This window comes from Hyperolius riggenbachi, chromosome 1 (assembly GCF_040937935.1).
Source record: "Hyperolius riggenbachi isolate aHypRig1 chromosome 1, aHypRig1.pri, whole genome shotgun sequence".
In the NCBI taxonomy this organism is placed as follows: Eukaryota; Metazoa; Chordata; class Amphibia; order Anura; family Hyperoliidae; genus Hyperolius; species Hyperolius riggenbachi.
Genome location: NC_090646.1, coordinates 208,795,891 through 208,898,263, shown reverse-complemented (window position 1 = coordinate 208,898,263; position 102,373 = coordinate 208,795,891). Strand labels below are relative to the sequence as shown.

General features: G+C 44.1%; 1 protein-coding gene across 1 annotated transcript; it reads right to left on the bottom strand.

The window, feature by feature from the left end:
• Positions 1–470: 470 nt before the first annotated feature.
• Positions 471–92,972, bottom strand: LOC137547041 (cilia- and flagella-associated protein 337-like). Its single transcript, XM_068270182.1, has 26 exons — positions 92,879–92,972; positions 90,310–90,534; positions 68,725–68,813; positions 67,377–67,469; positions 64,623–64,668; positions 63,352–63,398; positions 57,344–57,461; positions 55,186–55,255; positions 45,770–46,010; positions 43,654–43,759; positions 38,810–38,961; positions 28,417–28,519; positions 25,231–25,337; positions 17,930–18,024; positions 17,777–17,831; positions 17,658–17,703; positions 16,224–16,286; positions 13,388–13,550; positions 8,255–8,344; positions 8,092–8,150; positions 6,015–6,156; positions 4,983–5,022; positions 4,793–4,881; positions 2,488–2,648; positions 1,549–1,631; positions 471–878 (listed from the first exon to the last, which is right to left on the bottom strand). The coding sequence occupies exons 2-26, from the start codon at positions 90,523–90,525 to the stop codon at positions 716–718; spliced, it is 2,637 nt and encodes an 878-aa protein (XP_068126283.1). The 5' UTR covers positions 90,526–90,534; positions 92,879–92,972; the 3' UTR covers positions 471–715.
• Between the last annotated feature and the right edge of the window lie 9,401 nt (positions 92,973–102,373).

The window sequence follows — 102,373 nt, the reverse complement described above, 5'->3', positions numbered from 1 at the left end:
AAAGAAAAAAAAGGGAGGAAATGACATCAGGATTTGGCTTCAGTCAGAGAGAATAAGAAAGGGAAACTGCCAGGAACAGAATTCTCTTCATTTACTATATGATATTCACTGAAATCAAAACATGGACAGTACAATACATGTTTGATGTAAGTATACCAAGTATTAATCTACTTATTTATGTGCTTTTTTTCTTGGCATATTATGGTGGCCCTGCTGTAAAAAGGTATAAGGAAGTGCAGCTAAATTCAGGAAGCTGCTGGGGCTCAGTAGTGACAGAGGTCAGTGTTCTGGCGATGGTGGGGGAAGGTGTATGGCTGTATTATATGCAGACATAGCACCAATAAGAAGTGCAACAGACCACCTCAGGATTGCCTTGACTTTGCCGCACATCACATCCCAAGTAACTCCCACTATTATAAGAACCGATTTATTTTACTTGTATATTTTTATATACGGTAACATATCTAGGCTTTTAGTTTAAACCATATTATACAATGTATTGTCTTAAAGCAGTTTAGCTGACAAAAAGTTGGCTCCTACAGAAGTTCCTGATGCAAAGATATGTACATTTCCAAAATGATCTTGACCTGAGGCTGTTGCTATGGCATCAAATGCTTCCGCAATGAAAAGCAGTATAACGTCAGGTTAGGAATAGTTCTGATGAGCCAAGTGAGGAGAACAAGTGGTCCTGGGTGTTCATCATTGACTGATGGAGCTAGAATGCCAGGTCATATGGGTCATTGAGTTCTGCCCTTGGGTTTGGCTTCCGGATGGTGTCTGGCACAGACATCAAGTCACAGATCTGTAAGGATTTATAGCCACTGAGTCTCTCACAAGACTGCTGGAGCTCCAACTGCTTACAGGCTACTGTTCTCATCCTGGCAAGAGACAACGCAAGAGTCAGAAAAAATGCTTAGACTGCTAAGCGATACAAAGTCATTTTTCTTTATGTAACCCCCTTCTCTAAATGTGTACTTACTCCTATGGTGTTTTACTATACACATATACTACTGACATATTTCTGCATCTCATCAGAGTAAATAAAGACACAACCGAAGCAGGAAATTTGGGCGTGGCGCAAGTGCCTGCTTTTTGTAGCCACAGTTTGCATAGAGGCCTGTAGTTTAATAGGTGCCTCTGATTTGCACCTCCTTTTGTTTTTTTGCGGTGGGTGGGAGGGCGGTTAAGGTTAGGTGTCGGTGGGTTTTTGTTAAGGTTAGGCATCAGTAGTGGGGGGGCAGTTACGTTTAGGCATCGGTAGTGGTGGTGGTGGGGGGGGGGGCAGTTACGTTTAGGCATCAGAGTTTGGCTACATTTTTACTAGTGATTATTTTGGGGGCACCTTCTGTGCATGTACACATCACAACTCATTGTCCAATAATGGCCTTGATGTTCTAAAGTCTCTACTATCAAGTTGGGAAGAAGCAATTTACCTATCAGTACAATGGTTTGGAGAATATACAATTCTATGATAGCAGAGGAAGCGAGCTAGCCTCAGTTTGTTACCCCAATCAGCACTAAATACACATGACATTGATTTCAGATTACCTGTTTTTAAAATTCAGTGTGTTTATTTGCTTTAGATCCTTTGCAATATCAGTTTCATCTACTGAGATGAAAGAAACCTCCACCTGAAATTAAAGAAAGAAAAAAGAAATGACTTCTTATGACACCTGGAATATGCAATCATTTAAAACATTTCATCAACCCCAAATCATAATGTATGGCAATGACTTTGAAAAATCGTTCCAATATTTATTAGTACAGAAAGGTCTTTTCAATACAAAACTTTTAGGTAAAAATTGATGTATGATTTCTCATTGGAGCCACAATACATAGAAAATCCATATATAGGGTCAAAAACAGTGTGATATACTGTAACTATTTGTTATACAAATGACTGGGGCAATCTATACTGATATAAGAGACAACAAACAGGACAACCATCCAGACAGTCACCAGTAAATATGAGACATGTTGCCCCCATGGGATAGGACACATTTCCCTGGGTGCAACATGTCTGATGACTGCCTGGATGGTTGTCCTGTGTGTGGGGTCTTATATTGGTATAGATTGACCCAGTCATCTGTATATTTGGAATGATGAATTTTCTATGTATAGTGGCTCTAAAGAGAAATCATACAGCAATTTTTACCTGAAAATGTTATATTGAAAAAAAAACTCTCTGTACTAATAAAGATCGGAAAATACATTTTTGCTAAATAATTTTTCTGATTGATATGAGAGACTGCTATCCTTTGGTTAGACAGAAGATTATGTCAGGTGCAGTGGAACACCGCTATGGATAGTTTTGCCTATTCCCAAATTTTGTAATTTTTTCTATGTAAAGGCGCATACAGAAATTCTGAAATATAGTTGCAGTCATCCAAGTTCTGGAGTGTCAGAGCCCAGCATTCAGATATGCATGTGTATGGCCATCTTCTCCTATGCCCATCGTATTTCACCAACTGGCCACAATATTACTACCTCAGAGCTACTGTCCTTTTGCTCCGGGTCTTCATCTGGATCCTCTATGGATTCCCGCACAGCAGATGACGTTTGTTTCTGATAGGCTGAATCATTATTACTGGTATCTGTCCCCTCTTCTATGATTGTCAGAGACCATGGTTTATTCTGTCCAAATATTCCTGCAGAGAAATCACACACGTTTGTTACCCCTAAAACCATATATTACCACACAAAGTAGTTATGACAAATTGTATATCTGCGTGTAAAGGGGGCTTGGATGCTGTCCTTGCACTGAAGTACATCCATGGCTATAATTTCTAGGTACCAGTAATTCCTGGTGGTGTTGATCCAGGGAATTCATCTAATTGTCATCTGGAGTTGGGAAGGATTTTTGTAACTTTAAGGGCTAATTGGTCCAAGTCTTGAAATGGTTTCCATCTATGCGCTTCTGTCCGCTTCTGTCCGCTTTTCAGCAACATGTATCAATCTGTAACATTGATGTGCTGATAAAAAGCGGATAGAAGCGGACAGATGGAAACAAGGCCTACACTTAATCAGTTGCTCTCAGTTATGACTGAAAGAAAACTGATTTTTAAAGTATTGACCATGTTTTTCTATGGCCTCTTTTACACTTACGTTTTAACTGAAATCTTCCAATGCACTGCTATGGAAAAAACGCGTACTAACGCATAAGTGTAAACAGGGCCCAACTCTGGATCAACTGAGCTATGTAAGGGTGCAGACTAGATTTGTACCATATTTTCTCAATGGACCGATGTCTTTGCTTTCAACCCAATGAACTATGTAGAGATGGTTGGTCAATGGCCTGGACAATCTGCTCATAAGAGACTACTAAAGCTTCTTACACATGTATGACTGTTCTCAACAGAGGATCTACCATGTGTACAGTAAAGCAGGTGAGTGCCTAAGCTGGGCACCACTATAGCAGTAATGCTGTAGTGTGCACCGCAAGGGTAATTCGAGGTTCTGGCAATATCTGGACCCCAAATTATTTCCCCCTCTGAGTTACTACAACTCAGAGGGGGGAATAGTATTTAACGCCACCAGAGATTTCAGCGGCAACAGGGTGAGCCATCAAATTCGGCTCACCCTGCACCTAACTCACCAGCAGCGTAATAACACGTACGCTGTGTACAGTGGCGTGGCCCCTGACCCCCATCAATGTGTAGGCGGATCGACGTGGCCAAGCACTGGGCGAGGGCATTGTTCTCTCCCTGCCCTCTTCATGGTCCCTCTTTTATCCTCCATAGCAACAGAACATGTCACTAGCCTGTAGACTAGCCACATGTCTGTACAGAAGTTGGCTCGAACATTTGCCTGATGAATTGAGTCCTGATTCCTGCTGGGCGAGATTCATCAAACGTGTGTACCCAGCCTTGGCTTCTATGCTACACAACACATTTCTGAACTTCAAAGTTACAAGATAACAATTTCCTTATCATTCTTTTTTTTTGTAGATGGGGGCAAAGTATCTGTAACCCTTAATTAGCTGTTTACTGTATCGGTTTAGTTATTTTATTTGAAACTTTTGTCTAGAGCAAGGTGTACTTTAAACCTTTATAGAACTTCAGAAAAATGAAGTTCATAGTCAGTGAAAAGCCATGGGTACTGCAAGTCCGTATATACCATACTGTAATTCAGGGGAGTAACTAGAAATCACTGGGCCCCCCTGCGAAACTTTGGATGGGGCCCACTCCCGCCAACCCACCCCCTGCTTTCTGCACAAGTAAACTGAGAACCAATGTTATTCAATTGGCTAGAGCATGTTTTGCCCATGCAGATAAAAACTGACAGCAGTCAAGCATTGCAGGCATTTTCTTTATCAATTACATTAGTTGTGATAAAACGTGCATGTTTTCACTCATACAGACACACATGGTGTACAGAAAACGCATACGGAAAACTGACAGACTATTGTGCTCCCAGCCGCAGCTTATTATACTCACTCTGTCCATCTCTGATGGAACAGAACTGGCTCTGCAGACTTCTCCAGCATCACTACAGAACACAGCACTTGGGGAGGGGTAGAGAGGTTTTGGGATGGGCGCTGTACAGAGGAGCCTGCTGCACACTGAATGGGGACTATCTACAAATCTCTGTCTACAACACTTTGTATGATTTGTTATCAGTAACTGAGCAGATGCAGTCATTAGAACAGTTGTGCAGAGACTAGAAAAGTTTTACTCTCTGTACCCATAGTTATCAGTCTCTCAGGATGGGGCCCCCTTGCAGGGTCTATTGTTATGCCCCTGCTGTAATTGTATGTTTACTATCGGTTATAAAAAACAAACACAACCCTTACCTATATAATCTCCCTGTATGGACCAGAGCTTCACTGTGCAGTCTTTAGATGATGTGACCACTACTTTATGTTTTATCACCGGTATTACTCTGTAGATTACAAAAGCACAGAAATGTAGGACAGTAAAAGTACAGTGAAAAGCAGTTTAGACTAAATCCAGCTATTTCACTAAATGATTTGCTTCACTTACCTAGTTATTTCACATAGGTGTGCTCTCCAGCAGTGTAGCACTGTACAGAGAATAAAGAAGTTACAAAGTCAGTAAGCAATATTGCCAGTTGGCTAACTGCTTATCTAGGAAACTGCAACTTGTCAACATCCATCCACTTCCTTACTTATCATACACTACACATCCCCCTACACCCCCAAGACACCAGCAGCCCCACTCATATTATTATTTTTATTTATAAAGCGCCAGCATATTACGCAGCGCTTTACAAAGCACAATAAGGGGACAATAGGTACAACCAAAAAATGTACAGCAGAGTGTCAAGCAGAACAAGTAGGATGACACTGCCCTTGCTAGCTTACAATCTTATACATGCCTTTACCCCCTTCCCCTTCTTTCCAGGCTTCATTCACATTATACATTCTGCTAAAGCCCTCATCACTCCTTCCCCAGGTCACACTCATACTGTGTATCCCTCCCCATGCTTCCACTTATACAAATGTCTATTCCAACCCCATGCCTCAGCCTCCACTCACATAATACATCCCCCATAAAACCCGCCCCATTCACATTATGCATGGCCATATTCCCATATTCCCTTAGCACCCACCCCCAGGTTGCATCATAGATGCCTATAATTCCCCCCACCCATCAATACATCAGTCTACATACACATCTCCCCTTTACCAGGACTTTTGAGTAGAGCAGCTGCAATGCAGTCATCCTGTGTCTTGGCTGCCATTTAGGTCTGAGGCAGTGAGACAGTGAGGAGGCATGGCACCACTGTAGTATAGCGTTGGGGTACTAAGTACAACCAGGACACCAGATGATAGAATGATCACGGCTCAGCTACTCTTCTGACCACTTGCTGTATTTTTTGTGCTGTGCAAAGCAGGGATATGCACAAAGCATGATGTAAATGGTGGGCATAGTACCTTTTGCAGCTATACACCCCCTAGAGGGGACTCTGGTTGATGTGCCCCCAGCCTCCACAGCAGATACATGGGCTGCTCCCCCAATAGTTACACTCCTGTGCCATAATGATGAACTTACAAGCTGGAGGCTTTATCTCTGGTCCTTCCAGGGCATACATTGATATATTCCAGACATAGACATAGAAGTGCTGATCAGCTGCACAGAGGATGGAATCATCTTCACTGAGGGCCATATCACTCAATGCAGACATGTAATGAGACTGCAACAAGAGGATTGGTGAGTGCTGGTAATTGGAAGTTCAAACGCTTCCATCATCTTATACCCATTATTAATATTATCATAACCTGTTTGTAATCTCAGTTAGTATATGTACTGATTTGATTGTGATCAGCCTTTCTACATGAGTTATACAGACCTGAACTGTAAATCAACAGAACATATCCCTATACATATATACATCGGTTGACCTGCATGAAAGGCCACTGGGGAGTGGTGGAAGATGATGTCAGAAGGGTGTAGCAGAAGAAAGAGGGGCAGTGGTAACCAGACTTAAAGAGAAACCATGACCAATAATTGAACTTCATCCCAATCAGTAGCTGATACCCCCTTTTACATAAGAAATGTATTCCTTTTCACAAACAGATCATCAGGGGGCTCTGTATGGCTGATATTGTGGTGAAACCCCTCCCACAGGAAACTGTGAGGACCATGGTCCTGGCAGTTTCCTGTCTGTGAACCTTATTGCGTTGCAGGAAATAGCTGTTTAAAGCTGTTTTACCAACATGTATAGTGTTCAGACTGAGAGCCAGACCTGAAACTCAATGCTATTCATTAAAGAAGCCTTGAGAGGAATGTACAAAGTACTATAAATGGAAGCACCTGCTTCCAGTACTGAGGTGTTTCCATGTCGTATTAATTTCCTCAACCTAAATCCTAAGCACCTTGGTGCTGGGGACATTGGCACTGGACTTCTTCATTAGGTACTTTAGGGCTTTTGTATAATTATGGGGTATGGGTGGTTAGGGCTAGTTGCTGGGGAAGATGGGGATTGATAGGATAATGGGGGTGGGGTTGTTTACATTGGTTAAGTTGGTGGAAGTATGGTACACATTTGTTGCTCTTATATAAAAATAACTCACAAAAGCACTGAATCCAAAAAGATAAGCATGACAGCCATGCAACTGGCATATTATAAAAGGGAATAAAGATGGCATTCTCCTTATTCCTAGGGACAGAAAACAAAACATGCACTGATGTTGATGCCAAGAACAGGATTCAAGCCACATTTTAGACAATACAGTCTTAAAAAAAAACATTGTCCAAAACAGTTTCTCCAGTTCTGGTGGAGGGTGGCTGAGACCTGGTCCTTTCTAGGTCTTTACAAATATCTGGCACCAGAGCAGGGACAAGGTCCTCCAGCACCCAAGGCTGAGACACCAAAGTGCGCCCCTCCATCCCTCCCACCCCAGCCGTCACACACTGATTGCTATTAGACTAAAAGGGCCACAGGGCCCACAACCTCCCCAACACCTTAATCTCTAGTTATCTGGCTTGCAGTCACTGTCATGTATCCCCTTTTCTTATTTCTTTTTGCTTCATACACAATTGGGAATGACAGCTGAATGAATTCTGCGCCCCCTCCTACACTGCGCCCTGAGGCTGGAGCCTCTCCAGCCTATGCCTCGGCCCGGCCCTGTCTGGCACCTCTGTGGGCAATTTCGCTTCCATGTCCTTCAAAGACCCAAAAGCGGCTGCTCAGCATTTTCAGCTTTTCAAAGTTGCTGATGTGTCCATTTGCATAATTCACAAGAGGGCAAGTAATACAACATATCAGTATCCTGTGCCATTCAATTAACTTTTTCTCATGGGTGATATTTTGACACCTTATCAAAACACAATTTAAGACACCAACAAGCAGAAAATAATCAAAACAGTTTTGACAGAATTTTTTCACCTACTTTTTCAATTGCAATGTGCTGAAAAGTTATTTTAAACAGAATATGAGAAATTATCTCTTAGGAGAACACTTAGGAGAAAACGTGAATTGAATAAGGGCCACTGAACAATCACTGGAACTCCTATTACCGTATCTCAAAAGAATAACTGTAAATGGTGACTCTTGTTTAACGCCACTTAAAATATTTTAAATAATCTCTACATAAACTGTCTAAGAAAACAGACAAAAGCTACTTACACCTGCAAACCTTGCAAAGATTTGGCCTCCACCAGTAATATTCCAAAAAGTAACCTTGCCTGAAACAAACACAAATAGACTTGGTGACTAACAGGCCATTAGTAGAAACACTGGAAGTCCCAGACAGACAGATGTGATTTGAGTTTGTTGACTGGATCCTTACCGTTAGGTCCACTGGCAATCAAAATTGCAGATTCGTTTCTTCTAGGAATTCTCGAGTGTATGAAAACCACTTTATTGATGATTAGATCATCTACACAAAAAGCCAAAACCATACATCTGGTTACAATAGTTACTACAGTGCTCAATAGTAAAATGATTCAAGTGAAAAAGTCTGTCAGCAACGTACACATTTCCAAAGCACAATCTGGCAATCGCCAATGTTTCTAAAGATGCATCTCAATAAATTAGAATATCAACAAAAAGTTCATTTTTTCAGTATTTTTAAAAAGGGGAAACTCATATAAAATCATTATACACCGTGATATACCGGTATGTCAAGCAGTTATTTATTTTTTATTTTAATGTAACAATGCCATTATAGTTTTAAAATAAAACGTTCTACTGTGGATAAAACCCACACGTTTTATTAACCCATTGGTCCCGGTTATTGCAACGTTTAAAATATTTTCCTAGTACAATGTATGGCGCCAATATTTTATATGGAAATAAAGGTGCATTTTTCCGTTTTGATTCCATCACTAGTTACATGCCTATAAATTAAAAAATAACAGTATTATATCCTCTTGACACACATATTTAAAAAGTTCAGTCCCTTAGGTAACTATATATAGTTTTTTTTTTAATTGTCTTTTTCTTCCCCCCCCTCCAAAAATATTTTGGTACTATGGGCGAGTGTGGGAGGGAAGAATTTCATTTTAAATGTAAGTGTGCGTCTTTTTATTAAAATAAATGTATGTAGGTGTAATTTTACTATTTGGCCACAAGATGTCCTTGCGCATTATTTCCTATTAGAGTACTATAAGTACGCTAACAGGAAGTAATGAATGGATGTGTTTACTTCCTAGATACAAATGATCACGGTATCTCATTGATGCCGGCGATCATTTACACAGGGACTTAGATTAATGAATGGGAACTGTGTTTCCATTCAATCATGTCCCCGCTAACGGGCAGCGACGCCCGCCCCTCCGCTGAAGACAAATATTTACGTCCCTGGGATGTCAAGTGAAGATTCCCAGGACGCAGTGGCGTAGCTAAGGAGCTGTGGGCCCCGATGCAAGTTTTACATTGGGGCTCCCCAAGCACTCTATACATAACAATGACACGGCGCACCAAAACCTGCTAATGGCAACTACAGTGCCAGAGGTGCAAGAAGGGAGTGGGGAGCAGTTTGTTAATGATTACCACTATTCAAAGTATCTATAGAAGTGATTATTTTGAGCGCAGGACCAATAGAGCGCTAATACTGAAGTTGAGGGAGGGCCCCTCTGCCCCAAGCGCCCCGATGCGGTCGCAACCTCTGCACCCCCTATTGCTACGTCCCGGCCAGGACGCGATTATACTGCACCTGGCGCAGTAAGTGGTTATGTATGCACATTGTATACCCCTGCTTTATACTGTACGTGCACCACTTACATAGCTTGTGTAACAGGCAATGTAAGTGATACATGTTTGTAGCAGGTTATACAATTTGCATAGCTTGTTACATTATTTTTTTTTAAATGCACACTAAAGAAAAAAGAGGATTGGCTCTTTGGTGCATGAGAACTTAAAAATTTCTTTATTAAAGAGTAACTGTCAGGCTGCAGAAGCTAATTTAAACCTCTATTCTCCTGTGTTAAACAGTTTAGAAGGAAGCCCAAAAGCCATTAGTGAAGATAAAAATCTCAGTTACCTTTGATGTGTGCTTATCAGCAAACTGTTAGACCTAAGCAGGACGCAAGCCGCATACTATACTGCAAAGCATTCTGGGGCCCTCCCCTCGGCTGCTAATGAGACGTTACAGCAGCTTGTAATCAGTCCAGCGCGTAGCACTGATAAATCTCCGGGCAGAGTACACTGCAGGAGTCAGCTATTGTTCCTAGCCACATGGCTCATTAATATTCACTGCACACTGTGTTATTTAGTACCAGCTTTTCTGTGATCAGGAAGCAGGCAGGACATGACGACACATTTGACAGAAAAACATGGAGCCTGCCATGAGCTGTCAGGAGCATCTATCTCTGCATATACTATATACAAATTCTGTGAAATCCAAACGTGGACAGTGAAATGCATATGTAATGTAAGTACAGCCAATCTTTAGCTACTGATATATGTGTTTATTTTCTCTGAGACCTTATACCTAACAGCTCCTCTTTAACACTAATATATATATATGTAGAATCCACCTAAACATAGAATACACAGTACACAAAATAACACCCAATAAAAACAAAGCTCCATATGGCAGTAATGGTATAAGGTAGTGGGGCTACAGTCCCCATCCCATAAACAATGAGTCCCAGTCTCGAAAAAAAGATGAAAATCTCCAATGGCATTCATAAAGATGTTATCAAGCAGGCAGGAAGCAAAGATGGCAACTGTTAGTAATGCAGCAAGTCCACAAGCAGTATTGTTAGCTACAAAGATCCAACAAGGAAATCGCCAGTTTATCGGTTAGAGGCTGTCACACAGAAGCTTGCTAATAAGCCCCTAAAGGGTTCTGAGATTGTAGCAGACGGATGTTAAGGTCACTCAAACCAATCAGCAATTTGTATAAGCAGACTGACAGTTCATGTAGGCTCCTAAATGTGTGACATAACAGCAACCAAATCTTGAAAAGCTGTCCTTATCCATGCATAGGTCACTTGATATCGCCCGCAGGGAACAAGTAGCAAACTTGAGAAAAAACTCGATATGCTTGCATACAGTGGCGATATGCGATTGCAATCAAAGTCAAAGACAGGCCATATTGCATTCCATAGTTACCGATCCTATATGGAGCCAGAATTGATGAGCAAGTGATCCAGAGCGGCTTATGCAAAACTGCCAGAAGGAGACGTATCGCTGCTGGTGTAGCCTGACATGTTTCGTCACAACTAGCGGCCTTTTCAAGGCAAGGCAGCATGTGAGTCAGCGAATAAAACGCCATAATGGCGTATTTGAGCTCCGCTGCGTCCATCAGCTCTCCGCCCACCCCCGCCCCCGCAACCGCCCACCAAAGCAAAGCGCAGGTGTGTGGGCGATGGATCACTGGAGCGCAAATGCGCTCCAACCCTGACAACCAGGATGCCCAAGCCGCACTCAGGAGGCACAATGTGACACAGCGCCCACAAGCAGAGACAAGGGGGGGAAAGCGGAAAAGAGAAGCATGGATACAGCGCACAAAATAGAAAAGCAACACAATGCAAAAATAAATCTACAAATCAATATACATACATATATGACCAGATTTAATAATCAATAGAATAAACATATAAACTTATTTTAGAACTCTGAAAAAGTGGATTTAGCCCCTTATGGCAGCAGGATCCATATAAGACACACAAAGTGTGTCAATAAATCGCTATAGCTGTCACAACGAGACAAACCACTTCCCATTACCAATAACCATTACATGAAGCTGGAATGAGAACACAGCCTTGTACAAAAGTGAAAATTGGGTATATAAAATATATATATATATATCCCCAGTTAGCAATAGAAAAGGCCCAAAATTGTTTGCCACAAATTGGGAAAAAGATATGAGCGTAGCAGTGGAGGGAAGGAAGGCCCCCACTTTTTTTATTACAGGGGGCGCTGGCAGGTGCACCACAATGCAGGGGCCAGGAGTGCAGTGCAAAAGCATTACCAATTAACCGGGTAAAAACACACGGTAGTTGATGCTATCATTAAGACCCTTAGGTTCTGTCGCTCTAAGCTCAAAGATCCATCTGGACTCAAGTTGTAAGTAACAGTGACTTATCCTATCTTATTTTTTTTTAAATGCCATGCTGTCTGCAAACATTAAGTTTACAGAGTTTTTCAGAGGATTGTAAAGCACAGCCCATGCAAGAGTTTGGGGGAGATTCATAAGGAGAGGACTGCAGCCACTGGAGTCAGTGCTTCAAGAGTCACCACACACACATGGGGTACACGTATTCCTTCTATCAAGCCACTTCTGAACTAGAGACAACAACTTCAGAAGCTACAATTGCTTGAGGTCCAGTGCGAAGTGTCTACAGTCAGCAATGATTTGCGGTGCATTGTCATATGCTGGGGTTGGTCTACTATGTTTTATAAAATTGAAAGTCAGCTCAGCACTCTACCCATATACTTAGAGCACTTCATGCTTCCCTCTGCTGACAGACTTTATGGAGATGCTGATTTGATTTGGCACCTACCCACAATGCCAAATGTACCAATACCTGGTTTAATGCCATGGTGCCAATGTGCTTGACTGGCCAGCAGATAATCTATGGGGTACTGTCAAGAGTGAGACGAGAGATGCCATGAAGGCTACTATCAAAGCATCCTGGACTTCCATAACACCTCAGCAGTGCCACAGACTGATCGCCCTCCATACCACACCGGATTGATGCAGTAATTCATGTAAATAGAACCCCAACAATATATATATTATATGTAGGACACAATCGGCTAAAATAAATAAAGGCTTGAAATATACAACTCTGTGTTTAATGAATGTATAGAATATAAGAATTTCACTTTTTAAATGAATTACTGAAATAAATTAACTTTTCCATATTGAAATGCACTTGTAAGAGCCCCCATACACTACCAAGGTAAACCACCAGTATCAGATATCAACTATTTATTAGGTGTAAAACACATGTGATCATGTATGGTAGGCTTAAAGGACACCTGAATTGAGAGAGATATGGAGGCTGCAATATTAATTTGTTGGCGTGCCAATCATCTGCCTCTAATACTTTTAGCCATAGACCCTGGACAAGCATGCAGATCAGATGTGTCTGCCTGGATTAGCTGCATGCTGGTTTCAGGTGTGTGACTTAGGCACTACTGATGCCAGAAACTTAAAGGGACTCCAAGCATCTCTCATGGGCATGCCTTTAAGACTCCGACCAGTACTGCAAAGTACTTAAAGATGCATACCTTTCTGTAGCTTGTGCTCTCCTCTTTAATTTGATGCCTGAATCGACGTTCTACACCAAATAGTTTTCGTTCGATTTCAATTTAAAAAATGTGGCTGCCACCTTGGCTATGTTAAAACTTCCGGGTCAGCCCTGTCTTCTCTGTTAGAGAAGTGCATCACTGAATGAAGCAGGAAGAGGAAGTGACGTGCATGGCCATATGAACAGATAGTGATGTGTTACAATGTATGTGTCACCTGTCATATGGTGTGGCTCTTCTCCTTCAGACACATGAAGATGGCATAGCACATCTCCAGAGCCAAGACTCCAAACACATACTCCCCCAGCACAGTCTGATGTAGCCATGAGATCTGAAGAAGAGGAGGCCAGGGACATCTTTCCTTCATTCTGCTTACTGTTCTGAACAAAAATAAGAAGAAGAATAACAATGTATTAAGTTGTCAACCTTACACAAACCCTGGAAGTTTTGATTCAGAATGAAGCATAACATCTCTGAGCAACTATGGCCAACTCTAAGCCACAAGAAGAGAAAAAACGAATTGCCGAACACACAAGCTAGACAGATCACTATGGAAACATTCACGGTAAACTGTGACTATGAAAAGTCTTCAGAGAAACTATATTATCCAACCCTCTACCAAATGCAATTATTGTGTTTACCATAGCTACTTCCTGTGTAAACCACCAGCAAGACAATATATATATATATATATACTGTACAGCGCTGCGTAATATGTCGGCGCTATATAAATACTAAATAATAATAATAATTCCATGCCTATATCATTGGTAATATGAATCTACGGCCCTTATGCAATTCAATTTTTCACCTGAGTTTTCTCCAAGGTGATATTTTTAAATTTGTCAATAAAATGCATTTTAAGCCACCAGAAAGCAAGAAAATACTCAAAATAATTTTGATAGTGCTTTTTCATTTACTTTTTGGTACTCTTTTAGTTGAAAAGTGCTGGAAAGTTATTTTAAATCAAAGATGAAAAATTATCTCCTAGGTGAAAACTCAAGTGAAAAAGTGAATTGCATATGGGCCTACATGTCCTCTTGTTGGGCCATATGCAATTCACTTTTTCACCTGAGTTTTCACCAAGGTGATATTTTTACAACTTAAAATAAATGACTTTTAAGCCCCCAGCAAGCTAACTAATACTCAAAATATTTTTTATAGTAATTTTTGACCTACTTTTTGGTACTTTTTCCATTACAAGGTGCTAAAAAGTTATATTAAATTGAAGATGAAAAATTATCTCCTAAGAGAAAACTCAGGTGAAAAAGTGAATTGCATATGGGCCGTTGTCTCTACAGTTCTCAGGATAAAAAGAGACTTTCCCTAATCTTTATATTGCCTTTGGGTATGTACTCACATCTGTCACAGTAATTGTATGTTACACCGAGTTTATCTTTTTTCCAAATTAAAACGTTGCCACAGCAAGACCTTTTTTAAGAAAAAATCATTTAGTTGCCCTTTTTTTGGACCTTTTCCAAATCACCTCCTGCTCGGAATGCAATATAAAACTATAGTCCATATTACTACTGGGTCTTTATAAGTGATTTAAATAGGTGAATACTGCATTTACATAACAAGTCTTTGGCCCTTATTCAATTTAGTTTTTCTCCTAAGTATTCTCCTTGATATTTTCACACCTAATGAATAAAATGCTGTCTAAACCACCAGCAAGCAAGAACAACTCTGAATAAGGGCAGATACCATTACAATTCACTTTTTCTCCTGAGTTTTCTACTAGGAGATCATTTTTCAACTTTTTTTTAAAATAACTTTTCATCCCTTTGCAACTGAAAAAGTATTAAAAAGTAGTATCAGATTTACTTTTAGTATTTTCTTGCTTTAGAATTGAATAAGGGCATATGTCTCTTTTTAATTTTAAAGATGAACTTCAACCAAGGATTGAACTTCATCTCAGTCAGTAGCTGATACCCCCTTTCCCATGAGAAATCTTTACATTTTCTCGAATAGATCATCAGGGGGGTCTGTATGGCTGATATTGTGGTGAAGCCCCTCCCACAGTGTGATGTCATGTCCATGGTCCTGACAGTTTAATGTCTGTGAATCTTGTTGCATTGTGGGAAATAACAGCTGTTTCTTGTAACAGTTTCCTGTAACTACCAAAGAAAGCATTATCTCCCTCTGCACATAGAAATCTCAGTAAACGAACATTCCGTACAGATCACCTGGCAGAACTAAAGATGTCGCCACCAGTGATAAATTTCAGAATGTAAATCAGAGTGAGGAAAGATTTTACAATGGACACTGACTAAATCATGTATAAATTAATATTGTAAAAAAAAAGCAATTTTATTCATTATGTTATTTTCACTACAGTTCCTCTTTAAACTATATTTGCTCTTGCAAGTGCTGCTAGTCACTTTCTAATCATAATTAAAGATGTACAGGATCCACTATAGTTATAACTGCTCTGACTCCTCTCACTGAGACTGTTCTTTTCTCAGGCAAGTACCGTAAAAACATGAAACAAGGCAAAGCATACATAATATAGCCCATAGCAACCTATCTGTGTGTACAATACTCTCCCATCTGTGGCTGCATTCCATAAGGACACAAGAGATGCTTTCAGCTAGTGACATACATTTATTAGTTTTGTTGCTGCTGTGTAACTGCTGGCTTGCTGTGAGCACACAATAACAAACATGGAAGCATAGTTTTAGTGTATGGAACTAATCTATGGCCATTTATCATCACATCACCATTGGGGCCCAGTATTGTCTGGAAGTATATTCTTCTTTCTATGCAGGTTGCTGTTTAAGTTGCCAACTCATTAACCTTGGAAGACCAGTTTAGCTGGGTTTGTGGTATGCTTTGTATACAGAAAAGGGAATCCTCACCACCCTACTGTATGGTGTTGTATATTCCTATTGCAACTTAAAAATAAGCAGTAGCAGTAGGGTATATAGGATATAAGCCCGACGAAGGCTGCAAGGCCGAAAGCTTGCTTATTTTTATTCATTTTTAGTTAGCCAATAAATGGTATCATCCTGATTTATAACTTCTAACTTAAAAATAAAGCTCATTTCACTTACTATATTACTTGGCCAGTTGTGTTGTGGATATTCATCTCCTGAAATTGCTACATTATGCTGATCCTTTGGAAAAAAAAAACAATTATTTGCTTAAAGCTGGCCTTTCCATTTTTAAAAAATCTACAATCTACAGTTCTAACTAAGTCCTTCCCTACACACACGTTCACCACACTACACAACCATTACCAGCTAGAAAATCAGAGCATCAATGCTGCTTCTGTATGCAATGAGCAAACAGGAAGTTTTGAATCAGGATGATACCGTTTATCATATCATCCTGATTCAAAACGTTTTGCTTTTACTGATGGCTAACACGGTACAATACTCATGAGCAAGCAGGTGACACATGCCAGATCTGCGACAGGAAATGGTAGTGACACCGGCTGGCTGTGCAATCTGACAAAGATGTGTGTCTCACAAGATCGGTTCACCATATCATATATATTTAATATTCACTAAGCGGGAAGAGAAAATATTGGGCTTGATTAACTATGCTTAATGCGCTGGAACAGCGTGATGTAATGCTTCTTACGGGCCTAAATTAAATAACCGGTACTTCCTGACAGCACAGACGCGCTACTGGCAGCGACGGCTCCTTCCAAATGCCGCACAATAGTGACAATTGGTGGCCACTACTACTGCGCTATTGTAGTACGCACGTAAGAAGTACTACCTCGCACTGTTGCAGCATGTTTAGAAAAGTGAATCAAGCCCAATTATTGTCTGATATCAGTGTACATCTACATTATACTTGATTACATCATTATTAAACCCTCTTGCACAGCAACTCTTGTATGCTGTGCAACTCTTGCACAGCATACAATAAGGGCCTATTTCCACTGAGCCTGAATCCGGGCCGAATCTGCAGCGTTTCCCAATGTGCAAGCTGGGCGGGGAAATGCTGCCTATCTTTCTAGTGGTTATCTGTCTAGATCGCACTTTGGTGCGAACCTAGATGGTGTGCTTCAGATTTCTGCAGCACACAGCCAAATCACAGTAGCCATGCATGGCACGGCTTAGCCAATCAGTCTGTGGCTCCAAAGCAGAACGGGAGCCACATCTGAATCAGAAATGGCTGTGGCTACCAGTGGAAATAAGCCCTAAAAATACTTCATAGTTGCTGAGAAATTCACTGCTGCATGTTCTGTGTGTGTTTAGTGAGATCAGCCTGTCCAGTTGTTATCAGTAAGTGTGAATTAGGGCTGTGAGCTGTGCCTTGGTTCTGTGATAATAAAAAAAACTCTGAAGCATAACCCTTTCTGTGCTCCCTGGAATGTACAGGAAGGTAACACTTCAGGGGTATTCAGGAGTTCCATAAATTGCAATGAAGATTTTTTTCCCCCCTAAAAGTTTTCATGCAGTGGCTTATCTATAAAAGCAGAGATGGAGTTCTGAGTTTGGTTCCACTTTAAAAAGGAGCAAGTTTAAACTTACTGGAAAAAATCTGACCTGTCCGTCACAGGAAATCGTTGTTATCCACCTGTTATTTGAAATACGGTTATAATAAGTTACTTTGCAAAGAAAAACATTTTACTTATGTGTTTAGTACATACTGATAGTTATTGTGCTCAACATAAGTGATGTAGCTGATTCCGTCTGTTGAATTTGCTACAATAGAAAAAAAAACATTAAGAAGTATTTGTCTTCGCCACTGCTTTCAATACAGTGAGTAGATTGCTGGAAATAACAGCCAGAGGTGCACATACTTGCTCTGCCTTGTCTCAGCATCCTTATGAAGGTGATAGTATGTGATGTGTAATCCCACAGCTTCACACTGCCATCTCTACTTCCTGTCACCAATCTGTAAACAAAGAATACTATATTAAAAACCACTTCACAACTGAGGGGCTTTACCCCTTGAGCACTAGAGCAATTTTCACCTTTCAGCGCTCCTTCCATTCATTCGTCTATAACTTTATCATTACTTATCACAATGAAATGAACTATATCTTGTTTTTTTCGCCACCAATTAGGCTTTCTTTAGGTGGGACATTATGCCAAGAATTATTTTATTCTAAATGTGTTTTAATGGTTAAATGTGGGAAAAAATGCATTATTATTCAGTTTTCGGCCATTATAGTTTTTAAATAACGCATGCTACTGTAATTAAAACCCATGAAATGTATTTGCCAATTTGTCCCGGTTATAAAACCATTTAAATTATGTCCCTATCACAATGTTTGGTGCCAAAATTTTATTTGGAAATAAAGGTGCATTTTTTTCAGTTTTGCGTCCATCCCTAATTACAAGCCCATAGTTTATAAAGTAACAGTGTTATACCCTCTTGACATAAATATTTAAAAAGTTCAGTCCCTAAGGTAACTATTTATATATTTTTTTTATTGTAATTTTTTTTTTTAATTACAAAAAAAAAAAAATTGGGGAGTGTGGGAGGTAATGAGTTAATTTTTAGTGTAAAACTAATGTATTTGTATATGAAAAATGCTTTAGGGTGTAGTTTTACTATTTGGCCACAAGATGGCCACAGTAACTTTTTGTTTATGTGACCTGTAAGCGTCTGGAAGTACACTTACAGGAAGCACAATGAGGCTGGGAAAATCACAATGATCGCGCTGCTTCTCATAGAAGCAGCTGATCATTGCTGGGGGGCAGAGATCAACGAACAGGAACGGTTTTTCCCATTCATTGATCTCCAGGCGAGCGGGCGGCGGCGTGCAAGAGCGCGCAGGAGAGCGGACAGCGGCGGGAGCGGTGGAAGGTGCAGATATCTCCGTCCCTGGTGTTTACAGGGTAGAAAAAGGGACGGAGATATCCGTACTGCTGGGGGTAAAGTGGTTAATATGGATGTCATATTATTACTGTGCTGTACACATAGAGTGGAAGGATAACCTGCTCACTCTGAGACAGATTAAGGTGCAATGGAACAACAGCTTTAGATCTCCCTGCTTTTGGCATTTAAAAGCAAACCTGAAGCAAAAAAACCCCAAACCTTATGATATAACAAACTGTATGTGTAGTAGAGATAACAAATAGAACATTAGTAGCAAAGAGAAGAGTCTTTTATGTTTATTTTCAATTACATAGCTTTTTGTTTTATAACATTGCATCATTCTGTCATACTTGCAGTTTAGAAATCACACTCTGTATTTTAAGCTATAAAACAAAGCAGAAATAATGACCCTTTGAACTTTCCTGCAGTAAAACCTTATCTCAAGCTGTCTCTCACTGTTTCTTGGCTGTTTCAGGAAACAGGACTGTATTAGACCCAGTGGGTCGCAGAGCTCAGAGAAGCTCTTTTGCATAGATAACAACTGAAGCTTTTTTTTTTTGGACTGTACTGTACTGGTACTTGTACTGGAAACCATGATACTTTTTTCTTTGCTACTAATGTTCTATTTCTTAGCTGTACTACACATACAATTCATCATCTCATAAGTTTATTTTCGCTTCGGGTTTGCTTTAATAAGGTGTGGCGGGGCTCAGATGATATTGCAGCCAGATCCCAAAATACTAATCAGGCCCTAGGCACCTGGCTAGGTTTCCCTGTGAGTGCTTCAACTGGAAGCTCACTGACCACAAGACATGACCAGGAAACGTAGGGATGGTTTCATTCTGTTCAAATTCCTTTCCCTTTTCTGTGCAGCCAGTTTTTGAATCTTTGTGCCAAAAGCTGTACAACTCCAGGCCTGTTCATCAGACTGCTTTCCATATTTCAGACTGAAACGCTTAGCATATCAGCATTACTGTTGCAGGGTGTTCAGTGTGTACACCCAGACTCTTGTATGCTGCAGTCTAAATGCAGCCTGTGTGAAATGCATTGACAGGTAGGTATCCTTCAAGAACTTTGTACAAAAACCGCTGTTTGAAAAACACATTTTTTTCAGCATTCGTTTTCAGTGGAAGAATGTTAAGAAACACCAGCTCAAAGGGAACCTTAAAACTGTGAGTAAAAAAAAAATGTTCACTTACCTGAAGCTTCCCCAAGCCTCCTGCAGCCCTCACTGGTCCTCTAAGATCCACCTTTCCCCCGCCGCGGGTTAGTTTAGTTTTCGGCCGACTAAGAGTTGGCCCCTCTCCATGCGTCTCCTTGTACATGTTATGCACGTGCGCAAGACGTGACGACGGTAACGCGTACGAGGAGACACGTGGACAGGGGCCGTCTCTGAGTCGGCCGAAAACAAAACTAACCTGCAGCGGGGGAACGGAGGATCATAGAGGACCAGTGAGGGCACACGATGGCTGCAGGGGGCTTGGGAAGCCCCAGGTAAGTGAAACTTTTTGTTTTAAATCACAGTTAAGGTTTCCTTTAAGCAAACCTGAAGTTTGGTGACGAATCTCTGATGAATATAACGGTAATGGCAATGGTGGTGTCCTTTTCCACGTAAATGATTAGATTCTTCCTGGAATGCAAATACAGTGCATGCTATATTTTTCCTGCAAACCTTTTGGAAAAATGGATACACAATTGCAATGTGAAAAGGACCAATCGCATGAAATTGCACTGAAAAAATGCTTGGTGTAAAATAGAAAGATAATGATTGTATTGTGGTACATTAGCAATCGTGATCTTCAGCAGGAAAAAGGGCCCCAACAGGCATTATAAATACTTTAACCTGGTGAACGAGGTTGTGACCTCTGAAATACATTGTTTTAGTGAAAAGTAAACATTTTTTGTCATTACATCAATTTGTTTGATTTTATAGCTATTAAATGACTTTATTGAACAGAGTTAGAAATACAGTTAGCAAAGGTGCAATTTGAATTTGACATCAAGTAAGCTAATACAGAAGCCAAAAAAATGACTGGTTCAGCCACGCCACGTCAGTCGTGCTCTTGGCTCATGCATGGAGGGGCTGCGCATGCAAAGAAGAGCTGACTGGCGCGACTAAGCCACATTACCGGGACTTATACCAGGCAAACGGAGGCACTCGGGAGGAAGCCCCGGGTGAGAATAAAATCTTTTAGTGTACTTGTCTCAGGTACACTTTAAATACAGTACTGAGATAGAGAGATGCATGAATTTTTTTTGGACAGAGTCAAATGCTCAATCTCTAGGCTAGGTTCACACTGGCCCTAAAAAAGTTATTGGAGTGTAAAGGAACATCTGACATGCAAACAGATCATATGCACAGCAAAAGGATCTGTTCACATTGGTCCATTCATAACAGATCCGTGTGTTCCATTTGTTCTGTTCCGGAGAGCAGAATGCAAAGGAGGATTCCCCTTGGTCTGTTGCAATCCAATGGGGCGTCACATATGCCTCTGCCCAGGCTCTGGTGCTTCTCCTCTGCAGTAGATCGAGCCGTGGTGGAACTAATGACAGGTGAACCGGACGGGTGGCATCAGTAGTTGCGACAATGCTCGGAAAGCTATTTTGAATGGCTATTTCAGTTTTCATACTGAAAGCTAAAGAACTACAGATGTGTGAGCCACCTGATGCTGCTAAGGATTGTGGGAAGTAATGATGGCCTGTGCTTCACAGATGTATGGAACATTTTAACATCAGGAGTTCCTCCTTTTTTCAAAGCTTCAAGGGTAGTTTTCTGCAATCTCCAGCTAATCTTCAATTATCATGAGTTCTATACAATAAATACATACACATAAAAGCCTTACAGAAAAACACTGACAGTATATGTATAAGGCCCGGTTCACATTAGCGTTCCCTGACCGGATTCGCCGGGCCGGATCTGGACCGTATACTGTACAAACGGAACATACGTTCCGCATAGCAATGCAAAGGCTATGCGGACGTTCACACGTGTCCGTTCCGTACAGTACGGAGCCGGACCGGATCCGGACTCCAGACTCTTTTCCAACATGCGCTATTTTTTGGGTCCGGATCTCCGGCCCACACACCCGGACCGGAGCCGGACCTGAGCCTGACAGCACCATCCGGAACACAGAAACCAATGGGAAACGGAAGGCACAGAACACACTGCCTACAAACACCTGACGTTCTACCCCACTTCCTAGGCGTATCCAAGCGGCCATTTCGGATGGGGACACATGGGCCAAGCATGTCTGGAGTGGAGCAGCAGTGACAGACGTGCTGGAGCTGTTTGGCAGAATGTCGGAGGTGGAGGTGAGGCCTACAGCGGAGGAACCTGATTCTACAGGTGCACCAGGTGCACCTTCTGCTGACCCCAACATTTTTTTATTTAAATTTCGCTATTTTTCGCCCACGGATCCGGATGGCAGCCTGATGCATGCCTGATGCAAACAGACCGGATCCAGATCGGAACTGTACGGTTCCGATCCGGATCAGGTCCTGATCCGATCAGGATCCGGTCCGTTTGCATGGCAAAACACAAGTGTGAACGGGGCCTAAGCATTAACATGGAATCATCTGTTAGCTGTATAGCTGTAGCCCTCTCTCTCTCTCTCTTTCTCTCTCCCCTGGGTCTTAGCTAAAATTTCAGCTACTAGCCCACTTTGAAGAACAGGTGAAAAAAACAAACAGCAATTGCTGCTAATCCTCCTAACTACACCCCTTTTGTAGGGATTGCAAGGCATGAAGCCTCCACGCTGGCCATTGTCCCTGGGCCTCAAGAGGCTCTTGAAACTGAAGAGGAAATAACCCAATTCCCTTTTTACTCAATTAAGAAAACGGTTATAACTGTTCTGCAGATGACACATCCAATAATTAACAACAAAACGTTCAGGTGCATAATTGCAGGTTACAGGTTACACAACACCAATGTGGCTTAGAAAGGATGTTGCTAAGCAAGCACTTGCTCTGTTAACAACCATTAGACCCTATTAAAGATAATACATGTTGCCTGACATGTGATATGTGCAAGGCAATAAGAAAATAGCCACACAGATAAGTGAACAGTTACAGCTTTCAAACACTGCAATCAGAAACCAGGGTTAATTTCATCTGTGATCTATAATACAAATAAGCTGTGTCTAGATACGGCAATATGCTGTAGAGTCATCTTCTGTTCAGTAATCTGTGATAAAATGTCTGCAATAACTCTAATGAGCCTTTCATAAAGGTGCTCGCAATAGTAATAAGATTTCCATTCCTTCCTAAAAGGATGCCCTGGGGCTTAACTAGAGGGGAGCAGCCCGTGCGATCGCTGGGGGCCCAGAGCTGTGGGGTGGCTCCATCTACTAACCTTCCCCTGCTTCGATACAGGGGACCATATTTCAGATCAGGTGTTTTTGTGGCTACACTTGTTATGGGTGTGAAGATCCACTTGTTTTATGACCCTTGTGAGATGGGGCTCAAGGCCATAAGGGGTACCAAGGGGAGGCAATAGAACATTGGGGGGCCCTATCAAAGTTTTTCTGGGGGAGGTGGGCATGAATTGTAGTTACGCCAATGCTCTGTGCAAAAGTGACCAGCAGACAAATAGGAGCAGAGCACAATCCTTACCATCCCTAATCCTAACCTGCCTCCTACTCTGTGCCCCACCATAACCTCACTCTTGCTCTGCGCTTAACCCTAACCTCCCTCCTGCTTTCTGCCCAACCCTAACCTCCCTCATGCTCTCTGCCTAACCCTAATCTCCATCCTGCTCTGTGCCCCACCCTAATCTCCATCCCGCTCTGTGCCCACCCTAACCTCCCTCCTGCTCTGCGCCCCCACCCTAACCTCCCTGCTGCTCTGTGCTCAACCCTAACCTCCCTCCTGCTCTCTGCCTAACCCTAATCTCCATCCTGCTCTGTGCCCCACCCTAACCTCCATCCTGCTCTGCGCCCCACCCTAATCTCCCTCCTGCTCTTTGCCCAATCCTAATCTCCCTCCTGCTCTGTACCCAACCCTAACCTCGCTCTTGCCCTGTGCCCATCCCTAACCTCCATCCTGCTCTGTGCCACACCCTAACCTCGATACTGCTCTGTGCCCCACCCTGACCTCCCTCCTGCTCTGTGCCCCACCCTAATCTCCCTCCTGCTCTCTGCCCAACCCTAATCTCCCTCCTGCTCTGTACCTAACCCTAATCTCCCTCCTGCTCTGTACCCAACCCTAATCTCCCTCCTGCTCTGTGCCCCACCCTAATCTCCCACCTGCTCTGTGCCCAACCCTAATCTCCCTCCTACTCTGTGCCCAACTAACCTCCCTCCTGCTCTGTGCCCAACCCTAATCCCCCTCTTGCTCTGTGCCCAACTAACCTCCTTCCTGCTCTGTACCCAACCCTAATCTCCCTCCTGCTCTGCACCCAACCCTAACCTCCCTCCTGCTATGTGCCTAACTTTAACCTCCCTCCTGCTTTGTGCCCAACCCTAACCTCCTTTCAGCTCTGTGCCCAACCTTAACTTCCCTCCTGCTCTGTACCCAACCCTAACCTCCCAACTGCTCTGTACCCAGCCCTAACCTCGCTCCTGCCTTGTGCCCAACCCTAACCTCCTTCCTGCTCTGTACTTCACCCCAACTTTCCTCCTGCTCTGTGCTCCACCCTAACTTCTCCCCTGTTCTGTGCCCAACCCTAATCTCTATCCTGCTCTGTGCCCCACCCTAACCTCCCTCCTGCTCTGTACCCAACCCTAACCTCCTTCCTGCTCTGTGCCCAACCCTAACCTCCCTTCTGCTGTGTGCCCAACTAAACTTTGTCCTGCCCTGTGCGCTGCCCTAAACTCCCTCCTGCCTTGTGCCTAACCTCGCTCCTGTTCTGTGCCCAACCCTAACCTCCTTCCTGCTCTGCACCCAGCCCTAACTTCCCTCCTGCTTTCGGCCCAACCCTAACCTCCCTCATGCTCTCTGCCTAACCCTAATCTCTATCCTGCTCTGTGCCCAGCCCTAACCCCCTCATGCTCTGTGCCCCACCCTAACCTCCCTCCTGCTCTGTGCTCAACCGTAACCTACCTCCTGCTCTTTGCCCAACCCTAACCTCCATCCTGCTCTGTGCCCAGCTCTAACCCCCCCTTGTGCTCTGTACATAGTCCTAACCTCCCTCCTGTTCTGTTCCCAACCCTAACTTCCCTTCTGCTCTGTGCCTTACCCTAACCTCCCTTCTCGAGTACTTAACAGGAACTCTTTTTTTTATTACTAACCTGTGACAGCCCTAGCAGTGACTAATATAGGACAAGTAAAATGAACTACCTGTTACTGCCAGAATCCAGTGCCAGACAAGTGAGGGCTGAATGCCCATGAGTTGCTTGTACTTCACTAATACGTTGTCCAGTCAGGAGGTCCCACACCTTCATTTCCTACATTGAAAATGCACAATGGACCAATGTTATCTCATGCCTGTGAGGCCTGGAACCCCCTAGCAATGCTTTTCTAAGTGCTTGTAAATGGAAAAGCTCTACCTAATGTAACGCTTGCACATTATTAGCAGTACATTGTGATGCGATAATTTGTTCAGAAAAGTAATATCGCACGTTAACTTTGTGATGTGACTATACAGTGAGTCATACAGTACCATAAAAGTCTGCCAATGTAAATGTGCACTTAATTTAGCTTCAGACTCCCTTTAAAAAGATTTCAGCTGTACCCTGATCAAAATCAAGTGGTGTAAACTGATGAAATACAGTATTTGCGTCTTCCCGTTGAGGAAGTAATTCATGTTTGTGGAAGTAAGGCCACATACACACATCAGACCATAGTCTTTTGAAAATGAAAGATCACAGACCAATTTTACCCCCTTCCATGTAGTATGAGAGCCATACCTTCTCAGTCTTTTCTATGGAGCTGAACTCCACATTAGAAAAAAATCTTTCCAAGACGCTGCACACAAAGATGCTGTAGATCAGTATCTGCAAAAGATCTGTTCCTGCCAAAGATCCGTTCCTGCAAATTGCATTCATAGTCTATGAGATCTGCAGATCAACATACACACCTTGTTTAACTGACATTCATTTGCAGATCAGACAATCATCTGCAGATCTGAAAATCCATCCTGGTGGATCTGGTCTGCAGATGAATGTCTGTTAAATAAGGTGTGTATGATGATCTGCAGATATCATAGACTATGAATGCATTTTGCAGGAACGGATCTTTTGCAGGAACAGATCTTTTGCAGATACTGATCTTTTGAATGTCTACAGCATCTTTGTGTGCAGCATCTTGCAAAGATTTCTGTCTGATGGGGAGTTCAGCTCCATAGAATAGACTGTGTAGGTATGGCTCTCATACTACATGGAAGGGGGTAAAATTGGTCTGTGATCTTTCATTTTCCAAAGACTATAGTCTGATGTGTGTATGAGCCTTAAGACAACTTTGCATAGTGGATGGCTGCTTTATAAATCTGTCTTGTTTCTCCAAATGCCTGGAAAATAATCTATGCAGAATAAACTGTATGTCACAAAAATTCCCTAACTTAACTAGTAGTTCATACTTTTTAGTTATTATATTTATTATTTTACACCTTTAATGTAAATTACAAAACAATACACATTTTGGAGAAAATGGCACACAGATAGCCACCAGACATCTTGTGTAAAATAAACAAATGAATTCTGTGCACTGCAGTAAAAGGAAAAGGCAGGGTATCAGTGTTAAAGTGCAAGTATATACAGTATAAAAACACCTAAGTAATTTATATGTATTTACATATGGAGTATAATGAGAGACAGTACTGACTTGTTTGCTGTCTGTTTTCTTTCTTGTGGTCTGTATATTTTTTTAACTCGTGTTTCTTATCTTAAGACATTTGTATGTGGTGGTCATTTGAAGCGTGTCTGTGCACCTGTGTTCCTCTATAGCAGGGGTGTCAAACTCAAATATAAAGTGGGCCGAAAATTGTACACTGGGACCTAGTCATGGGCTGAAAATTGTACACTGGGACCTAGTCATGGGCCGAAATTGTACACTGGGACCTAGTCATGGGCCGAAAATTGTACACTGGGACCTAGTCATGGGCCGAAATTGTACACTGGGACCTAGTCATGGGCCGAAATTGTACACTGAGACCTAGTCATGGGCCGAAATTGTACACTGGGACCTAGTCATGGGCCGAAAATTGTACACTGGGACCTAGTCATGGGCCAAAAATTGTACACTGGGACCTAGTCATGGGCCGAAATTGTACACTGGAACCTAATCATGGGCCAAAATTGTACACTGGGACCTAGTCATGGGCCAAAATTGTACACTGGGACGTAGTCATGTGCCAAAATTGTACACTTGGACCTAGTCGTGTGCCAACCTCAATGTCTACTGGCCACCTTTCTCCCTTATAAAATTCTCTGGTGTCTAGTTGTCCTCCCTCCCCTATACAGTTCCCTGGTGTCTAGAGACCCCCACCCTCCCCTATACAGATCCCTAGTGTTTAGTGCTTTCCCCCTACCTCCCCATATGCAATTTATGGAAATATCGGAAACGCTGCAGTGAGAATGTATCCATAGGGATACATTAGCAGCAGTGCTTTGCTGATCGCTGTGATCAGCAAAGTGCTGAAACGCGCTCAAGTGTAAACCAGCCCTATACACTAAGGAACGTAATGCAGAAACACACTTCCTGTGATGAGGCACAAAGGTCAGATTTCAGACTTGAATTAAAAAGCTTACACACCACAAAGACAGCTGGAAATAAGCAAGCTTTATTATCACTAATTATGTTTGTACTGTATATGATTTTTTGTTTTTCTTACCAAAGCATCATTTTTAGCTGCATTTTTAGCTAAGCTCCACCCATCAAAGAAATATGCTCGGGCTTTTTTCCCTGATGCTGTGCAAAGCATGATGGGATTTCCTGTTGTTATACATGTTGCCTAGCAAGTGGGAGGGGTGATCAGCACACAGGACAGTTGGAACTGTGTCTCATGCTCCCTGTCACCTCCTTTCAACCAAAAAGATGGCTGCCCTCATGAAATCAAATATTTGCCTGTTTTTTTAAAACAGGGTGGGTAACAGATTATATTACCTATCTATTTTAATAAACATAACTAATGTAACGTAATGACAGTATGTTTGTTTGGGCTGAAGTTCCTCTTTTAAGCACCTCTTTAATAAAGTGGAGCTTTAAATATCTTTTTTTTTTTTTTTATGGAAAGCGTGAAAAATGGATAGGTCTATATCATGTTTTGATCCTATCTGTTTTCAATTAGATTTTATCTCACTCTTGTTTAACTATTAGGGGCTACTTCTCAAAAGAAGCTGAGGCTAAGTATCTGCATACATGTTATACTGCTGCCGGAGAGCTGGTCACAGGGTAAGTTGAATGACTTCTGCTTCAAAACACTGGTCTATATAAAGCCATGGCTACCATAGTTACATTATCTGTTATATAGCAAAATGTGCTGTAGATAATAACAGATACACAATATTTAGGCCAAATGTAACTTACAGAGGCCTCTGTGCAGCTAATGATCTGGTGGTGATGATGGTTGTAGAGACAGCTGGTGACAGGCTCACTGTGAGAAGCAGATGTGACTCCATGTTGGCAGGCACTGGAAAAGACATTACAAACATATCAAAGAGTTGAAAAATGAACATTAGTTTGCCACACTTAGTGTAATATTAACTGTACATAAAGGTAAAATGTTGATATGCTGGATAGATAAAACATGGATACTGAAAATCAGCCCTTCAGGTCAGCTCTATACATTCCTATATTTATTATTTATATATTTTGTTCAACACAAAACATAACTATTCCATGGTTTTCCTGACAGACTATAGGGCCTGGTTCATAATACAAGCGCTTTTTTTAGTGCTAGTGATTTGAAAAGCTCTTGCTAACGCATAATATAAAACTTATAAAATCACATCGCTCAAGTGAGAACACTCACATAGCATTACATTAGCAAGAGCTTTTAACCACTTGAGGACCCACCCTTTACCCCCCCTTAAGGACCAGCGCTGGTTTGATTGATCTGTGCTGGGTGGGCTCTGCAGCCCCCAGCACAGATCAGGGTGCAGGCAGGGAGATCAGATTGCCCCCCTTTTTTCCCCCCTATGGGGATGATGTGCTGGGGGGGTCTGATCTCTCCTGCCTGCTGTGGGTGGCGGGGGGGGGGCACCTCAAAGCCCCCCTCCGCGGCGAAATTCCCCCCTCCCTCTCCTACCTGCTGCCTCCCCTGGAGATCCGGGCTGCACAGGACGCTATCCGTCCTGTGCAGCCAGTGACAGGACGTCCCCTGTCACATGGCGGCGATCCCCGGCCGCTGATTGGCCGGGGATCGCCGATCTCTCTTACGGCGCTGCTGCGCAGCAGCGCCGTACAAATGTAAACAAAGCGGATTATTTCCGCTTGTGTTTACATCTAGCCTGCGAGCCGCCATCGGCGGCCCGCAGGCTATTCACGGAGCCCCCCGCCGTGATTTGACAGGAAGCAGCCGCTCGTACGAGCGGCTGCTTCCTGATTAATTAGGCTGCAGCTGGCGACGCAGTACTGCGTCGCTGGTCCTGCAGCTGCCACTTTGCCGACGCACGTTATGAGTGTGCGGTCAGCAAGTGGTTAAATCACAAGCGCTTAGAAAAAGCTCTTAGGCCCAGTGCACACCAAAACCGCTAGTAGATCCGCAATATGCTAGTGGTTTTGGGAGCTGATTTAAGAGCGAATCTAGGTATGTTTAGAAAGGTTTTCTAAACATACCTAGCGGTTTTGGGTGCGTTTTTGTGTAGCAGATTACACATATTGTTACAGTAAAAGCTGTTACTGAACAGCTTCTGTAACAAAAATTCCTGGCAAATCGCTCTGAAGTAGCGTTTTTCAGAGCGGTTTGCGTATTTCCTATACTTTACATTGAGGACGAAACGCTTCAGAAAACCGCAGACGTGCAGCAGGAGGCGCGTTTGCGGCTGGGCAAAAACCTCAAACCGCCGGCGTGCACCATCCCATTGCAATACATTAGCCAAGCATTTTTACAGGCGGATGCGGCCGGCGGATCGCTCCAAAAACCGCTCGGTGTGCACTAGGCCTTACACTGTGAACCAGACCTTAAAGAGGAACTCCAGTGAACATTTTACTGTTGGCAGGTGATGTAGCTGCTGCATGGTTTTTGGCCTTTGGAAACAGCTGTAAACAGCTATTTTCCACAATGCAACAAGGTTCACAGACAGGAAACTGCCAAAAGTTCGAACTTTTCTTGTGGGAGGGGTTTCACCACAATATCAGTCAAACAGCGCCCCCTGATGGTCTGTTTGTGAAAAGGAATAGATTTCTCATGTAAAAGGGGGTATCAGCTACTGATTAAGATAAAGTTCAATTTTTGGTCGCAGTTTCTCTTTAAGGGGCCATACACTGGTCGATTTCAGCCATCGATCGATTCTATAGAATCGATTGATTGATCAGAAATCGATTCTTTGAAATCTATCAATCGATCGATTTGTGGCCGATTTCGATGGATTTCTATGGATTTGATCTATCTGACAGGATGGAAGATCTAGGTAGATCTGCTGCTGGCAGCAGATAGATGGCCCATAGAGTTGCATTGGATCTAATGGTCCAATAATGCATTTAGATTGATTTTAAATAGATTTAATTCTGAAATCTATTAGAAATCTGTTCCTAGTGTGTGGCACACATCAGATGGATTCCTGTCAGATTCGACTTGACAGGCATCTGACAGGAATCTATCCGATGGTCGAATCTGCTGCAAATCTATCAGAGTATGGCCACCTTTAAGCCCAATCTACACGATAAGATTCTTTGTGCGATTCAATTATATAATGATTCTATTTACGATCCGATTAAATCTGACATGTCCGATCAGGATTCAATTCGATTTGCCATTGCAAATCGAATTGAATTGAAACGAATCCCAATCGGACATGTCAGATTTAATCAAATTGTAAATAGAATCGTAATCGAATCGCACAAAGAATCGTATCGTGTAGATTGGGCTTTAGATGTGACTGTCAAGCTTGCTGGCAGGCACTACATTAGTGCAGATGTAGAAAATGAGCATGGACTCCTACTAACTACTTAAAAAGCAGGAGAGAATTTACTAGGCAGTCTAAACTCCTGGTACAGTACAGAGGATATGCTTGAAAAGAAAGGCTATATGAGCTTATAATCAGTTTTGGAAATACATAGCTGAAAAAAAAAGATATTTTAACATCAAATTGCAAAAAGACATTTGAAGCATCCATACAGGATTACAGCAACATTTCAATGTTCCAGGAACAATATGGATCTCTGCTTTTCCTCATGCTACAGAAAGACTTAGTACAGCTTTGGGAAACGTTATGAGTCAACATTGAGTTATAGACAGTGTAAATGAGGTGAAAGAATGAAGATGTATTTTCCCAAAAGTTTTTCTACCTCTGCTCCTCTGTGAGCCAAATATGGTTAATGTAACATTATATCTGAGGGTGAAGAAAAACCCCACACACAACTAATGTCTATCTTTATTTTTAAATCACCCTTGTCACAAATTCACCAACTGCATAGAAAGAGAAATCAACTCAATGTAGGAGTAAATTGTATAAATTGACCCCTGGAGAAATGAAATTACAAGAAAAAACACAGCGCACATTCATTTACAGGATATAAGAGTGACCAGTAAGGAGGGCACTGTTACTTAAAGTGGATCCGAGATAAACTTTTACTCATTGCATAATGGTGTTCCTTTCAAATAGTTTATAGGGCATTCCTCAAACCAAATACTTTTTTTGTTTAGTTTTATGTGAGGAAACGCGGAAAAGTCAGGGTGAGGCGGCTGTTTCCGCGTCCAGCATGACGTCACAACGCGGAAAAACCGCCGCATGCCGCATAGGCAGAGCGGCGGAATCCGCATTGGGAACGGCGGAATCCGCATTGGGAACGGCGGAATCCACATTGGAAGCGGCGGAATCCGCATTAGAGGCGGCTCCCATGCTCGGTTCACTGGATACATTGCAAGGCAGTACTGGTGTGGCTGGGACTGATAGTCCTCCAAGATTCAGAGTGACACGCGCGCGCGCACAGAGGCAATGCTTATATAGCAGCCAGAAGTAGGTCAGCTGACCAAGCTGGTCAGCTGACAATTCTGAGCCCTCTCATTGGTCCAGCACTTAGGGAGGGGCTGGAGAGTGGCTGTGTATATATACTGCTGGCTGTTCAGTTGCTGGTTGTCTGGCGTTGCGATCATTATGTGGTAGCACGCAGACCTGAGTCAGATCCGAAAGTGTGCCGGGACCAGCTGGAGCTGTAATCCTACACTTAGCTAGATTTGTTGATAGTTTAAAGTACTAGTTTGATTGTGATTATCTGTTATGACCTTCTGCCTGCCTGACCATTCTCCTGAATTCTGATCCTGTACTTTGTCTCTCTGATACTCTGTTGCCGAATCCCGGCTCGTCCTTAGACTCTGCATCTGCCTTCTGATTTTGTACCTCGATATTCTGATACCCTGTTGCCGAACCCTGCCTGTACTTCAGACTTCGCCTCTGCCTTCTGAATCTGTACTTTATCTGTCCGTGTGTTTACGACCTGGCATTAATTGATGCCCTATCAGGCTCTGTGCGAACCCTCCAGACGTCAGTTGATTCGGTGCGATCCCCTCATAGTGATGACATACGTATGTCCGTACCTGATAAATTTTCCGGCCACAAGTCTGACTTTCGGAATTTTAAGAGTAGAGTGTTATCGTATTTCGAGTTGAGACCCCGATCCTCGGGGACTGAGACCCAACGGGTCATATTTATTAAAACCTTGTTATCTGGTGACTCCCAGACCTGGGCGTACAATTTGCCTGCCGGTGACTTAGCTCTTACCTCTGTGGAGGAATTCTTTAAAGCCATGGCAGTAATTTACGACGACCCAGACCTTGCCTCGACTTCTGAGCGGAAGCTCAAGTTTTTACGTCAGGGCAAGGGTCCGGTCGAAGATTACGCGGCCGAATTTAGGAGGTGGTCAGTTACGGCCAGGTGGGACACTTACGCCCTGCTAGATTGTTTTTTGTCAGGGCTGTCCGATGAGGTCTCTGACCTGATGCTAAGTCAGCCCGAGCCCAAAACAGTCGATGAGGCCTTCTCAGCGGCCATCCGAATTGACCGTAGGCTGCGCTACCAAAAACAGACCAGGGGGAGTCAACGCGTCAGAGTAGTGTCTTACGCTACACCTCAGGTAGCATCATCTTCTTCAGTCTCATCTGCTCCGGTCTTACCTCCACCCGAGCCTATGCAGATAGGTCGATCAAAATTGTACCAGGTGGAGCGAAGACAGAGGATGACGGAACAGTTGTGCCTGTATTGCGCTGAGGGGGGGCATAGGGTACGAAACTGTCCTAATAAGCCGGGAAACGCTACTGCCTAGGAGTTGTAGGGGGTAACACCCTAGGCGCCCATTTTATACCCCTAAAAGAAAAACGTTTGCTCCTTCCATGTACGATTACATGGGGGGACAAATCTGGAGCCACAGAGGCCTTTGTTGATTCAGGCTCAGCGGCTAATTTTATGAGTTCCGAGTTTGCAATGAAGTTGGGCATTCCGCTCACCCCAGTAGAACCACCTATCCAGGTTACTGCCGTGGACGACTCCCCGCTTCAAAGGGACCGTCCGCTGTCTCAGACACCAGAGGTGGAAGTCACTATTGGGGTACTGCATGGGGAGAGATTGAGTTTTTTTGTTTTACAAATGACCACCTCCACAATTGTCTTAGGTATGCCCTGCCTGCAGCTTCACTCGCCACAGATTAATTGGGCTGCAGGACAATTAACCAGTTGGTCAGACTTTTGTTCCCAGCAGTGTCTAGGGAAAGTGACATTAGGTCAGACCAAGATTCAAGTGGAGGGGGTTCCCGAGCAATACTCTGAATTCTCGGATGTATTCTGTCCCAAGGCTGCTGATAAGTTACCTCCTCATCGCCCTTTCGATTGCTCCATCGATCTCCGTGCCGGTTGTATGCACCCCCGAGGTCACCTGTATAATTTGTCTGGACCGGAGAAAGTGGCCATGCAGGAATACATCCGTGAAAATCTAGCCAAAGGGTTCATTCGCCCCTCCCGGTCGCCTGCGGGGGCCGGTTTCTTTTTTGTTAAGAAAAAAGATGGAGGTCTTCGACCTTGCATCGATTACCGAGGCCTGAATAAAATCACGGTGAAGAATCGTTATCCGCTACCATTGATAGACGATTTGTTCACACAGGTCACTAACGCTAAGATCTTCTCAAAGTTAGATCTGAGGGGTGCATACAACCTGATCCGCATTAGAAAGGGCGATGAATGGAAGACGGCCTTCAACACACCCGACGGGCATTACGAATACTTAGTGATGCCCTTCGGGTTGTGTAATGCGCCAGCCGTCTTCCAAGAATTATTAATGAGGTATTCAGAGAGGTGTTGGGCAGATTTGTTCTGGTATATCTCGATGATATACTGATCTACTCTGACAATCTCTCTGAACACAGGAGCCATGTCAAAATTGTGCTGAACAAGCTGAGACAAAATATGCTGTTTGCCAAGCTGGAAAAATGTATTTTTGAGGTGACATCCGTCATGTTTCTGGGGTATGTGATTTCTACCTCAGGTCTGTCAATGGACCCTGCTAAAGTCACAGCTGTCCTGGAATGGCCGTAACCTGTGGGGCTGAAAGCCCTCCAGCGATTCCTGGGTTTTGCGAATTACTATAGGAGGTTTATAAAAGGGTACTCTACGATCATTGCACCCCTTACCAGTCTCACAAGAAAGGGGGCAGATACTACCCACTGGTCTCCTGAAGCTCAGAATGCATTCTCTACTTTGAAGGAATTGTTTTGTTCCGCACCGATCCTAAGACATGTTGACACCTCTTATCCTTTCATTGTTGAGGTTGACGCCTCGGAGGTCGGGGTAGGGGCTGTGCTGTCTCAGCGGTCAGGGTTACAGGGAAGACTACATCCCTGTGCTTACTTTTCTTGTAGGTTCTCTCCGGCAGAGAAGAACTACGACATAGGCAACAGAGAACTCCTGGCCATTAAACTGGCCTTTAAAGAGTGGCGTCACTGGCTCGAAGGAGCAGAGCACACTATCACGGTCTTCACAGACCACAAGAATTTAGAATACATCGAGCTAAGAGATTAAGTCCCAGTCAGGCCCGATGGTCGTTATTCTTTACAAGGTTCAGATTCATAATTACTTACACTCCAGGCAGCAAAAACGTTAAGGCAGACGCTTTGTCCAGGTGCTTTGAGCCAGAGACAGCACAGCCCTCCATCCCTGAGTCTATTGTTCCGCAGAAATTGGTGCTGGCTGCAACCGATACTTGGGAAGACTGGGAGGAGACATTAAGTCCCTTCCAGCAGGACATCCCGGAAGGGAAGCCTGAAGGGGTTATGTTCATTCCCCTCCCCTTCCGTCTCCAGATCCTAGAGATGTTCCATGCGCATAAAAATGCTGGACATCCCTGAGCAGCCAGAACGCAGAATCTTGTAGCCAGGTGTGCCTGGTGGCCCTCCCTGTCAGCTGATTGCAAGGAGTTTGTTAGGGAATGTGCAATTTGTGCAAAAAGTAAGCCCTCCCGGCTGGCACCTGTCGGTACCTTACAGCCTTTGCCCGCCCCGAGTGAACCATGGACCCACTTGTCCATGGATTTTGTGGGTGAGCTCCCCAGGTCTGAAGGCATGTCGGTCATTTGGGTGGTAGTCGACCGCTTCAGCAAGATGGCCCATTTCGTGCCCTTGAAAGGACTCCCCTCGGCCCAGGAATTGGCCGACCTATTCATCATCCACATTTTCCGGCTGCATGGCATTCCGGAAAACATAGTGTCGGATCGGGGAGTCCAATTCATCTCTAGATTCTGGAGGGCATTTTGCCACCAAATGGGCATGAAGTTGTCTTTCTCGTCAGGCTACCACCCACAGACTAATGGGCAGACTGAACGGATTAATCAGTCTTTGGAGCAGTTCTTAAGATGTTACGTTGCGGAGGCACAAGATGACTGGGTAAAATTTCTGGCCTTCACGGAATTCGCACAGAATAATTTAAAGAGTTCTTCTTCTGGTTTTTCTCCGTTCCAGATTGTGACAGGGAGGTCGCCCAAATTCTCCCCTTTGCCAGTTGCCTCTTCTCCGTTTCCTACCCTGGAAGCTTGGCAAAGGGCATTTAAAGACATCTGGTGGACGGTGAAGAGTAATTTGGAAAGGGCATTCCAGAGTCAAAAGGGTCAGGCTGACAAGAGACGCTCGTTAGAGTGGAAGTTCCAGCCAGGAGACTTGGTCTGGGTGTCCACACGTCACTTGACTCTGAGACAGCCCTCAGATAAGCTAGGTCCCAGGTTTGTGGGTCCGTTCCCGGTAGCTAAGAAGATCAACAACGTTACGTATTCTGTTGATCTTCCCGCCAGCATGCATGGGGTAAGGTCCTTTCACGTATCCCTGCTCAAACCAGCAGTCCATGTGGGCTCCACTCCTCCTCCTCCTGTGATGGTAGATGAACGACCTGAATATGAGGTAGAGAAAATATTAGATTCACGCATTGTACAGAACTCAGTACAATATTTGGTGCACTGGAAAGGGTATGGCATTGAGGAGAGACAATGGGTACCTGGGAGTCGCATGCATGCGGACGAATTAAGGAAGGAGTTTCACGCCTTACATCCCGAGAAACCTGGTAGGAGTTGTCCGGAGTCCACTCCTCGGGGGGGGTTCTGTGAGGAAACGCGGAAAAGCCGCCGTCTCTCAGGGTGAGGTGGCTGTTTCCGCGTCCAGCATGACGTCACAACGCATAAAAACCGCCGCATGCCGCATAGGCAGAGCTGCGGAATCCGCATTGGGAACGGCGGAATCCGCATTGGAAGCGGCGGAATCCGCATTAGAGGCGGCTCCCACGCTCGGTTCACTGGATACATTGCAAGGCAGTACTGGTGTGGCTGGGACTGATAGTCCTCCAAGATTCAGAGTGACACGCGCGCACAGAGGCAAAGCTTATATAGCAGCCAGAAGTAGGTCAGTTGACCAAGCTGGTCAGCTGACAATTCTGAGCCCTCTCATTGGTCCAGCACTTAGGGAGGGGCTGGAGAGTGGCTGTGTATATATACTGCTGGCTGTTCAGTTGCTGGTTGTCTGGCGTTGCGATCATTACGTGGTAGCACGCAGACCTGAGTCAGAGCCGAAAGTGTGCCGGGACCAGCTGGAGCTGTAATCCTACACTTAGCTAGATTTGTTGATAGTTTAAAGTACTAGTTTGATTGTGATTATCTGTTATGACCTTCTGCCTGCCTGACCATTCTCCTGAATTCTGATCCTGTACTTTGTCTCTCTGATACTCTGTTGCCGAATCCCGGCTCGTCCTTAGACTCTGCATCTGCATTCTGATTTTGTACCTCGATATTTCTGATACCCTGTTGCCAAACCCTGCCTGTACTTCAGACTTCGCCTCTGCCTTCTGAATCTGTACTTTATCTGTCTGTGTGTTTACGACCTGGCTTGTCCGACCTCGAGAACCGACCTTACTGTTAGAGGCGGTTCCCAGTCCTGATAGTGACACTCCCTCTTGAGTGTCACTCTCGTTCTGTCGTTCCTTCTCTCAGCCTGACTCCTCCCTCCGGGAGAGTCCAGAAGGAATTGGGCAGTACTCCTTACTGCTCTGAGGCCCAGTCCTCTCATTACGACTGTTTGCACCAAACACTCTGCTTAGGTGTCCAGAGGTTAGCTTGTATATCGGATTATCGGTGATACTGCAGATCATCTATAATCTGGTATATATCTGTATTCCTAGTGATACTGCAGATCACCGGTAATCAGATCTTCTCTGTGCTACACCGATCGTTACATTTTAATACTCTAATTCCCTATAAACTAAATAAGCCTCAACCACAGCTTCTTGAGAGAGCCTTGGCACTCTGAGCCTTAGTAGCAAGGGCTTATTGGAGCTCAGTCTGGGAAGGAGGAGGTTACTAGCCAGAGATTTCAGTGGCAGAGGGGAGGAGGGAGTAGGAGAGAGGGGTGTGGGAGATACATAGCAGCTTGCCTATGTGTAATGTGACAAACAGAACATGGCTACCCTCATTGTATCACAGGAATAAATAATCATAAACAGTTTACTCAGCAATTCTAGCTGCAAACAGCTTCATCAATCTAAACTTTAGATAAGATATATAGACAAATTACTTGTTATAGTTATGGTCATTATGGTTTCCAAATATCCACCCAAATGTGTAATATTATTTCTGAAGTTAATACAGGTATGACCTAATAGTCTTCCAATCCAGCCACACTAAGCAATGAAATCATGTGTGTGTGGGTCTTCAGCAGATACCACCAGCACAATTCAGTCATGTAGTGGGGATCGTGAGGTAATTGATCAGGGAATACAATTTCTCACAACCCTTTTTAATAGCAGCTAGATGCAGCATTCTTGTTTATATGGCAACACAGCTAAAGTCTACCCTGATGGTGATAAGATAATTTTTGTACATCCTAACACCCTCTGATGTATATAGTCTTTACCAGGGGCATAGCAAGAGGGGTTGCAGAGGTTGCAACCACATTTGGGCCCTTGGGCCAGAGGGGCCCAGAAGGGCCCTCCCTCAACTACAGTATTAGCTCTCTATTGGTCTTGTGCTCATAATAATCACTTCTATAGATATTTTGAATAGTGATAATCATTCATAAACTGTTCCCCATCCCCTTCTTGCACCTCTGACACTGTAGTTGCCATTGGCAGGTTTTGGTGCACCGTATCAATTGTTACGTATAGAGTGCTTGGGGGGCCCCATTGTAAAACTTGCATCGGGGCCCACAGCTCCTTAGCTACACCACTGGTCTTTACATCTTCAGCTTTATTATGTATGTACCTGCAGTTTCAAACTTATGAAAGTGAGTAATTATTACATACCTTTCTTGCAGATGTAATACAGCAAGATCATCAGTCGCTATGTACATGGCTCCGAAGAGATGTGAAAAGTAGCATGCGCCTATTTCTCCTCTGATCTGACTTGCTTTGGATATAACATTGATGAGACAGACTTGACTTTCGATGTCCCATACCTGTTGTTGTTAATAATAAAGTGTTAGTATGCCATATCCTGTATAATAATAGGCAAGTGTCTCTACGTTCCATGCCCCTGTGTGTTTCTTAGTTGTGCGCATGTGCAGGGAGGGTACGCAGAGACACTGCCGAGAGCTGGGGGAATGACGCGCGGCTCTTGCCCGAGAGCAGAGAAGGACAGGCCCAAAAGGGGGGCAGCCATGTGTGCGTGCAGCATGCGCTAATGAGGTAGAGGGAGAGAGGCAGTGCGGGGTCGCGGACACAGCCTAGCGCCCGTTTTTAAACGAGCCTTAGGCCTAGTCATATACATAAAAGCCCTCTAGCAGAAGTAAAGCACTGCATTTCCTAATGCAATATTCATGTGACATCACTTCCAGTTATAATACCTTTCCAGGTTTTTCATGAAAAGTTGATCACATTTTAGTACAGTAACAAGGACTTTAGGTTCTTTTTGAATCCCTACATAAATTCTGAGATTTAACTGGTTGCCTTGTACCACCTCCATCTCTGCCAAGACTGCCATAGAGGCATAGATGTCCTCAATTTGGATTCTATGGCTCTAACAAAACAATAAGCTATATTATATTGCATTTAGCAATTTGTGGCATAGTATACTGTATAGTGGGTATATATGCTCCTCCGCCTTTGCAACAATCTCTCTTGGAAGAAATTACTCTTAAGCTACAGAAATACTTACCTGCTAAACTCCTTATTATAGGAGACTTTAACGATATTCTTACTTTGCACCTAGACTCCACTAACAAGACACGCACTGCTAACACTGATTTAACCAATTGGGCAGACTCCCTAGCTCTTACAGAAATTTGGAGGTGGAAAAATTCTCAAAAAACAGCATTTTCTCACGTTTCAGCTACCCATAAATCTGCTTCACGAATTGACCTGGCATTTGGCAATATTGAAATGCTGGCCTCTGTCTCTGCAGCCACATATCTCCCCAGTGGTCTCTCAGACCATGCTCCCTTAGAGATTACATGCTCGCTACCTGCTCTAAACAACAAATCACTGTGGAGATTGAACCCGAAATGGATAAATGATGATGGTATAGCAGAGAAAATTACAACCGCCATTAATCAATATTGGGACATTAACTTAAACACAGCCTCTAATCAGAATACCTGGGACGCATTTAAGGCTACAATTAGGGGAGAATACATAAATCAGATCAGTGTCTGCAGAAAAGAATATAATAACACATTGACAACATTGCTTAACAATGAAGAAAACGCTACGCAACACTTTGCAGATACCCCCAACGATTCCACTTATGCAGACATGATGCACTGTAAACGTACCCTCAATCTACACATGACGGAACTTACTAAAACATCCTTCATAGAATGGCGGCAGGTTACGTTTGAGAAGGGGGACAAAAATGCAAAGCTCTTAGCTAACATTGCACGTGACCTCCTGGAACATTCGAATATCCCTGAAATTAAATCGGAATCAGGTGACATTCTTTCGTCCCCTGGGGATAGCCTCAAAAGGTTTCAGGAATATTACGAGAACCTCTATGCTTCCCAATTCATGGGTACCACCTCGGATCTCTCTGCGTTACTAGCAAATATACAGTTACCTACGCTGGAGGATGAAATTTCCACCACTCTTGACGCCGAGATATCGGAGGAGGAGATCCTAGACTCAATTCTATCCTTTCCCCCCAAAAAATCTCCTGGCCCGGACGGTATTCCCATTGAATTTTATAAGAGACATATGCGTACCCTGGCCCCCCATTTAAAGCTAACTTACAATGATTGCCTGAGTAGTGGAGAATTGCCCACCACCTTCTCACAGGCACATGTCATTCTCATCCTAAAACAGGACAAGGATCCCTTGGACTGCAGCTCCTATAGGCCTATCTCCCTTCTCAACAATGACTTAAAAATTCTAACTAAAATACTAACTACCCAAATTAATAAATATATCACAGATATTATTGACCCAGACCAGACAGGCTTCATGCCCCACAAGACTACTGACATTAATCTGAGGCGCATATATACCCACATTCAGATTTCGGAAAATATTGCCTCCCCCCGGGCGTTGGCGTTTTTAGATATTCAGAAGGCCTTCGATTCAGTGGAGTGGGATTACCTGTGGGCTGCTCTCTCTAGGTTTGGTTTTGGCCCTAAATTAATCTCCTGGCTTCAAACTATATACAGACACCCTTGCACTAATATCAAGATTGGAGCAGAGTTGTCTAGAGACATTCATCTGAAAAGAGGCACTAGACAGGGATGCCCCCTCTCCCCGGCCCTCTTCGCGTTGGCCATGGAGCCCATTGCTGCTGCTTTACGCCAGCACCCTGGTATCTGTGGCTTTCGTGTGGGGGGGCTGGACGAGAGGGTGTCCCTATATGCGGATGATCTGGTGATATATTTAGAAGACCCCACAGAGTCCATTAAAGGAGTCTTGGAACTCTTTAAATTGTTTTCCCCGTACACTGGTCTAAATGTGAATTGGGGAAAGTCTAAGCTACTTCCTTTGAACCATGCTCTCTCAGTACAAACTCCACTAGAAATTGTCTCGAGAACAAAATACCTTGGCATTATCATTTCGAACAATTCGGCTGACTACTTTTCAGATAATATACTACCTTTGATACAACACACCAAAAAGAGGCTTTAGGGATGGCAGGGGCTCCCACTCTCTTTGATTGGGAGAATTAACCTTATTAAAATGAAACTCCTCCCTAAATACCTGTATCTCTTTTGAAATTGCCCAACTTGGCTACACAAAAGCTTTTTCAAACAACTGAATTCACTCTTATCCAGCTTCATCTGGTACAATAAAACTCCGAAACTCAGTCTTAAAAAGCTCCAGAGACCCTGGACAGAGGGGGGCCTTGCCTTTCCGGACCTCTATGAATATTTCATTGCTAGCCAGCTTGTTACTGCTCATTGGTGGCTCACTCAGGACAAGTCAAATGCATCGATGGTGTTAGATGCGGCTCTCCTGGGTTCATATGAGGCACTTGCTCAAATACTTTATAGAGGAGTACGAGCACCATATTCTCTAACAGTTAATATGAAAGCGGTTATATCTGCTTGGAGTATGGTTCAAGGGTGGTTCTCCCCCTCTCGTAATACCTTATCCCCGAGGCTCCCACTCTGGAACAACCCTACCTTACCCCACTTCTTCAGGATTCCTGACCCTATCATATGGATCAGGAAGGGGATAACATGCCTAGACCACATAATACTAAACAGGGAATTAATAGATTTCAATACCCTCAAAAACACCTTCTCACTACCTAATAACTACTTCTTTAGGTATCTACAGCTGAGGCACGCTTTCGCGGCGCAGTTTGGGCGGGAGCCGGTCAAGTTGCTTCCCTCTGCTACAGAGGACATAATAGCTAATGAGAATCTTACCAAAGCTCTCTCAGCAATTTATCAAAGCATAGTCCTGATCACTGAACCTCATGTAACGGTCTATAAACAACCCTGGCTCACAATGATACCTACCTTAGATGACGAAGACTCTTCGTCGAAGATTAGGAGGATGTATGGATTAAGCCCTTTGAATACTTAATCTCAACAAGAGATAAATTAATCCAATTTAAAATTATTCACCAGGCCTACTTAACCCCATACAAATTAAGTAAATTTGACAGAGAGAGCTCTGGCTCATGCTGGCGCTGCGGTGCGGCTAAGGCTGACTTTACACATATTCTCTGGGAATGTCCCTTGATTGTTGATGCGTGGAAAGAAACCTGTGCATTTGTTGAATCTATAACAAAGACCCATATTACTCCTGAACCATTGACCTGTTTACTGGGTAATGTACACACACTCGCCCCAACTAGATCACAAAGATACCTAATAGGTCTGCTACTATTTTATTTTAGAAAAGCGATTGTATTACACTGGAAGCAGCCTGCCCCACCAACGTGCCTTTATTGGAAAAAGCTAGTTAATAATTCCCTCCATTTATATAAAGCTGCATACATAGCAAGGGGATGTCCATCTAAATTCAAAAAAGTATGGGGACCGTGGACCTCCAACAAAGATACTACATAGTCCTATAGGCTTAAATACTGTAGACCTTTGGGTGATTTGAATGAACTTGCTCTCAAACTCCTTACTCTGATCTTAAAGCTGCTCTCCTCCTCCTTTAGAACACACTAGTACCAACTACTCGCTCTGATTCTTCTCTATAAATACGAAATGCTGTTTGGCTCCTGGAAAATGAATAACATGATAAGAGATCGGATAACGGGTCCTCACATATCTCTCCTGTTTTCTAAACATGTGATTTTCACTGAGGTTTTATGTGCTTTGTATAATTTTTAGATTATCTACTCTTGTGGTGTTTTACTTCCCTCTCTCCTCACCTGCGTGTGGTGGAGCTCAGGGCTGTTATGTTAATGTTTGTAACTGTTTTTGTTTAACATGAAAATTAATAAAAAGAATCAACAAAAAACAAAAAACAAAACAATAAGCTATAGGTGTACTATAAAGCAGTAGTTTTGGATGTATATGTGGCATATAGGAATAATGCATGTACTGTCTTACACCTATGAAGCGGGATACCTGCAAATACCATCTGCTTTAGGATTTACGATACATAATGATGTAAGTGTCTTTTGTGTTTTATCAGTACACACAGCTCTGTACTTATTGCTAAAATAAAATGTAACGTTATGCACAACTAAAAAGAAATGAAATTACCAGCACAGAGCAGTCTGTAGACACAGAGTAGATCTTTGTGTCCTCATCTGCGATGGTCAGGTAGGTTATGGGTGCAGAGTGTCCACGAAGTAATCCAGTGGGCCATCTACACAGGACAACATAATACGAATGTAAAAAGACCTGAGCAATAGGAGCATATGATGATAACAAACATCATCAGAGAACAATATCACATGTTACATTCACTGAAAAATTGTGCAATAAACCTACTTTTAGTGTTCCAGAGCTATAACCAGGCCCGGTCCGCCCATGATGCCAAGTGAGGTGACTTCCTCAGGCGGCAGAAGTCTGGGGACAGCACCAGGCAGAAACAGGAAGTGAAGAGAGTGCCTGACCAACCTATACTGGGGCAACTGTACCTATCTAGCCTATACTGGGGGCAACCGTACCTAGCTACCTACTTTGGGAGCACCTATACTTGGCTACCTACATATACTGAGGGTGTTTTTTGGGAGGCTCACTGCAGCTATAACGTGCGGTGCAAATTGTCTGATGATGTGCGATCATCATTTCGGGTGGGAGGTGGGGGCGTTCATATCCTCACAAGTTTGCCTCAGGCAGCAAAAAATCTAGAACCGGCCTTGGCTATAACTGGAAAGGGAATATGCAAATTCTTGCTGTTGCTATGAGTACAGGGAAAAAGTCCCTCAGGTTTCTGACACTCATCCCCTTTGGTCCTTTAAAGTAACGGATTGGTTTACTGAACAAGAAAAAATAATAATATTCTCAATGAGTTAGTAAAATATATGGGAGGGTAAGTGAAACAATTCCTTCAAATAACTGGACAACATGTAATTATAAGGGATTTATTTAGAAGCTAACATGGAGTTGCCAGGAGAAGCACATGAAGAAGTAGCAGGAGCAGGACTGGATTTAGGCCAAGGTCATCTAGGCCACTCCCTAGGGCACCACAAGATCAAGGGAACCAAAGCAGCTGGCTAAACTAGTGCAGCATTTGCAAGCTTGCAAATGCTGAAAGGCAAGGGTGATCAGGCAAGCGCCTGACTGTGGTACTCTGCTGCTAGCCATCTGCCCAGCAGCCACCTTGCTCTCTGTACATGTTTGTATTGTGGTGGGCCGCTATGAACTTGGGCAGCATTGGAGACAGAAAGGAAGAGGAAGCTTCTGCACTGGAGATGAGCAGAGAATTGAGTGACACTGATGGCTCCTGTGGTGTAAAGGCAAGCTAAGTACGTACACTGAAAGAGGGGAGGGGGAGGGATTGAGGGAGTCATCTGGCTGGAGAGAAAGGGGGAGGAGTCATCTGGCTACCTATACTGGGGGGAGGGGGTCATCAGGCTACCTACACTGGAGGGAAGGGGGGAGGGGTCATCTCGCTACCTATATTGAAGGGGTGACAGTGGCCTTGGGCGGTAAAGAGTACAAATCCGGCCCTGAGCAGGAGGAGCAACAGAAAGCTCACTTTTACACTGAAAATTGTGATTGCAAACACACCGTGATGCAATCGTGAAGGTTCTATTTTATACCATGTGCATTTCAGCACAATTTTTGTGTGATTGTTCAGCGTTACAGTGCAATTGCCGGTGTCCTTGAAATCCGCAAATCGAGTACAATCAGAAAAACAGATTGAATGGCTGTCAGTGAAAAGAGGTCCCCCCCCCCCTTCCCCATGTGTATACACACACACACACACACACACACACAGAGTTTTGGCTAAATGTGTGTAATCTACAAGAATTCATCTTGATCCTGTGAGTTGACACCATGAGTCCCCAGTGCTGTTCACACAGATTGTTAGGCAACAGCCAAGCAATGTGTTTGGTATATATGAATACGGAAGGAGGACCTATGAAGTGGCACAGTAGACTCAGCTGTCGATGATTGTCACTTAAAGATCTGGCATGCTGGATCATTAAGAGACCTCATCGGGCCTTGTACTAGTACACCTGTAGTATTGCCAGATTCTCAGCCAGATTCCTAGCCATGCCTGCCCAACTCTGCAGAGAGCATTTGAGGCTTTAAACAGTACCTTAAATTTTCTCCTACCTAAGCATAATCATGTTAATTATACTATGATGGGAAAATCTTCACACTAGCCATGCCCCACGTCTGTTAAACTGAGCGAGGCTCATACCCAGGTACATATGGATTCCACACACGGATAATCCGGTCCATGCCTCCAGTCACAAGAACATTGGCTTCCTTTGAGAAATCAAATGTTTTGACACCTCTTTTGACCCTGAAGTGAGACTCATCACTGATGTTTCTCTTGAGAGGAGTATTCACAGTCATCAAGGAACGCCTGCTCTTCACGCTGCCAGACTCCATCAGATCCTTCATGCGCTTCTGCAAATTTTTAGTTCCTTCTACACAACCTGTGGCAAATTCAACCATATTATTATTTCATTTGTATTCAAGTTTAATTCTGGAGATTGAACACAAAGATTCTAGTTCATTTACACTATGAGCGTCATGCTAATATTGCAATTGAAATCCACTACTTTCTTGGTCTTGGATTTTGCTGCTAGAGGAGGCAGAGCTTTGAGGCGCAGCTCTGCCTCCATTCGCGTCTATCATCAGCGGATCTCCGCCTCTCCCCGCCTCTCTCAGTGAAGGAAGACTGAGAGGGGCGGGGAGAGGCGTTGATCCGGGCTGACAGACGCGCTGAGAGGCAGAGCTGCGGCTCATAGCTCTGCCTCTAACGGAAGCGCTGCCTGGATTGCCCCCCAGAGAGTTGGGGGGGGATTTAGTTAGATTACAGAGGCAGGGATGCGGCGGTTTAGGTAGGGCAGTCATGTTAAACACATTTTTTAAATAAAAACATGATTTTTACGACAATCCAACTAAACCAACAAGCACGGGATATCTACCCACATATGAAAAGATTGGGCTCGTCTCAGCAGTAAATGGCACAATATTATACAAAGAAGAGGTTGGGAGCGCTGAGCAATAATAAATATAACACTTATTGAAACAAGAATCAAAACCTCACACTCAAAGTATATCAAAATTTAAAAAACCCCATTTAAAAACCAAGTGGAAGCCTATAGTATGGGACTAATGCAAAAAAGAATCCTAGTTTGGAGTGCACTCCAAACTAGGATGATTTTTACGAGACTTCAGAGTCTCTTTCAAAACCACTGTATTACTAAGGTGTGAAAGTTTCACCTAGGAGAAAATGTGGGCGAAAGGGGGAATTGCATATGCCCCTTGTCAATAAAATGCCCCTTAAACCACCACAAAGCACTCAGAATAATTTTGACAGTACTTTCTGGTACTTTTTTGATTGCAACGTGCTGAAAAGTTATTGTAAAGAGAAGATGAAAATGTATCTCCTAGGAGAAAACTCAGGAGAAAAAGTGAATTGCATATGGCCCCTTATCTATAAAATGCCTTTAAAGCCACCAGCAGGCAAGACAACAAAATAATTTTTAGAGTACATTTCCACCTACTTTTCGGCACTTTTTCAATTGCAAAGTGCTGAAAAGTTATTTGAATCAGAAGATAGAAAACTGATTCCTGCTGTCTGTGTTTATCTGTTTGGGATCTGCTGAATTCCTGGTGATGTTAACATTATGCACAGGTAGGCTGACCAGGCGTCCTCTTTTGCCCGGACAGGTCCACTTTTTCTGACCTGTCCGGGCCGTCAGGGCGGGGTTTTGAAATGTCCGGGTAGGTAGTGAAGAGAGCCGTTTAGGAGCTGAACAGGAGCCGGCTCTTTGGAGTGAGTCGCTCCACCAGCTGCTCTATGAGTACTCCATACGCCCCCTCCTACTCTTGTTTATTGGCATAGCAGGAGGCAGGAGCGTCTGTGTTGCCTTAGAAACAAGGCTCTCTTCCTGTTTCCTGTGGCCACGCTGTGAAACACGCTCTGTCCCTTTCCTTCTCCCCTCCAGCCAGCCAGTCTGCTCCAGCGTGCAGGGACACTTCACCCTCCCCAAAGCTGCTTAGCACAGCGTGGTGTGACATCCAGCCAATTGGTCCCTGGTGAGCGGTCTCTCATTGCGCTCTGCCTTTACTCCTTTCTCTGCACAGACACTTGCACACTGCTCATCAGACATCACCTCTCCCCCAGCAGTCCCCCTACCCCCCTCCCTCCTTTCATGCTGCTGCCTTAACCCTTGGAGCTCTGTTTTCTTACCATGCTACACTTAATTTGCAACATCAGGGTTTTTCTCTTGTGTTTTTAAAAGGTGGTCACTCACTTAGGTTTACACGTTTCTTACTATCTCCTGCAGTTTATTTGGCATATTAATATTTAGTATTTATAAAGCACCAACATCTTCCAACCACAGCGCTGTACACAGTATATTGTCTTGTCATTTAGCTGTCCCTCGGTGGAGCTCACAATCTAATCCCCACCATAGGCATATGTCTCGTGTAATGTATATATCATAGTCTAGGGCAATTTTGGGGGAAGCCAATTAACTTATCTGTATGTTTTTGGGATGTGGAGGAAACCGGAGTGCCTGAAGGAAACCCACACAGACATGGGGAGAACATACAACCTACATGCAAATAGTGCCCTGGCTGTGATTGGAACCAGGGACCCAGCACTGGAAGGCGAGAGTGCTATCCACTACACCACCATGTAGAAAAAGGGGGTGTGGTCTGTGTTAATGGCCAGAGTTTAGGGCGCCAGAGCTTATGTGCCTATAGGCTCCTGAGCTGTAAACCCGGCCCTGAGGATGGCTCAGGACGGCTGATTCATTGAACGGCTCGCAATCCAGCTCATGATCAGTAGCTCATGACTCAGAACCGAGGGCCCACAGCATCCCTGGCATGCAGATCACGCATCAGACGTGACACAGATGGCACACACAGGCAGGAGTAAAGTAATGCAGGGCAACAAGTAACAGCAAGCGGCAAGAGAACGACAGGTAGACAGGACAAGGCAGAGCACCGAGCAAGCAACAAGCGGGCGGCAAGCAGAGCGGAACACCAAGGCAGAGCACCAAGCGGGTGGCAAGTGGCAGCCGGGGCGCCCTTCCGAAACGTCTCACAGGTACGGCTCACGCACACGCCAGCACTCCCACACTCCTGTGAACCTGCGACCTCCAAGCACACTGCTAAGGTCTTGTATATTTGGCCCCACCCATGACCACGCCCACATGCTGTTGTGATTGTCCTCTTTTTTGGAAATCAAAATATGGTCACCCTATGCACAGGGGTAATTAGCAGTATTTTCAGCCTGAAGTGCTGTGTGACACCTCAACATGGCAGCAGAAAGAAAGTCTTCACACAAGATATAAAGGTAGCCATACACTGGTCGATTTGCCATCAGATTCGACCAACAGATAGATCCCTCTCTGATCGAAGCTGATCAGAGAGGGATCGTATGGCTACCTTTACTGCAAACAGATTGTGAATCGATTTCAGCCTGAAACCGTTCACAATCTGTTGTGGTGGTGGTGCTGCCGCCGCTCCCCCCGCCCGCATACATTACCTGCTCCGCCGGCGCGACTCCAGTCCACAGGTCTCCGCTGCTCTGGCTCTGGTCTCCGGCCCCGGCATGCTTTACTTCTTCCTGCCCGGCAGGAAGTTTAAACAGTAGAGTGCCCTCTACTGTTTAAACTTCCTGCCGGGCAGGAGGAACTGAAGCATGCCGGAGACCAGCGCGGACACGGAGCAGCGGTGACCGGGGGTAGTCGTGCCGGCGGAGCAGGTAATGTATGCGGCTCTATTGCGTCGGTCGTCGGGTACTCGAACGCCGCTAGCGACGCGCTCCCTACCCGCGGGCGATCGACGGTTATTTTACCGCATGGAGCGATCGACGGGATCGGACGAAATGGATCGAAATTCGGCGTGTAGCGCGAACGATTGGCAACAGATTCGGGCCAGTGTATGGCCAGCTTTACACTAAATACAATTGCTCACTACCAGTTCAGGCATTTTCCTACCTCTATCTGGCCAGCAGGCGCCAGTCAGCCAATCAGGTTCTGTTTTTGCAGCTACCAGGATGCGGTTGATTTAAATTTCTGTTTTTGCAGCTACCAGGATGCGGTTGACAGGTGAGTGGTTAGGGAGGGGACTGTGTGGGAGATGCCTACATGCGGCGGTCCCTGTAAAAGATGTAATCAACGATTATGTCCAACCAAGCCTCCCACCTGAATGCTAATTTATGCAGATCCTGCTAGATCGGTATGGCAGGCAAAGGGTGTATGACCGTGCACCTGATTGGCTGACTGACAAAGGGTGTATGACCGTGCACCTGATTGGCTGACTGGCGCCTGCTGGCCAGATAGAGGTAGGAAATTGCCTGAACTGGTAGTGAGCAATTGTGTGTTTTGCAGTTTGCATTCAGTTTGGAGGTGATGGGGGTGAAGTCCCTGGAGGTGGGAGAGCCAGGGCACGCCCACATTTCCCTCTGGGTATCGCATGGTGGTTTGGGGGCCCCAGCAAGTGAGAGAGGCTGGGGCCCCCGGCTGTCGTGCAAACCAGTGTTTTTGATTTTAAATTTCTGTTTTTGCAGCTACCAGAATGCGGTTGACAGGTGAGTGGTTAGGGAGGGGACTGTGTGGGAAATGCCTACACGCGGCTCTCCCTGTAAAAGATGTAATCAATGATTACGTCCAACCAAGCCTCCCGCCTGAATGCTAATTTATGCAGATCCTGCTAGATCGGTATGGCAGGCAAAGGGTGTATGACCGTGCACCTGATTGGCTGACTGGCGCCTGCTGGCCAGATAGAGGTAGGAAAATGTCTGAACTGGTAGTGAGCAATTGTGTGTGTTGCAGTTTGCATTCAGTTTGGAGGTGATGGGGGTGAAGTCCCTGGAGGTGAGAGAGCCAGGGCTCGCCCACATTTCCCTCTGGGTATCGCATGGTGGTTTGGGGGGCCCAGCAAGTGAGAGAGGCTGGGGCCCCCGGCTGTCGTGCGAACCAGTGTTTGTGATTTTAAATATTTTTTTTTTGCAGCTACCAAGATGCGGTTGACAGGTGAGTGATTAGGGAGGGGACTGTGTAAGAGATGCCTACACGCGGCGGTCCCTGTAAAAGATGTAATCAATGATTACGTCCAACCAAGCCTCCCACCTGAATGCTAATTTATGCAGATCCTGCTAGATCGGTATGGCAGGCAAAGGGTCTATGACCGTGCACTTGATTGGCTGACTGGCGCCTGCTGGCCAGATAGAGGTAGGAAAATGCCTGAACTGGTAGTGAGCAATTGTGTGTGTTGCAGTTTGCATTCAGTTTGGAGGTGATGGGGGTGAAGACCCTGGAGGTGAGAGAGCCAGGGCTCGCCCACATTTCCCTCTGGGTATCGCATGGTGGTTTGGGGGCCCCAGCAAGTGAGAGAGGCTGGGGCCCCCGGCTGTCGTGCGAACCAGTGTTTGTGATTTTAAATTTCTGTTTTTGCAGCTACCAGGATGCGGTTGACAGGTGAGTGGTTAGGGAGGGGACTGTGTGGGAGATGCCTACACGTGGCGGTCCCTGTAAAAGATGTAATCAATGATTATGTCCAACCAAGCCTCCCACCTGAATGCTAATTTATGCAGATCCTGCTAGATCGGTATGGCAGGCAAAGGATGTATGACCGTGCACCTGATTGGCTGACTGGCGCCTGCTGGCCAGATAGAGGTAGGAAAATGTCTGAACTGGTAGTGAGCAATTGTGTGTGTTGCAGTTTGCATTCAGTTTGGAGGTGAAGTCCCTGGAGGTGAGAGAGCCAGGGCTCGCCCACATTTCCCTCTGGGTATCGCATGGTGGTTTGGGGGGCCCAGCAAGTGAGAGAGGCTGGGGCCCCCGGCTGTCGTGCGAACCAGTGTTTGTGATTTTAAATATTTTTTTTTTGCAGCTACCAGGATGCGGTTGACAGGTGAGTGATTAGGGAGGGGACTGTGTAAGAGATGCCTACACGCGGCGGTCCCTGTAAAAGATGTAATCAATGATTACGTCCAACCAAGCCTCCCACCTGAATGCTAATTTATGCAGATCCTGCTAGATCGGTATGGCAGGCAAAGGGTGTATGACCGTGCACCTGATTGGCTGACTGGCGCCTGCTGGCCAGATAGAGGTAGGAAATTGCCTGAACTGGTAGTGAGCAATTGTGTGTGTTGCAGTTTGCATTCAGTTTTAAGGTGATGGGGGTGAAGTCCCTGGAGGTGAGAGAGCCAGGGCTCGCCCACATTTCCCTCTGGGTATCGCATGGTGGTTTGGGGGCCCCAGCAAGTGAGAGAGGCTGGGGCCCCCAGCTGTCGTGCGAACCAGTGTTTGTGATATTACACTAAATACATAGATGTTATCTTGGACTTCCGTATAGCTCCAAAGCTGAACTGATTAGGTTATCAGTTCTTATGCTCACTTCTTGTTTACCGGAGGGATTTAAACTAAAGGTGCCCATACACTTGTCAGATTGGCAGAAGATAGATAAGAAATGCATCTGATGATCTATCTGATGCGTTTTTAGAACATTTTTTACCAGGATAGAATTCCAATAGATTTCAGTTTGAAATCTGTTGAAATTCGATCTGATGGCATTTTTTTGCCATCAGATTTACATTAAGGCCAATGCAAACTGATAAGCAATCTCATCAGATCGACCTAAATTTTCCACCCTGCAAGTTCGATGGAAATCCATCGAAATCGATCGAAATCGGCCGTCGATCGGTCGATTGGCCAACCGATTTGCGATCGATCGATCGCGATCGATCGGTCGGCCAGAAAATCGGCTGAGTGTATGGGCTGCTTTATCCTGTGTCAACAAAGCAGAATCATGATCCTGCATGGTAAATACAGGTTTGCACACAGGCTAGATACACATGCTATATAATACCTGGCTGAGATTATGATTTTGGGCCATCTTGGTTAAAAATTTAGCATGTGCACAGCTACCTAATTATGTCATTTTGTGAACTGCCACAGCAGATAACTAAACAAGGAGTGATGAAATAGCACATTTTATTGTCTAAAGGTGCCCATACACTCGTCAGATTGGCAGCAGATAGATAAGAAATGCATCTGATGATCTATCTGATGCGTTTTTAGAACATTTTTTACCAGGATAGAATTCCAATAGATTTCAGTTTGAAATCTATTGAAATTCGATCTGATGGCATTTTTTTGCCATCAGATTTCCATTAAGGCCAATGCAAACTGATAAGCAATCTCATCAGATCGACCTAAATTTTCCATCCTGCCTGGTCGACGGAAATCCATCGGAATCGATCGAAATCGGCCATCGATCGGTCGATTGGCCAACCGATTTGCAAACGATCAATCGATCGATCGATCGGGATCGATCGGTCGGCCAGAAAATCGGCTGAGTGTATGGGCCCCTTAAGCGCCAGAGGACACAGCTCACTTGTTAACTACATGTTATTCCCTCTTCTCTTTCCAAAGAACAGCACAGGATAGTTGAAGAACATGTCTCTGCATCACTTATGCCCAGAGCTGTCACCCTAACAAATGGTTAGTGATTGTTAAGAGTAACAGTATTTGAGCATATGCACATAGATTTAGGCTGCTTCCACACAGGGACGTTACAGGCGCACGTTAGTGCAGCCTGTAACGCTCCCCCAACGCACAGCAATGTAACACAAGTGAGCTGTTCACACTGCCCACGTTGCGTTACATGTAACGCTGCACGTTGTAGTGATAGTGCAGCATGCTGTGCGTTCTAGCGGATTTAGCTGCGTTAGACTGTTTGCACATGCTCAGTGGGGGGGGGCGGAGAGGAGGCGGGGAGATGCCGCTACAGTAGCCGCGCACATGGCTACTTAATATGCACTGCACTGGCGGCCGCTGATTGGCCGGCGGGACCACGTGATGCGGAGTGTCTCGCTCCGCATCACGTGGTCCCGCCGGCCAATCAGCGCCACTCTGGGAGACCTTATGCGGATAGAGCCGCCTAACGCGGTTCACTCTACCGTCCTCTCAAGCACCACCATACGTTGCGTTAGGTGCACGTTATGCGACCTTAACATAGCACCTAACGCAACTTCTTAGTGTGTAAGTAGCCTTACTTTTTACTCTGAAACATTGTGATGACACATTGCATTTCAGGCTAACAATATTGTAAATGACTCTGTTCTATGCATTACCAGCAAGATGTGGGCAAAAAACAGCATAAATCAGCTATGGGTAAGAAGTAGGAGTAAGGCCTGTTGCACACTACACGCGATTCAGATTTGATGCCTGCCCCTCCTGGCCCCATCCTCCCCTGCAAGCTGGGAACAGGAACATGGGACGCAGAAACACTTAGGTTTTATTAGGTAGGATAACTAATGTAACTTAATGATAGTATGTTTGTTTAGGCTGAAGTTCCTCTTTAAGTATCCCTTTAAAGAGACTCCGTAACAAAAATTGCATCCTGTTTTTTATCATCCTACAAGTTCCAAAAGCTATTCTAATGTGTTCTGGCTTACTGCAGCATGTTCTACTATCACCATCTCTGTAATAAATCAACTTATCTCTTTCTTGTCAGACTTGTCAGCCTGTGTCTGGAAGGCTGCCAAGTTCTTCAGTGTTGTGGTTCTGTGATGCATCTCCCCCCTCTAGGCCCCTCTCTGCACACTGCCTGTGTATTATTTAGATTAGGGCAGCTTCTCTCTTTTCTCTTATCTTTTACAAGCTGGATAAATCCTCCTCTGAGCTGGCTGGGCTTTCACATACTGATGAATTACATACGGGCAGAGCTGTCTGCACTCTGCAGGAAGAAACAGCCTGACACTTCAGTGGAAGATAGCTGCAGGGGGAAAGAAACACACAAATGATCTCTTGAGATTCAAAAGGAAGGCTGTATACAGCCTGCTTGTGTATGGATGTATTTTCTATGTGTGGACATACTGTACATCAACCTACTTCCTGTTTTGGTGGCCATTTTGTTTGTTTATAAACTAACTTTTTAAAACTGTTTTTAACCACTTTTAATGCGGCGAGGAGCGGCGAAATTGTGACAGAGGGTAATAGGAGATGTCCCCTAACGCACTGGTATGTTTACTTTTGTGCGATTTTTACGATACAGATTCTCTTTAAAGGTTAAGAATCTTTAGTTGCTCCCAGTTCAAATTTCAAGTTGTATGAATGAATTGTTTGCTTGCATGGTCGTATGAGTGGATCAATCCTAAGGAGGGAACCTTGATGATTTTGGTGGTTTGGCTTAATTTGAGAATGCTGAATCATTTTTGGAGAACTAAGATCCTCTATTTTATTTGGCAGTTATTGTTGCTGTGTGTTATACATTGCTGCTAGTGCAAGCTTTGAGTGCAAGGGTTAATATTGATTCTATTTGATTTGGCCACACCCCTTTGCACCTCCTCCTGTTCCCCTATTTATGGTCTGTGTAAGATGTGTACAGCCATTTTGTACATTTGAATGCTTCTGGAAACCATGTTGGCCAGGCTTCACTCTGTAACTCTCCTATCCTTTGCCACTACAGCCCATTATTGCAATGGTTGGATTTATGTATACAAGATTTAAGTGCAAGGGTTAAAATTGATTCTTATTTAGAACCGGTCATACTGAGTGAGCACCTCCAATGTATTTCCATATCTCATTAGACACAATGCTGCTTTTAAGTTTAGGCAGTACCATAATATTATCCACCTACCTATCACAAGAGCTGTGTAAACATCATTGGAACTTGAAATAATTGATTCAATCGAATGGACATATCGGATCTGAGAAGGAACAACGATTTTAATAATTTATGATGAATCCTAAGCAATGTATCTGTAACTATATTCTGTTCAAAGCTCTATTCCAGTATTTTTTCCCTAACTTATCCCCCCTCCCTCAAATAATCTAATAGTGTACCTCCTGCCTTCTAATCTATCCCATACTCACCTACAAGGGTGCTCAACTTCAGGGGTTGCACAATTCCATTGTCCTGATACAGGGCCCTAATCCTACAGCTGCAGATGTTTTTTTTCTATCCACAACCTCTCATTTCCCCTTCCCAGTTCCCAAACCCCCCTTCTACCACCTCATGCACCATCCCAAAATCCCCTGAGCTGATACGGCTATTGGCCCTTCTAAAAGTGACCATGGGTGGATGCACACTGTAATGAAGCAGTCACCCACCTGTAAAAGCCAACAGAGACCTAGGTGGAGGCCCCATCCTGAAAACAACACTAGAACTTTGGGGGCTTGAATATATTATATTGAACATTGTGTGTGTGTGTGTGTGTGCGTGCCTGCGTGCGTGCGTGCGTGCGTGTGTGTGTGTGTGTGTGTGTGTGTGTGTGTGTGTGTGTGTGTGTGACTGTGTGTGTGGTGTGTGTGTGTGTGTGTGTGTGTGTGTGTGTGGTGTGTGTGTGACTGTGTGTGTGTGTGACTGTGTGTGTGAGTGTGTGTGTGTGTGTGTGTGGTGTGTGGTGTGTGGTGTGTGGTGTGTGGTGTGTGGTGTGTGGTGTGTGGTGTGTGGTGTGTGGTGTGTGGTGTGTGGTGTGTGGTGTGTGTTGTGTGTTGTGTGTTGTGTGTTGTGTGTTGTGTGTTGTGTGGTGTGTGTTGTGTGTTGTGTGTTGTGTGTTGTGTGTTGTGTGTTGTGTGTGTGGTGTGTGTGTGTGTGTGTGTGTGTGTGTGTGTGTGTGTGTGTGTGTGTGTGTGTGTGTGTGTGTGTGTGTGTGTGTGTGTGTGTGTGTGTGTGTGTGTGTGTGTGTGTGTGTGTGTGTGTGTGTGTGTGTGTGTGTGTGTGTGTGTGTGTGTGTGTGTGTGTGTGTGTGTGTGTGTGTGTGTGTGTGTGTGTGTGTGTGTGTGTGTGTGTGTGTGTGTGTGTGTGTGTGTGTGTGTGTGTGTGTGTGTGTGTGGTTTTTTGGGTGGGGGGTGGAGGGGTTGTAGGAAGGGCGGATATTCTTAGTGTAAGTTAGGTCCAATTTGACCCAATTTTCAATGTTTTTTTTCTGAAACTTACCAAAGCCAAGTCTGAATGCACCAATGGGGAATTTTTCACGTCCCCACTCGGGCTAAGATGTCGCTCTCTGTAGATAGAAAAGGGTAATAACACCCATCCACCGGGTGGATAAAATATCACTTTGAGGAACAGAGGCACCAATGTAGCATAAAATAAATTAAGAACCTTTTTTAATTGGGGGAAGGGAGGGGGGGGGGGGTTAATGGTGGAATTACCTCCCCACAAAAAGAAGACACAATTATGTGTTATATACAAATTACATTTATTTCTTACTCCAAAAGATCTGCAATGCGTTTCGCAGGTCTCGCTTCTGCTTCCTCAGGCTAAATTACAAAATGGAGCAACTCTAAGAGTGTCTAAATGTGGTTCACAGAGGCGCTATACCACATATAGACACCCTTAGAGTTGCTCCTTCTTGTATTTTTGCCTGAGGAAGGGGGAGTGAGACTCACGAAACGTGTTGCAGATCTTTTGGAGTAAGAAATAAATGTAAATTTGTATATAACACATTATTGTGTCTTCTTTTTGTGGGGAGGTAATTCCACCATTAACCCCCCCCCCCCCCCCTCCTCCCTTCTCCCAATTTAAACGTTTTTGAATGTATTTTTTACTTCATTGGCGCCTTTGTTCCTCAGAGAGGAATCTATTTCAAAAATCAATCTAGTTCACTTCACCAGTCAGTGGCTTTAATGTTGTGGATGATCATTGCATTGTAGTAATTTTCATAGAAACTATCACTTCAGACATTCTCATCTGTATCCAGGATCTATAACAGATGTGTTCTCCCCAGTGTACAACATGAAGAGTTCTTTCTGGACAGAGTTTTAAGAAACAGGTACTTTCTCTATGGACTTACCTGAGTAACCCAGTCATTGTGCACTTTCCAGCGAATAAACTTCACAAAACTTAGCTCTGTAATATTATCTATTGCAACGCTGGGAATGTCATCTATAGCTTGGCATTTTGTCCAACTCCTGTAGAGAAAGGTTTGGGTTTTTTTACAGGTGACTTTTGTTTTTACAGGTGAACACAACCTAATGAAACAGGTTACTTTTACTAAAGCTGCCTATGCACATGACATCAATTCCTGTCACAGGAGCTGCTATGGATTCCTCCCAGCAGAGGTGATACTTAAAGAGAACCTGTACTGAGTAAAATTATTTAAAATAAACACATGAGGTAACTTCAAATGAACATTAAATAGCTACCTTGCCATCAGTTCCTCTCAGAAGCTCACAATTTTCTTCTGACAATGATCCCTTCCAGTTCTGACAACATTTTGTCAGAACTGAAATATATCAGTTGCTGTCAGTTATATATCAGTTGCTGTCAGTTATAGCTGAGTGGACAACTGATATGCCCGGTAATGTCCATGTTTCCCTATGGCTCAAGTGGACGATGTTACAGTTTAACAGTGTGCTGACCAGAAAGCTGTTATGGGGTAATGGGCATTTTCAAAATGGAGGACGGAGAATTCCCTTGATCACAGTGGACATACAGGACGCAGGAGAGGAGAAAGAGATTGAGGAGTAGACTATATGGGAGGTAAGTATGACTTGTGTATGTTTATTTTGACTTTTAATTTTCAGTTCAAGTTTTCTTTAAAGAGAAACTCTAATTCCAATGGAGTAATGGTTATACAGTGGTGTGAAAAACTATTTGCCCCCTTCCTGTTTTCTTATTCTTTTGCATGTTTGTCACACTTAAATGTTTCTGCTCATCAAAAACCATTAACTATTAGTCAAAGATAACATAATTGAACACAAAATGCAGTTTTAAATGATGGTTTTTATTATTTAGTGAGGAAAAAAACGCAAAACCTACATGGCCCTGTGTGAAAAAGTGATTGCCCCCCTTGTTAAAAAATAACTTAACTGTGGTTTATCACACCTGAGTTCAATTTCTGTAGTCACCCCCAGGCCTGATTACTGCCACACCTGTTTCAATCAAGAAATCACTTAAATAGGAGCTATCTGACACAGAGAAGTAGACCAAAAGCACCTCAAAAGCTAGACATCATGCCAAGATCCAAAGAAATTCAGGAACAAATGAGAACAAAAGTACTGTAATTGAGATCTGTCAGTCTGGTAAAGGTTATAAAGCCATTTCTAAAGCTTTGGGACTCCAGCAAACTACAGTGAGAGCCATTATCCACAAATGGCAAAAACATGGAACATTGATGAACCTTCCCAGGAGTGGCTGGCCGACCAAAATTACCCCAACAGCGCAGAGAAAACTCATCCGAGAGGCCACAAAAGGCCCCAGGACAACATCTAAAGAACTGCAGGCCTCACTTGCCTCAATTAAGATCAGTGTTCACAACTTCACCATAAGAAAGAGACTGGGCGAAAACGGCTTGCATGGCAGATATCCAAGGCGCAAACCACTTTTAAGCAAAAAAAACATTAAGGCTCGTCTCAATTTTGCTAAAAAAACATCTCAATGATTGCCAAGACTTGTGGGAAAATACCTTGTGGACCGCCGAGACAAAAGTTGAACTTTTTGGAAGGTGCGTGTCCTGTTAAATCTGTCGTAGAAGTAACACAGCATTTCAGCAAAAGAACATCATACCAACAGTAAAATATGGTGGTGGTAGTGTGATGGTCTGGGGTTGTTTTGCTGCTTCAGGACCTGGAAGGCTTGCTGTGATAGCTGGAACCATGAATTCTACTGTCTACCAAAAAATCCTGAAGGAGAATGTCCGGCCATCTGTTCATCAACTCAAGCTGAAGCAATCTTGGGTGCTGCAGCAGGACAATGACCCAAAAGACACCAGCAAATCCACCTCTGAATGGCTGAAGAAAAACAAAATGAAGACTTTGGAGTGGCCTAGTCAAAGCCCTGACCTGAATCCTATTGAGATGTTGTGGCATGACCTTAAAAAGGCAGTTCATGCTAGAAAACCCTCAAATAAAGCTGAATTACAACAATTCTGCAAAGATGAGTGGGCCAAAATTCCTCCAGAGCGCTGTAAAAGACTTGTTGCAAGTTATCGCAAACGCTTGATTGCAGTTATTGCTGCTAAGGGTGGCCCAACCAGTTATTAGGTTCAGGGGGCAATTTCTTTTTCACACAGGGCCATGTAGGTTTTGAGGTTTTTTTCTCACTAAATAATAAAAACCATCATTTAAAACTGCATTTTGTGTTCAATTTTGTTATCTTTAACTAATGGTTAACGGTTTTTGATGAGCAGAAACATTTAAGTGTGACAAACATGCAAAAGAATAAGAAATCAGGAAGGGGGCAAATCGTTTTTCACACCACTGTATTATATCAGCTCCATTGTAGCCCTAAAGAACTGGACAAGCTGGATCATTATGACGGTTTTCAGGTGGGAATAAATATTCTAGTAATACTTAGCTGAATGCAGAATTGGCTTTTTCAAAAAATTATAGGATGTATAATTAGCAGTAATTTTAATATACATCCTCTAGAGCTAATTTCACCTCAGGGCCCTTTAACACTTAATTCTTTGCGGTGACTTGCGTCACACAACGTGCCATAACTTAAAGCAATGCATTTAGTGTAAAAGGGCCCCAAAACCACTTATATTCAGCATATCTGTGTTAATTAGTTATTTTGTAAAGCATTTAAAGAAAAATGTAATAATTTTATTTTTGTTTTCTATGAGGAAGATATTCGATATTCGAAATCATTTTTATTTTTAAAGTGGATTTACTGCTGTAAAAAAAAATAAAAAAAAACATGACAAAAGAAAGATCTCCAGACTCATCACTAAGCCCCCTGATCACTTTTACTTTTACTATACTACAGTAAAACAAGACTATAAAAGTTCGTACACACGCCGGACTGCAGGAAACGACGGGGACGGGTGCCTTGGCACTCAGTCCTAGGTAGCAAGGGCTTATGGGAGCTCAGTCTTGGCAGGAGGGGGAGGAGGTTACTAGCCAGAGATTTCAGAGGCAGAGGGGAGGACGGAGGAGGAGAGGGGACTGAATTTACACACAGACTAGCTGATACCATCTCCAGCCCTCAGCCTGTGACAATGTGACAAACAGAACATGACTGCCCTCATTGTATCACAGCAATAAATAATAATAAACTTTTAAAGCTGTTTGCAGCTAGATATGCTGTGTAAACTATCTAAACTTTAGATAAGATATATAGACAAGTTATTTGTTACAGTTACTTTTTCATCTCTGATCCGATTTAAATAGTGGTTTCATTAACAAACTGTTTCCCTCCTCTGATTACACCTCTTACATTGAAAATATCTTTGGATGGTTGTAAGACTTCATACCAGTATCTAAAACACGTACTGGGGCCCATGGTACCTTAGCTACGCCACCTGCACTTAAAGGTCACATGATGTATGGTGCAACTTTTTTGTTCCATTGTGTTGCATTTATTTCTGTTCATAGACAATGCAGCTTTCACTGTGAACGTAGCTTTAAAGTCTGCTACCTTAACCAGCAAGTGGAGCACCAAACAAATGTTCACATTTACAGTATATTTAGTGTATTTTATACTATCCCAATAAACCAAACCTTTACAAAATATTTTTTTACACTACATCTAATAAATATACCGCAAATAAAGAATATTAGTATACATTTCACCTAAACTGATGCAAACACACATATAGATGTTAGAGAATCATTTTCATATTCTAAAATGTAAAAGAACCATGGGCGTCCGCAGAAAATTTTCCAGGGGGGGGCAAAAAGTGGGGAGCAAAAAGCGGGGCGCGCCGAAAAATGGGTGTGGTCATGAACCAGAATGTGGGTGTGGTCGTGGGTGGAGACAAGTTTACATGAACTAAGCAATGGTGGGACATTAGATTAGGACAGTGGTGGCAAACCTTTTGGAGGTCGAGTGTCCAAACTGCAAAGTCACTTTACTATCACAAAGTGCCAACAGCAATTTAAACTAAATACAAACGTTTTAACTCATACATGAACATTATGGAAAATTAAGTTGAAAATAAACTGTAAAGATAAACAATTTCATCCATCGTACTCCTGAAAAAAATTATTCATTTTTTTAGAACCTCCCAGTTTCATTTTCTGTTTTAAAAAGCGGAAAAAGTAGGTTTAATGCTATTGTCTCATATGATGATGATTCAGCTTTTTCCATAGTCTCGCAATCATGTGACCCCCAACAAGACAAATTCAGCAAACATGAGGCCCCCCCATCAAGACAAATTCAGCAATCATGAGGCCCCCAACATGACCAACTCAGCAATCATGAGGCCCCTAACAAGACAAATTCAGCAATCATGAGGCCCCCAACAAGACAATATCAGCAATCATGAGGCCCCCAACAAGACAAATTCAGCAATCTTGAGGCCCCCAACAAATCATGAGGCCCCCAACAAGACAAAGTCAGTAACCATGAGGCCCGCAACAAGACAAATTCAGCAGTCATGAGGCACATAAATAGACAGCTTTTCACATAAATAGGCAGCATGCCCCCTTAATATGTAGACACCTCTCACCTGGCAGCAGTTCCCCAAAATACACTCAATCTGACAGCAGTGGTTCCCCAAAAATAGGTAGCCCCAGGTCTATAGGTGTCCCCAGAATAGGTGGCCAGCGGTATAGATGTCCCCAAAACTGGTAGCCAGGGGTAGAGATGTCCCCAGAACAGGTAGCCAGGGGTATATGTGCCCAGTATATGTAGGCAGGGGTATATGTGCCCAGTATATGTAGGCAGGGGTATATGTGCCCAGTATATGTAGGCAGGGGTATATGTGCCCAGTATATGTAGGCAGGGGTATATGTCCCAGTATATGTAGGCAGGGGTATATGTCCCAGTATATGTAGGCAGGTGTATATGTCCCAGTATATGTAGGCAGGGGTATATGTCCCAGTATATGTAGGCAGGGGTATATGTCCCAGTATATGTAGGCAGGGGTATATGTCCCAGTATATGTAGGCAGGGGTATATGTCCCAGTATATGTAGCCAGGGGTATATGTCCCAGTATATGTAGGCAGGGGTATATGTCCCAGTATATGTAGGCAGGGGTATATGTCCCAGTATATGTAGCCAGGGGTATATGTCCCAGTATATGTAGGCAGGTGTATATGTCCCAGTATATGTAGGCAGGGGTATATGTCCCAGTATATGTAGGCAGGGGTATATGTCCCAGTATATGTAGGCAGGGGTATATGTCCCAGTATATGTAGGCAGGGGTATATGTCCCAGTATATGTAGGCAGGGGTATATGTCCCAGTATATGTAGGCAGGGGTATATGTCCCAGTATATGTAGGCAGGGGTATATGTCCCAGTATATGTAGGCAGGGGTATATGTCCCAGTATATGTAGCCAGGGGGATATGTCCCCAGAAAAAGTGGCCATGTCTGCGTGCAGGAGGAGGGGAGCAGCGGAGAGAAGAGGGAGAGCTATGGGCACTCACCTTAGGGGGCTCTCCCTCCCTCTCTCGCTGTCCCCTCCGGAGTCCGGAATAAAGTGTGCAGCGGCTGGCAGCGGGCGGAACTTACCTCCTCTCGTCGCACGCGCCAGATGGATTAGCCACTACTCTGGCCTGATCCAGACCAGAGTGCGGCACCAGAACTTCCGGCGCAGGAGCGAGAGGAGGTAAGTTCCGCCCGCTGCCAGCCGCTGCACAGTGCACACTTCATTCCGGAGGGGACGGCGAGGGAGAGAGAGCCCCCTAAGGTGAGGGAAGAGGGGGGAGACGTCCGCCCTTCCCCACTGTGCCCATAGCTCTCTCTCTTCTCTGCGCTGTTCCCTCCTGCTGGCTGCACGGGCACGCGGCCAGGGGGGGGGGGCAGCGGGCGGCCAGGCTCGGGCAGATGCCCGGTTTTGCCATATGTGCGGACGCCCATGAAAAGAACCTAAACTAACAGATGGAAAAGACGATAAAAGATGAATGTACCTGAGAGTTTCAGCCATGTGTGATATGACCACAATGTTAACACATCCCTGTAAAATGATAAATACAGCATTGTATAAATATACAATAATCCATTATTATTTTAGATAAGGATCAAAACTATTATCTGCTTCTTGAAAGTTTATCAGTTATACTAATAAATTATTATAAAACAATATCCTTTTTGTTAGTCTTACACCGTGTCCCCTCAGGTCAGCATAGGATGCTTGGCTTTCCCACTGGTGGCTGAACATAATTTGGAAACTCATGAGTAAGGCATATAGTGTGAAATGCGTTGGTAATTTGTTGTTTCTAAATTCTATTCTATCACTTTTTTACGCAATGAAATCTTTAAGTAAGTAGCATCCCTGGAGTGTGGATCGTTCTCTTCTTTGTATTGAGGTTTGGGCAGGCGGCCCTTGATTTAGGCACCTTGCTGTATGCATATCATGCTCCAGGCAAGTGGCTGGTGGAGCAGCCTTTTCTTGTTCACTTAGGGTCATGCCTTGTACTGAGGGCATTTTCCACTGAATGCGTGCCGATCTGATTATTGGAATGCATACGTTTGGTTGATCATGGGGCTGTTGCCCAATTAATGCAAATTTCAATAAGTTGTTTTTGTTGCCACTAGGCAGCTTGATTTTTCCCCAAATATATGTACTGTGCTCCAGTGAAGTTGAAAAACACTTTGGCAGTGGCATAGCAATAGGGGATGCAGAGGTTGCGACCGCAATGGGGCCCTTGGACCAGAGGGGCCCTGATGGGGCCCTTCCTCAACCACAGTATAGGAGCTTTATTAATGCTGTGCTGGTAATACTTCTATAGATGCTTTGAATAGTAGTAATCAGTAATGCACTGTTCCCCATCCCCTTCCTGCACCTCTGACAACTATGGTGGTCCTTTGCAGGTTTTGGTGCACTGTATCAATCAATTGTTAAGTATAGAGTGCTTGGGAGGGGAGGGGCAAACTTGCCCTTTTAGGCCCGTAGCTCCTTAGCTACGCCACTGCACTTTGATACAAATTATTTGATACAAATTATAAACCATCAGCTTAAAAATTGTATAGCAGTCATGCTTTGCATCACCAAGAACTTTCAATCACATCATTACACATTTGGTTTTGCTACTTCATTTTATAACACAATCAACAGATGTATGCATTTATTAAAGTACAGTATAGTTAGTAAAAGCAGATATTATACATGGGTAACCATTGAAACATTAATATAATTACAATACTGTATACCAAGTTATTCTGTGGTATAGTAACTTACTTGCTCATCACCAAAATAAATATAACACTCATCTGGATCTTGGAAGCTGTTTTGAAAGAGATGAAGTGTAAATAATGATTGACCATTTGAAGCCAGAATAAATAATACATTCTTTGCAACAGCATCACTTTCTTGATACAATTGCCATCAGCTAGTTAAAGGAGATCAGTTGCGAAAATTTAAAAAGTGGGGAAAAAACTCCTTTAAATCTGTACAGTTTCAATACATTTTAACTGTTAAAAAAATCTGTACATTACTATCTAGAGTGTAAAATTTTCAAAAGTTAAAAAAGTTAAATCATTTTAAATGAGTCACATAATAATCTGATGAATGACAGATCTATAGACAACACCAAGTGGCTGATTTTGCACGCGAAGCGTTGCGTGTAAACTTTTGCATATTAGCGCGTGTAAAGCCAGTTTGCACGTGCCATCAGATAATGCAACTGCATGTTGATATACAATGTGTGGGTCAGTGAAAACTTGCAATGGGGATGCTGCCTAATGGGGGCCACTGACTACTTGGAGGGGGAATGCGGCCTAATAAGCATCACTCTCTACTTGGGAGGGGTCATTGAATACTTGAAGGGGAGATGATGACTAATAAGCGTCACTAGCTGCTTGGGGGGGTTCTGCCATAATAACAGTCATGTCAGAGTTTTGGTGGTTGATTTTTGCCCAGGGGGGCCTTGAAAAAAATTCAAAGCCATCAAGGCGCCCTCGCCCCAAAAAGTTTGAGAACCACTGTTGTAGCTGATCGTCTATGATCATCTACAACCATTAAATTCTATGTGGTAGCCAATTGGCTACTGTCTATCAGATGCCTGCGGATCATGGCGCTCTATTGACCTGATCCGTAAGTCCATGCCTGCCACCTTAACCCGCGTGTCATGGGGTAACACACTGCATACACCGGATAGGAATGCCGGAATTCTTTTAACTCTGATCGTCGCATAGACATAACTTCCCAATGCCTTACTGCACGTTAAAGGGAAACTGAAGTGAGAAGACATGAAAGTTGCCCTATTTATTTCCTTTTAAACAATACCAGTTGCCTGGCAGCCTTGCTAATCTCTTTGGATGCATTAGAGTCTGAATCACACACCTGAAACAAGCATGTCACTAATCGGGTCAGAGTTGGGTCAGTCAGTGTGATCGGCATGCTTGTTCAGGGTCTATAGCTAAAAGCATTAGAGGCAGAGGATCAGCAGGACATCCCGGCAGCTTGCAGTGTTTAACCACTTTTCATCCAGACCTTGTCTCCTCCCTATGGACAAGAGCAGTTTTGATGTTTTAGCTATGTCCCTATTTAACCAACAATAACTTTATTCCAACTTATGACACCTACATTAAATATATGTTGTTTTTTTCCCAATACAAGCTAGACTTTCATTGTATGGCATTTTTTTCCTAGATCAATTTTGATTTTTATGCATTTTCACAGGGAAAAAAGGAAAAAAATTGAAAAAAAACACATTATTTCTCAGTTTTAACAATCTAGTTTAAAAATAAAAACGTTACAGCAGAAAAAACAAAAACAAATTTAATTTGGCTATTTCTAACATTTGTCATAAAACTTAGATTATGTCACAATTTATAGTTGATGATATTTAATTCTGAAATAATGCTACCCTAAGTGTGTATTTTTTACTATGAACTAAGAAAATAAAAGTATTTTTAATGGTGAAAAACAATCTTATTGGCTCAGGATACATATATTGTCTTTCACCAATTAGTGCAGAAGCAGATAGTGCCTGGGGTGTCCAATCGTGCGCATCTATGCTATTATTTTTTTATTTATTTGTTGTTGTTTTTTTTATAAATTACTGTATTTTTTGGACTATAGGACTCACTTTTTCTTCCTCAAAAGAGAGGAAAAAAGACACTGTGTCTTATACTCCAAATGCAGTGAGTTCCTGACTTGTGAATGCCTGCCAATATGAACCTCCAACCCGCCGCAATGTCGGGGGCTCCCTGTACTGTGCCCATGCAGAGGAGGACACAAGGGGACAAATGGAGGACACAGGGGGTACAAAAAGGGACATAGAGGAGGACACAAGGGGGACACAAAGGGGTATAGAGGAAGACAGAAGGGGATACAAGGGGTCAGACAGGGACACTGGGAGACTCAAGAGGTACAAGGGGGCATAATCCACAAGATGCCCCTTCACCATGGATGAACCAGGTTTAGTATATATTTTTCCCCCTGGTTTATGTCCTCTAAACCTAGGTTTGTCTTATGGTCAGAAGAGTCTTATAGTCCGAAAAATATGGGTAGTCTATTTTTTTTATTTTTGTTTCCCCCCTCCCTCCCCCTGCCAGCGAATCAGGGTGATCCTCTCTCATAGGCATCAGCCTATGAGAGGGGATCACGAACAGAGCCTCTCCAGGGAACAGCCGAGTGACACTGCTGTCCCCAGTACATTGCTGGAGTAGATCACAGCGCTGTAAATGTAAATAGACGTCGGTTTCACCATCTAACAGTCTCCTAGCGGTGATCACCGCTGGTAGACTGATGATGCATCGGCACGCACGATCCCCTGTAAAACCCCACCCCAGGACTTGATGCCCTTCAGTGTAAGGCGGTCCTGGGGCTGCAACCTTCTTGATGCCTATCGGCATTAGGCGATCGGGAAGGGGTTAAATTGCCTCCATTACATTGCACGGCAATACCACACTGTGAACATATAGCCAAAGAAGTGCATTAGTTTAGGCAATCTAGCTAAAAGAAACACAAATATTACATGAAGGTTACCTGTAACCAAGATGCAGAGGCATGGTCTCAAAGCCCACTATCTGGCAGTATGGCTCAAAATTGGAAAGCTCATAAAGACGTATTTCTCTGTCACTGAAAATAGGGAAATAACAGTATTGCAATACAAAACTGCAAAAAGGAGTCAGTAAAGTTGAGGCTTTCGGTTTTGTGTCATTTATGACCACTTTTTAAGTATGATTAAAGGTAGGGAAGCAGCAACAAATTGTTTTAAAAGTTAGACAACACTACACAATACATTAGAACAGGGGTCCCCAAACTTTTTCAGTCAATGGACAGGTCAACATACTTCAAACTAATGGGGGGCTGGAGTATACATAATATGATGTACAAAACATTACATTGTTGAACCTAGGTAGTGTAAACTATTACCTGTTAAAACGCGCAGCTCTTTTGTTCCCACTTAACCAAAGCAGATATTATGCCCCAACACAGCATGTGCAAATAGTATGCCACCAATACAGCATGTGCAGATAGTAAAAAACCTCTTTTCGCCAGACAGTGAAGCATACTCGGGGGCAACCTGTCGTCCAATTGGACAGCAGTGTCATCTGATGCGGAATTGGATTGGAAGCCAGCGAATGACTGCTTGCTGGCTTCTACAGTATGTGGATGGGTGATGCCAGTACTGCCATTCTACTGTATATGCGAGACACCAATATTTAAAGAAGTAGTGGACCGCATCTATAAGTAATACATTTTGTGAGTGGGGGGCCAGTGAAAAAGCCTCAGGGGGCCACATTCAGCCCGCGGGCCTTAGTGTGAGGACCGCTGCATTAGATATTAGATGCAATATAAATACTGTATTATTGCAACTAAGAAATTTTAGTTCAATCACAAATCTTGGACGCATTGGACCAATCAGAGAATGTAGAATTTTTCAGAGGAAATCAGATTCCTGTGGTAATTTTAGACGACCAATCAGAGAATGCAGAATTTTTAAGTGGAAATCGGATTACTGATGTAATTTTAGGCCACTCAGAAGATTTCGGTAGCATTAGGTCAATCAGAGAATGAGGTTTTTTTTTTTTCATTGCTGCCAATCGGAAATGCAGTTTCCGCACTATAGTGTACATCTGCAAAAAGTAGGGGATTCTGCTTTTTAAAAATTAGTTTTACAATGAACTAACTTAATTGCCCCCCCCCCCCCAAAAAAAAAAAATACATTCCTCCGAAATCTGCATTTCCGCCCAATAAGTATTTGAAGCAATCTTAATATTTTATATAACCTCAGATTATCCACATATCGCCTCGCATTAATCTCATGTACAATGCTGCTACTTTCTACTAAGTGTTGGTGAAATAACCATATAAATTTATATTATCTTACCACGTTCCAACAATTAACTTGTTATACTGCGGCATTAGCGTGCAATCTGAAATCCATTTTATTTTTCTATTTTGCTGCTTGTTTTCTTCCTAAAAGACATGAAGCAATAATCCTTATAGCATGAAGTCAAAATGTGTGTATGGCAACAACTGCATTGAACCATCACATATATTGAAAGCAAACCTGAAGGTTGCTTTAAAATGGATCTGAGATATACTTTTACTCATTGCATAATTGTGTTCGTTTCATATAGTTTATAGGGCACTTCTCAAGCTAAATACTGTTTTGCGGACTTAGAAGAGGGTAGGTAGGCACTCAGTACACACACAGATGGGGAATATCCCGCTGATAGGCAGTGCAAAAACTTCAGCAAAAGCTACGTGCTCACGACAAGGAAAATTCAAGCTTTGTGACCATTCATTGTGAAAAGAGGAGCAGAGAATGTCTGGCACTGTAGCTTTAATAAAAAACAGCAAGTGTACAATGGATATTGCATACAACACACACAGGGACAATGTCCGTGGGGATGGTGGTACTTATCGTGCTCTGCTGAAGATGGAGAGGCAACTGTGGGCGCCAGTGGGTGCACGGCCTTACAGCCGTTTCGCAATGGGGTGAGCCTTGCTTCTTCGGAGGCTTCTCGTGCACCTAAATACTGTTTTGTTTTGTTTTTTGTTTTAATACTCTAATTCCCTATAAACTAAACAAGCCTCACCCACAGCTTCTCCAGAGGGCCTTGGCACTCTCAGCCTTAGTAGCAAGGGCTTATGGAAGCTCAGTCTGGGCAGGAGGAGGAGTAGGTTACTAGCTAGAGATTTCAGAGGCAGAGGGGAGGAAGGAGTAGGAGAGGGGAGTGAAGTTTTCACAGTCTGAGGGCTGGAGATGCACAGCAGCTTGCCTGTGTGTAATATGACAAACAGAACATGGCCGCTCTCATTGTATCACAGAAATAAATAATCATAAACTGTTGAAGCTGTTTGCTGCTAGATATACTGTGTAAACTATCTTAACTTTAGATAAGATATATAGACTTGTTATCGTTAGTTTTTCTCAGATCCGCTTTAATACAACAAAGATCCCGGATAACTCAAGCATCCGGAAGTCTCAATTAACAGGCATGTCTAAGGGCAATAACAGGGGCTGAACTTTTGCAATGTGCAGAGTTTAGACGCAGCAGAAGCGACTTACCGATCTTCCAGGTGCCATCTTTTAAACTTCTGCAGCTTCCAGCAGCATGCCAGGGTGCGTACGCAAAGGACGCTGGAAAGCCATTGGAAACTACAGGAAGTATAGAAGACAGCGCCCAGAGGATTGGTAAGCTGATTCTGCTGCACTTTGGTGGTGGTGGTGCGGGTGTTCCCCCCAGGCCAAATGCCACTTCCTTGCCATTTTATGTGGCCCTCGAGAGCTTCAAATGTGCATCATTGTAATCAGAAAAAGAATAAAACATGCTGACTTCCCGTCCAGAGGAGCACTCAGATGACAGTGTTTCTGACTGAAACACTGTCAGATTGAGCTGACGTGAAGCAATATCCCATGAGACCACAGGGGCAAACCCAGGATTTTCAAGGGGGGGATTCCTGAAAGGGGTCCCTCAGCCACGCACAATACAGTATAAATAATATGGTAGGACATCATGCTAGGTACACATAATGCAATTTCTCGTCCAACTGACAGGATCTGACAATTATTTCCTAAATGTCCGATCTGCTCTGATTGACAACAGTATAGATCAGGAGCAGTTTGGATACAAATAATAATGAGGACAGCCGACATTGCTAAGGAAGGGGAAAGTGAAGCATTAACCCTGTAGGTGAACAGGAAGGGCTGTGCTCATACTTGACTCTGAGTTTCCCAGAGCTGCTCCATGCTCTGTATACACACTGCTGCTGCTCAATGCTCTGATCACACGCTGCTGTTACATCCAAAGTCAACTGCAGGGAAAGAAAGGGGGCGGTGCTGTGATCTGCAGGTTACCTGCAGATATTCTGGTGTATAAATTATGCCTGTCTCCAGACACTGCACCGGCCCTGGTCTGAGGGGGATTCTGGGCACCTGTAATCCCCCCCCCCCCCCCCTGCATTTGCCTATGGACAACCCCTCACACAACACACACACAAAATTAGCATGGGGCCTTTCCAAACTGGGCAACCCACCATGTGGCTGGTAAAATACAAACATCTTCCCGCTAACCACATCTCCCCACATAGAGTAGAACAGCAGAGCAATGTAATATTTCCCTGCTCCAGGGATGCATTGTGTCTCTTCTGTTCTTCCTGGAAGTCACAAGCTCTAAGCTGCATACCTTTTTCTGACCATGTGACATGTCTCAGAAGCCTGATGTACGAAACATAGTGCGTGTGGCTGTCAGGAAGACCAGAGGAGTCCCAAAGCAGTGCTGGAGCAGGTAAATATTAAACTGCTCCACTGCGCTTCTCTGCAGAAGGGGGAGGAGTAGAACCCCATGGTTACTATAGTTATGCCACTTAGTTTGAGACCTGTGACTTAGACTATGTTTCAGATTTTGACCCCTCACTTGACTTAGTTTGACACCATTGCTCTAGGCTCTTCTCCATGTATTTCTCTCTGTAACTCCCTTCCCATCTGTGTGTTTTTTCCTCCTTGTATCACTTTCACCCTGTGTCACTACCCACCTTGTGTCTGTCTCTCCTGCTGTCATTAACAGCCCCCGTCCCCCTCCTATGGCTGTCAGTCTCTCCCTCTGTCAGTATCCCCTATGTGGCTGTCTCTCCTTTTGTGTCACCATTCCCCATGTGGCTGTGTCTCCTGTCCTGTGTCTCTTTCCTCCATGCAGCTGTCTTTGTCTACCTGTCAAATGAGAAGGATTAGATAGTGAGCTCCTCTGAGGATAGTCAGTGACTATGTACTCTGTACTCAAGTGCAAAGGAAGATATCGGTGCTAAATCTATACACAAAAATAATAATATGTGATTTTAGTTCTGACCTTTTTTCCCCGTTTAAATTTTAATATGTTTCATCTTTTCTTAGGAGCATGTGCAAGGAGCTAAAGATAAATTCCTCAGCGCTGTCAATCCAGATCTCACACTCTGTGCAGCCTGCAGACACCCAGGGCCATATTCAATTCATTTTTTCTCCTGAGTTTTCTCCTAGGAGATGATAATTTTTCATCTTCAATTTAAATCAACTTTTAGCACTCTGCAATGGAAAAAGTACTAAAAAGTAGGTAAAAAAGTACTGTCAAAATTATTTTGAGTATTTTTTTGTTTACTGGTGGTGTAGAAGGTATTTTATTTACAAGTTGTAAAAATATCACCTAGGAGAAACCTCAGGTGAAAAAGTGAATTGTATACAGCCCCAGTGCTCAAAGATGGGGACAAGTCAACATAAAACATATGCACTTAAGTCAGGCTTGGTTCGTAACCCAGGGGGTTACAATTTATTTAAAACAACTACTGTAAAAACAGACCAAACTCACATTGTGGGTCCATGAATACTGGACCCCTTTGCATCATCATCTTTTTTGTTTGATGACCTGACTACATTACCCACAATACCTGTATTGCCCATGTGACCCTGCTTTAGCAAATAGGCATCGGGTATGGTCACATGATTACCACAATGGCATTGTGCCCATTAAAACTACAATCCCCATGATGCCTTGAATGTTTACATCATGGTTTCTGACATGCATGTGACTTTCGCCTAATCAATCCAATGCGGCAAGGACCAGCTGATGAGTTTTAACTAAGCTGGCCCTGTTCGTCCAATCATGGATGTTCAATTGTCCTCTATTGAGCTGAATGGCACGAGAGTGACAAGCAAATATATTCTTTATATAATGCCCATTTTGCTCATTCTCCTTATTCCCTGATGACGGCGGAACACCAAAACCTTGTTGTAAAGGAGAATGGGCACTCTCTCTTTACATCAACTGGTGATATTCAAAGCATTGAGCACTTTACTGAAATTAGTGCATTAATGTTGATGCGACTTTATGCAAAGGGGTCCAGTATGCATGGCCCCACAAAGTCAGTTTTGTTAGTTTTTATAGTATTTGTATTAAATAAATTGTACTCCCCATGTTAGGAACCAAGCCTGACTCTAGTACATATGTTTTATGATCACTTTGAGCACTGGGTGTCTGCCACTGCACAGAGTGTGGGATCTGGATTGACAGCGCTGAGGAATGTATCTTTATGACCATTCTCCATTGTGGATTGGAATCCTTCGGCAGCTGACTATTGTTTGCATCAATGCTCCTATCCATCCATAAAACCAGTACTTTGTGTGAGGAGCTGTAATAATTGCTTGTGGCCCAGTTATGTATGTGTAAAAATGTGTGCAACATTAATACAGTGCTTTCAGAATGTAACCAACGTTCTTGTTATTAACATTATTTGGATCCACCCATGATCTGGCATGACCATGGCCACTCACATGGGGCCCCATCCATTTATTCTGCACAGGGGGCCCTCTGTTGGCTGATAACAACCAACAGTTGTTGGTGATAACAGTTAGTACCACTTTAGGGTTGCCAGGTGTCCGGTTTTAGACCGGACAGTCCGGTTTTTGGCCGCTGTGTCCTGTCCAAAAAGGCATGTTAAACCGGACAATTAAGATGTCCGGTTTTATGCCTTTTGCCACTTGCCGCCACCCGTCCGCCAGCGCTGCGCGACCGCTGATTCGCTGCCTGGCTGTCAGTCAAAGGCACAGCCAGCCAGCTTACGCGGCGTAAGTTACGCCAGCTTAAGTACCGCCCTCGAGCCCGCGCTTCCCGACGTTGCTACGGTACGTTGCTACGGTATGCTGCGTTGCCAACGCACGCATGACGTGCGTCACTCACGTCATTTGCAATGCGATTCTGCATCTGCGAAGGAAGCAAGGTAAGGTCAGGAGTCTGGAGATATGGTGAGTGAGTGACCCATAATTCTCTGGTTGTATTTCCGCTCTTTGTGTGCATTGGCTCCGCTCTATCTCCCCTCCGTATAGTCCAGGCGTGACTTTCAATCTCATTCAATCTCGCCTGAGCCCGCTGCTTACTATACTTTACACTTGAATTCATACTATTGTACAACGCAATTTATACTGTTATACTGTTATATTTGTTATATTTGCTCAAAATGTGTACATACATGTATGCACAGATTTATATTTTAACTTTATGCCTATGTATGTCCACTTTATTGTTCTCAATAAAAAATTTTGGTGGGAAAAAAAAATAAATTTTAAAACTTCCCGCAAGAAATCGACCACTTCACTGTGCAAAAACGCCATAAATGCATTGCATTATTTGCATAGTTTTCCAGTTTTGTAATAGTTTTCTGCTCTGTCCCTTATTATGTGCATTTACTGGTGAAAAGCGGTCTCTTATTATGTGCATTTACTGGTGAAAAGTGGTCTCTTATGTGCATGTACTGGTGAGGACAGTTAGTGACATGGCTATGTACTCTGTAATGTGCTCCAGAAGATGTCAGTGCGATATAAATACTGTAAAAAACATTTTTTAAAAAGCCCATTGCTTAGCCCCACTCTACATAAAAGTGCGCTTCTGACTCCGCCCCTAACTCCACCCCCTGTCCGGTTTTCTCCATCAGCCGACCTGGCAACCCTATACCACTTGCTATCTGATGCAGCTATGTGAGCCTCCTCACTCAGTTACCAAAACTAACAGAAACAGAGGACATAAACAGCATGAGGGTTCATCGCTGGGATATACTAGTCCCACCCACAGCTTACTTTCTTCTCAGCAGTGTGTGGAGTGCCACTGCTGGTGGTCATGTTGGGTTTTCAGACACCCTTTGGTAGGTTGGTCACATGTCACATGCTGCTAAACATCTCCTTGTATGATGCACAGAGAATCTTGTAATTCTCCTGGGGCTCTTTCACATTAGGGCAGATTTTCTGTGTTTCAACGCAAAGGGTAAAGTTTGCGTTACCCAAGGTGAAATGAAAGTCCATAGACTTTCATTTTAGCTTTCACATATAACGCTGCGTTTTTGTGCGTTGCGTTACACTGCACCCAGGCGCAGTTTTTCGGCCGACGCTAGCTTTATGCGTTACAATGTTAGTCAATGTAAAACGCACACTATGCGTGTTTTTAATTCCGTTAACGCAGGCAATCAGTCCCAGAATGCAACAGAGAAACAATGTAGAAAGTTGAAAACTAAAAGAAAAAAAATAACCTGCGTTTTTCTATGTGCTGTAACGCATTGAAAACGGATTAAAAACGCACACTCACTGCAGTGCAACGCATATCAAAACGCATTAAAACGCATACAACAAAACGTATGCTTTGAGCGTTCTCCAACACAAGCTCTGATGTGAAAGAGCCCTTAGCAGCCAGTGCTTCACTAATGTCTTGTTCCCTTACAAAGTCTTTTATGCTTCTTGAAGAGACACTGCCAGCAGCTCCTGTCCTCTGAGTTTTGGCGCTCAAGTGATGTAATCTTTCCAGCTTCAGCTATACAGTATGTATAGACTAAGCAGGATGATGCAGCCAAGTTATTTCAGTAGCAGTGGGGAATTAAAAAAGCTAGCCAGAGAATGAGCCACCACTACTAATATAACCCAACTGTGATACCCTTCTGGATCAACCCAATGCATATACTGTACATAGTGGTAAAGTCAGTTAAGTTACAACAGTTGAGTGCCAGAACTTTAAAGAGCACCTGTACTGAGTAAAAATATTTAAAATAAACACATGAGGTAACTTCAAATGAACATTACATAGTTACCTTGCCATCAGTTCCTCTCAGAAGCTCACCATTTTCTTCTGACAATAATCCCTTCCAGTTCTGACAATATTTTGTCAGATCTGAAATATATCAGTTGCTGTCAGTTATAGCTGAGAGGAAAACTGATGTACCAGGTAATGTTCATGTTTCCCTATGGCTCAAGTGGGCGATGTTACAGTTTAACTGTGTGCTGACCAGAAAGCTGTTATGGGTAATGGCCATTTTCAAAATGGAGGACGGAAAATTCCCTTGATCACAGTGAACAAACAGGATGCGGGAAAGGAGAAAGACACCGAGGTGTAGACTACATGGAAGGTAAGTATGACTTGTGTATGCTTATTTTGACTTTTAATTTTCAGTTCAGGTTTTCTTTAAGAAGAAACATACTGTTGGTAGGACCTTTTTTCAGCAACATTTTTTCATTTAGGCAGTAGCAGTGTTAGGCAGTCTTGCCCAAGGTCTCCTACTGAATAGGTGCTAGCATACTGAACAGGAGGAGCCGAGGTTCGAACCCTGGACTCCTGTGTCAGACATACAGGTGATGGATCAAGAGGCGGGTCCCTCTTATTGAAATAGCAATCGGTGTGTGATGGCTGGGGTGGGAGGGGTGGAGGGGCGCACTTTGGTGTCTCAGACTTGGGTGCTGGAGGGCCTTGTCCCAGCTCTGACTCCATTACCTTGGCAATTGACTATCACGATAAACCATTGTTCCACATTTCTTGGCACGCCACCAGGCCAGGGTTTGTTTGAAGAAATCCAGTATCTACCAGCAGTGAGCATAATGCACTGTGGATGAGATATTTTGCACAAACCCATCCTTCCCCATTGCCAGGGGCGTCGCTAGCGCTATCTGTTCGTGGCCCGTGCCACGAACATGGCTTTGGGTGCCCCTGATGTTATCAACTGGGGTGCCCAACACGTGTGCCCCGAATAAGTGCAGCCACCGTTCGCTTCATACGGCGGCCGCCATGATGTAGGCAGTGTTTTCAGCGCGTCAACGAGCGCTTCCAGCTGCCGACATCTGTCCCCTGCCCAATCCCGCAGAGCACTTGGCAGGGGGCATGGGCTGTCATTCAAAAGGCAGGGGGCTGGAGAGAGAGCGTGTGTAGCTCTGCCCCCTGCATGCGTAGGCTGCTAGGCGTGCTGTGTCCGGCTGCTGACTCTGGCTGCTAACCCCGCACATGGCGTCAAATTGGCGTCCTGCTGCTACCTGCCGCCACATCTGGTCTGTGACCCCAGCAGTCACCCCACAGCCGCCAGGCAAGCCACAGACCGCGCTCCACTTGCCTGCAGCCGCCAGATTCGGGCAGACCAATCACCTCGCCATCTGCACCTGGGACAAGGTGCCTGCACCCTGCAGCCAGCCTGACAGATGCCAGAGACCACCATGCAGCAGCAGCCAACAGGAGATCCCAAACCATTCACAATCACAGTAAGTACTGTAGCAGTCAGCCCAGTAGTCAACTGCAAGTGGTGGAGGGCTGTGGGACACTGGACAGAGAGTGCAGCTAGCCACACAGCCCAGTAGTCAACTGCAAGTGGTGGGGGACTGGGGGACACTGGACAGTGAGGGCAGCTAGTCACACAGCCAGCAAGCCCTGTAGTCAACTGCAAGTGGTGGGGGACTGGGGGACACTGGACAGTGAGTGCAGCTAGTCACACAGCCAGCAAGCCCTGTAGTCAACTGCAAGTAGTGGGGGACTGGGGGACACTGGACAGTGAGTGCAGCTAGCCATACAGCCAGCCCAGTAGTACTAGCCACCCACTAGCCAAACAGCACCTGGGACTGTCTGGGACTGTCTGCTGTACTGTTTGCCTGCCTTAGGGCTCTTTTCCACTATGAAATGTGATCGCGATTGCGATTCCGATCGCGATTGCAATCGCGTTTCAATTTCCACCATGCGATTGCGATTGAGCTACTATATTCATTCTAGTCCAGCTCAATCGCATACAAAACGCGGCAGAACGACGATTGCGCTTTGACCAAAATCGCATCGCAATCGGATCGCACTAATGGAAATTGCTGCTGCAGTTTCCATTAGTTTAATGTACCTTGCGATTTGCGATCAGAAGCAAATCGCAGGCTACTGGAAAAAGGCCCTCACACTGTCATGTTTTCAGTAATAAGCAGCTGCATTACCATCCATCACTATTCACTGGTATGAGTACAGCAGCTTTATTGGATGCCTTAGCACTTGAATTACAAAGTTATGCTGTGTGTGTGGTGAGGTGCACATAGGCTTACTGATCACCTCCCATGGCTCGGTGTCGTCCTTGGTTTGCCTGCTATATCCTGGTTGAAATGCGCAGTATTTCCTTGTGAGCTGCTGGGGACCAATATACTGTGTGCCAGTGGGTGAGGATGTACCAGTTGCATGCACTGAAAGCTTATACTGCATATGGTAAGCCTATGTGCACCTCCCCAGTCCCCACACATGGCATCAATTTGAAATTTAAATGAGCGCTAAGGTATCCTCTAAAAGAATACCAGAGGAATAAACTAGCTGAAGTGTGCTGGTCTCTGCTGCCTCCAGTATGTACAGTATAAGCTGTTACTCTGTGCCTGTACTGATAGTAAACTAGCTGCAGCGTGTGCTGATCTCTTCTACCCCCAGTATGTACAGTATAAGCTGTTACTATTGTGCCTTTACTAATAGTAAACTAGCTGCAGTGTGTGCTGACCTCTGCTACCACTAGTATGTACAGTATAAGCTGTTACTCTGTGCATGGACTGGTAGTAAACTAGCTGCAGTGTGTGCTGATCTCTGCTGCCTCAAGTATGTACAGTATAAGCTGTTACTCTGTGCCTGGACTGATAGTAAACTAGCTGCAGTGTGTGCTGATCTCTGCTACCGCCAGTATGTACAGTATAAGCTGTTACTCTGTGCCTGTACTGATAGTTAACTAGCTGCAGTGCGTGCTGATCTCTGCTACCTCCAGTATGTACAGTATAAGCTGTTACTCTGTGCCTGTAGTGATAGTAAAATATCTGCAGTGTGTGCTGATCTCTGCTACGTTCAGTATGTACAGCATAAGCTGTTACTCTGTGCCTGTACTGATAGTAAATTTGCTGCAGTGTATGTTGATCCCTGCTACCCTTTGTATGTACAGCATTAGCTGTTTCTCTGTGCCTATACTTAACTCAGGGGCGTCGCTAGCCCTGTTTTAGGGGGGCACGTGCCCCCAATCTTTCCTGGGGTGCCACGGATCTCCACCCGGCCGCCCCCTCTGTCAGACTCAGCGGCTCCCTCCAGCCGCCGCGTCACTGACAGTCTCAGACCTCAGGATCAGGCGGCGAGCCGGCGACCAATCGTGCGGGCGCTAGGACCCAGCGCCCGCACTGATATGCGGAAGTGACATCACTTCCGCATATCGAGCGGGTGCGTCCAGCGCCCGCTCGTACATCTGGTCGGGTCGCCGCTGATCCTGAGGTCTGCTGAGAGGTAGGGGGGGGAGCGGCGGCGGCTAGAGAGGGGGCCTCCCTGTCACTCACTCACTCACTAAAGGGGCTCCCTGGCACGCACTCACTCCCTAAAGGGGCTCCCTGGCACTCACTCACTCCCTAAAGGGGCTCCCTGTCACTCACTCACTCCCTAAAGGGGCTCCCTGTCACTCACTCCCTAAAGGGGCTCCCTGGCACTCACTCCCTAAAGGGGCTCCCTGTCACTCACTCACTCCCTAAAGGGGCTACCTGTCACTCACTCACTCCCTAAAGGGGCTCCCTGTCACTCACTCACTCCCTAAAGGGGCTCCCCTGGCACTCACTCACTCCCTAAAGGGGCTCCCTGTCACTCACTCACTCCCTAAAGGGGCTACCTGTCACTCACTCACTCCCTAAAGGGGCTCCCTGTCACTCACTCACTCCCTAAAGGGGCTCCCTGGCACTCACTCCCTAAAGGGGCTCCCTGTCACTCACTCACTCCCTAAAGGGCTACCTGTCACTCACTCACTCCCTAAAGGGGCTCCCTGTCACTCACTCACTCCCTAAAGGGGCTCCCCTTGCACTCACTCACTCCCTAAAGGGGCTCCCTGGCACTCACTCACTCCCTAAAGGGGCTCCCTGGCACGCACTCACTCCCTAAAGGGGCTCCCTGTCACTCACTCACTCCCTAAAGGGGCTCCCTGTCACTCACTCCCTAAAGGGGCTCCCTGGCACGCACTCACTCACTAAAGGGGCTCCCTGGCACGCACTCACTAAAGGGGCTCCCTGGCACGCACTCACTCACTAAAGGGGCTCCCTGGCACTCACTCACTCCCTAAAGGGCCTCCCTGTCACTCACTCACTCCCTAAAGGGGCTCCCTGTCACTCACTCACTCCCTAAAGGGGCTCCCTGTCACTCACTCACTGCCTTAAGGGGCTCCCTGTCACTCACTCACTGCCTAAAGGGGCTCCCTGTCACTCACTCACTGCCTAAAGGGGCTTCCTGTCACTCACTCACTGCCTAAAGGGGCTTCCTGTCACTCACTCACTGCCTAAAGGGGCTCCCTGGCACTCACTCACTGCCTAAAGGGGCTTCCTGGCACTCACTCACTGCCTAAAGGGGCTTCCTGGCACTCACTCACTACCTAAAGGTGCTCCCTGTCACTCACTATCGGGGTCCCTGTCACTCACTACCTAACTGGAGGCGCCTGTCACTCACTAGCTAACCTGGGGGTCCCTGTCACTCACTACCTAACTTGGGGGGGCTACCATATTAAGGGGGCATTCTGCCTATTTATGTGAAATGCTGTCTATTTATGTGCCTCATGACTGCTGAATGTGTCTTGTTGGGAGCCTTATGATTTGTTGGGGGCCTCATGATTGCTGAATTTGTCTTGTTGGGGGCCTCATGATTTGTTGGGGGCCTCATGATTGCTGAATTTGTCTTGTTGGGGGCCTCATGATTGCTGAATTTGTCTTGTTGGGGGCCTCATGATTTGTTGGAGGCCTCATGATTGCTGAATTTGTCTTGTTGGGGGCCTCCTGATTTGTTGGGGGCCTCATGATTGCTGAATATGTCTTGTTGGGGGTCACATGATTGCTAACTGCGAGACTATGGGAAAAGCTGAATCCTTATCATATGAGACAATAGCATTAAACCTACTTTTTTAGCGTTTTAAAACAGAAAATAAAACTGGGAGGTTCTAAAAAATTGAATACATTTTTCAGGAGTAGGATGGATGAAATTGTTTATCTTCACAGTTTATTTTCAACTTGGATTTTCCATAATGTTCATGTATGAGTTAAAACGTTTGTACAGTATTTAGTTTAAATTGCTGTTGCCACTTTGCGATAGATACCGGTAAGTGACTTTTGGGTTGCAGTTTGGGCACTCGGCCTCCAAAAGGTTCGCCACCACTGTCCTAATCTGATGTCCCACCATTGCTAGGTTCATGTAAATTTGTCTCCACCCGTTACCACACCTATATTCTGGTCCATGGCCCACCCATTTTTTGGTGCGGCGCGATAAGCACGCCACACAACGTGATCGTCATATTTTTGGCACGCTAGCTGCAGTGTGCTGAATTCTGCTGCCTACAGTATGTACAGTATACGCTGTTCTCTAGTGCTTGCACTGTGTGCTGATTTACCTCCAGTGTGTACAGTGTAAGCTGTTACTCTGTGCCTTTATTGATTGTAAACCAGCTGTATTGTATGCTGATCCCTGCTACTTTCAGTATGTACAGTATTAGCTGTAAAGCCTGGTACACACATACAATTTTGATTAGCCAATTTTAGCTCTGTTCATAAAATTCATTGTCTGTTGGCCCACTTACTGCACGGGGGTGGGAAATTGGGGGTCAGTGATTGACCAATCAAAATTGTATGTGCGTATACATCTTTGATCTATGCCTATACTGATTGTAAATGATCGAAATAAAGGACAGGGGGCTCCGTCCAATATTTCGATGGGCAGGCCCGTTATCCGTAGCTTACACCGCTGCTAAGTTCATGTACATTTGGCCCCACCCATGGCCACGCCCACTCACAGCATGGCCACGCCCTTTTTTGCCTGTACCTCCCCTCCTGGTGCCCACAGGTGCCACTGATCTCCAGGGACCCTAGAAACGCCCCTTGCTGTAGTGTGTGCTGTTCATTTCTAACCCCAATATGTACAGTATAAGCTGTTACTCTGTGCTTGTACTGATAGTAAACTAGCTGCAGTGTGTGCTGACCTCTGCTACCTCCAGTATGTACAGTATAAGCTGTTACTCTGTGCTTGTACTGATAGTAAACTAGCTGCACCATGTGCTGGTCTCTGCTACCTCCAGTATGTACAGTATAAGCTGTTACTCTGTGCTTGTACTGATAGTAAACTAGCTGCAGTGTGTGCTGATCTCTGCTGCCTCTAGCATGTACATTATAAGCTGTTATGCCTGGTACACACCATGCAGATAGATGGGTCGACAAATATTTTCCGACAGATCCGCTCAGATTTCTGATTGGTTTTCTGATCACTTCTATGGAAATTGATCAGAAAAAGTTACGGAAATCAGATCGGACCTGTCGGAAATTATCTATTTCACCCATCTATCTGACGAGAAATTGCATGGTGTGTACAAGGCTTTACTTTGTGCCTTTACTGATTGTAAACCAGCGGTATTGTATGTACAGTATTATCTGTAAAGCCTTGTACACACATACAATTTTGATTAGCCAATTTTACTACTTCTAGGTATTATGAGAGTTCAGCTCTGTTCATAGTATTTAAAATCTGTTGGCTCTCATACTACATGGAGGTAGTAAAATTGGCCAGTGATTGGCCAATCAAAATTAAATGTGTAGATTCATAGAAAAGCAGATGGTTGGCACTACAGTGAAATGGCATGCACACATCAGCTGCGACAACAGGCAGTTTGCACAGGAGGACTACACATACACCTCTTCTTTAAACCTCTTCAGCGTGCTCAAGCAACAACATCAAATGGCAAGCAGACAAAGATAGCAGGAAAGCTGGCACTGCTGCAAGTGTTCAATCTATTGTAGCAAAGATAAAGTGCAAACGTGCAGCATCTTGCAAAAAGTATAGCATGAAGAAACACATACCCTGGTGAGAAGAGCCGTGGAGGATGGTGGGTGCTGGGCACAGGATGCCTGACGGCCGTTTCGCGCTAAACAGCGCTTCTACGGAGGCTGCAACACTGTTGGGCAATGGTTACTGGTTAAATACTATTCAGAGCCAGCGTCTAGCGTCACTTCCGGTGGCAGCGCCGCCCCTACTTCCGCGTCACGTGTGCGCACGCATTGACGCATTGCGTCAACGTACGTCACATGCGTACGAAAATCCGCGTGGCGCCTACAACGTACGCATGCCAATTAGATACATGCGTACTGCATAATTATGCATGCGACGCACGCGTCAATAAGGTCGCATAGGGTGAGTGGAAACACTCACCCCAGCGGCCAAACTTGAACAGGGCCCGACCCGGCCAGACTCACACCTTGGGTGAAGAGGGGAAAAGTAGGAAAAAAAGGGAGGAAGGGAGGGTGGAGTGGGGGGTAGGGGATACAAAAGATCGGGGGATCCTGAATAGAAAAGGTGTCATAGAACCCTAAGTGTCAGTGTGGCCAAATCGTGCTCCATCCGGGTGGAAAGTCCTAAGTACAAAGCACACAGTGCTATAATAGCTAAATATAGTGCTGCTATAGGAAATAGGAGGGGAAGGAAGGTAGGGGGGCAAAAATGAAGGGAAGTAAAATAGCCCATATCCCGTGGTGAGATGTCACCAACTGGGATAGACTAAACATGGAAGGTGAAAGAGGGAAGGTAGGCGGGTGGTTAATGTATGCTCCCACCATCTTCCAAAATATTGACAGTACAAAAGATGACAAATTGCATACAAAGCATAAAGCATCAAGGCAAACAGAACACATAATAGCATGTCAATTGCAGGGGGGTCCAAGGAACAAGGGGAAAGGAGGAGGGAGAAACAACGGACACACACAGAAAGGGAAGGGAGGTTCAAGGATCAAGGAAGCAAGATAAATCTGTATGGTCGTTAAGACCTAAGGGTCCCATAGCTCCTGACTGTAGGATTAGCATAGCTTCCTCCCTTTTCAAATGCTTCTCCCTGTCTCCGCCTCTAGACGGGGGTGGGACATGAATGATTCCTGCGAATTTCAATTTGTTGGGGTCATTCCCATGACTTTCTCGCATGTGTTGGATCATTCTTGGAGAACCCTTTCCAGATTTCAAGGAATTGTAGTGTTCCCTGAACCGTTCATTAATTGATCTCGTCGTCTCTCCTATATAGAACCTCCCACAGGGGCACCATATTGTGTAGACCACAAATCGCGTTTGACATGTAAAAAATGACCGCACATTTCGTCGAAGTGGGCCAATATGGAATTGGCAACCCACTCTTATCTGGCTACACGATTTGCAATGCCCACACCCATGGTTACCCCAAGGGCCGCCTTCTCGTAGCCAATCACTCCCACTTGCTGTTTTAAACTCGCTCCTGCTCACCAACGAGCCTATTGTGGGTGACCTCCTGAAAGAGAATAATGGTCCCTCTGTCACCAGGGGTTTCAAGATAGGATCCCTGGTCAGAATGTCCCAATTCCTTCTAATTACCCTCTTCACATGGTCTGCCATATTGGTGTAGCCAAAGGAAAAGGGAATCTTCCGTTGCATGCTAGAGTTCGTTGTTTTCCTTCTCAAGAGGTCTGACCTCTTGATGTGATTACTTTTGTTAAAAGCCTCTTGTATATCCTGTTCCCTATATCCTCTGGCCAAAAGCCTCACTCCCAGTTCCCCAGACTGCTTGCGGAAATCCGCAGAACCAGCGTCTAGCGTCACTTCCGGTGGCAGCGCCGCCCCTACTTCCGCGTCACGTGTGCGCACGCATTGACGCGTTGCGTCAACGTACGTCACATGCGTACGAAAATCTGGAAGTGACGCTAGACGCTGGCTCTGAATAGTATTTAACCAGCAGCCATTGCCCAACAGTGTTGCAGCCTCCGTAGAAGCGCTGTTTTGCACGAAACGGCCGTCAGGCATCCTGTGCCCAGCACCCACCATCCTCCACGCCTCTTCTCACCAGGGTATGTGTTTCTTCATGCTATACTTTTTGCAAGATGCTGCACGTTTGCACTTTATCTTTGCTACAATAGATTGAACACTTGCAGCAGTGCCAGCTTTCCTGCTATCTTTGTCTGCTTGCCAAAATTAAATGTGTGCATGCATCTTTTCTCTATGCCTATACTAATAGTAAACTATCTACTTAAAGCATAGAGGGCTTCATCCAACATTTTTCTGGGCAAGCCCTTTATCTTTAAATTAGCCTGCTGCTAAGTTCATGTACTTTTGGCCCCACCCATGAACACGCCCACTTTCTGAATGGCCACGCCCATATCTTTACTTGGTGCCCCATGGGTGCCACGGATCTCCTAGGACCCTAGCAACGCCCCTGCCCATTGCGATTGCCCCCTTCCCAATTGCAGAAAGGCAACAAGTTGGTAGCTGGTAGTGCACCCACACATTTGTCTGGTCAGCTGCACACATGTTTAAGAAAAGCTAAGAAAAGCAAAGCTAGACAGTGATTTGTCAGTGAATGTCTACTTGAGGTAGGTCTTCAGTTAGTGTTTAAGCCAGACATGTAATACAGCTGTTAGGCTCAGCTGTCATAAATCATAATCATATCCAGTGAGATTGGTTATGTACACATATTAGCATCAGGTGTGAAAATATACAGTGTTCTATGCTGATGTATAATGTTATCGAATAACAAGATAGATTGATGTCAGCTAAAGTAAACCCCCGAGATGGGGGGAGGGGTTTTCTTCTACTTACCTGGGGCTTCTTAGAGCTCCCAAAGTCTTTCAGCTCCCTCTGTATCCTCTGAGTCCCCTCTGTTGTGCTGCTGTCAATCCCGTTAAAATTTTCCACTATGTATGCGCAGCCCCGTTTGTGCACCTTACGAACTGTGCATACACAGAGTGCTCCTGGTAATGGGAGTGCAATAGAGGAGGTGTATGGCTGGCACAGCGCATGCACTATAGTGAACGACTGGGACAGTCATGGACTTTAAAGAGGAACTGCAGTGAGAATAACGTAATGAAAAAAAGGGGCTTAATTTTTACAATAATTATTTATTTAGTGTTTGCCCATTGTAAAATCCTTCCTCTCCCTAATTTGCATTTTGAAATGTATCATATGGCCACATCTTTACTGCTGGCAGGTGAGGTCTGTGGAAGCAGATGCTGCTCTTTTGGCAGTTGGAAACAGCTGTTATTTCTCACAATGCAACAAGTTCCCACAGTGTGAGGTCATTACCTATGTGCTGACATCACACTGTGGGTGGGGTTTCACCACAATATCAGCCATACAGAGCCCACTGATGATCCGTTTCGTTTAATAAAAGGAATAGATTTCTCATGGGAAAGGGGGTATCAGCTACTGATTGGGATGAAGTTCAATCCTTGGTTACAGTTCCTCTTTAACGGGTCTGACAACAGCAAGATAGAGGTGACCCGGAGGACACCAAGGGAGTTGCAAGACTAGGAGGAGCTGGAAAAAAGCCCCAGGTTAGTAAAAGACAACTTTTTCCCCATCTCAGATACACTTAAAGGACAACTGAACTGAGGGGTATATGAAGGCTGCCATATTTATTTCCTTTTAAGAAATACCAGTTGCAAGATCATAAAATTATGATCAAAATATTTATTGAATATTGGTCAGATATGCCTGTTCTTTGCACGATTGCACAGATATGCTGTGAGCACACCGTTGTGAATCTGTGACATGTGTGAACCTCAAGAGCCTCAAGAGTTTTTATCAGATTTTTGAAATGAATGAAGACAGGACAGTAGAAGACTTCTTGCAATGTTTACAAAATGCATGAAGATAAGGTAAAAAAAAAAGTCTTAACTATGTTCCCAGGATAAGAAAATTGTATAAAGGAAATAAATATGGCAGCCTCCATATCCCTCTATCTTCAGTTGTCCTTTAAATCCTGAAAAAAAGAAAAACAAAAAAATGAAATAGGCGTTGAAGTCACTAAAAACATTTACTGCATAAGCCATAATGTGAATCTCAGTGTTGAACTAAGGCCACATACACACATCAGACCATAGTCTTTTGAAAATGAAAGATCACAGACCAATCTTACCACCCTTCATGTAGTATGAGAGCCATACTCTACACAGTCTTTTCTATGGAGCTGAACTCCACATCAGAAAAAAATCTTTGCAAGATGCTGCACACACAGATGCTGTACAGACACAAAAGATCAGTATCTGCAAAAGATCTGTTCCTGCCAAAAATCCATTCCTGCAAATTGCAATGATAGTCTATGAGATCTGCAGATCATCATACACACATGATTTAACTGACATTCATCTGCAGATCAGATCCACCAGGATGGATTTTCAGATCTGCAGATGATTGCTTGATCTGCAGATGAATGTCAGTTCAATCATGTGTGTATGATGATCTGCAGATCTCATAGACTAGCATTGCAATTTGCAGGAATGGATTTTTGGCTGGAACAGATCTTTTGCAGATACTGATCTTTTGTGTCTGTACAGCATCTGTGTGTGCAGCATCTTGCAAAGATTTTTTTCTGATGTGGAGTTTAGCTCCATAGAATAGACTGTGTAGAGTATGGCTCTCATACTACATGAAAGGCGGTAAGATTGGTCTGTGATCTTTCAGTTTCCAAAGACTATAGTCTGATGTGTGTATGACCCTTAAGGCTCGTGTTTTTCAAATCCTTTCCTTCAACATGTCTGAAGCATCTCCCCCACCTAGCACAGGTTGTTAAGCTCTGCTATAAGCATAACCAGTGTGTTACTGCCAATACTGGGATGCTTTCCAAATGTGTAATACACATTACTGTTCCATGTTTATATTTATTTAGTGTGATTAACTCTATTGTACTCTTACAAAACTGCCATATGTGCAAGCAGACCTGCCAGTGCTGCCACTTCCTTTATCAACACAAAGAAAAGACTGTACTACAAAGAGTTTGTTTTCTGCTCTCCCTGAAGAGTTGTTATGGATTTTAAAGGCGGACCTGAACTCAGAACTTCCTCTCTGCTCTAAAGGATATGCAAGAGCATAATAACCCTTAAAGAAAAACATTTCTTATGCAAATCCTGAAATAAATCTGCATTGTTTCTACTTCCTGCTTTCATGGAAACAGACATATTGTTAACATCTTGTGCTTTCAAATGATCTTATTTACCTTATCTGCCATGGCAGTCAGGTGACACAGGGAGAGTTAAAATGACAACTTGTGATTAGAGACAAATAAGGGGAATTAGACAGGCTAAACTCTCTAAATACGGTACATACAGGGTGTATTTCTCTGTTTTCCTTCTGTCCTGTGCAAGAGTTCAGGTCCACTTTAAAGTACTATAGTCAACCAAAAAAAGTCATATAATTTTCAACACTTCTGTTTGATTTAAAAATACACATGGCCCCTACACACCGGCAGACTATTCTGCCAGATCAGTAACATTTAGCAGCAGTGCAGGTGGTTACTGAAGTAAATATGCAACTGGGAAGTATTCTGTACTCAGGCACATTAAGGCCTCTTTCACAGTGCGACGTTAAAGTCGCATGTTAGAAAATGTTTTTGTGGACTAACGCACAGCAATACTAAGTCTGTGCAACATTCACAGTGCACACGTTGCGTTTGTGTGTAACGTGTAGCATTATTAGAAAGTGCTGCATGCTGTGTGTTATACACGTTATTAACTGCGTTGGACTGTTTGCACATGGTCAGTAATGACCTGAAAGTATACTTTTCATTGCCTGTATGCCTACTGTATGTGACGAAAACAGGGCATAGAGTTGCGTTGTGACATTTTTGGGACGCTGCGTTGTTAGTTTGCATTGCGACTTTAACGTCACATCAAAACGCAACGTCCCACTGTGAAAGTAGCCTAAAGCTGGGCAGTTTGGTCCAGACAGTGTTGACAATTCAGCAGAGGTGGGGAAGAGCAGAGAGACAGTGCATCTACTGCTCAGAAATGTTTCCCTGGGTGCAAAATGTCCTGAATGGTTCTGTGACTGCCTGGATGGTTACCCTGTGTGTGGGGTTTCATACTGATGCTGACTGACCTGATTCAGTTACACTATTTTTGAAGGGGTTTTCACCTATTTGTACAATTGATGCAATTGTAGGTTTAATGAAGAGTCACCAACTTGAAACAAACTAGCATTGTTGCCTACAATCAGTTACAGAATTTCACAATCAGTTACAGAGTATCATAAAAGTTACAGAATATCACTTTTTTTTTAACAGAGTTTGTGTCTTCTTAGATGTTCCCTGTGACAAGTTTGGCTCACTCCAATCATCTCAACAGGAAGTGAGGCTCTTTTTCTCAATAAATTCTATGGGCCCATTCTCACATGGAGGCGGAACCAAGCGTTGCTTACCGCTGGGCACTGCTGCTGGCCACGGTCGAGCATGGACAAGTATAAGTGAAGGCAGCTGCTGATCTCCATTGCATCACAGCGCTCCTGGAAACCTTCTGCACATATACACAACACTGCACTACACAACCTGCGGTGTGATCAGCAGCCCAAGTATCAGTTGGAAAAATGCAGTGCAGTGCAGTGTTTAACCCCTCCCTAAAATAACTTGTGAACAAGCTTCCCCATGCTGTTACACAAGTTATTTTATTGCTGTTTGTGACCCTATTGTAAAAACTTCCCCAAATTCCCTGTCCAGGTCCTATCATGTGCAAAAAAAGTAAAATATACATCTCCATATTTGTGTTAAAGCCCTCCCCCAAGCTAAAACAAGAACTAAATGGTTGGTGCTACTTGTAATGAAGGATTATCTACAGATAAGGACAGGTTTGAATTGTCACACGTTCTCTTTTCTCTACAGGCTTCTGGCAGTAAAGAAAAACAATCATCAATGCCTATTATTATTGTGACAAACGAAACAAAAGCATTTAGTGATGGTGACTATTAGCTGCAAATGCTTGATCCCAATTCATTATTGGTTACATGAGCATGCCAACTAATCTGCCTCAAGCTTGAACAGCAAGTGGAACAACTGTGTCACTTGATCATGAGATGTTGCTGTTCTTCACGGCTAAGCAAGCTAGACAAAGAGATATACTGAGCTCTCAAAACACAAAGAGGCTATTGAAGTGCAAAGCTGTAAAGGTAGCCATACATCCAGCAATGATGGGCAGATTCGACCAAGTGACAAATCTTTTTCTAATCGAATCTGATTAGAGAGAGATCTGTTGGCTGCCCATATACCGCAGGCCTATTCCTGATCAATTTTATGCAGAATCGGTCTTGTGACATCGCATCCTACTGCCTCGCCAGCCCGACGCTGTCCCCCAATGTGCAATGTACCCCCACTATACAGTATATTACCTGTCTGTGGCCACCGTTTGGCCTCCTGCTGACTCCAGGCACTGTCCTTTGTCCATACACGCACCCCACGTGGTTGCCGGAGTTACGTGGGCACGTATGTGATGTCGTAAGTGGCGGCCACAGACAGGTAATCTATAGTGCGCTGGGCATGGGGTACATTGCACAACCGCATCTGGGGTTTCTAAGCATTTGTCACTCGACCCAATATTGCTCTCGCTCACAGTTACTACCACGCACTAGATCGAGCAAGTCGGCCCTACAACTTGCAACATGTCTAACCTATTAATGCGACCTATTTCGGCCCAAAATTGGTCGCATTGTCGATCAGGTATGCACTTGCCGACACCGTTTTTCATCTGATTCCAATAGTAATAATCGAATTGAATGCTCAATCAGCCACCAAGTTGCCTGATGTATAGCCACCTTAAAGGAATCTGAAGTGAAAATAAACTTATGATATAATGATTTGTATGTGTAGAAATAGAACATTAGTAGCACAGAGATACATGAGATATATAAATGAGTGCCTAAACACTCACCAGAATCCAGCGGCTTTTTTTCAGTTTGAGATCTGATCCCCAAACTGTGAGAAGGCCATCTTGTCCCATTGCCAGTAATGTATTGTCAGGCATAGGAGATATGTGTATAAATGGTTCCCTGTGTGGAGTATCCATAATGACTGCAGGGAGGTGGAAGGGGACTTTATTATGCTGTAGTTGAAGAGGATGGTGCTGAGGAGACTCTGGATCTTCCATTTTCACTACCTGCAGAACAAACATTTAACGATGAGCTATAGGCAAACATGAAAAGTCACAGTTTGATCCAATGCTGTAATATAGCAATTCCAATTCCAACATAGACAATTTACCAAAAAATAACACAAAGTTTGCCTCAGTTGTACAAAGTGCAACAGTGCAATCAAGTTCAATCAAAACCAGCTTGTAAAGGAAGAAAAATCAGCGTGTAGGGGAAGAACGATCAACAAGGAGGGGGGTGCAGTGTGGGAAGAGAGAGTTCAGAGAGATAGGAAAAGAAGCTGTTCCTGTGCCTTGAGGTCCTGGTAGTGATGGACCAAAACCTCCAGCCTAAAGGGAAACGACTGAAGAAGCAGAAGCCTGGATGTGAGGGATCGCTGGCAATCCTCAATGTCCGGGAGCACAGTCCAGACAGGATATCCTGACTTTCCTATGAGAAATATTAAGTCATTTTGCTGGCTGTCTAGAAATATCCATCCATCCCTTGAAGCTGGTCACCTTGGGAATAATTATTTTGATAACAAGCACCTTGGAATTTTGAAATATCTTTATTTTAAAGTAAACCAGAGCTGATGCAATCTAAAGAATCGATACTTACCCGATTCTTCCTCCAGCTCCATTAGCACATGTGAGTCCCTCACCTTCCTCCCGCAGTCTCCCGTTTAGCCGCGATCAGCCCCGGTAATTGCTTCAGTCACGTCAGTCTGGGTCTTCTGCGCATGCGTGGTAGGTCCACACATGCGCAGAAGACCCAGACTTGACCTGACTGAGCCTGTTACCAGGGCTGATCGCGGCTGCACGGGAGACCGCGGGAGGAGGGCAAAGGACTCACACGTGCTAATGGAGCTGGAGGAAGCCCCAGGTAAGTATTCATGCTTTAGATGGCGTCAGCTCTGGTACACTTTAAACAGCATTCACACTTATCATAAATTGCGTCTGAATTGTGAATGTGCAAAATTGCAACCTCAGTTGCTGGAGGTGCGCGCCTCACAAACACCGGCTCCCATTCATCAAACTTTTCTCATGAGTTATCCCACCTTGTGTTTTTTATAATCATTCTATGCTATCTACATTTACTACCTAAAATCCTTTCAGCTCTTAGCAAGAAAATAGATAAAGCTGAAACAGGATAGATCAAATATAATTAGTGACATCTTATGTTGAACAATATTTTGCTTACTAGGTGGTAAGAATACTTCAACAGACGTTAACCTATAAAAAATGTTTGATTTAGGGGCAGGAATATTCTAATGTGAATCTGTATTAGGGAGATCAAGTGTGGGTATGTGCATGGGTAGTGGGGGGGGGGGGGGGGGGGGCATCAATGCAATAAAGAAAAAAACAAATCTAAATGTACCTCTTGTGCATTCTTGTCAATGTGGTACAAAACCTCTGCTTTCACTTTTACTACTTTCTACAATTCTGATCCTATGTTTCCAACCAATAGTGCTCTCTACGTTTATTGAACTGTATTGGGAAGTGAATTCAGGAAAACTAATACAATTTACGTCAATTAAATTAAAACTGACATATTGACATTAAACTGGTCAGTGCCTTCAAGATGTAAGTTAACACTATAATAATGACCACATTCCCTTTAGTGTGGCCAGAGATGCTGCAATCAAATTGATTTCCTTTCCCAGTTTTTGATAAAAATAATCAATTGTATAAGAAATTGAAAATAAACTTTTTCAATCGAGAAAATACTTTTTTTTAATTTTTAAGATTTTTCAGTTTGTTTTTTTCTATAAAAATCTGATTGGATGAATTGTAAAAATCTGATAGAAAAATATAAAAACTGAAAGTTTGATTCGATTAATATTTTTGGAAAAATCGTTCGTGTTTGGTATATTGAATCCATTTTTCTGATTATCTGATCAAGCAGAAAAATCGATCAGATTTCTCTGGTCAAAAAAAAAAAAACATAGAAAATTGAATCGTGTATCGCCACTGTCACACTAAAGTACACACAGATAATCTAAAGTATAAGTGTACTGAAATGCCCATACCTTCCATTACAGCTGAAGTGTGAAAACTTAACACGACCACTGAAATCTTTTTTATAATTACGACTATGCTATTGTTTTACATTAGAGCACCATTAGTTAGAAAGAGCCGCCCTGCATTGTATGCACAGAATTTTACCTTCAATGTGAATTATTTTAGCTTGCAATTAGCCTGTTTTAACTGTCCAACATTCCACACTCACTCATTTGTATACAGCATGAAATGAAGAAAGAAGGTTGCAGCTTTCAGTTATAAGTACAATAAAGCCATTCAGATATACCCACAGTAAAGGTTATGAGAAAAGAGTTAGTGGTCATAACACTTGCCATGTGATTGGAATACTTACTGACAGCAGGTTGTGGTGAGTCACTCTCGGTATACAGCCTGGGATAGCTGTACTATGTGCTGTGCCAGCACCAATCTGCCTGTGCTGAAGAGATCCTGCAGTTAACTATGAAGAGGTTACTATGGTGACATAATTTAGAAACATTCAGTGACACTTGGTGAGAGAAAGCTGAACAATAGTGAATGCAAATACCTTTCTCCAAAGGTCACTAACCTTTTTTAAGTGTCAGATATGTTTTAATGCAGTCTTTTTGGACTTCAACTAAAACATGAACGAAAATGATGAAAAGAAAAAGATGTAGTGCTGATGTGATAAGTGTTAACTGTTCAGACTCCACTTTTAATAAAGTTTGACACAGGTATATAATAGCACACTTGAAAACCATTACAAATATTTCTGGTGTCCAGAAGCTCGGCTCTGAATTTTTGCAAAGCATCCACACGGGGCAGTATAGCAGTTCAGTGCAGTTTACAAGGAACTCCAGGCTCCTAGATATCACCCATATATACACCTGACCTTTCATTAGGTGCACTAAAAAATAATTAAATAAATACATATTGAAAATGTTATTTATTAAAGATTTTGTTGTTTTTCCTGCTCCTGAAAAGTTAGTGGGCCTGATCCAAATCACTTTTTCTTCTTTTTCTCCTAGGCGATATTTTCACATCCTATCAATAAAATGAATGGGGACAAGTAATAGACCTAAAAGTTCATTAGCCGCCGGAAGCTCTTTGCAGAGTGCAGCAAGCATTTTTACTCCCCCAGGATCCAGACGTCGGTAGCCTTCCAGTCCTCAGAGGCTCTGCTTCCCTCTGGGGAGATGCTGTTTGTTGTCATGACGACAGACGGCACTCTCACTACAGGACTACAGCACCACCCAGAGGACGGAGGAAGAATTACAGAGCTGGATCCCAGGAAGGTGAGTAAACGCTGCGCTGCTGCAGATCTCTCTAGCAGCATGATTTTTTTTCCTGGTTTTAGGATCTGAAAGCAAGCTAAATTGCACCACATTTAGACCCTAAAATCTGGAAATATTCATACTGTCAGGGAGGTTAATATTTTCAAGTTGCTTTCTCTGCTTAATTACAGGTGCAGGTGTGCTATTACCTATCTGGGGAAGGTTTGGTAAAAAAAAAAAAAAAAAAAGGAGCTGATTCGCAGGCTTCAAGTAGCAGCCTATCAAAGGTAGACTGTAGCTTTAAAAGACTGCAAGTGGGTAATGCCAGCAGTCACTAAATAAAGAGAAGGAGCAGCTTCCCGCACCCACCCGTCCCTTGTCGCTGGCCAGATTAACTGGGATGAAAACGCCTATTGGAGAAAGGTGTATTAGGGTAATGTCACCCTGCGGGTGGACATTTGTTTGTTATGGTTATATTTCATGATTGTTGGTTATTGGCTTAATAAAGATTAATTGTATTGTTTATGAAAAAATGGTGATTCAATAAATAGAGATCTGATGATCAATTATTGTTTACCCCAATAAAAATAGCCTTTTCCAATATTTTGGTGTTTGTACGGTTTACTTCTTTAGGTTAATTAATTGGTTAAACAAATAGGGTCTGCAGTGCCATGCCTTGTAAGCCACCAACAAGCAAGAAAATACATACAATCATTTTTCACCTACTTATTTGTACGTTTTCAGTTGCAGAGTGCTGAAAAGTTATTTTTAAACAGAAGATGAAACATCCACAATGGGCTAGGAGAAAAAGTCAATTGGATCTTGGCCAGTGTGCCCTGGCCTGAGTTTAAAGAGAACCTGAAGTGAAAATTAAAAATAACCATACACACATACTTACCTCCCATGTAGTCTACTCCTTAATCTCTTTCTCCTCTCCTGCGTCCCATTTGTGCACTGTGATCAATGGAATTCTCCATCCTCCACTAAAAATGGCCATTACAGCTTCCTGGTCAGCACAATGTTAAACAGTAATATCACCCACTTGAGCCATAGATAAACATGGACATTACCTTGCACATTCAGTTGTAACTGACAGCTGATGATATAACTGACAGCAACTGGTATAGTTCAGTTTTGACAAAATATTGGCAGAACTGGAAGGGATCACTGTAAGAAGAAAATGGTGAGTTTCTGAGAGGAACTGATGGTGAGGTTAGTATGTAATATTGATTTGCAGCTACGTCATGTGTTTATTTTAATTAATTTTACTCGCTTCAGGTTCCCTTTAAGGACTGGAACCCACTAGGAGAGCTTTTCTGAGCGCTTTATGATTTGAAAGGCTCTAGCTAATGTAATGCTATGGGTGTGATCCCACTTGAGCCATGTGATTTTATAAAAATCCCCCATTGCATTGCACTAGCAAGAGCTTTTTAAAATCAATAGCGATTAGAAAAGACTTCTAGCGGGTTTGAGCCCTAAGGCTGGATTCACACTTTTCAGTTTTTTGCATGCATTTTTTCTGCATGAGTTTTCTCACAGTGCTGCATTGCTGTCAATTGTATTTATGCATGTGAAAAATGCATTCAAGTATGAACTAGCCCATTGATTTACATTGGGTCTCAGCTTTCCTATGTAGAAAATGCACAGAAAAACAAACAAGTGTGAGTCCAGCCTTATGACCTGTCCAAATATGCTTGCATACCTAGTGTGATCTGGCTGTGTGGAGTGTGTGAGACCGGTCTCCATTGTAGGGTTCATGCTTTTAGAGTGGGGTATCCCTTGCTCGGTGGTAATATACTGATGCTGTGATTGGCTAATACATTTTCATTTTACTTCACACGGCATAGGCAAGTTTAGGGGGATTACTGATGCCCAGAATCCCCCCTCATTCTGTCCTGTGTGTGTCTCTGTCTCCCCCATTACTGTCTCTCACTCTTCCCCTCTCCTCTCTCTCTTTCCCTCACTCTTCTTCCCCACAGACACGCTGACACTCACTCATGTCTCTTCACCTTTACTGTCTCGTGCTTTCCTCTCTCTACCGGTCCCCCACTCTCTTCTATCTCTTTCTCCCACACTCCTGTCTATGTTTTACCATCTCTCCCACATTTCTACCCCCTAAAAAAATACAAAATTCAACATTGTCTCATTCTAAAGCCTGTTATGTACTGTATTTATGAGCAAGAAAAGGTGGTCCGCAACAAGGTCTCTCCACGGAAATAAATGGTTTATTTAGGACGTTTCCTCACAGCAGAAAAAAGGGTACATAGGCTGACTTGTTTCAGGCCATGCGGCTCTTAATCATGTGCTATGATTAAGGGCCGCATGGCCCGAAACATGTCAGCCTATGTACCCTTTTTTCTGCTGTGAGGACACGTCCTAAATAAACCATTTATTTCCGTGGAGAGACCTTGTTGCGGACCACCTTTTCTTGCTCATTGTTCCAGTATATAGGCCTGGCTGCCTATGGTCCAGCACTGCCTTCCACAGTGCAGATGAGCGGTGATTACCTTTTATCATGTACTGTATTTATATAGCACTGACATCTTCTGCAGCACTTTACAGAGTACATAGTCATGTCACTGACTGTCCTCAGAAGAGCTCACAATCTAATCCGACCATAGTCATATGTCCTACCATATTATTATTATTATGTATTTATATAGCACTGACATCCTTTTGCAGTTGTTTACATAGTTAAAGTCATGTCACTAATTGTCCTCAGAGGAATTCACAATCTAATCCTACCATAGTCCTAGTCTAATGTCCTACCATATTTTTATTATGCATTTATATAGCACTGACATCTTCTGCATCACAATACAGAGTACATAGTCATGTCACTGACTGTCCTCAGAGGATCTCACAATCTAATCTTACCATAGTTGTAGTCTAATGTCCTACCATATTATTATTATGTATTTATGTAGCACTTTACAGAGTACATAGTCATATCACTGACTGTCCTCAGAGAAGCTCACAATCTAATCCTACCATAGTCATAGTCTTATGTCCTACCATATTATTATATTGTGCGTGGCTGAGAGAGACCTTTCAGGAATCACCCCTTGAAAATCCTGCACAGAGTTGAGCACTGTATTTATTGTATTTTGACCACAACTGCGAATTACGGTAGCTCCTGCTTTGCAGTTCTGAGTGTGTTTATCAAGGTAGTGTCTTTTATCACGCATATTTCTATGATGCTTTCATACCTCTTGCTGTGCTAACAAAAAAAATCAAGTTCTCCCAAGCACAGTGCATTGATTGTCAAGCTGACTCTATCATGTTTGGAACTGTCAGTCAAGAAATCTCTCAGTCTCAGACATAAATGGAACTTGAAGTGAGTAATAGAGGCTGCCATCTTCAGTCTCTAATAAAACAATGCCAGTTACCTGACTTCTATGCCTATTTATGCTCTGCCTCTAATACTTTTAGTCACTGGCCCAGAATGAGCATGCAGATCAGATACTGTGACGTTGGTCTGACTCCACTGGCTGGGTGTTTGCTTATTGTGACTCAAAAACAACTAAAGCCAAAAGCTAAGGATGACAGCCATGCAACAGGCATTGTTTACAATGGAATGAAGATAGCAGCCTTCATATCTCTCTCACTTCCAGTTCCTGCGCAGTAAGCTCCCGATGACGCGAACGGGAGCACGCATTATTCGGCTATGCCAGACGAATAATGCCCGGTGCCGGTGGCGGGGAACGGGTGATTAGAGGAGGACGGTGCGGGACATCACCGCTGCAGGGGGCTGATAGAAGCCCCAGGTAAGTGTTAGCTTGTTTTACTTTTTGACTCTTTACCACAGAACCCCTTTAAAGTGAACCTTAAGCCGAAAAAAAAATGAGTTTTACTCACCTGGGGCTTCCCTCATCCCCCTGCAGCTGATCGTTGCCCTCGCCGTGTCCCTCCGATCCTCCTGTCCCCGCCGGCGGCTACTTCCGGTTTCGCCGTCACAGACCGGAAGTAGCCGTCGGCTTAAGTGTCACTTTAAGCCTCATACATGCACTGGAAAGAACTCATCCAAGGCCGCTGTTCAGTGCCAAGAATCTAGCTTGTGTACAAGTGCCCACCGAGTTCATTCAAAGATCCAGCACAGATTGTTCCCCCCCTTTACTTTGCCTGCTGGAAGCCAATCAATCATACATCATGCCCTCAGCCCTCCTCCCATCTACAGAGATTCAGTACGTCACTTGGGTATATCTAATCTCTATTCTCTGCTTTGTCACTCACAGGATCTTGACAGGCAACACTATGCATATGCACCTAAAAGCTGGCTACACACTGTCAATATTTCACAGGTTAGTTTAAGATCGTCGGGTTGCACATGGCTTGCACACCAGTACACACTTTCAATTGTAATTGGCCAATCACTGACCAATTTTACTATCTACATGTAGTGTGAGAGTTTACCTATGCAATCTGTTCATCTGTTCTCAAGAGCTGCTCCAACACTATGGAACTCCCTACCTCCACACATTAGGGCAGCCCCCTCCTTCAACATCTTCAAGAAAGCCCTCAAAACTCACCTTTTCACTCTGGCCTACTACTACCCCTCACAAATGCTCTAAACCCACAGCTGAACTCTGGTCCCCTACCTTTCATGTCCTTACCTCTCCCTCTAGATTGTAATCCTTTGGGTAGGGTCCTCCTCCTTTTGTGTCCTACCTGATCATGCACCTCCATTACGGTGAACCCATGCTATGCATTTGAGTGAACCTAACTTGCCTAATCTCCATGCTCCCCTCCAGTGACTAAGCATTACCTTGTACTCATACTGTGGTCTTTCTTGTATTCATGTATTGTCATTTTGCTGTATGTCACCCCTAAATATTGTCTGTAACCTAAATTAATGTCCAGCGCTGCGTAATATGTTGGCGCTTTATAAATACAATAAATAAATAAATAGTATTCAATATCTATCTTTCAGTATTAAATTACATTTGGCCCGCAGGGGAGTAACTGATGAAAGGTGTACAGAGGGGGAGCACATAAAGAAATGAGTGAGGGGAGCATAATGAAATATGAGTGGGAAGGAAGCGTCAAAATCTAGTTTTGCTCAAGGAGTTGTAAAATATACGGCGGCCATTCCTGCATCAGTTTACTTGTAATGATGCGGCTGGTGCAGTAATATGCACCAGGCCACATCACTTGGTCTCAAGCTAGGCCCACACTCCTCACCAGACTCGCTGAAGACCGGGATAACATGCCTGGCATACTAATACATCCCCCAGGTCTTCAATCTTTAGTGAGCCCAGCCAGTTGCATGGGAGGATTGGTTTTCTGGTAGCGAGTCATGCTATGGCTGGTAAGTATGGTTTCTTTTACAGGAACCAGGGGCAATCAGAAAAAAATGTGTTTAATTTCACTAGTTCAGCCCCCTGGAAATCTCAGGAATGGTGATATGGCCCCAGGGCTGTGGAGTCGGAGTAATTTTGGGTACCTGGAATTTGAGTCTGTGGTTTCATAAACTGAGAAGTCGGAAGATTTTGGTACCAAATACACAACCCTGGTAAGTATTATACTAAGGAGTCGTAGTCGAGGAGTCGTAGTCGGAGCTATTTTGGATACCTGGAGTCGGAGTTGGAGTTGGAGGTTTCATAAACTGAGAAGTCGAAGTTGGAGTCGGTTGATTTTTTTACCGACTCCACAGCCCTGTATAGCCACTCATCTGAAAAGTTTGGACACCCCGACACCCAAAACTGTCACCTACCTCCATTTTTTTAACTATATTGGAAGATGGTCCAGGGAAACAAAGAAAAGTGAGGAAAAAACAAAACAAAAACAAGCCACTGATACAGGACAACACAATATTCATGAGGTTCCTTCTTCGCATTGTGAGGATATGTCACTTATGGGCATTGATCTCCCCCTGGGCCCAGAGAAAAGGGAGTGTTGAAGGAGATGAAGGAGCACAGCTGATGGTGTAATCAGATGACTGCACCACCTGCTGACGTTCTGCTGCATGCTTCACTGCTGAAAGAGAACTCGAGGTGGGTTCTAAGAATCCTATTAGCACACAGAGGCTGGGTCTGCATATAATGCCCAGCCTCTGTTGCTATACTGTCTCCCCCCCCAGGCCCTCCTGCGCTCTGCTATCCCCCATAAATCAAATGCCGTGCTAGCGACATCGTTAGCCGGCTGTTTACATCTGCACTGCCACTCTCGCCGCTCCCCCGCCTCCTCTATGTCGCCGCTCCCCGCCTGCGTCCCTTCCTTAAGCCCCCACAGTCCCTTGCTGTCTCCCATGTCTCTCCTGTCTTCCGCTGGTTCGGTAGCCTGGCCAAGTCACGGTTTACAGCGCATGTCCCCGTTGCACTACCATGGCCAGAAGCATTCTGCACCTGCACAGACCCAGCAGGAAATACTATCCACACCGCCAGCCAAATACGTTTTAATAAAGTTGCTCAATGGGCGGCGTCCAAAGGTTGTGTGTTCTGGCTTGCAATTTTAAAATGTGTTTCCTGCTAGGTCCCCTACTTCTTTACGGTAACCAGACGTCCCGCTTTACCCGGGATGCGTCCCGCCTTCGGGGTCCGCTGTCCCAGGATGCCTTGCGTCCCGGGAAACGTCCCGCTTTAAGCAGCAGGATGTCCCGGCCTTGGACTCGCAGCCCCGCTCCAGCCTGCATAGTGTTCGGCAGGCGAGCAGGGCTACGGGAAGATGGCGTCCGAAGCCCTGTACTGGAGACTGTGTCTCCAGTACAGGGCTTCGGGCGCCATCTTCCCGTAGCCCTGCTATTCCATCAGCGCGGGAGACTGCAGGAGGAAGATCTCGGAGGAGCTGCACACCAGAGGAGAGGAGACTTCTGTCAGGTAAGTAAATTCATTTTTTTTGCAGGTGTTATGCTGCCCACATTGCGTTTATTTACTGCTAAAATGTTGCCCACATTGCATTTATTTACTGCTAAAACGTTGCCACATTGCGTTTATTTACTGCTAAAACGTTGCCTACATTGCGTTTATTTACTGCTAAAATGTCGCCCACATTGCGCTTTATTTTCTGGTGAAATGTTGCCCACATTGCATTTATTTCCTGCTGAAATGTTGCCCACATTGCGTTTATTTTCTGGTGAAATGTTGCCCACATTGCGTTTATTTTCTGGTGTCTGGGGAAACTGTTGCTGCATTTATTATTTAACGGTCATAGTTGGCTATATTTGCTGCTTTGGGGTTACGTTATACTAATAAATAGCATCACACAGTTTCTGCACACCCATGATGCGAATCCTCGTTTCACCACATCATGGCGATAACACTGCTTTCTTATGTCTCGCTGTTACATCATTATGTTAGCTCCGCCCACACACTGTCATGGCCATGCCCATTTTTGGCGCACCGCAGCGTCCCTGCTGCAACTAAACAACCTACGCGTCAATTCTCCCTACATCTTCTACTGCGCGTGCGCATTACTAACCACGCCTACTCTGCGCATGCGCATTGAAAGCCCTGTATCTCCCTTGTCTTTTCTCCCTACATTTATGCGGAGAGGTTGATAAGGATGGCTAACTTTAAAAAGATGTGTAATAACAGCGAGGTAACCATGCTAGCTGTTTGGTGGGGTGTGGGAGATTAGCGTGCCTGAATGTGTCACGCGCAGGGGGGTGTGAGGAGATCTGGATCTGCGGACTACGAAGCTTTTTGCTGTTTATATCAGTAGTGTACATGTGGCTGGGTGTACCTGAATGTTGGGGTATAGGTAGGAGATGGTAGGTGTGTTGGGGGGGGGGGGGGGGGAGAGGAGGTGATCTATGAACTGCTTTTACTATCGGTGTGTGTGTAGCTGTACCTGAATGTTGGGGGGGGGGGGGGGGTGATCTATGGACTGCTGTTACTATCGGTGTGTGCGTAGCTGTACCTGAAGGGGGGGGTGGAAGGTGATATATGGACTGCTGTTACTATCAGTGTCTGTGTGGCTGTACCTGAATGTTGGAGGGATGGGAGACTACAGATGGTCATACCATCAGTCAAAAAAGACTGGAATTTTGACAAAAAATTACTTTTTAACTTTCTGTGCTGACATTTTTCAAATAAAGTAAAATTTCTACATACATTTTTGTCTAAATTTATTGTGCTACATGTCTTTGATCAATAAATAGACACTTATTGGATTTTTTTTTTTTGTGTAAAAGTTATAGCGTTTACAAACTATGGTGCAAAAAGTGAATTTCCCCATTTTGAAGCATATCTGACTTTTCTGACCACCTGTCATGTTTCTTGAGGTGCTAGAATTCCAGGATAGTATAAATACCCCCCAAATGACCCCATTGTGGAAAGAAGACATCCCAAAGTATTCACGAAGAGGCATGGTGAGTTCATAGAAGATTTTTTTTTTTTTGTCACAAGTTAGCGGAAAATGACACTGACAAAAATAAAAAAAGTTTCCCTTTCTGCTAACGTGTGACAAAAAAAATGAAATCTGCCACGGACTCACTATGCCTCTCTCTGAATACCTTGAAGTGTCCACTTTCCAAAATGGGGTCATTTGTGGGGTGTGTTTACAGTCCTGGCATTTTGGGGGGTGCTAAATTGTAAGTACCCCTGCTTATTGGACTTTGTGCCCCTTAGCACAGTTAGGCTGCAAAAAAGTGCCACACA

What these genes read in the sequence shown, in the direction of transcription:
- LOC137547041 (XM_068270182.1), bottom strand. Translation starts at nt 90,525, where the DNA reads ATGGAAGATCCAGAGTCTCCTCAGCACCATCCTCTTCAACTACAGCAT. An exon ending in TGGAATCCATATGTACCTGG is followed by an intron (nt 43,760 to 45,769) that starts GTATGAGCCTCG and finishes TGTCCTGTGTAG; the next exon opens with ATGGCCCACTGGATTACTTC. An exon ending in ACACTGAATTTTAAAAACAG is followed by an intron (nt 879 to 1,548) that starts GTAATCTGAAAT and finishes GTCTCTTGCCAG; the next exon opens with GATGAGAACAGTAGCCTGTA.